The sequence below is a fragment of the Oryzias latipes genome, chromosome 14, assembly GCF_053564925.1.
Source record: "Oryzias latipes strain Hd-rR chromosome 14, Olatipes_Hd-rR_3.1".
NCBI classification, from domain to species: Eukaryota; Metazoa; Chordata; class Actinopteri; order Beloniformes; family Adrianichthyidae; genus Oryzias; species Oryzias latipes.
Genome location: NC_136250.1, coordinates 572094 through 716272, shown reverse-complemented (window position 1 = coordinate 716272; position 144179 = coordinate 572094). Strand labels below are relative to the sequence as shown.

Here is a 144179-nt window from a genome sequence, read left to right as displayed (position 1 = left end):
CCCCCTGCACTTACCCAGGTCCTCAGAGTAAGGTTTGAGAACCGGAATGTGGGTTTCTCTTCCAGCTCCTGGTGGACTCGATGGAGTAGCAGGAGTGGGCGGGGTTGGCGTAGGTTGCAATGCTGTGAGAGAAAAAGAGGAAAACTGTTGTGAGAGCTGGGAAAGCTAACCAACAATGATGTTAAATTTGTCGTCCAGGGCAAGTATCATCTGCTCGTGTCTCAAAACCTGTGGTTTGAGAGGAGAAGCAGGTTGTTGAGTAGGGTCCGGGGAAGAAGAGGTGTCCGCTGGATCCATGTAGGCCAGACTATTCTGCTATGGCAGGTCGGTGGAAGGTTGAATCCAAATGTGGACATGGCTTTCTGGGTAACAAGTTTAGCTTTGAATAGTGTGAGGATGGCGGGCTGGCAGTTTTGCAGGTGGGCTGGCTGGCGGGCAGGATGGATCTTGGAAATCATTTTAGCTCTGATCGTACTTGCCAATATATATATATATTTTTTTTAACTTGTTCTGTCCAACAGCTGAGCAAACAGATTAGAGCTGAAGGCTTTTTGTGTTGGACAGGTTTTACTATCACAAAAAGAGGTTATATAGCTTCAAGAAACTAGAGTGTAGATTTGTATAAACCCCTTTTTGTCGTATTATTTTTTATTTATTTGTTACATTTAGTGTGTGTGGGGAGGGAGAGGGGAAGAATGTGAGGGGAGGGTGGAAGAGAGTAAAAGGAAGAAAGGTGAAAAGGTGGGGGATACAAGCACTGATTTGACTAAGTTATTAATTTAAGCTGTAACAATTATACCAGATCTGCTGGAAAGACGAATGTTATATCAAAGGTGAAAATCTGACACTAAGATGAGCGAAAAAAAATCTGTCCATCAATACACTGTAGGTAAAGACAGGGAGTGTGGCAGTGTGCACGTTTACGTGGGGGTGGAGATACATGCATGCTGCCGACGTGAACCGTGTGTTCATAAAGGGAGCCAGAACCTACCCAGCCAGACCAGCCAGACCAGGAAAGGGGAGGAGAGCCCCCCAGGCCAGAAGCCCCCCCAGCATCCGGACCCAGGCAGCCCGGGAGGGGAGGAGGAGGGGACCGCCCACCCCACCAGCCAGGCACAGAGAGGGCCCCCCTACAGGGCCCCCCCCAATGCCCAGAGGCACAAGCGAACCCAGTGTCCGGCCCCCAGGCCACAAGACAGGAGCGCTTAGCCGTACCAGGCGGCAGCCATGGGGGCCACCGGGCGCCGGACACCGAGACAAAGGCCAGGGACGAAGCCAGGGCCCCCGGAACCCATGAGCCAGCCACCACCCGACCGGCGCCCCGTCCCCGCAAGCCAACCCAGGCACGCGACCTTAGCAACCCAGGGATCGCCACGCACCCACAGCCACCCCCCTAAAACCCTACGCACTACAACCCCCCCCCCCCCGCCATAATATCTGACCCCCCCTCCCCAACCCTCTCAGTGCCCTCCCCTCTCTGTGATGGGGAGGGAAAGCCCCAGAGGGTCCCAGCGAGCCAGCCCCCAGGTCGGTCCTACCCATGCACTCACACACACATACTCACAATCATCTGGTTACCCTCCCTACCCCTGCCGCCACGCAGTAACCCCCCCCCCAGCCGGCCGACCCCCAGCGCCGCATGCCCGACCCCTCCCGCAGCCGACAGGATACCCATAAGCCCGTAGTGTGAGGATGGCGGGCTGGCAGTTTTGCAGGTGGGCTGGCTGGCGGGCAGGATGGATCTTGGAAATCATTTTAGCTCTGATCGTACTTGCCAATATTGTTACCAGAGGTGAACAATAGTGTGGCGTCAGCTGCAGGTCCATGTGAGGTTTAAGTAGAGTGGCTGACAAGGATCAGATGAGGAGCAGGTGTGACCAGGACGAGGTGCAGGTGGGGCTCAGGCACTGGATGAGAGCATGTCCACAGGATCACAACAAGAACAAGAGAAAAAGTTTGAAAACCACTGCCATAGTATGACATCATCAATAGTGTCAGGCCCCTGAAAACTTATCACAGGCCGAGCCGTTTTGGTACCCACTCTGGTTCTGTGTGTAGTTGGCTAATCTGAGATATGCAATAAAGGTATTAGGTCCCTCTATAAATTGCTGTCATTATTTATTGATACAATAACACTTCAATTGCCAACGTGTCTATTTTGTTTGTTTGTTTGTTTAATTTACAGGTGTCTTTGTCAGGGGATGCAATTAGATTGCCATTTCTAATTAATATACAACGTAATTAAAATACAACTATGTGTCAACGTGAGGGGGGCTTGAGAGCAGGTAGGACCCAGACGCAGAGGCGGGAGGCAAACGGTTCCAAGGCTAGAGGGTTTATTAAACAAACAAAAGGCGCTGCAGAGCAGGATCGCAAAACAAAACAAAACTCACTGTGGCGTGGCATGGGACATGGCATGAAGGGACGACGAGGCATGAAGAGGTTAATGGACCAGCACAAGAGGAAGGCAGAGACAAGACTTATATACAGACAGGGCAGACAAGACACAGGTGAACACGATCAGGGCAGATGGGGACCAAGGAAGTACAACTCAAGACAAGACAAGACAGGAACCCTTTCAAAATAAAACAGGAAACAGAACCAACTAAAACAGAACAAGAACTAAAGCAAAAACCAAGACAAAACAAACTCAAACCATGACAGTATGTTTACAACATAAAGCATGTTGTAAACGCCAGTGTTAAAACACCGTCAAAGTATAAGATAACCCAGGCAATAACTTTTAACAGTTCGCTCAAAACTAAACAAAAGCACACAACACAACAACTCAGGTATCTTAACACTACACAAAATAAACAAATTCACAAAAATGAGTCCCTTAATATATAACTAGGACAGTTTTACTTTCACGTTTCTATTTTTTCTTTTTTTTCTCTCTCTCTCTCATACACTCCATCCACTCGCCTGCTGCACGCGGGAACGCACAGCTGCAGCTATTTCATTCTCACTCTGTGCTAATCCTCAGTCCTCTGCTCTTTTACAAAGTAACATAACTGAACTGAACTGAACAACATTTCCTAATTTAGAGTTCATCAGAGATGTCAGGGGACACAGTTTATCAGTTTGTGATATAGAGTTAGTGCTGTTGTTTCAGGTGCAGCTGCTCCTTCTTTAACTGCAGAATTTTCTCTTAGTCTGTGTCTTACAGGTTTTATTTTACTTTTTTGTTCTGTGACCCCCACTGACACTTTATCTAACAGAATTTCTGATGTGGAGGTCCAGATGGAATATCTAAAGACCAGTAATAGTGCACCTCATAATAACTGTGACACACCATTAGATCTTAAGAATTTCTTTTGACTGTTGACTGGCCATGGCGATTTGGGACTAAACCTAATCCCAATGCTACCATGGTGTCTTTGCCCAGGAAATTTGCTGGACATTCAGGAGAATACAACATTGGCATTTTACAGGAATCTCCCTCTGGATGAGTTCAGTCAAGGCTACAAGAATAAGGTCACTTGAAGCAGCTCTTTTATTTGATGTTCTAATGAAGTACATACACACTGTTCTACATTCTCAAGAAACACACAAAAATGGTAGTCTCTGACATACACCGTTAATCTAATTTCTGGCCTCTCAGTTGTCACAGAAAAAAAAATCCTGCAATTTTACTTCAATTTCATTTAGATCAGGGGTCGGCCACCTGCGGCTCTCTGTGGTTTAGTAAAATAACCATCATGTTCTAAGATAGTGTGGGGCCTTTAACACCATCGGGTGCGAGCGGGCAGGAGGAAGAGAGCAGCGTGAACCATGTCTGCAGCTGTGAACGCCAACCAGAATCTGTTATGGGATGGAAAATTCGTCCTAAAAGACAGTCAGTGGCAATCTTGTAGGGGGACACATGAGCACCCCCACCAAGTTTTTTCAAGTTTTCTTCCTAGACTAAAACCACCCATTTCGTGTAAAACTGATTACATTTGTGTTAGGGCACCCCTACTATCCTGTCAACTTCCTGCTGTGATGACCTTATGTGGGGCTGTCTGTGTAGAACACGCTGGAGGGGGGGTTGCACGCGGGGGAAACAACTTCGGGCTACAGAGGATGTGAACAGGTAGAGAGGCGGGGCGGGGCTTAGACTCACCACTTATGATTCCAGACCTGCAGCAAACTAACAGCTGCTTACTAATAACAAATGGTTGTCAAAAAAACAGTTGTCATACATAAAGTTGATATACTTTGTTAAGATGTAAAGATTAAACTGCGCCCTTACTCAATGTGTTGTGGTAAAATCAGCGTCTATGTTTCAGCATGTGTTCATACAAGGTGCTTTACGGTAAGCTGTTGACTGTGATTTTGCAGCAGAGCTGTGCATGTGCAATAAATATTCAGTGTGTATGGCGAACTCTCTGATCCAAGGACCATGATCTGTATCTGAGAATAAACGTGCCTGTTACGCACAAAAGAGAAAGGGGCTCTACGTTTCTTCATCACGCAAAGAGGATACAGATTCAGACACCGCTCCATCGCTATAGATACTTTATTGGGTTTACTGGATTTAAAGAATAAAAAATAGAAACGAGTGGACAGAAGATCAATGGAAACATCATGCTCATTAAAAATTTAAATAAATAATTAGATAAATATCCTGACAGCATTTTGAATCAATACAAGTTTTACCAGATGAACTATCGCGATCAATCGTTTTGCCGATTAATCGCGAAAAAACGACACCCCTAGTGTTGCAGCTCCCTGTGGTTTCATTTCTGTGGATCCAAAAGGGTTCTGAGTGGTATCTAGATCATCTATTTGTTCATCATCCTAACTTCAGCTCTTAATCTTCCTGTTCAACTGCTTTTTCCTGGTCTAGTAATGCTGACCTCTGCTGTTGCTGTTGGTGACAATCTCTAGGAAAATGTCAGCGCTTGCCAAATCTCCAACATGCATCATCACTTCTGTCTGCACTTCTTTCAGCACTCGTGTAACCAACAAAACCACGCCCTCTGCTTCTTCCTCTAAAACCACTACCACCTCTTTCTCTCGGGTGGCCTCGTCCTCCTTGATATATCGCATCACTTGCACTCACCATCATTACTTTTATATCATCTTCCTTTTTCTTCTGACAGCAAACCTTTTCTACATGTGCAGCAAAATTCATATACTCCTGTAATCCTGAAGTAGTAAACTGGATCAAGTGTTTCTCAACGCTTTGTCTGATAGGTGTTCTGGAGTTCTGATGTACCGCATTCTTTAACTCTGGTTTGTACACTGTTTCAGTTTTATTATACAGTAGTTTTGTTCCTTTTTTATTTCTTTTTGTTTCACTTTGACTTTTATTCCTCTTTTTTGCTTCATCGTACTATTTATACGTATTTGTTAATCGTATTTGTTAAAACCCTTGTGCTGTCTTAGATGACCCCACCCTTACTTTGACGTGTTCTCCCTACCATGACAAAGGTGGATAGAGGTGGAAAGATTTCATGTAATCCATGGACACCAGTGAAGATCACAAATCATTGAATAAAAAAGGTTCAGCGCACTGTCTAGTGGGTCTAGATGACCCAACTCCCAACGTTAAAGTGCCTAGGATAGCACAAGGGTTACGATGTAAAGATTTAAGTCGGGTTGTGTTATGGTAAAGTTAGAGTGTTCGTTTTTAGGATGTGTTCATACGAGGTGCTCATGTGCAATGTTAAACGTGTATGGTGGAGTCCCTGATCCGAAGAGCATGTTCTGGATCTTTCTGATATGAATCGTGTCTGTTATGCAAAAAAGATAAAATGCCTCTGTGTTTCTCAAGAGGATACGGATGCAGACACCGCTCCCTCCATCCCTCTACAGTATTGATCACCAGTTGTTTTAGCTTTTATGTTTTTAAAGAATTTGTCACATCCGGATGGAGTTAATTTTGCCATTGAATCCACATCTCTACTGCCATTTGGGCAGATGGGCGGAGGACTTGTTATATTTACGTTCTAAATAATTAAAATTATTTTTTTTTAGCAGCTCCCCTTTTGATTCTGTGTTAACCATTTTTTTATCAGTTTACTATCAGAGTAAACGATAGGCAACTTAATCAAAGGTTCTCCATAGATAATGTTTTAATAGAGGATGACTGGGACATAGACGGGTCTTGATCGATATCCCAACGGATTTCAAAACCCTCACCCAAACCGCATTTAATCTAAATTCTGTAATCGTAATTCTGTAGTTTTTGCTAAATTCTTTCTAAGTGCAGGTAACTTAAAAAAACTGAATTTTCTCAGTTTCTAAAATGCATAGTGAACAATAATATGAACATTTTAAGACTGATTAAAAAAAAGATAACAGAAAGCTTCTTGAAGTATATGATAATTTTAAATGATTTCAAGAGAATCAATGGTTTTCACTTAGATTACCAACTGTAGATCTATGACGCATCATTGTGACCTGAATACAAGAGTGGCCACCAGGAGGCAGGGACATTGGTACTTCTTCCACTTTCGGCTTCTCCCATCAGGGGTCGCCACAGCGAACAAGTCGCATGGTAAATTTGGCAATGTTTTACGCCGGATGCCCTTCCTGACGCAACCTTCTCAAACCGGGCTTGGAACCGGCATAGAGAAGGGAACAGGGAGCAGCCCGGAGTTGAACCCGGGTTTCACGGACGGAAGGCGCCGCAAACCAGCACGATGGTACACTTTTATTTAAAAGGCCTTGCTTGGATTACTGCCTCCCAACATTTGTTCCTTAATCTCAATGGGACTTCCTGGTTAAATAAAGGTTTAATAAAATAATTTAAAAAACGTATATAAGCATACCATCCTGTAATAATTTCCTTTTCTTAGTCTTGTTATTAGGCTATCTCTTCTCATTTTGGTTTATGTCACCTATCTCTAATTCCCTGTTTCTTTTCACACATTACTAAGATTGTTACTCTATGATTTGTGTGCCTTTTGTTCAATGCATTGTAGAAATAGACTGATAGAATGTGATTTTGTATAAATTGTGTAGCTTTTAGTGTACAGAGAATGACTTTTTCTTACCCCTTCTTAATGCTTTTCTGCATCCACTTCAGTTCACATTATACATCTTATAAACAATTTAAAAACGGGCCCTGCATTTGCAGCAGGGTATGAACACATTGACAACTGATTCACACAGAGGGATGCCCTAAGGGCGGGCCATAGTTAGCCAGTTGAGAGGGGGAAAAAAAGAAATTTGTATTACTCAAGGCCACTTAATGTATGTTCATTCAGAAAGATATTGGTTTGGTCCAACGCACTGATTGTACAAAAAGGGTTTACCAACTGTAAAAGTTAGTTGGTTCGGACCGAGTCCGCTTACCGTAATTTGGTCCGGATTGAGCCCTGAATCTCGCGTTTAGTCTGTATTCAGACTAAAGTCAACCGGACATTTCTGTTTCGAAATGTGACTAAAAATTTCTTCGGTTATTGGCCAGGAATTATGAGGACGGGGCAAATGGAAGTCCTGCGCCTTAATAGCTTCGGGTTAGTTCACTTATTAAAACTTTACATTTTGCTGATTAATTGTTAAATTGTGTATCAACGTCAGGTGTCAGGTACAACAATATAAACTTTCTTCTTTGGTACGGTGGAGGCATGCTGCAAGCCGGTTACTGAGGAGACATTGACAAAGAAGGTACTCTGATAAGTTTTAACATATAGATTGCTGGGAGAACAGTGTACAAGCAATGTGTTTCACATTAAAAGTAGTTTTTATGAACCTGCATTCATCCGACCACATTTCAAAAGTTCCCTGCCCCGAACCAGGATGTACTTGTATGTATTCAAACTGAAAACCCTCTTGAAAGAAATGTACATTTTATTAAATTATCTACAGTAATGTAGATTAGGAAGGCTGAATTTTTGTCCATCCATCTGCACATGGATTGCTTATTAAATGCATTTGTTTATGGGAATAATATTGTTCACCATTTAATAAAATAGCTTCGGTCAAATCTTAGATTTATTTACATAAATTCTAATACAAACAGTACAATTATTATTAACAATACAATTTTTTTTAAAATAAACAGAATATGGACTATCCTAACAGGAAGGTTGGATTATTTATTTAAATAAAATAAATTTGTTGCAAAAAAGAAAGAGAACGGACGAGAGAAATAAGGAAAAAGAGAAATTGGTGTTGTAAATCCTCCATTTTGAGACACTTGGTTCTACCGGGATTACGAAACGATGACTTTCAAACAGGAACTAAAATGGAGGTCACGTCATCAAAAACGCAAACCGTCATTGGTGGACTGTTGAGCGCCGACTCGTGGCTCCGATGCTGATTGGTTACCCAGCACCTTATATGTTTTTCGATCAGACATTTGCTTTCTTTACTCTCCTCGTCCCGGTAACGGTCGCATTTGCCCTCCGTTGTCTGCGGTTTCCAAACACACACTTTCGGCCACCGACCATCTGTTTTGTAAGTACATTTAAAATAACCATCGTAACTGTATTTAAGTCTACCGTCATTTTTTTAATTAGGACACGTGCCAAAACCTTGCACTCATTAATCCGTCATAATCTGTTGTCTAAATTAACGTTATCAAATATACTTCAGATGTGGAAACTAGTTACAACTGATACCTAATGTTTCTCATACAATACAAGCTGCAGCCGTTTATACCTCTCTTACACTCTTGTGTCACGTGGGGGTGGGGATTCTAGCACGTTCGAGAACGTTCTGGAACACCAGCCGTTTACAGAATGTACTTCCGGCTGTCTTTTCTTATTGGGCTTGTTCGACGTTACATAAACATACGATTTAACTTCTGCACTTAATATTCTTAACTTGACCATTAAACTTTTTGTTTTCTCTCCTCTTATCTGCCTTTTGAAATCTAATGCAGAATTAATGTATAATAATTTAGATATTTCTATGAAGTGTTTAAGGACATTTCCTTACAGAAAATTCTGTAATTATTTGGCTTTGATTAAAATTGAATTTTTATGGGGGTGTTCCTTAAGCATTTAGTCACGGGGGGCTTTAACACTTAACGATTAAAATGTTGGATTTTATTTGGTCAAATATGGTTGCCTAAAGTGTTGTGTGCTTTTCCTCCTCTTTTCCTTTTACAAAGGGAAGCATGTCTAAGGGACCAGCAGTCGGCATTGATCTAGGAACCACCTACTCCTGTGTTGGTGTGTTCCAGCATGGCAAGGTTGAAATCATTGCCAATGATCAGGGTAATAGGACCACACCAAGTTATGTGGCCTTCACCGATACAGAGAGGCTGATCGGAGATGCAGCCAAAAACCAGGTGGCAATGAACCCCACCAACACCGTTTTTGGTAAAGTATTTGCTTGTTTGTGCGTGCGTCTTTTTTTTTTTTCACTTTGTTAAAGTTAAAAATATTGTTTAGGGAAACATAAGTTACTATTAAGATTTGAGTGTCCACACTAGGAATGTTCAGTCAAATTTTTTTTTGTCTTCGCTTCAGAGCCTTTGAATTTTATACAATAGAGTTCTGATATGATATTCTTGTAAAACATTCAGAAAATATGTTGTAAATGGATTAAAGCCCCCCCCCCCCCTTTCTTTTCTTTTTTTCTAAATTATAAACTAGAAAGATTAAAAGAGGATTAGTCATGGGAGAAAGTTTGAAATCTTTAATGTTAGTTCCTTTAGCACTGTCTTTTTGATTAATTATGTTCAACGTTTACATAAAAACTCTGGAAAAAATGGATGTGATTTTTGTCCAAAAGCAGTTTTTTTCAGTATGATGGTAAGGTAATAATTATTCATGAGTAAAGCTTGGTGACTGTAGCTTCAGGATCTTCATGATATGCATGCTTCAATTAAGACGTGTATTTGAAATTACAAGCTTGCAATGCCTAGCGCTGATCAAAATGATAAAAAATAAATATTCAATGCTGATTGGGAGACAACATCCAATTCCAATCAAGTCAGAAACCATGTGAATGGGCCCAAATTCCAATCACGTAATTGGATTGGGACATCCCTAGTTGCTGCATACACACCAGGCATGTATGGGGAGTTCGATAACTCGCTATACCGAGTTTTTTGAACACTATTCAGCCTGTGGTGGTTACACTGGACAACCACGGGTGGCCTTCTTTTGTTTTTCTACTGTTTTCTATCTCTTGCCCGCCATCTACAGTTGGGAAAGGCCTGGTACAAAATGTCAAAGCGGTGCATTACTTACTCCACACACTATATATATTTGCCTTTGTGAAAGATTTGTAATTTGAAAAGTTACTAACAGCTAAGTTCCTCTTAGTTTTGGGTGATGCCATTAAATGATTTGTGTAATTGTGCCGTTTTGTCACCTTGTCATCATTCTTTGGGGCTATTTTCTGCTACAAAGCACATTAGCTTTTTAACTTAAAAAATTAAATATACAGAAAATTTACTTTCAAAGTTAGTGGGCTTTTTTCTCCCTTTTAAATTAATTTTTATAAGAGGTCACAATTGGTGTATTTTCCTCTGCCATCAATAACTCAAAAAATATCTTTACAGATGCCAAGAGACTCATTGGGCGACGATTTGATGATCATGTTGTACAGTCTGACATGAAGCATTGGCCTTTTAATGTAATCAATGACAACACCCGTCCAAAGGTCCAGGTTGAATACAAAGGAGAAACAAAGTCCTTCTACCCTGAGGAGATTTCTTCAATGGTGTTGACAAAAATGAAGGAGATTGCAGAAGCCTACCTTGGAAAAGTAAGTGGGAACACCCCCACCCCATGTGGGGCACTGGTGATTGCCTTGATGTCTCAAAGAACCCCTTCCCAATTTTTATTTTTTAAAGATTGAAGTTAAATTATTTAAGTTTATTCTTCATGTAATATTCTTCTTTGTATTGTTGTAGACGGTCAACAATGCTGTTATCACAGTACCAGCCTACTTCAATGACTCCCAACGTCAGGCAACCAAGGATGCAGGCACAATCTCTGGTCTTAATGTTCTTCGCATCATCAATGAACCAACTGCTGCTGCAATTGCCTATGGGCTGGACAAAAAGGTTAATAACAGCAATTTCGTTAACTGACAAATTTTAATGCTTTGTAGTGTAGCTGCTGCCTCTGTATCATGAGTAGTCAATGCAGTTATCAGGATTCTCTTTAAAGTGTCTCTCATCACTTAAACTCGTAAATTACGTCATTTTAAGAAATTGTAGAAAGGGTTTGGAAGTTGTCTGAAAGGTTTAACTTTAAAAAAAAAAAGCATTAATGTAATTGCCTCATTAATTTAGTCCCTTTTTAACTATGACCCCATTAGCAGATTTCTTACCACATTGTGATGGGAGTGAGTGTACAAACTTGTGATGTGGATTGTCATGGCTTCAATTGAAATTCTGACTGTACAAAATGTTGGCTGAAAAATTCTGACTGTACAAAATGTTGGCTGAAAAGGTATTTTGAATAAGTAAAGAATCATCTTTATATTAAAATTATATGGAAATTCCTCGTACAAAAACTGTGTGGCATTGTTGTAGAAAGACTTGAGCGCAGTCCAGAACTATTACAAACTCATCTAATTAGGTCATCACTAACAGAAGCAGTAGGTTTGTGTCAAATAATGTTCTTGTATGTGGTTTTAAAAATGGGTGCACTTCAAGTTTAATTGGTCTGAACATCTTCTCTACCTATAGGTTGGCTCCGAGAGGAATGTTCTTATCTTTGATCTTGGTGGTGGCACCTTTGATGTTTCCATCTTGACAATTGAGGATGGTATTTTTGAGGTCAAGTCTACTGCTGGAGACACTCATCTTGGTGGTGAAGATTTTGACAACCGCATGGTTAATCACTTCATCGCAGAGTTTAAACGCAAATACAAGAAAGACATCAGTGACAACAAGAGGGCTGTCCGCCGCCTGCGCACTGCTTGTGAGAGGGCAAAGCGCACACTGTCTTCCAGCACTCAAGCAAGTATTGAAATTGATTCCTTGTACGAGGGAGTCGACTTTTATACGTCCATCACCAGGGCACGTTTTGAGGAGCTTAACGCAGACCTTTTCCGAGGCACCCTTGATCCTGTGGAGAAGTCACTTCGTGATGCTAAGATGGATAAAGGTCAGATTCATGACATTGTTTTAGTTGGTGGCTCCACTCGCATCCCGAAGATCCAAAAACTACTCCAAGACTTCTTTAATGGAAAAGAGCTCAACAAAAGCATCAATCCTGATGAAGCGGTGGCTTATGGAGCTGGTAAGCTTGTCAATTTAAGATGTTTGGAACTGTTTACTGCCGTGTTTGGTCACAAATCAAATTTTGATCCAATTCCTTTTGTATAGCTGTGCAGGCTGCGATCCTGTCTGGAGACAAGTCTGAGAATGTCCAAGACTTGCTGCTTCTGGATGTCACTCCACTTTCTCTGGGTATAGAGACTGCTGGTGGGGTGATGACAGTCTTAATCAAACGCAATACTACAATTCCTACCAAACAAACCCAGACCTTTACTACATACTCTGATAACCAGCCTGGGGTGCTCATCCAGGTTAGTGATGCTTTTATTTAAGCATATGTGGTCGGAAAAATGGAAACTTAATTTCACAAATGTGCTGGCACTTTGGTCAGGTTTATGAAGGTGAGCGTGCCATGACCAAGGACAACAACCTGCTGGGAAAGTTTGAACTGACAGGAATTCCTCCTGCTCCTCGTGGTGTTCCTCAGATTGAGGTGACATTTGATATTGACGCAAATGGAATCATGAATGTTTCTGCTGTTGATAAGAGCACTGGCAAGGAAAACAAAATCACAATCACTAATGACAAAGGTGAGCATTAAAATATCTGGTTATTGGCTAGTTGAAGGGGTTTCCAGTTTCTGATGGCATTTCTTTCTTTTTGATATAGGTCGTCTTAGTAAAGAGGACATTGAGCGCATGGTCCAAGAAGCTGAGAAGTACAAGGCAGAAGATGATGTTCAGCGTGACAAAGTGTCTGCAAAGAATGGCCTGGAGTCCTATGCTTTCAACATGAAGTCAACTGTGGAGGATGAGAAGCTTGCTGGCAAGATCAGTGATGAGGACAAACAAAAGATCTTGGATAAGTGCAATGAAGTCATCAGCTGGCTGGACAAGAACCAGGTAGAGTGATTCAGTGGGTAATCGCTTTTCTTGTTTTGTTTTGTTTGTTTATATATTTTTGTCTTGTTCAGACTGCTGAAAGAGATGAGTACGAGCACCAACAGAAGGAGCTTGAGAAAGTATGTAATCCCATCATCACCAAACTGTACCAGAGTGCTGGGGGCATGCCTGGAGGAATGCCAGAGGGAATGCCAGGAGGTTTCCCTGGAGCTGGTGGTGCTGCTCCTGGCGGTGGCTCTTCTGGACCAACCATTGAAGAAGTTGATTAAACATTCCATGACTTCACCTTCTAAGATCTTTACTAAGAAAACCCTCTTTAAGTGCAATATGCAATCTATAAAGAGTGTAATGAGGTTAAACCAGTTTCCTTTTATTACCATTACTTGAAGGACGAGTACAACTTTGTCACTTCCTATGGGGTGATTTACATATTTGGATGTCACTCTACAATAAATGCTGAAACCACCTTCTGATTTGTCATTATGGTACTGACTACTAAATGTTTGTTGCATATTTTGAAAGTTGCAACTGTAACAAATTGCTGGTGTTTAAATTGATGCTAAATGGCAAAAACCTGGGCATTAGAGTAAACATTCAGGGCATCCTGATTGACAGAAAAATGGCTGAAAATATAAATCCTAAATTTTGTGGGAGTGCTAAACACGGGATGGGGCGGGGCTCAGCAGAGGGAACCTGCGGCTCTTTCCTCGTTCTGTGGCAAATAACTATCATGTTCTAAGATTGTCGTGCCTTTAATCCTTGTGCTATCCTAGGCACTTTAACATTGGGAATTGGGTCATCTAGACCCACTAGAAAGTGCTCTGAACATTTTTTTTTTCAATGATTTGTGATCTTCACTGGTGTCCATGGTTTCCATGAAATCTTTCCACCTTTATCCACCTTTGTCATGGTAGGGAGAACACGTCAATGTAAGGGTGGGGTCATAGGAAAGCACAAAGGTTGACACTATCAGGTAGCATGAGCAGGCAGGAGTAGGAGAGCACGCGGAGGGGGGCGTGTTTGCAGCTGTTATGGGATGGAAAGTTATTCTCAAGCAGTGCTTCTCAATTGCCCTGACACCCCCCCCCCCCCCCCCCCCAGTGTGAGGAAATGGGTAAAAACGTGCTAATCTTTTCTAAATGATCGACTGTTTATCTTAAAGTGTAGCTGTTTTACTTCATTACCTGCTGTCTCAATGTCAAATACTGACACCAACTAAACCACAGGGAGACGTAAAGAATACATTTATATGGAACATAAAAATGTCTACAATAGTTAATAAAGAATGACATTAGCATGAGCTGAGTAATCAAAAGGCACGCCATGATCCTGGTGTGCAATCAAGGCTGTGCTCCATGACTCCATTTGCCGTTCCACCTGAGCCTACTACCCTCTTTTTCTTCTCCCAGTCCTCAAAGACGGGAGCAGCTGCAGGGACGGCAATTCTCCGGTTTCAGGCTGTTACAAACTGATTTGACAGATAATAGGAAACCAATAGTGGCGCATAGTTTAATTGAATTTGCGCCCCGGGCAATTACCCTTACTACCGGTGCATAAAACCGCTACGAGTGCGCACTGCCGTCAAGCCAGCCGTCATTCAGATCTGCGGTGTCAGCTGAGCCGCTCCTGAATTTTCACTGCTCTCGCATTCTCAGCTTTACGGTAACAGAGCGACCACGGCTGAAATCCCTATTCGGTTTTCAAAATAATTTTACAACAGTGAAAAGTCAAATGAATGATTGAAGAAAAAATACACACTATTATCAAATAAAATGTTTTTAAGAAAAAGTCTTTGATAAGATTGGGTGTTTATAAACATACTCCCAACCATATAGCCCATTCATATAAGTTAATGGTACATGTAATTTAAATTTTCACATGTGGACATGGTATGATGTAGGGTTTTGTTATATGTAGACTTGGTCTAAATGTCAATAGTCTTTGATATTTGTCATAACATAGCATCAGAGAAGCAATGATTGAGACACTGTAGTTTAAATTTTTGTCCATAATCCAGGCCAGCAGCTCCTTTTATTCTCTTCAAGACTATTTTAACTACACAGACTGACATTTACAGACACTTTTACTGTGGAAATTTTGAGTTATTCATGTTTAAAATCCCAAATATTTTACATTTTTACAAAGTGCAATTGTATTTTTCTGACAGGGAAGCTATGTTTAAAACACTGTAGTTTAAGATTTTGCCATAATCCAGGCCATCAGCTCCTTTTATCCACTTTAAGACTATGTTGGCTTCTCAGACTGACATTTTCAGACACTTTTACTGTAGAAATTCTGAGTTATTTTTGTTTGAAATCCCAAATATTTTACGTTTTCACAAAATTCCAATCGTCTTTTTCTGACAAAGATGCAATGTTTGAGACACTGTAGCAAAATATTTAGCCATAATCCAGGCCATCAGCTCCTTTTAACCTCTCCAAGACTACGTTTACTACACAAACTGATATTTCCACACATTTGTACTTTGGAAATTTTGAGTTATTAATGTTTGAAATCCCAAATATTTAATTATCACCAAGTCCAATCGTCTTTTTCTGAAAAAGATGCAATGTTTGAGACACTGTAGCAAAATATTTTGCCATAATCCAGGCCATCAGCTCCTTTTATCCTCTTCAAGACTAAGTTTTCTACACAGACTGACATTTACAGACACTTTTACTGTGGAAATTTTGAGTTTTTTATGTTTGAAATCCTAGATATTTTACGTTTTTACAAAGTCCAATCGTCTTTTTCTGACAAAGATGCAATGTTTGAGACACTGTAGCAAAATATTTAGCCATAATCCAGGCCATCAGCTCCTTTATCCTCTTCAAAACTATTTAACTACAAAAACTGATATTTCTAGACATTTGTACTGTAGAGATTTTGAGTTATTCATGTTTGAAATCCCAAATATTTTACATTTTCACAAGAACTGAGCGTCTTCTTCTAACAAAGATGCAATGTTTGAGAAACTGTAGTTTAAGATTTTGCCATAATCCAGGCCAGTAGCTCCTTTTATCCACTTTAAGACTATGTTGGCTACTCAGACTGACATTTTCAGACACTTTTACTGTAGAAATTCTGAGTTATTTTTGTTTGAAATCCCAAATATTTTACGTTTTCACAAAATTCCAATCGTCTTTTTCTGACAAAGATGCAATGTTTGAGACACTGTAGCAAAACATTTAGCCATAATCCAGGCCATCAGCTCCTTTATCCTCTTCAAAACCATTTAACCACAAAAACTGATATTTCCAGACATTTTTACTGTGGAAATTTTGAGTTATTCATGTTTGAAATCCCAAATATTTTACATTTTCACAAGAACTGAGCATCTTTTTCTAACAAAGATGCAATGTTTGAGAAACTGTAGTTTAAGATTTTGCCATAATCCAGGCCAGTCGCTACTTTTATCCACTTTAAGACTATGTTGGCTACTCAGACTGACATTTTCAGACACTTTTACTGTAGAAATTTTGAGTTATTCTTGTTTGAAATCCCAAATATTTTACGTTTTTACAAAGTCCAATCGTCTTTTCTGACAAAGATGCAATGTTTGAGACACTGTAGCAAAATATTTAGCCATAATCCAGGCCATCAGCTCCTTCTATTCTCTTCAGAACTATGTTGGCTAACCAGACTGACATTTACAGACACTTTTACTGTGGAAATTTTGAGTTATTGATGTTTGAAATCCCAAATATTTTACATTCTCACAAAGTCCAATCGTCTTTTTCTGACAAAGATGCAATGTTTGAGACACTGTAGTTTAAGAATTTGCCATAATCCAGGCCATCAGCTCCTTTTATTCTCTTCAATACTATTTTAACAACACAGTCTGATATTTACAGACACTTTTACTGTGGAAATTTTGAGTTATTCAAGTTTTAGATCCCAAATATTTAATTTTCACCAAGTCCAATCGTCTTTTTCTGACAAAGATGCAATGTTTGAGACACTGTAGCAAAATATTTTACCATAGACCAGGCCATCAGCTCCTTTTATTCTCTGTCCATGTAAGGAAACTCTGCTTCCAGCCCCCTAACCCATGACTTTGCAGACACAAGATGTGGCATGTATGTTCAGCCAGGTAAACACCAGGAAAGCGGCTGGACCTGATGGAATTCCTGCAAAGCTTCTGCGGGCCTGCACTGACCAGCTCGCCTCGCTCTTCACAAAGTTTTTTAACCTGTCACTAGCTCAGGCTTTCATCCCTGCCTGAAGTCATCCATCGTCATTCCAATACCCAAAAAGTCATCCACATTCTGCCTCACGGACTGCCTTCCAGTTGCACTCACCCCTGTCATCACCAATGTCTGGAACAACTGCTCCTAGGACATATCAAAGATTTCCTTCCACCAATCTTCGTCCCCCACCAGTTTGCTTACAAAATGAACAGATTAATGGAGGATGCCTTATCCATCACCCTCCACACTGCGCTGAGCCACCTTGAACACAGAGACACCCACGCAAGGGTGCTCTTTGTGGACTGCAGCTCAGCTTTTAACACAATTTTTCCTGACATTCCTGTCAGCAAACTGTCAGACCTAGGACTCCACCCACTCACCTGTACCTGGATCAAGGACTTCCTTACAAACAGACCACAGACAGTCAAACGTGGACCCTAGTTCTCCAGCCAGATGCAGTGATGTTTGCTGAGTTTTCTGCTGTACACACTGTACACAGGAGAGTGCAGACCAGCCCACACCAGCAACACCATAGTGACGTTTGCAGACGACACTGTTGTGGTGGGGCTAATTCCTGGGGGTGATGAGACGGTCTACAGAGAAGTCCTGAAGTCTTGAAAAGTGTCAAGGTGGTGTCAGGCTAATAACCTCACCCTGAACACCACCAAGACCAAGGAGATCATCCTGGACTTCAGGAAGAACAGAGCAGATCCACTCCCACTCTACATCAATGGAAACTGTGTGAAGAGGGTCCACAGCTTCACCCTCCTGGGCACCACCATCTCGGCTGACCTCACAAGGTCTAACAACACCATGGCTGTCAGCAGGAAGGCTCAGCAGCGCCAGCACTTCCTGAGAAGACTCAGGAAGAACAATGTCAGCCAGGAGCTGCTGGTAACCTTCTACCGCTCAGCCATCTAGAGCATTATGTCATACTGCATCACAATGTGGTTCTCCCACTGCACTGAAGCAAAACGGCCGAGCCTCCAGAGAGTGGTCAAGACAGCACAGTGGATCATCGGCTGTCAGAAAAAGACGATTGGACTTTGTAAAAGTGTAAAAAATTTGGGATTTCAAACATAAATAACTCAAAATTTCCACAGTAAAAGTGTCTTTAAATGTCAGACTGTGTTGTCAAAATAGTATTGAAGAGAATAAAAGGAGCTGATGGCCTGGATTATGGCTAAATATTTTGCTACAATGTCTCAAACATTGCATCTTTGTTAGTAAAAGACGCTCAGTTCTTGTGAAAATGTAAAATAGTCGGGATTTCAAACTTGAATAACTCAAAATTTCCACAGTAAAAGTGTCTGTAAATGTCAGTCTGTGTTGTTAAAATAATATTGAAGAGAATAAAAGGAGCTGATGGCCTGGATTATCCACATGTGAAAATTGATATTACATTTACCATTAATATGAATGAATGGGCTATATGGTTGGGAGTATGTTTATAAACACCCAATCTTATCAAAGCCTTTTTCTTAAAAACATTTTATTTGATAAGAATAGTGTGGTTTTTTTTTTAAATCATTCATTTGACTTTTCACTGTTGTAAAATTATTTTGAAAACCGAATAGGGATTTCAGCCGTGGTCGCTCTGTTACCGTAAAGCTGAGAATGCGAGAGCAGTGAAAATTCAGGAGCGGCTCAGTTGACACCGCAGATCTGAATGACGGCTGGCTTGACGGCAGTGAGTGCGCGCCCCACTATTTGAGAAGCACTGTTCTAAAGAGACAGTCAGCAGCAATCTTGTAGGAGGCACATGAGCGCTCAAAATGTTTTTTTTTTCCCCTTAAGGCCTGTTCACACCGGGACAAATTACGCCGGCGCATTTCGCCGACGTTTAACGCCTCGTGACTAAACAAAGGGCACCAATGAGAGTGTGCACACCGACGCGAAAAAACGCCACACGGCAAAGCGTAAAAAAAAAAAAAAACGCCTCGGGTTCGTTTTTTTTTTTTCTTTTTGACGCCTTGCGTCGAAATCTATTCGACCAATGAGAATGGCGCTTTTGCACACGTGTCTGGAGCTTCTGAAGTTACAGTAAAACACAACTTGGGGGCGCTCAAACACAAAACTTCCTTGCTAACAACACATACCAGCGAAGAAGATAGACGCCAAGTAGCGTCTACACTGCCGCGAAGAAATAATGACGGACATTCTAAAATATCCCCGAACCAAGCACCAGTTGGAGCTACTGGTGCTTGAAATATTCATGTTTTCTTTGTATTATTCTGACAAGCGCATAAATACTCTTCTTCTGAGTGAAAAGCGACTTTAAGAAGTGTAAAGTTGCGCAGCGCCACCTTGTGTACAGGAGTATTTCTGTTTACATTAAGCGCCATCTAATGTCAGGGAATGAAATTGCATGTTCGCTCGGCTCATCGTCAGCGAAAATCGCCTGGGTGTGAACACAAAAAACATGGCGAAAAACGCTGGCGAATAACGCCTGGCAAATATTTACTGGTGTCAAGCCAGCCCTCTCTCGTCGAACGGCTGTCAAGTGAGCCCTCTCTCGAAAACTGTGTGCCGCTTTTTTACATACATTGCGGTAACAGCAAGAAAGCCTTCATTCGATTAAATGCAAAAAGAACTGTCATTATACTCATATGTATATATTTACACATAAGCCCCCCTCCCTGTATATAACTATATATTTATATGTGTATATTTTAGTATATGTTTCAGGTAAATTATCAATTAAAGACGAAATTAAAACCATATGTTGAAGAGGATTTACTGTAATGTTGACTTATGTTTAGGAAAAAAACTCCTAGTTTCCACAGACTCATTTCACTTCTCACTTATAGTATCCCACCTGGTGAGTTCACAAAAAAAGTTTCAGAGGGATCTGATGTGGAATTTCAAAATAAAACCCAATTGAAATCTGTTATGACCGCATTATCGGCACATGTTGAGAGAGCTGTAAATTGAAAACTCCTAGTTTCCACAGACTCATTTCACTTCTCACTGATAGTATCCCACCTGGAGATGCCATAAAAAAAAGTTTCATAGGGATCTGATGTGGAATTTCAAAATAAAACCCATTAGAAGTCTGGTATAAATGCGTTATCGCCATATGTTGACAGAGCTATAAATTGAAAACTCCTAGTTTCCACAGGGTCATTTCACTTCTCACTTATAGTATCCCACCTGGTGAGGCCACAAAAAAAGTTTCAGAGGGATCTGATGTGTGATTTCAAAATAAAATCCAATTCTAATCAGTTATAAATGCGTTATTGCCAGATGTTGACAATGGTGTAAAATGAAAACTGCTAGTTTCCACAGAGTCATTTTACTTCTCACTTATAGTATCCCACCTGGTGATGTCACAAAATAAATTTTAATTGGATCTGATGTGGAATTTCAAAATAAAACCCATTAGAAATCTGGTATAAATGTGTTATCGCCATATGTTGACAGAGCTGTGAAATGAAAATTCCTAGTTTCCACAGAGTCATTTCACTTCTCACTTATAGTATCCCACCTGGTGATATCACAAAAAAAGTTTCAGATAGATCTGATGTGGAATTTCAAAATATAACCCAATTGAAATCTGTTATTACAGCATTATTGCCACATGTTGACAAAGCTGTAAATTGAAAACTCCTAGTTTCCACAGACTCATTTCACTTCTCACTTATAGTATCCCACCTGGTGAGGCCACAAAAAAAGTTTCACAGGGATCTGATGTAGAATTTCAAAATAAAACCCATAAGAAGTCTGATATAAATGCGTTATCGCCATATGTTGACAGAGCTGTAAAATGAAAACTCCTAGTTTCCACAGAGTCATTTGACTTCTCAATGATAGATACCCACCTGGTGATGTCACAAAAAAAGTTTCAGAGGGATCTGATGTGGAATTTCAAAATAAAACCCAATTGAAATCTTTTATTACAGCGTTATTGTCACATGTTGACAGAGCTGTAAAATGAAAACTCCTAGTTTCCACAGGCTCACAGGCTCATTTCACTTCTCACTTATAGTATCCCACCTGGTGATGCCATAAAAAAAGTTTCAGATAGATCTGATGTGGAATTTCAAAATAAAACCCAATTGAAATCTGTTATTACATCGTTATCGTCATATGTTGACAATGGTGTAAATTGAAAACTCCTAGTTTCCACAGACTCATTTCACTTCTCACTTATAGTATCCCACCTGGTGAGGCCACAAAAAAGTTTCAGAGGGATCTGATGTGGAATTTCAAAATAAAACCCATTAGAAGTCTGGTATAAATGCGTTATCGCCATATGTGGACAGAGCTGTAAATTGAAAACTCCTAGTTTCCACAGACTCATTTCACTTCTCACTCATAGTACCCCACCTAGTGAGGCCACAAAATAAGTTTCAGAGCGATCTGATATGGAATTTCAAAATACAATCCAATTCTAATCAGTTATAAATGCGTTATTGCCATATGTTGACAATGGTGTAAAATGAAAACTGCTAGTTTCCACAGAGTCATTTAACTTCTCACTTATAGTATCCCACCTGGTGATGTCACAAAATAAGTTTTAATTGGATTTGATGTGGAATTTCAAAATAAAACCCATTAAAAATCTGGTATACATGTGTTATTGTCATAAGGTGACAAAGTTGTAAAAAGCTGGGTTTTAGTAATTCCACATCAGATCTATGTGAAACTTATTTTGTGATATCACCAGGTGGGATACTATAAGTGAGAAGTGAAATAACTCTGTGGAAACTAGCAGTTTTCATTTTACAGCTCTGTCAACATATGGCGATAACGTATTTATGCCTGATTTCAATTGGGTTTTATTTTACAATTAAACTTATTTTGTGATATCACTAGGTGGGCTACTATAAGTGAGAAGTGAAATGACTCTGTGGAAACTAGGAGTTTTCAATTTACAGCTCTCAACATGTGCCGATAATGCGGTCATAACAGATTTCAATTGGGTTTTATTTTGAAATTCTACATCAGATCCCTGTGAAACTTTTTTTGTGGCCTCACCAGGTGGGATACTATAAGTGAGAAGTGAAATGAGTCTGTGGAAACTAGGAGTTTTCAATTTACAGCTTTGTCAACATGTGGCAATAATGCTGTAATAACAGATTTCAATTGGGTTATATTTTGAAATTCCACATCAGATCTATCTGAAACTTTTTTTGTGATATCACCAGGTGGGATACTATAAGTGAGAAGTGAAATAACTCTGTGGAAACTAGCAGTTTTCATTTTACAGCTCTGTCAACATATGGCGATAACGTATTTATGCCTGATTTCAATTGGGTTTTATTTTACAATTACACATCAGATCCTGCTGAAACTTTTTTTGTGAACTCAGCAGGTGGGATACTAAAAGTGAAAAGTGAAATGAGTCTGTGGAAACTAGGAGTTTTCATTTTACAGCTCTGTCCACATATGGCGATAACGCATTTATACCAGACTTCTAATGGGTTTTACTTTGAAATTCCACATCAGATCCCTCTGAAACTTATTTTATGGCCTCACTAGGTGGGATACTATAAGTGAGAAGTGAAATGAGTCTGTGGAAACTAGGAGTTTTTATTTTACAGCTCTGTCAACATATGACGATAACGATGTAATAACAGATTTAAATTGGGTTTTATTTTGAAATTCCACATCAGATCTATCTGAAACTTTTTTTATGGCATCACCAGGTGGGATACTATAAGTGAGAAGTGAAATGAGCCTGTGGAAACTAGCAGTTTTCATTTCACAGCTCTGTCAACATATGGCGATAACACATGTATACCAGATTTCTAATGGGTTTTATTTTGAAATTCCACATCAGATCCAATTAAAACTTATTTTGTGACATCACCAGGTGGGATATTATAAGTGAGAAGTAAAATGACTCTGTGGAAACTAGCAGTTTTCATTTTACACCATTGTTAACATCTGGCAATAACTCATTTATAACTGATTAGAATTGGATTTTATTTTGAAATTCCACATCAGATCCCTCTGAAACTTTTTTTGTGGCCTCACCAGGTGGGATACTATAAGTGAGAAGTGAAATGAGTCTGTGGAAACTAGGAGTTTTCAATTTACAGCTTTGTCAACATGTGGCAATAATGCTGTAATAACAGATTTCACTGGGATTTTATTTTGAAATTCCACATCAGATCTATCTGAAACTTTTTTGTGACATCACCAGGTGGTTATCTCAGTGAGAAGTGAAATGAGTCTGTGGAAACTAGGAGTTTTCAATTTACAGCTTTGTCAACATGTGGCAATAATGCTGTAATAACAGATTTCACTGGGATTTTATTTTGAAATTCCACATCAGATCTATCTGAAACTTTTTTGTGACATCACCAGGTGGTTATCTCAGTGATAGGTGAAATGAGTCTGTGGAAACTAGGAGTTTTCAATTTACAGCTCTCTCAACATGTGCCGATAATGCGGTCATAACAGATTTCAATTGGGTTTTATTTTGAAATTCCACATCAGATCAATCTGTAGCTTTTTGTGTGGCATCAACCGGTGGGATACTATAAGTGAGAAGTGAAATAAGTCTGTGGAAACTAGGAGTTTTCATTTTAAAGCTCTGTCAACATGTGGCATTAATGCATTCATACATGATTTCAATTGGATTTTACTTTGAAATTCCACATTTGACATATAACTATCTAAATCTAATAATATATCTCGGAGGGGGGGTAAACATTGAAATTTTATGTATGCTTTCACTTTAGAAATAAGTCCTTCTTGCTGTTACCGCGATGTATGTAAAAAAGCAGCACACCGTTTTCGAGAGAGGGCTCACTTGACAGCCGTTCGACGAGAGAGGGCTGGCTTGACACCAGTGAATATTTGTCCCGGTGTGTACGGGCCTTTAGACTAAAACCACCCATTTCCGAGTAAAACCGATTACATTTGTGTTAGGGAACCCCTTCTATCCTGTCAACTTGCTGCTATTACCGTTTGTTGTGAACAGGCAGAGAGGCGGGGCAGGGGCTTAGACCTCGCAAGAAAGTCTATTCAAGGATGTGCAAAATGGACAAAAGATCAAAAGAAACATCATGCCCACTAAATAATTAAATAAATATCCTGACAGCATTTTGAATCAATACAAGTATTGCCAAATGAACTGTCGTGATGTTTCGGCGAAACGATTTTTTCGAACACCCCTAGTGTTGCAGCTCCCTGTACTTTCTTTTATTTATTTTTTCTTCTACTTCTGTGCTTTCATTTCTGTGGGAAACTGATCCAATCAACAAATCCTCTCCCCAGTCCAAATCGGGGTAATTCTGGAAACATTAAACTGGAAACTCCTCTCCATCCTCTCGAAGGCCTTTTCTGCGTCAAGAGAGAGGACAACCTTCTTGCATTGCAGAACAGGGAGAGGTAATAATATTAAAAAGGCGTCTGATATTGCATGATGATAGCCTGCCCGGAATGAAACCTTACTTTCATCTATGATGGCAGACATAACGCACTGAAAACGGGATGCCAGAATTTTAATTTTTACATTCAGAAGAGAAATAGGTCTGTAACTGCTGCAGAGTAAGGGATCTCTGTCCTTAATGAGAAGAGATATCGTGGCTTCTGAGAGAGTGTCTGGAAGGCAGCCCGAACAAAAGGCTTTGTTGTACATGTCCTATAGGAAGGGGCTAAGCTCGGAGGAAAAGGTTTTGTAGTATTCAGTGGTAAAACCGTCAGGACCAAGTGACTTACCCATTTGGAGTGATCTAATGGCCTCAGAGACTTCTGCAGTAGAGATGGGTTTAAGTTTCAGCATCCTCGTCAGTGATACGTGGAAAGTTAATTCTATCGAGTGCAGGATCTGAGGAGTGTGGACCACCAGATGTATTAATGTAATGTAATGTAATGTGTCCAAGTGTCCTTGGGCAAGACACTGAACCCCACCTTGCCTCTGGTGGGAGGTTGGCGCCAGTGTTTGGCAGCGGAGCCGCCATCAGTGTGTGAATGTCTGTGTGAATATGTGTGTGCATGGGTGAATGGGACTGTGACTGTAAAGCGCTCTGGGCCTTCGTAAGAATGTAGAAAGCGCTATATAAGTATACGCCATTTACCATTTACCATTAAGAGTCGAGTAGAACTTTGCAAAAGCACTGGTCTGGATCAGGACTAGTAGCCAATAATTGGTCTGTGTTCTTGATGTCATTCAGAAGTAAATTTGTACGAGCAGACTCCACTTTCCTCTTGTTAGAATTAAGAGATGAGTAGACCTCTAATGTACGCTTTAGAGGCCTCCCAGAGACGACTTCTGTTTGTTTCGGGCAGATCATTTAGTTAGAAAAATAGAGTTAGCTGCGACTGTTTTAACTCTTTATAGGATTCCTCCGCCAGGAGGATAGCATTAAACCTCCACTGGTTCAAGGGGCGAGGCCGGGACCGTAGGGCCAAGTCAAGAGAAACTGGTGAATGATGGGATATGGCTATACTGTGATAGTCGACAGAAACCAGATTAGAAAGGAAAAAGAAAAAAAAAAGACAATGACAATGAGAGAAAAGGTGCGATGAACATGAGAAAAGAATTAAAAAGATTATTTCCCCCGGGGAATTTATGCCTCCCTGGGTCAGCTGGTAAAGCTTCCTCATGATGTCTCGGTACTGGATGCGCTGCTCCAAAACATGCGGGCAGTTGTCCTTGACAATATGGATAGGAGAGCCATTGTAAGAGAGCTTGCCCCTAAGTCGGCGAGGCGTCCGCACCACCAGCTCGCGGGTGTGAAAGCGGAGGAGGCATATCACAACTTGCCGCGGCTTACACGCAGCCCCCGGCTTAGCAGTTACAGAGCGGTGTGCACGGTCTAATTCCGGAGGAGATGTTAGAATGTCAGCACCAAGCACCTCAAAAAGCAGCTGTGAAAAAAAGGCTGTTGGTGTGGATCCTTCAATGTTTTCAAAATGTCCAAAGATTCGGATTTTGTTGCTGCCTTCAAGATCAGTTAGCTTAGCCTTTAGCTTAGCATTGTCCACCTTGATGGCTGCAAGCACAATCTGCATTTCTGTCACTTCAAAGCTGGTACAGTCGACAGACTGCCCCAGGTGGGTAATAGTGTGGTCATCCACTGTGGCTTGAACAGTACCCAGTCTTGCCTGTCATTTATCTCAGCCAGCAGCTTAGTTTCTGCTTGCTTAGCAGTTAGCACAGCAGTGAATGTGCTAACACTAGCCGCTTCTTCCCTTTCCTGCTTGTCTTTTTTGCCTTTTTTTCGGTAAGCCGTGTGGGGCACTGTCGGGTTACTGGTTGTAAGGCAAATTTTACCAAATTAATTAGGTGGCTTAGTTTAAGTGATTATTGCATTTTTAAAAGACTTTGAATGTCATTTATTTTATTTTGTCTCGCTTTGGCTGTAAGGCTACGTTCACACTGCAGGCTGAAACGACCCAATTCCGATTTTTTTTTTTTTTTGCCCCTATGCGACCCAATTCCGATCTTTTCATGACAGTCTGAATGACACAGATCCGATCTTTTCAAATGTGACCCAGGCCACTTGGGTTTGTCGTCCTGAATCCGAAACGTATCCGATCTTTTTAATTGCGACCGCCGTCTGACCGGCCAGGCCACCTAAATCCGAATCGTACGTCATCGATACGCAACAAACGTCATCATTCTGCGTTGAAATAGGCGGGAACGAGAACGCAAACAGCTACCACGGCGGACGATGCTGCAGAGACCCGTCAGTGGAAGAGAAGCGATGTCCCCAATTGTATTAATATTTGGGGCGACAGCACTATTCAGGCCAAACTCCAGGGCTCTTATTGCAACAGGGCGGTTTTTGAAAAAATTAACAGCTAAATGGCCGAGCGTGGTGTTGAACATTTTCTCGCGAGTACTTTTTTTTTCTTTCTCCCCTTCCCGACTGTGGTCAGAAGCGCGTGGGACCCAAGGCGGATCCTCCTCCTCCTCCCTGTTCTGACCCTTAGATTCTCCAGGATTCTCCGGAATGGGATAATAAAGAGTCCATAGCATTTATTCTGGGGGAAACCTTCTTTTATTACCGTTGTCCTTCCTCCATAACACACAACATGAATGCGCGCCCACACTGCCGCCCCCCAATTCTCTCTCGCTGCACGCGCTCTTTTCCTGTCCCTTACACAAACGCGCGCATGGGCCCAATACATACACATTACCATTCCCCAACAGTGGTTACAGACGATCCCGGCTCCAATGCCTTCTTAAAAATGGGAAGATTGTTATTGTGCTGGCTCCTTTGTGAAAATAAATGTATTAATGAAAAAAGAGCTCCGCTGTTGACAACACTGTTGTTGACATCCATGTTAACGTAAGCTACTTCCGCAAACAACGAGTGACGTCATTTGACGTTGAGTACTCTTCTGCGCATGCGGGTCAACTCTGGGTTGTTTCACGGTCACACTGTAGATCACAAAAGTTCGGATTTACTTGGAAATGTGAACGGTCTAGCAAACAATTCGGATTTTTTCAAAAAATCGGAATTGAGCATTAAGCCCTGCAGTGTGAACGTAGCCTAAGAGACACGTTCAATTCAATTCAATTCAATTCAATTCAATTTTATTTGTATAGCCCAAAATCACAACAACAGTCGTCTCGATGGGCTTCGAAGTAAAACATGAAATCAAAAGGATCACGAATACAAAGAGTTCAATAGAAAAATACTAAAATGAACTAACAAACTGACTAAGCTATACTGCCATCCCTGCCCTTAGACCCCCCTTCGCGGTAAGGAAAAACTCCCAAAAAAACCGGATTCCGGAAAAAACGAAGAAACCTCAGGGGTGCCCACATGAAGGAGGGATCCTCCCCCAGGACGGACAGGCGATTTACCAGAAATCTTAGAGAAGAATTAACTTATCTAAATCTACAACTACATATATAAAAGTCCAGCAGACGAGCTTCATCCAGCCGTGGATGTGGGGACAGTCAAAGGCGCGAGTCGAGCCGGAGACAGGAACCACAGCCAGGTGTAGGAACAGGAGCAGAGGCGAGGTACTCGGTCAGGTACAGAGCAGAGACGAGCCAGAGATGAGCCAGAGGCAGGATCCACAGCCAGGTGTAGGAGCAGGAGCAAAGGCGAGGTAAACGGTCAGGAACTGGAGCACGGATGAGCCAACTGGAGTCTGGAAGCACTCCCACTCCCCAGGAGGGGAGAGGAAAAAAGGAACAATACATGAATCGCACTGCACCAAACAGAGGCATGGAGAACTAAATGATAAATTATGATCAAGAATAGAGGAGAGGAATGGTAGAAGTAAAAACAGGAAAGAGGACAGAACCCCAGTGCACCATAGTTACCCCAGCTTCAACTTCTAGCAGCCTTTTAAAAGAAATAGTTATTATTAAGTTTATGTGGGAAATAGACATTTTTTTATTTATAAGTTGGACAAGATAATGTGGAAGCTAAGCTCCCCACAACAGTTTTGTTTTGTTAATTGTGCAAAACACCTTGCATGTTGTGCATCTTTAAGACGCCACTAGGTGGCGCTTGCAAAATTCTGAGAAGAGAGAGAGTTTTTCTGAGAAAGACCAGCACGTTAACAGGGTCCGTGGCTGGTGAGCTAAAAACGAGAAAGGAAGTGCAGTTGCCTTTTCATGTCGGTGGACTAATAAACAACTGAATTCTATCAAGCGGCCTCCTCATCTCTTTCAAGAGTGCAACAAAATTTGGTAGCAGAGGATGGTTCAGCGGTGCATGGACAGCCTGTGAGTCGGACCGAAGGGAAAGGAGCACGATGGAGTTGGAGCAGCTACAGGACAAGCTAAGTGAAGCCTTGGTGCAGCTACAGCCTGAGCAGCTACAGAAGGTATGCTCTTTTGCGAAGATCGACCCGGGACTGTTATCCAAAAAGCACACGCTGATAAGATTGATAAGTGAAGAAGTAGAAAAAATTGTTGAAAGCGAAGAGGAGGATACCACGTGCGCTTTTCTGCTAAAGCTAATCAGCTATGCTAATGAGGCTAAGCCAGCCACGCTGCAGCCTTCCCCGCCACCGCAGCTTCAAACCGCAGACACAAGTCATGATCATGCTGAAGCTCTTTTGAGTTTACAAAAGCAATATGCGGTTCTGCAGGAAAGTTTCGTAGAGTCAACTAAGCGGATTGAAGCAGAAATGGCCAAATTAACAATGAGAGGGGCAGGCCAAGCACAAAGTCACCCGAGTCTGACGCAGCACGTGGTCCCCCCAGCTCCTACTCTGCCTGAAGTGAGCATTAGAAAAGAGTTTCGGATTAATGGCCAGATCGGAGAGCGGGGACAAAAGGACAAATTGTCTTATTCAAACCTCATCCACCAGATTGACATGGGTTTAAAGAAAAATCACAGTGAGGCTGATATCATTGAAGCGGTTGTCAGAGCAGTGAGTCCTGGTCTCAGCTTGCGTGATATGCTGGAGATAAAGTCAGACCTCACCCTCTCACAGTTGCGGACAATCCTGCGTGGACATTATAAAGAGGACAGTTCCACTGATCTTTACAATTGCTTGATCAATCTCACCCAAGAATGTAATGAGTCACCACAGAACTTTTTGTTTCGGGCCATTGAATTAAAAGAAAGACTGTTGCTAGCATCAAAAGAGCCTGGTGCAGAAGAACAGTACAGCCCCGAGTTGATTCAGAGAAAGTTCCTGAGGGCTGTGGAAACTGGACTGTTAAGTGCTGATATAAAATATCAACTAAAGCGCTACTTGGAGGATCCAGCTGTTACTGATGAGCACCTGATAGCCAAAATAAATGCAGCTGCTAGTCTTGAATGGGAAAGAAAGCAAAAGTTCAAAAAGCACGTCAGAGAACCCAGGGTCAAAGAAGTCAGAGTGGAAGCCCAAGCAGGTCCAGAGACGGCAGTGGCCAGTGTGAGTAGCCGACCATGTCCTACAATGACAAAAGGTAAAACGCCTGAAATGCCAAATGCAACACGCACGGAATCAGAGCTTCTTGACATGGTAACACAGCTTAAAGGGGAAATGGAAGAGATAAAGAAAGCCATTCGTGAGTCTCCCCGAGCCCCTTTTCATTTCAGAACCAACAGGAAACGAGGGTGCAAGAGCTGTCAGGCTGCAAACAATGGAGAGCAATGCGACCACTGTTTCAAATGTGGGAGGAGTGGCCATTTGTCACGGGACTGCAGATCTGGAAAAACACAAGGTAAAGGGCCAGTAAACATGGCTGCTAGCACTGTCATCACCAGACCTACACAAGCTGAGACACAAGAGCTTTACCAGCTAGTAACAGACAGCATTCAGAAATTAGAGGCAAGGTTGGCAGCTAAAACAGAGTCAACTCCGGATAAAGAAACCATTAGTGTCAATCTACTGTCCCCAAATCGCAGATCACAGCTTCTCAACCTGATTGGAAAAAAATATGTGATTTCCTGCTCACTTAATGATGTGGAAACAAAAGCTTTGTGGGACACAGGATCGCAGGTCTGCCTCATAAATGAGACTTGGAGACAACGCAACATGCCAAACACAACAGTCAGGGATCTAATAGAGTTAGTTGGTCCAGATATGTTGGATGGGAGGGCAGTAAACCAGACACCAATTCCATTTTCCGGGTGGGTGGAGGTTACTTTTAAACTTCCAACAGACACTTGTTCGAAAATCGAGCTGCTTGTCCCAGTGTTAGTGGCATCCGGAGTGGGAGTGGCGGAGCAACCCATAATTGGATTTAATGTGATTGAACAGGTCCTTAAGATGGGCATAGAACCTCCTGATGCAATCAGTGATGCAGTCAGCACCGCCTTTTCCTTTGATTGTAAAAAGACTGAAGTTTTCTTAAAAGTGATGCAAAATGGAGAGGATGGCTTGGGAGAAGGCATTGTAAAATTGGGTTGTGACACAGTGACTGTTCCTGCTGGCCAAACTAAAACAGTAAAGTGTTTTGTCCGAACTGGCACCCTTACAGACGCACAGGATGTACTGTTTGAGCCGAGCCAACACACTCAATTACCAGAGGGGTTACAGGTGCAGAAGGGGGTAGTAAGGTTAAAAAGAGGAAAACGGGCAGCAGTAACGATTCCAATTACAAACAGTACAACTTATGACATTCGGCTGCCAGGTAAAACCATTTTTGGGCAAACGCAAAGACTCAAGGTCATCTACCCTGCAGAAATGAGATCCACTACGGTAGGGCAGGTTGGGACAAACACTGTAAACTCAAAGGCGGAAAACGGAGAAGGCAAAGAAACAGACCTCACTGAAAAGGAGCCGGTGGACGCCTGGGAACCTCCGGTTCCCCTGGATCACCTTTCTCCAGCCGAGAAAGACAAAGTCAAACAGCTTTTAAGGGAGGAGAGAGATGCTTTTGCACGTGATGAGTATGATGTAGGTACAATTCCCTCTCTGCAGTTGAAAATAAGACTGAACGACCCCACCCCTGTTAAAAAGACATACATTTCAGTCCCCAAGCCACTTCATAAAGAAGTAAAAGAATACTTGGAAGATCTGTTAAACAGGGGTTGGATAACCAAATCAAAGTCATCTTACTCAAGTCCCATTGTCTGTGTGCGGAAAAAAGATGGGGGCCTTCGCCTGTGCTGTGACTTCAGGGAGCTAAACAAAAAGTCAATACCCGATCGCCACCCTATTCCCCGCATACAGGACATGTTAAACAGTCTGAAGGGAAGTGCCTGGTTCTCAGTCCTCGATCAAGGCAAGGCATATCACCAGGGCTTCCTGGAAGAATCCAGCCGTCCCCTCACTGCATTTATTACGCCCTGGGGTCTCTTCGAATGGGTAAGAATTCCCTTCGGTTTGTCCTCAGCTCCAGCAGCATTCCAGAGATCAATGGAGGAGTGTTTGTGGGGGTTGAGGGATGATATCTGTCTGCCTTACCTCGATGATAATCTTGTTCATTCACAGACTTTTGATGATCATCTGCGGGATCTAAGAGACGTCCTACACCGATACAAAAGCCACGGAGTGAAGTTGACTCCTCGTAAATGTGAGGTTTTCAAAAAGAAGGTACGTTTTCTTGGCAAGTTAGTCACAGAAGAAGGCTATACTATGGACCCTGCAGATGTTGCCCCTGTGCAAGCCCTGAAACACAATCAGCCCACAACAGTAGGAGAGTTAAGGAAGCTGTTAGGTTTTGTTTCATATTACCGCAGTTATATACCTAACTTCTCCCGAATAGCAAAGCCTTTATATGACCTCCTGAGTAATGACAAAATGGGCACAATAAAACAAAAACCCAAGAAACAAAGTAACTTTGGGCAGTTGGCCTCATCACAAAAAAACAAATGGTCTTCTGAACATCAGAGAATTTTGTGCCAACTTATTGACTTTCTCTCCCAGCCTCCAGTGTTGGGTTACCCAGACTTTGAGGAGCCATTTATTGTCCACTGTGATGCTTCCCAAGAAGGGCTAGGAGTGGTGCTATACCAGCGACAAAATGGAAAACTTGTGGTGATAGCGTACGGCTCCAGAAGTCTAACTGCCCCAGAGAAAAATTATCACCTCCATTCTGGGAAGTTGGAATTCCTTGCACTGAAATGGGGCCATAAGTGAGAGGTTTAGGGATTTTCTGTATTATTCCCCACCATTTACAGTTTATACAGACAATAATCCTCTCACCTATGTGCTCTCCACGGCGAAGTTAAATGCCACAACACAGAGGTGGGTTGCGGAGTTAGCCGATTTTCAGTTTGTGATTAAGTACCGGCCCGGAAAAGCAAACAGGGATGCAGATGGCCTCTCACGAATGCCACTAGATATGGAGCAGTATATGAGCAAATGCATACAGGATGTTCACCCAGATGTAATACAGTGTGTGGTGCAGGCGGTCAGTGTAAAGTCTCAAAATAACGAACCATGGCTTTGTCCAGTGACCATTTCTTCTCTCATCAGTGAAACAGAGCAAGCAGTCACTTCCATTGCTGAACTTCCAAAAACAGTCTTGAGAAGGGCTCAAGAAGAAGATGCAGTCCTAGGAGATGTTGTGCGCTATGTGGAGTCAAATCAATGGCCAAAAAGTGGAAAACGTCTTAATAGCAAAGTTGCAGCATTATTTAGAGAAAAACACAAACTAAAAAAAGGTGAGGATGGGCTAATTTACAGACAGACTGCATCCCGCACCCAGCTGCTGTTGCCTCAGAAGTATCACAAGCTAGTTTATAAGGAGCTTCACGAAAAGATGGGTCACTTAGGGGTGGAGAGAGTCATGAATCTAATCAGAGAGCGATTTTACTGGGCTAACATGCAGAAAGATGTAACACATTACATCACAAAGGTGTGCAGCTGTTTAAAAAACAAGCGTCCCAACAGGCCCACAAGAGCCCCTTTGACTAACATCATCACCACCTACCCCTTTGAGCTAGTCTCTGTGGACTTCCTGCATCTGGAAAGATGCAAAGGCGGTTATGAGTATATTCTGGTTTTAATGGACCATTTTACACGTTTTGCTCAAGCCTACCCCTGCCGCAACAAAGCCGCCCACACTGCCGCTGAGAAGATCTTTGGAGACTTTGCACTCAGGTTTGGGTTCCCCACCCGTCTCCACCACGATCAGGGAAAAGAGTTCCAAAATAAACTGTTTGCAAAGTTACAGGAGTATAGTGGTGTCCAGGGGTCCAGAACAACTCCCTACCACCCACAAGGAAATGGGCAGGTGGAGCGGTTTAACCGCACTTTGTTGGCTATGCTCAGAAACCTGCCAGAAGCAGACAAGGCTGATTGGAAGTCGTCTCTTGCCAAGGTGGTTCATTCCTATAACTGCACCAGGAGTGAGGCAACGGGATATGCACCCTATTACCTTTTGTTCGGCCGCAGCCCAAAGCTCCCAATCGATCTAATGTTTGGTCTAGAAACCAGAGAACAGAGTTCATCTCAACAGGACTACGCAGAAAAATGGAGAGCTAAAATGGCTGAAGCTTATAGGCTAGCCTCAAAGTCAGCTCAAAAGGAAGCCATGAGAGGAAAAGCCCTGTACGACAGAAGGACATATGGTGCAGAATTGCTTCCTGGCTCCAGAGTGCTTGTTAGAAACCTAACAGAAAAAGGAGGGCCAGGAAAACTAAGATCATTCTGGGAACATCGAGTTCATGTAGTAACCCAAAGGAAGCACCAAGACACCCCAGTGTATGAAATTAAACCTGAAAATGGCAAAGGACGCACCCGGGTAATGCACAGAAATTTACTCTTGCCATGTGACTTTCTCCCGCTGGACACAGAAGACTCTCAACAAGAAAAAATGAGAAAGAAAAGATACACTCAAGAACATCAGGTGAACACTCGAGAGAGCTCAGCTGATGAAGAAGAGGATGAAGAGTGCTGGCGTGCGATTAGCGGACTGCCAGCTGGAAGGGATACACGCAGCCGCCTTCAACTCAGAGCTGAAGCGCCAGTGTTTCACCCCTACAACAAAAGAAGTCAAGAGAGTGAGAACAGCGACTCAGATGAAGATGCAGGACCACAGCCGGCACTGGAGCCTGATGATGCAATGGCTCCAGGTGACCCAGCTGAGAAAGATGAGGTCCAGGCAGAGGTGCCGTTTGAGTCCAGTTCCAGTGACCAGGAAGATCCTCCCTACAACTCTGTGAAACAGTATCCTTTCCGACAAAGAAAAAAAAGACAAGTGTTTACCTATGATAAATTAGGTCTGCCTAGCACTTCATATGTTTAAGTGTAAAAATGAAGTGTAACAAATAGGCTATGTTAAAGGAAAAAAAAACATTAAGTTAATGAATAGTTGTAATGTTAAACTTATTCTAATATTGACCAATATTTGTTATGTTTAGAAAAAAAAAAGATTTTAGTATGTTTGATTACCAGGCAAAAGAGCCACATGTGGGTTACACTGGTAGGTTATTTCTATGTTGAGTGCCTTACTCTCAGGAAAGATGCAGATACCCTCTGTTGGTGGTTGGTGTAGGAGACTGTCATCGTGCACAAAGGCATCTTCTACAGACATGCAGCATGGAAAAAAAGGAGATACATGCTGTATTGTGGACTGTAACCAGTTAGCATCTTGATTTACACTAATGTTCCTGACTCCTACATAGTGTGACCCTGCTTTCATGTAATACGTTGTTTCCATATGTGGACTGTTGATAATTGATGTTTACATTTTTTTTCTCAGATATTTTAGAATGTCGAGGCGACATTACAATTTTGAGGGGAGAGTGTGGGAAATAGACATTTTTTTATTTATAAGTTGGACAAGATAATGTGGAAGCTAAGCTCCCCACAACAGTTTTGTTTTGTTAATTGTGCAAAACACCTTGCATGTTGTGCATCTTTAAGACGCCACTAGGTGGCGCTTGCAAAATTCTGAGAAGAGAGAGAGTTTTTCTGAGAAAGACCAGCACGTTAACAGGGTCCGTGGCTGGTGAGCTAAAAACGAGAAAGGAAGTGCAGTTGCCTTTTCATGTCGGTGGACTAATAAACAACTGAATTCTATCAAGCGGCCTCCTCATCTCTTTCAAGAGTGCAACATTTAATTTAAACAAATTAACATTAAGTTAAATAATCTCTGAATACTAACTAGTCTGACAATAAGCCTGTCCAAAGAGGAATGTTTTCAGTCTAGCTTTGAATGTAGAAACTGAGTCGGCCTCTCTTACATGAGCTGGGAGTTTATTCCATAAGACAGGGGCTTGGTGGCTAAACGCTCTACCTCCAACCGTACTTTTACTAATTCTAGGAACCACAAGCAGTCCTGCATTTTGCGAGCGAAGTGTTCTCATTGGATGGTAAGGGACTATGAGGTCCTTAATATAGGACGGGGCCATTCCATGTAAGGCCTTATAGGTTAACAGGAGGATCTTGAACTTGATTCTGGAATCAACTGGGAGCCAATGGAGCGAAACTAACACAGGAGTGATGTGATCTCTTCTGCTAGTTCCAGCTAACAATCTAGCTGCTGCGTTCTGAACAAGCTGGAGACTTCTTAAGGAACTCTTAGGACACGCTGCTAACAAGGAGTTACAGTAATCCAGCCTCGACGTAACAAATGCATGGATGAGTTTTTCAGCATCACTCTTAGAAAGTATATTTCTGATCTTAGCAATATTCCGCAGGTGAAAAAAGGCAGTTCTGCACGCCTGAGATATGTGAGCCTTAAATGATAAATCCTGGTCAAGTAAAACCCCAAGGTTTCTAACTGTGGAATTAGGGGCTATACTTATGCCATCCAGGGAGACTATCTGAGCAGACAGAGTATCTCTGAGGTTTTTAGGACCAAGTATAATGACCTCAGTTTTTTCTGGGTTCAAGAGGAGGTAATTAGTTGTCATCCATGTCTTGATGTCACTGATGCAGGCGTTCAGTTTCTCTATCTGGTCATTCTGGTCAGGCTTCATGGATAAATACAACTGCGTATCGTCGGCATAACAATGAAAATTAATGCTGTGTTTCCTGATTATGTTTCCTAGGGGTAGCATATAAAGCGTAAACAGGATCGGTCCCAAGACTGAGCCCTGTGGGACTCCATAGTTGACTCGAGTGCACTGAGAGGAATGGCCATTTACATTAACGAACTGATACCTATCGGACAGATAGGATTTAAACCACTGGAGAGCTGATCCTCTGATCCCTATGTCCTGCTCTAATCTATGGAGTAAAATACCGTGGTCGATAGTGTCAAAGGCTGCACTGAGGTCCAACAGGACCAGAATAGAAAGTAGTCCCTTTTCTGAGGCCAATAACAAGTCATTAGAGACTCTAACTAGTGCAGTTTCCGTACTGTGGTGGGGTCTAAACCCCGACTGAAAGTCTTCAAAGTGGCTGTTGTCCTGTAGGTGGCAGTAAAGCTGCTTAACTACAACTCTTTCTAGGATTTTAGAAATAAAGGGCAGGTTTGATATCGGTCTATAGTTGGCCAAGATGCTAGGATCCAAACTGGGCTTTTTCAGAAGAGGTTTAACAACTGCATATTTAAAAGACTGTGGCACGTAACCCGTTTCCAGAGAGGCATTTATCATTGTTAATATGGGATCATTAATTAGGGGAAAAGTTTCTTTAAAAAGTCTAGTGGGAATTGGGTCTAACAGACACGTTGAGGATTTGGAGGACGTAATAATTGATGTTATTTCCGCTTGATCCACAGCAGTGAAGCAGTTCAATGTTACAGAGGTTTCTATGGATGCCTCCACTTCTACCGCTTCAGCCTGCTCTGGGCTGATAGTAGGAATAACTTGATTTAACTTATGTCTAATATTTGAGATTTTACTGTCGAAAAATGTAAGAAAATCATCAGAGCTGAGAGAAACAGGAACATGTGGTTCTACTGAGCTCTGACTGCGAGTTAATTTAGCAATAGTGCTAAAAAGAAATCTTGGATTATTTCCATTCTCTGATATTAAGGTTGAATAGTACTGGCTTCTAGCTCTACGCAGGGCTTTTTTATAATTTAATAGGCTATGTTTCCAGGTATTCAGAGACTGCTCTGAACCGGAGCGGCGCCATTCCCGCTTCAACTTACGGGTTTCTTGTTTAAGAGAACGAGTTTTCAGCGTTCTACTCCATTCGAAAGCACCAGAAGTCCCTTGGCACCATGTGGTTTTAATGAGGCATCTGATTGAACAGTTTATAACTTGAATAACTTACGATAAAGAAAAACTGGTGTGATTAAAAAAAAAAAAAAATACGAAGACCATGTTAATATAGGTAACAGATCAAGATTGATTATTCTGACAGATTAAATGACTGAGTAATTGCTGTTAATTTCTCAATAGAAGTTTGTAATTTTGGCTGCCTTTAGCCAGCAGGTACTTTCTGTTTAGAAGGTGAGGAGGCAAGGATCACTCAGTTTGGTTTTCATTTACAGTCAATGATGCAGACCAATCGATGCATGCTGGTTAGTTTTCTGTTCCGACTTCACATGTGCACCATCATGAAAGTATCGCAAGAGGAGTCGCTACTTGATCACTGCATGTGTAAGAGAACTGGACTTCCTCCCCCACTAGGTCCAGTTCTCTTATACAGTCAATGGTAGTGACCAATGCGCCAAGCACAGCAAATGACCAGAGAGGTTTGTGCTGAGAGTGAACCTTTTCCCATTGACTCCCATGTTAAAATCATATTTTTCACCCCTAAAATAAACCACTTTAATTCCTTGTGCTTTCACTTTTTTATATCATAAATGGTTGCAAATTTGATTTGAGGTGACTGAATTTCTTTCTAAATTTGTAGATCTTTCTAAAAACAGCATTTACTTTTGCTTAAAGGGATAATGGACACCTAAAAAAGAAGTCCCAGGCACATAGAATAAATGTTCTATATCACTGCGCTGGCTTCTTTAAACCAACTTTACTTTCATCATCTGGACAAAAACAAGCGGTAAGAGGTGAACTTTCTCGCTGAACTGATACTTCATTTAACCTATTGTAAAGACCAGCATATATATTGCTTTCCTTTGCCACAGCAGTTGAGGCTGTTGCCGGCTCAGTCGGCTAAGGGGTGCGTTCACATAAGAAATAGTCTTCTTTTTGTGAAAAAGCGATCCAAACCAAAAAAGATAACAAGAATAAACAACTTAAAACTGATTAAGTATTTATTTCTTTTGTATGTGACCATGGAACAAGGCATGGTATAAGGCCTGGTACAAGGCGGTTAAATGGCCTTCGACGCTGAAGTAACTGTGAAATGATGGGGGATGATTCAGGCTTACACGGCGTGCTTTAATTTCTGATAATGCACACTTCGTCGGCCATCTCATATGTTCTCTTTAGGCCTGTATGTTGCTGTGGTGAGTGGATTTATAAGATATATAGATAAGATTTAATTAATTGCACGATGGGGAAACTATTTTCTCTGCAGCAGCAAAGTGAAATTCAGAACAGTGCAACATTATAAAAGAACAGAAAAACATCTGTAACTTACAAGACAAAGTAAATTCAATTAAATTTCAAATGAAAATACGCACCAAACAATTGTTGCAAGAACAAAAACGACAGAAACAACAAATGAATATACACCGTGAAGGTCCATAGTGTGTCACTGTGGTACTGTGTTGTACAGTCTGATGGCTGTGGGGAGGAATGACCTGCGGTAGCGCTCCTTCTTGGATTGGGTGTAAAGGCCTGTTCACACCGGGACGAATTTCGCCGGCGATTTTCGCCGACGTTTAACGCCTCGTGACTAAACAAAGGGCACCAACGAGAGTGTGCACACCGACGTGAAAAAACGCCAGGCGTTAAAGCGTCAAAAAAAAAAAACGCCTCGGGTTCGTTTTTTTTTTTCGACGCGTCGCGTCGAAATCTACTCGACCAATGAGAACGGCGCTTTTGCTCACGTGTCTGGAGCTTCTGAAGTTACAGTAAAACACAACTTGGGGGCGCTCAAACACAAAACTGCCTTGCTGAGCACACATACCAGCGAAGAAGTTAGACGCCAAGTAGTGTCTACACAGCCGCGAAGCAATAATGACGGACATTCTAAAATATCCCCGAACCAAGCACCAGTTGGAGCTACTGGTGCTTGAAATATTCATGTTTTCTTTGTTTGATTCTGACAAGCGTGTAAATACTTGCTCTCTTCTTCTGAGTGAAAAGCGACTTTAAGAAGTGTAAAGTTGCGCAGCGCCACCTTGTGTACAGGAGTATTTCTGTTTTACATTAAGCGCCATCTAATGTCAGGGAATGAAATTGCATGTTCACTCCACTCATCGTCAGCGAAAATCGCCTGGGTGTGAACACAAAAAACGTGGCGAAAAACGCTGGCGAATAACGCCTGGCGAATATTCGTCCCGGTGTGTACGGGCCTTAACAGTCTCATGCTGAAGGAGCTGGTCAGCGCCTCTACAATTTGGTGCAGGGGTGGGAGGGGTTATCCATGGATGTTAGCTTAGCCAACATCCTCCTGTCTGCCACCTCCTTGATGGACTCCAGACTTAAACTTAGACCAGTCCAGTTTGTTGGTAAGGTGAACACCCAGGTATTTAAATGTGTCCACAATCTCAATGTCTGAACCCTGGATGTTCACCAGTGAGTGTGATGGTGAGGACCTCCTGAAGTCAAGAACTAGCTCCTTTGTCTTGCTGGCGTTTAGTATCAGGTGGTTATTTTTACACCAGCCCACAAAGTCCTGCTCGTCCCCCCCCCCCGATACACAGCCCACAATGGCACTCTCATCTGAGAACTTCTATATGTGACGTTGGTTGGAGTCGTATGTAAAGTCTGATGTGTACAAGGTGAACCTAGACAATACAAATTTTATATTTTAAGGAAGAAAAAACTTTAACTCTGAGATTTGTAGATGTCTCCTGCTCAAGTGTGTGATTCAGTATAAAAGGCAGTTTAACATTTGAGTTAAATGAAAAAGAAAGTATGGACCTCTGTAAACAATCAACTGACATGATGGCTGTCTGTCACAGAGCAAAGGTGTGATGTATTTTTTTTTTTATAGTGGGTAGAAATGAACTTTTTAAGATAATTTAGTAGACACAAAAATGTCAAAAAAATACAGTTGTCATAGATGATTTTTTGTAACCATGACATTGTTCACAAAAATCTTTTCCTTTTTAACTTATTTAAAAAATATATATATTATTTAAATTATTTTTTACTCAATGTGATACAATCATAGAAAGGGCAGCCCTGCCGGAGTCCAACATGCACCGGGAACAGGTCTTACATGCAAACCAAGCTCGTGTTTCGTTCATGCGGAGACCGGACAGCCCACAGTAAGGCTACCCAGACCCCATACTCCCGGAGCACCCTCCACAGGATACCACGGGGGACGCGGTCGAAATCTTCTTCCTCTTTCGGCTTTTCCCATCAGAGGTCGCCACAGCGAATCATCATTTTCCACCTCACTCTATCATGGACATCTTCTACCCTAACATTAGCCAACTTCATGTCCTCTGTTAAGACACCCATGTATCTCCTCTTTGGCCGTCCTCTTGCCCTCCTGCCAGGCAGTTCCATCTCCAACATCCTTCTACCAATATATCCACTATCCCTCCTCTGAACATGTCCAAACCATCTCAGTCTGGCTTCTCTGACTTTGTCGCTAACACAGGCAACATGAGCCGTCCCTCTGATGTACTCGTTCCTTATCCTGTCTAACCTGGTCACTCCTAAGGAAAACCTCAACATCTTCATCTCCGCTACCTCCATCTCAGCCTCTTATCTCTATCTCACTGCTACCGTCTCTAACCCATAGAGCAGAGCTGGACTCACCACTGTCTTGTACACCTTTCCTTTGAGTCTTGCTGACACTCTTCTGTCACACAACACTCCTGACACTTTCATCCAACCGCTCCAACCTGCCTGCACTCGCCTCTTCACCTCTTTTCCACACTCCCCATCACACTGAACTGTTGACCCCAAGTACTTAAACTCCTGCACCTTCTCCACCTCAGCCCCCTGTAACCTAACACTTCTACCTTGATCTCTCTCGTTCAGACACATGTATTCTGTCTTACTACGACTGACCTTCATGCCTCTTCTTTCCAGAGCAAACCTCCACCTCTCTAGCTGTTCCTCCACCTGCTCTCTACTCTCACTGCAAATTACAATGTCATCCGCAAACATCATTGTCCAGGGAGATTCCTGTCTTACCTCGTCTGTCAGCCTGTCCATCAGCATAGCAAACAAAAAAGGACTCAAAGCTGATCCTTGGTGTAGTCCCACCTCCACCTTGAACTCCTGTCTGACCTACAGCACATCTCACCACCATCATACTTCTCTCATACATGTCCTGAACTACTCTGACATACTTGTCTGCCACTCCAGACGACCTCATACAGTACCACAGCTCCTCCCTCGGCACCCTTTCATACGCCTTCTCTAAATCTACGAACACACAATGCAGCTCCTTCTGACCATCTCTGTACTTTTCCATCAACATTCTCAAAGTAAAAATGGCATCAGTGGTGCTCTTACGGGGCATGAAACCATACTGCTGCTCACAAATCTCCACATTCTTCCTAAGCCTGGCTTCCACTACTCTTTCCCACAGCTTCATTGTGTGGCTCATCAACTTTATTCCTCTATAGTTGCTGCAGTTCTGCGTGTCACCCTTGTTCTTAAAGATCGGGACCAGAACGCTTCTCCTCCATTCCTCAGGCATCTTCTCACTCTCTAGAATCCTATTGAACAAACTCGTTAGAAATTCCACTGCTGTCTCTCCTAAGCACTTCCATACCTCCACAGGTAGGTCGTCAGGACCAACAGCCTTTCCGCTCTTCATCCTTTTCAGAGCCTTCCTAACCTCATCCTTTCCAATCTCTGCTACTTCCTGCTCCACAACAACCACATCCCTTCTTTCCCTGTCATTTTCCTCGTTCATCAGCTCCTCAAAACACTCCTTCCATCTTTTCTGTACACTTTCCTGGGTTGTTAGCACCTTTCCATCTCTGTCCTTAATCACCCTTATCTGTTGCACGTCCTTCCCATCTCTGTCTCTCTGTCTGGCTAGCCTGTACAAGTCCTTCTCTCCTTCCTTTGTGTCTAACCTGTCATATAGCTCATCATAAGCTTTCTGTTTGGCCTTTGCCACCTCTCTCTTCACTCTACGCTGCGCTTCCTTGTACTCCTGTCTACCTTCCTCAGTCCTTTCTACATCCCACTTCCTTTTAGCCAACCTCTTCCTCCGGACGCATTCCTGTACTTCCTCATTCCACCACCAAGTGTCTTTACCGTCTTTCCTCTTTCCAGATGACACACCTAGCACCTTCCTACCTGTTTCCCTGATAATCTCTGCTGTAGTTTCCCAGTCATCTGGAAGCTCATCCTGACCACCCAGGACCTGTCTCAACTTCTGCCTAAATTCCTCACAAGTTTCTTCATTCTGTAGCTTCCACCACTTGGTCTTCTTTTCTGTTTTCCCTCTCTTTTTCTTCCTGAATTCCAGAGTCATCTTACACACCACCATGCGGTGCTGTCTGGCTACACTCTCTCCTACCACCACTTTGCAGTCATTAAACTCTCTCAAATGACCTCGTCTACATAGGATGTAGTCCACCTGAGTACTCCTACCTCCACTTCTGTATGTCACTCTATGTTCCTCTCTCTTCTGGAAGTAAGTGTTGACTACAGCCATTTCCATCCTCTTCGCAAAGTCCACCACCATCTGTCCTTCCAGATTCCTTTCCTTCACACCAAACCTGCCCATCACCTCCTCATCACCTCTGTTGCCCTCACCAACATGCCCATTAAAGTCTGCTCCAATAACAACTCTCTCTCCTCTGGGGATACTCTCTATGACCTCATCCAACTCACTCCAGAATCTCTCCTTCACTTCTAACTCACAGCCAACCTCTGGCGCATACCCACTGACTACATTCACCATCACCCCTTCAATTTCTAACTTTAGGCTTATCCTCTTGTCTGAGACTCTTTTCACCTCTAGAACACTGTTTACAAACTCCCCCTTCAGAATCACTCCTACCCCGTTTCTCTTCCTATCAACACCATGATAGAACAGTTTGTATCCTCCTCCAATACTACGTGCCTTGCTGCCCTTCCACCTTGTCTCCTGCATACACAGTACATCTACCTTCCTTCTCTCCATCATGTCTGCCAGTTCTCTGCCTTTCCCTGTCATTGTGCCAACGTTAAGAGTCCCTATTCTCCAACCTATGTTCCTGCCTTTTCCCTTCTCTCTCTGGCCACGGACCCTTCTGCCTCCCCTCTTTCTTCGACCAACAGTAGTCAAATTTCCACCGACACCCTGTAGGTTAACAGCATCGGTGGCGGTCGTTGTTAACCCGGGCCTCGACCGATCCGGTATGTCTAAAGTGTTGTGGATGATTCGCATGGTTATTTTGGCATTTTTTTACGCCGGATGCCTTTCCTGACGCAACCCTCTCTATTTATCCGGGCTTGGGACCGGCACAGAAGTAACTGGCTTGCAACCCCTGTGGCTAGATTGGACGCGGTCGAAATACCTATTGATAAAAAAATGTAAACATTACATACATACTAAGGTGGAGAGGCATAATAAAGTTCAAGAGAATGTTAAGGACAACCCCAACTTCCTGTTCTCCTTCAGTCTCGCAGCAGCTCAGCCTTAGCCTTCATCTCAGGCACCTTTCCCCACCTGCAGCAGTCTGGTCTTGCGGACAGTCCAGGCAAGGCGCTGGTTTATCTCAAACACGCCTAATGACTGAGAAAACTATTCCAACAGGTGGCTGCCTGTTAGACTAGTTAGTTCTTGCAGTCCGTAGGGATGGCTGATCAGAAATGGCTGGCACTCAATGTAGGAATCCTGTGTATTTTGGAACTCTTGTTGCAAATGGCAACAACTTATTTCTTTTTTCCCCTGAAGGGAAGCCTTTTCCCTTCAGGGGTTGCCACAGGGTATTAGCCTCCCCCATCTAACCCTGTCTTTTGCATCCTCTCCTCTAACACCAGCTACCGTCATGTCTTCATTCACTGCATCCACAAACCTCCTCTTTGGTCTTCCTCTAGAGCTGGCAGCTCTAGACTCTGTGTCCTTCTACTAATATCTTCACTCTCTCTCCTCTGGACATGTTCGAACCATTTCAGTCTTCTATCACACCTGACTTTTCTCCAGCTATTCCAACCTGCCTGCACTCGCTTCTTCACTTTTCCACACTCTCCATCACTTTGGACTGTTGATCCTAGATGCTTCAAATCCTTCACCTTCTTTATCTCTTCTCTTTAACCTCACTATTCTACTTGGGTCCCTCACATTCATATGTTTACTTGCTGCGGCAAACCTTTATTCTTCTCCTTTCCAGGGTAAACCTCCACCTCTAGCTTCTCCTCCACCTGATCCCTGCTCTCTCTACGAAGCACAATATTGTCTGCAAATATCTTAGTCCATGGTGATTCCATCTAATCTTATTTGTCCGTCTGTCCATCACCATTGCAAACACGAAGGGGCTCAGAGCTGCTTCCTGATGTAATCCCACCTCCACCCTGAACTCCTCTGTCACCCCTACAGCACACCTGCCCACTGTCTTACAGCCCTCATACATGTCTTGCACTGCTCTATCATACTTCTCTATTACTCCAGACTTTCTTGTGCTATACCACAGTTTGTCTCTGGGTACCCCGTCATAAGCTTTCTCCAGATCTACAAAAAACAGTGTAGCTCTCTCTGACCTTCTCTGTACTTCTCTATCATCATCCTCAAAGCAAATATTGCATCTGTGGTGCTCTTTCATAGCATGAAATCATAATGTTCTGCTCTAATCTAACTTATACTACGCTTTTCCATAACTTCATTGTGTGGTTCATCAGCTTTATTCCTCTGTAGTTGCCACAACTATTTTCCTTATTATAAAAAGTGGACACCATCACTGGGGTGCACGGTGGCGCAGTGGTTAGCGCTCTTGCCACACAGCACGAATGCCCCTGGTTCAAGTCCTGGCTGGGGGACCTGAAACAGAACATCAATGGGGGACCTTTCTGTATGGAGTTTGCATGTTCTCCCTGTGTATGCATGGGTTTTCTCCGGGGACTCCTGCTTCCTCCCACCGTCCAAAAATATCCATCATAGAGTAATTGGTTACTCTAAATTGTCCCTAGCTGTGAATGTGAGAGTGTGTGGGTGTGTGATTGTGTGACAGACTGGCAACCTGTCCAGGGTGCCCCCTGCCTTTGCCCACAAGTGGCTGTTATAGGCCCCGTGACCCTGAAAGGGAATAAACAGGGAAAGATGAATGAATGAGATGAATGAATGACACCATCACACTTTTCCTCCATCCATCAGGCATCTTCTCACCACCTAAGATCCTGATGAACAACCCAGTCAAAAAATCCACTGCCATCTTTCCTAGATACTTCCATACCTCCACAGGTATATCATCAGGACCAAGTGCCTTTCCACTCTTCATCCTCGTCAATGCCCCCCTCACTTCACCTTTGCAACGTCCTGCTCCACTACAGTCACCTCTTCTATTCTTTTTTCTCATTTTCTTAACCCTTGTGCTATCCTAGGCACTTTAACATTGGGAGATGGGTCATCTAGACCCACTAGACAGTGCTCTGAACCTTTTTTCTTCAATGATTTGTGATCTTCACTGGTGTCCATGGATTACATGAAATCTTTCCGCCTTTATCCACCTTTGTCATGGTAGGAATAACACATCAAAGTAAGGGTGGGGTCATCTAAGATAGCACAAGGGTTAATTAATAAACTCTTCAAAGTATTCTTTCCTTCTTTCTATTACACTACTGACACCTGTCAATATATTACCATCCCAATCCTTAATCACCCTCAACTGCTGGATGTCTATCTCCGTCTCTGTCTTGCTAATCTTTATAGGTCTGACTCTCCCTCTTCACTACCCAACCCAGCATAGAAGTCATCATAAGCCCCTTGTTTGACCTTTGACACCTCTTACTTCTTTCTCCCTGGACTCCCTCAGTGTTATTTAAACATTTACGTTTAAACATTCTACGACATTCCTACAGGATTTGTGTTTGAATAGGTCAGCCTAGCAGTTCTATTGACTTAGAGATATGGCGTAGTTGATGCGCATTATTTTTGTGAATTTAGGTGAAGCTATAGAGCTAAGACAGCACACTAGTTTTTGATATTACTTTAGCGTTCTTATAATATCTTTATATGTTTTGGACCATAATTTACGTTTTATGTTACAATCCATTTGGAAGTAAACATTTTAAAACGAAGATCCTGACTGTGGAAGTTCATTTAACCCTTGTGCCTATCTTAGATGACCCCACCCTTACTTTGACGTGTTCTCCCTACCATGACAAAGGTGGATAAAGATGGAAAGATTTCATGTAATCCATGGACACCAGTGAAGATCAACAAATCATTGAAGAAAAAACGATTCAGCGCACTGTCTAGTGGGTCTTGATCAGTGTTTTTCAACCAGTGTGCAGCGGCACACTAGTGTGCCATGGGAGATAGTCAAGTGTGCCGTGAGAAATTGCCCTCATTAACTGATCTAAAAGCAATTACCATCTCCAGGAAATCAGCTCTTTGTTCATCCAAACAGGCCCTGATAAAACACTGAGAAGTTAAGAATATGAAATATCATAAAATTATTTTTTCTTTGTGTTTATATGATTCTATTAAAGACATTTTGATAAGAATAACGCGATAACGCGATTTAGCTGCAGCTATAACTGTGTAAGGAAAAGTCCCGCCCCTTTAACTGTCTCCACCAATCATTCTTGAAGGCTTAATCACATGTCATCAGTCTGACCAATCAGAAGTGGTTAAAGTATTCACTTCCTTGTTTCGATTTAGCGCAAAAAAGTCTCTCTGTTCTAACAAAAATACCAGCTAAAGCTCGTCTTTAGCGGTGTAGCTTTCCACAGAATCTGGTATCAGACTGGAACAAGTGAACAAAACCATGAAGCTAAAAGACGCTGGTCTTTCTGCGGTGGGCGGATTACGGGCACTACATCTCCCATGATGCAGTAAAGTGACTGTCTTAGCGCACAATGAGTCTCTCCTCTTAACGTCTTAAAATAACGAACACACATCAAACAGTTTTTGAATCTTTTGACTTAATTTTTAATACATCTTTTAGAAAAAACAGCTACAGCTTCCAGCGTTTTCTGCAACAATTATCACAAAAATGCATGTGAGATTGCAGAGCGGCTGTAGATCAATACAGACTGAGTTTTTCTTTTTTTTTTATTTATCTATTTTTTTGGATGCTGGTGTGCCGCAGGATTTTTGTCAAGGTTAAAGTGTGCCGTGGCTCAAAAAAGGTTGAAAAACACTGGTCTAGATGACCCAACTCCCAATGTTAAAGTGCCTAGGATAGCACCAGGGTTAAGCATACCTTTCAGAAATTAGACAGAGCAACACTTGCACTCAGTGTCCCACTTCTTATTAGCAAGCCTAGTACTCCGTATACACTCCTGCACCTCATCATTCCACCACAATTCTCAAAATTTCTTTCCTGACGAGACACTACGTACACTCCTACCTGTCTCCCTGGTCACATTAGCTGTTTAGCACAATCACAGGTGAGTTTCCTAAGGTTCAGCCCACTGGTGTTTTCCACATCCACATAATCGAAACATTCTAGCACACTGTCGTCACATGTCTTTGCTAAATTCAAAGTGTTTCCACACTGGGTGGAAACACTTTGGGGTGGGCGCGGGGGCTGACCTGCGGTGACAAGGGCTGGGTGGTGGGGGGCCTTGGGCCATGTCCTTGGCCCGCGCCTTGGTGTCCAGTGCCTGGTGGCTGCAATGGCTGCTGCCCGGTACGGCGGAGTGCGCCTGTCCTGTGGCCTGGGGGTCCTGACGCTGGGCTCGCCTATGCAAGAGGGGGGCCTCCTCTGCACCGGGCTGCACCCGGTCGGGCTGAGTGGGTCCCGTCGCTGGGGACGCTCCTGGTCCAGGGGTCTTCCCCTCTCTCCTGGTCTGGCTGCTTGGGCTGGGGGGGATCTGGTTCCCCTTATGATCACATGGTACACTTCGGCATCGTGCCTGTAGCTCCACCCCCATGTGCACGTGTACACTGCTCCCTGTCTGCTTTATCCCTCCCTTTTTTTTTCTTTTCTTCATTCTTTTAACTTGTCCTGTCCAACAGCTGGGCTAACAGATGAGAGCTGAAGGCACCTTGTGTTGGACATATTTTATTTTAACAACAGGGGTTATTAATCTTCTGACAAACCAGAGGTATGTCTGAATAAACCCCTTTTGTAATTGAGGCCAAACTTTATTTATTTTAATCATATTTGAAAATCTTTTGTGTTGGACCAGACGGAAAGGGAAAAGAGGGAGGAAGAGAGAGGGATGTTAGAGGGGGGGGGGGGGGGGGGGGTTTAGGAGGGTGATAATAGGAGGGGGGGGTAAAACCATGAAGCAGCATAAAGCAACAGGTTTCTGGATGTTTATCATTACGGTAAGGTTCAGATGTAATACAAATCTAAAAGGGGCGGGCCAGTCCACACACACACTCAAATGTTATAAACATAACTGTTGGCTCCAAAAATGTCCACATGTCAACATGTACACAATACAAATAGTGTTCCCACAAGCATACTTATGCCTTCAAACCAACTAGTGTGAAATGTTTCATTCATTCAATCACGCAAACTATTGGTGCAAAGGTGAGCTAACACCTGTGCTCAGGTGCGTGTTTATCTTCTTTTAAAACGAATGATGGACTGTAAAAAGAAGGAGGGAGCGTGCCCAGTCATCCCCACACCAAGACCCCCGCCACAGCAGCAGCGGCAGCAAAGACCCCCAAACACCCGCACGGCAGCAGATAGAGAACAACCGGCCCCCGGATGATTACATCCGCCACCCAGGCCAGGGCCAGCAGGACCACCACGGGGCATGGGGGGACAGAGAGTGCAGCTCCAGCCCAAGCAGGAGAGCAGCCCCAGACAAGCACCTCATCACCACCCAGGAGTTCTGGGCATCCCCCCGCCCAAATGCCAGGTACGAGCCAGGACCCCCCACGGGAGACCCGCCCCGCACTCCAGGCAGCCACCCACCCAGCCCACGGTTGGTCCAGGAAGGAGCAAGGCACTTGTTCGTTTTTACTTTATAGTAAAATATTACTATAGTAATAGTATTTTTTTAATATTTAATGTGGATTGACGTCATTTTGACAGGATTTTTTAATGGTTTACGTCGATTGGAACTTGCGTTTGACAGATTGATCTAATTGGATCGTAGAAATAGGAAATGGATTAATCATTACACCCCTATGAAAAAGACATTCAAAAGAAACAAAAAATGAAAGAACAGATTAGGAATGTAACAAATTATGAATTTAATGGAGAAAAAAAAATAACATGCACAAAAGGCATGAAATCAAGGAAAATGCTGCCTGGAAGCAACATAAGGACTTCAAACATCAAAAAAGGTTTTATATTCCACTATTGCAGTTATGGGGTAGACGTGGTGTACTGGTAGGCTGCAGATTGCAGTTTTAATTCCACCTTGCCTGTCGAAGTGTCCTTGTGCAAGACACTGAACCCCCATATTGCCTCTGGTTAACCCTTGTGCTTACGTATTTGTTTATCGTATTTGTTAAAACCCTTGTGCTGTCTTAGATGACCCCACCCTTACATTGACGTGTTCTCCCTACCATGACAAAGGTGGATAAAGGTGGAAAGATTTCATGTAATCCATGGACACCAGTGAAGATCACAAATCATTGAAGAAAAACAGTTCAGCGCACTGTCTCCCAATGTTAAAGTGCCTAGGATAGCACAAGGGTTACAGGTCGCCGCCAGTGTTTGACAGCGGAGGTCGCTGATTGTGAATGAGTGTAAATAGGTGAATGGGACTGGGACTATACCTTTGAGAAGGGTGGAAAAGCACCATACAAGTATTTACCATAATTAAAATATATGTTCAAGACAAAAAGGTGCTTGTTCTAAATAAATTGGTTTCTCAATCTCTTTCAAAGAACATTTTTCATAATTTAGAAATTCAAATATCATTTTGTCAACTCCGTTAGATCATTTTCGGCTCTATTAGATGTTCATTTTTGAATATTTTGCAGGAAAATAAACATTATTCTTTAGTTTTTGTTATTTAAACAATAAAGATGATATGGTTTTTTATTTATTTAAGGATTGTTTATCTTTGTGGCAAGTGGCAAAATATAAGATGAAGTTTGAAAATGCCCTTTTTTAAATAGACTTTTCACAAAAATATGAAATTAAACTTAAGTGAATAAATAAACTCAAATAAAACGTAAATCAGAACTTAAAATTATTTCTGCAATATTATAATTACATAATTCTATAGGCCCCTACTTTGAGTTTGTCTGTTGGAGTTGACAAAAATCAAGCTTTTAAAGTAAACATGTGAATTTGTTTAAAATTCTTCCTGTACCTTTACACTGTCAGAAAAAATGTGCAAAATTTGTACCTTTAGAGGTACAATGGCTTGTCACTGGGGCAGTACCCTCAAGGGTACAAATGTTGTACCCTTTCATATTGGTACGTATCTGTACCCTTTCAGTATGTACCTTTCAAAGGCAAATATGTACCTCTGTGGACTAAATTGTACCTTATAGTGCTATGGTACCATAATGTACCTTTAAAAAAGGTACCAATTTGTTCTTTTAAGGGTACTGCCCCAGTGACAAGCCTTTTGTACCCTTTGATGGCAAATTTGTACCAGATACAGCACATTAAAAGACCAGTATACTGTTTATCACATTTATTAAACATTCAAAACAATTACAATTCAGACATTTTACAGTATGAATGTTTTAAGCTTCACAGTGTCACAACAGGATGCATATATTTACAATTATTAGCAATTTTACAATAATGAAAAATCTATATTTCTCCTTCAGTTCACATTGCATTCATTGTAACTATAACCTTAACATTTGATCAATTGTAAACAGCACATAGCACTTCAGTTACCATTTTTAAACCATGAAATAAAGCTTTTGACATTAACAAAAGAAGCACTAGACCTCATTTTAAGCACATCTTTCTACTGCATTCTACATTTTCTAAAAATAAATAAAAAAGTAAACTTATAACCAAGTTTAAATGCATAATTTAAATAATAAAATGCATAAATGTGATAAGATAATATTGATACGAATTCTAAAAAGAAGAACTATAAAACACACTAAAGATTACCAAGGATTACGTTTATGTCAATACCTAGTAGATCCTCTGCAAGCATCTCTTCTCTTGATTCTTTGGAGACTTTGGCTAATGGAGCTTTTCTTTGAACAAGCTCAAGCACCTTTGGCACAATACTGGTAAACGCCGTCCTTGAAGCGCTGGCTTAAACTGACAGGTGATGGATGCATTCGGTCAACATCGTCAAACAACTGAAAATTGAAAAAAATTAGAAAATTAATCATTCACTTAAACTAAAACAAACAAAAGACATAAAACATTCTAATATTCTTTGTTGCCTCTTTCATTGCCATTTCCCTTTAGTGATCTCATTGTATAAATATTACTTGGCTTGAATGACTATATATTTATATATGGGTTTAGAATATTACAATGTTTTTACAATTGAGTTAAAGCTGTTAATGGTCATTTTAGCAGATGTCTCAGCTTATATTGACATTCAAAATGTATTTTAAGCTGAGAACTGATTTAAAATGTCACTGACCCCTGAGGTTGTCTTCAAGAAAGGGTACTTCTTTAGTATATCCTCTCGCACCTTGCTGTACTGGATATGCAGGACATTCACGTGACCTTCAACGGATGATGCATCCTCACCAATGACAGCAACCACCTATTGGATCAAATTTAAAAGTCCATATTAATAAAAAATACAACTGCAAGCACTGATACTGGGGTTAAAGCACTTTGAGATGATGTTTAAAGACCGTTTGTGCAGAGTGGTTTGGAGTTGATCAGAAATTAACTTCTGAGTTGTAGGCGGGGCTATTGACACAGTAGTTACCCTCCGCTGATGTCCGATCATCCCTTTGTTTACGCCCTCTCCCTCTAGCTTAAAGTCCTTCCAACCTAAAACTAACATTAGTGGTGAAACCAAAATGGTGAGCAATATTGAAGCTTTCCGGCCATAGTTTAGATCAAGCTCAGACAAGTATGATGAAGATGTTAATGGATCCGTTTGTCTGCAAGTGGACGCATCAGAATACGGCAGAGCAGAGGGACTCGGACCCACTTCATTTCATGTGGTGCGTCACAATAGAGACCTTCCTCAAACTGCATTTATTTTGTCTGTTCCTGATTCATCCCAATTTGAGTGAATACTCAGATGTGCAGTTTTAAACGTGCCCATCATGAGAAAAATACTGCGACATGTTAAAAATGGGGGACCCACTCCAATGAAAGTTATTTTTTAAAATGTAGCATTTTTATGATGACATATTGTTTTAAGATTTAAGAATAAAACTGTGTTTCTGAATATTTATTTTCTCAAATTGGGATGAATCAGGAGCAGATGAAAAGATGTCATTTGAGAAAGCTTGTAGTTGTTACGTACAAGCTATATTTGGCAGGCCACAAGCTCCCTGCTCCGCTTGTCTTCATTCTCCTCGTCTGAGTTGGCATCTGGCTCACATCTATAAGGCTGGATAGCTCCAATATTGCACGCCAATTCTGTTGCTTGGGGGTTGTGAGGGACTGTAAGGTAACGGGAGCGTAAACAATGGCATGATGGGAAATTAAGGCCGGTTAACTCTGCAAAACAGTCCTGTCAAGAACTTGAAGGTGAATTCCAATTGAACTGCAGAAACCATGTCCCAGAAAACATTTTCCCCCTCAAAAACTGCATAATCAATGTCTGTCTTTGTATAATAATAATAATGGATTGGATTTATCTGCGCTTTTCAAGACACTCAAAGCGCTTACATTGTGTCCATTATTCATTCACTCCTCATTCATACTTGGTGATGGTAAGCTATGGTTGTAGCCACAGCTGCCCTGGGACAGAGGCGTGGCTGCCATTTCGTGCCTACGGCCCCTCTGACCATCACCGGGACCATTCATGCACATTCACACACCAGTGGAGACACACTGGAGGCAAGGAGGGTGAAGTGTCTTGCCCAAGGACACAATGACATTTTGGCTGGCGGGAGCGGGGATCGAACCGCCAACCCTTCGGTCATTGGACGACCCGCTCAACCGCCTGAGCCACTGTCGCCCGTATAGTCAATATCTTGTTAATTATGCAGAGCTTTGTTGAAGGAAATACAGAAGAATTATATGTTTGTATGATAAGGACAGTATTCCAGAATGTATTCAATGTGTTGTGACTTACTCGGTGCAATCTGCTGTTTCCCTAGAAAACTTTAAACTAGTTTGGATGATCTGCCTTACTGCACTATTTGACAACTTAACTGAATTGGAAAGACAGCCTGACTTTGAATGCTTGAAATGACTTTGTGAAAAAATCATTTACTTACTTTGGCAAGAGAGGTGTCTTCAAGTCTTCGTCTTGTTGTAGGACTGAGTTGTAATATTATGGTGTCATCTGAGTCCACTTCAGTATCTCCACTTGAACTGGTATTGCAGCTTTATGCAGGACAACTCGGCTGATCTGTCAAAGTATTAAAGCTTTCAGTTACTGTAATATTTAAATAAGTATGATAGCAAAAACAAAAAAAGTAAAAACAAAGATTTTTAAATACTGACCGAATTAACAGTTTAGCAGATTTATTATCTTGTCCAGGACAGCAATAGGATAAAAAAACTCACTTATTTGCCCGTGTTTTGTTCCCCACACTATCCTGTCAAATAAATCATTGACCATTAGACTCCTATTGATGCAAATATACAATCAAAACTCTTCAGCTCAAAAATGTTCTTAATTTAGCATGTACTTGAAAGCAAAAACACAGATTATTTCCCTTGGAAATAAATTAAGGCATCAAAGGGGAATTTACCCAAAACCATTCAAAACAAAATAGATAAATTACAATTTAAAAGAAAAACTTCACCTTCTGGATTTGTATCTTCGGCCAGACAAATTTCCAACACACCAAAGTTTGGGTTTTTCAACAGGAGATCAAAAACCTGCTCATCAACTTCTGTCTTTGAGTCATCAAACACTTTCAAGTCCAAGGTTGGGATGTTGAACTTTTTGGCAGCTGTGAACACAGCAAAATTATGTTTAGAATACAGCACAGAAATTATCTTTAAATTAAAAAGCAATTAAAAAAATCTGTTTGCATCACAGCTGACAGTTTATCCACAAAGTTGACTGATTCCTGTAAAGAAAAATGCTGGAAATTGTGATGTTTCCACTCACCACATTCCCAAAAGGATTTGAAGGTCAGCTGAACTTCAAAACATTTTTTTGTTAGCGTTCAACATGTTCACGCACAGCTTGCATCTTTCCTGGTGGGAAAAAAAAATAATATATTACAAAAAAGAAAAAACATTACAACACCAAAAGGTACCAACACAGCATTTCTTCAGATCTAAGCCCTGTTCCAAATAAATTAATACATTTTAAAATAGTAATGGGAAATATACTGGCTTCTAAGGGCCTACAGATTTATTTCTTGGAAGTTCATTTAAAAAAAATGTTTTTTCCTGGTTTATAGATGAGTTTTTGGTTTGGGAAATCGTGAGGAGTATCTGGAATCACGGACCTCCATTTAAAAAAAATAATCTCTTCAGGAGAATGATCAAAATCAACAATACACAGTGTTAACTTCGCTTGACCAACAATGAGCGATCATGACAACCTAAACAGTCTCTGTCACTGTCTTGCATTCGGGAAATGGTGGCTGCCCGCGCACAGCAGCTACGGCAGGCTGACATATAAATGGGAAGGACTGCCATACTCACTGCGGTGTAAAAAAAAAAAACACCTTATTGGACTCCTACACATTACAGATTAAAACGATTAACGCATTGAATTCGACGGACCTGATAAATATCAGTAGGAATTATGGAGCTGGTCGTTTCAAAAGTAGCTGGCTTCCTTACTAAGAAACACAGAAAGAAAGAAAAAAAAAAGGGGGGGGGGGGTAGGCAAAAACAACCGGTGCATCAACGCCAGCGTACATCGGTAAAACGGCCACAGAATTATCTAGTGAAAAAAATGTATATATTTCAATGTATTTAACGGAACGCGGTACAACACCAATAAAAACAACAGCTTAATTTATTTAATGGCTGCATTTAGCTGAACTTCAAACGGCTGAGGCTAACCGTTAGTAAACTCCTGCTCGTAGTTTTCAATCTCCTCACAGGCACATACACGGTGGAATAGCAGCATTCCACTACACAAAAGTTATTCCTTACAGATAAAATAACCGAACCCGCTTAAAACAAGTTTCCAACTTATTTTTGAGCAATTAGCAGACTTACCTCAGTCACAGCCTTTATCTTCCTCCGGCCGCTGCGGGATAACAAAATGGCGGAAGAAACGAAACTTAAGAAAGTAGAGTGGGCGTGGTCTCGCTGGATTACTCCAACATATTTCCTCTACGTTTTTACACCTACTTAAATAAAAATTACTGATGGTAACTCCGAAAAAAGTACTCTCTCATTTTTCCTGTGTAGGTACAAAAGCTAAAAGGTACTAATATGTACACATAATGTAACGTAGTAACAGATAAATTTACTTTTTTATGAGAATGTATGATTAGAAAAAAAATAACTTAAATTAACAGCTCAAAGACTAGAAATTTAAATTGAACTTAGGCCAAGTTAAAGTACACCATATAAGGTTAAAAATATCAAATAATTTTGTCTACATTGTGCTTTTGCTCTAAATTAAAGGCAAAACTTAAAACAGCTCTTATATAAGTAAAACAAAAACAGGCTCACACTAATACATGTTTAAAAGTTATTATCTTGATGCTCTGCACAATCAATAATATATAATGTGCTTGTGTACTGTTCAGAACTAGTCATAAAAGATGTGTGGTATCTTAAATATATTTGGTTATTTTGTGCATCTTTTCCAAATAACCAACAGCGTATTAAATGATTTTGGGTGACGTTTTATACACTTTGAATTATTACTTTTGTCACACAAGTTATTGTATCTTTGTTTGTGGAATAAAGGGTCCAAATATGGGCCCTCTGATGGTTGGAAACATATTTGTACCTTTTTTATCCTTAAATGGTACATATGAGTACCCTAAGGTGTAATTATGACTCACTTAGGGTACAAATGGGGAATTTGTACCCTAAGTGTTCACAAACGTACCCCAACCGTACCCTTTTTTCTGACAGTGTACATGGTTTTAACACAAAGATTTATCTACATAAATATGTAACCTTCATCAATGTAGGGTAAAAAAAGTGAAAAGTTTTTTTGAAGGTGTTTTGTCTCGACTCTCAACAATCAGTGATTTAATAAAGCCACAGCGATCTCTCCATGCCACAAAACGAGGGCTTAGCAGTGTAGTTTTTAGTACTACACTTCCCAGGTTCCTTTGAGTTTGGATCTTGCGCAAGATGTTTTCAACGGCCTCTGGTGTCATTCGATTGTCTTGTCATCGCAAATGACTCAAATGAAAAGGTTTTAACTCCGAACTCCGGATGAGGTAGGAAAGATGCTATGACACATATTACTACTAGTACTACTACTATTAGTACTACAACATTTTGATCCAATGTAATGTAGAACCAAACTTATGAAGTCGCCGACTTTTAAGCATGAAGCTAGATATATGATCACGGTAAAGCAAATGGACCGAAGTGGCAAGTGCCGAACAAAACGAAGCACTGGACACACAGAACCCTGAGCAGCATCGGAATGAGCAGACAACACAGTCTCTTCATTCTACTTCGGAACCTTTGCTGGAAATGAGAAAGAACTGGGTTAAGTGCCGTCGTGGGGCTAGCTAACCGCCTAGCCTGCTGGGCTGACAAACAAACGGCCAGTGAAACGCAGAAGTCAACAAAACGCGAGGATTTTCTGTGTTTAAAGATAGACAGGCTTTTTATACAGCAGTGCATTTTAGAACTGAGTCCGGTTTAAATGATCAAAACAATCAGCAGTTCTGTTTTTTAAAGTCTTGTACTGCAGTCATAGTAAATCGTGTTTTCATTTGCTTTGTACTACATTTTTAGTTTTAGATCATTTCATGCCTTGACTACATAACTAAAGCAACAAAGGTTATTTAGCACAAAACAGCTTCAAATTGGGCCATGTAGATGTGTTTTATATAGTTATAACAAAAGTTTGTAGAATTTTTCTTTTTAGCCAAACGGGATGCTGCTAATTTTAATTAACATTTTAATAGTACGGACACAGTCATCTTCCCAAACGGGCTTCTTTTCTGCACTCATGTAGCTTCTATTTGCATTTTGACAGGTCACTGAGTGTACCCCTCTCTGCCATGAAAGCATATCAAGTCAACAGCTCTCCGTTCTTCTACAGTTGATGGGTCTACTGCTGGGACAACGATGACAGACAGTGTCAGGACGTTTCTGCACAACGTTGCTACGGTTGGCATACTCAAGCACATCACACAGCATTACTTGCTGGACTTTTTAAAGACCCACTCCAATGAAAATTGTGTTTTAGGGGTTTAACATGGTCTTGTAGCATTTTTCTAATGATGGAAGAGATGTGTAGGAAATTAAGTTTAAAATTGAGAAATTGAGTATTTCTTAATTTAAATCATTGTGAATCAGAAACAAATGAAAAAATGCCATTGGAAAAAAGCTTGTAGTTGTTACATAAAATGTACAATTGACACACAAGCTCCCAGCATAATTAAAAAATACAAGTCAAAACCAAAAATACTTCTTCATTTTCAAAATGAAGCTGCATTTTTAAGTATTGATTTTTCATTTTGAGTCATTTGATGCAGTTACATTTTGAAAATCAAAAAGCATTTCTGTTAATCAATTTTAATTGTAAAATTAGACATTTCTAAATGAATTTTGCTACACATTTACCAGAGAACTTTTTGAAAATGAAATGTCAAATACAATTTTCTTCATGATTTTAATCAAGTGACAGAATAAGCAGTGTTGAAGTGAAAAAAGGAAAAAGCATTTTGAAGGATTGCTTTTTCATTTTAATTCTAAGTCAAAATCAAAAAGTACTGGCCCAGCTGGTAAGTTATCCTCTTGCCTGTTGTGGAGTCTCTGTGGCAAGGTGAATGAGGATGAGACGGGCTGGTGGCGTGGCGTGGCGTGGCTGGAGGTCTTGGCGTTGAGATGACTTGAGAGATCAGTAGCATGAGATGAACCCAGGTCGGCACTTGGTGGATGAGGTTTGTCCTACAGACAAGAATGATAACTTGATTAAGTAGTTCAGCAAAAACGAGAGATTCACAAGAGAGAGAGATTTGCATGAGACCAGGTACTTCACCATAGTAGGCAACGAACTGGCGAATAATACTGGAATCAGGTCATCTGAAATACTGCAGGGTTGATGAGGGAAGTGCCGGCAGCTGGGTGCAATCTGAGGATGATGAGGCAGAGAAAGGAGGGGGGGAAAGGACTCCCAGAGGTACCATGACAAAAACATTTTAACTTGCACATTTTTTTCTTGTAGACCTGATTGTTACAGTCGGTGATGCCGTTTTAAGTTTGTTAACAGATTAGATGTGTTACTGTGGCATACGCTATCTTTTTGTAACAATGTCGACACACAGCATGACTTATCCAATTGTCTTTTCCTTTCATGGATGCTGACAACAAACCAGAAGTGTTCCCCCCACACAGGACAGCATAAGGAGATGGTGGGGGGGGGTCCTCATCTGTGGCCTAGCATCTGCATTAGCCAATGTTGACATGCTTACTGTTCGTCACCTAATAGAGTCTCGGAGGAAACTCATGGCTAACATTACTTCCGCCTCGGCGCAAAGTTAATACAGTGGCTACCTGGGGGTTAGCCCTGCCTAAAGCCACTAAGACTCATGGGAAGTGTGAAATCTTGTGTGTTGAATTCTTTACCATAACCTGGAGAGCTATGAAAAGAAGTGAGGTTCATGTTGTTACGCTGTTCATGCGTGTTCATAAAAAATGAGTTTAACGCCGGACAGGAGGGTATGTGGGGTATGGGGCATGGACAGTCAATGCAGCTAGTTAATTGTCAGTTCCACTCTCGTTTTCCCACTACAAGTGACAAAGCAGCTAGGTCGTTACAATGCACATTCAGAAAAAACAACAACAAACGTAATGAAACGGTACAGACGTGAACTGAACAAAACTGTATCGTTAAACCCCTAGTTATGACACAGTTTTACAGACAAACACATCTTTTTCATTACAGGTACAAAACTTTTTTATAAATGGATAATTTCTTTCTATAAGTACAACATCTTTTTTGTATATTTTCTGCACATATTTTTATACACACAAAACTCAAATTACAGGTTACAAAACTTTATTTACAGATTAAGTTTGTTTTCTACAAGTATTAAGTATTTTTAAGCAAGACAATTTCTTTTTTACAGATAGATCTTTTTGCAGACATACACATCTCTGATTACAAGTTAGAAACCTTTACTATTGCAACAAATCTAACTGCCTTATGTGTATGTCTACTGAACAAGTTTGTCGAACATTTGTTTGTCTATTTACGACAAAGAAACATCTTGAGCCAGTCTGTGCTTTAATATTTAGATCCTTTTTTAATGCTAGGCCATTCCAATTTTTCATAAAGATACATCTCTGCATCTTTTTTCTAAATGTAAATTTTGTAATATTATTACATGACGTAACAGCATTTATACGGTTTCTACAGTTACACTCTTAGAATGTTGGACCCAGAGACATAAATTATTCTGTAAAAGTTTAGACTGTTGTGAAAAAATGTTATAAAACAAAGCTGTGTTCACACCTAACATGATTCACGCGTCAAATTTGCATCTGCTGCCTCTCTTTGGACTTGTCAAATTCGTTGCTGAACGCTTGTCATAAAATGTGTATTTAAACTTTTTACTGCTTACGCTTGTTGTAGGAGCTACCGTCAATTGTTTTTGAATATCTCATTTATAATGCATGGAAGACACGGATGACGTTGAGAGATCAGTTCTATTTATTTTGAAGAGTTCTACAAAGATTTTCTGTGACCCAATTTGATGACTTGCCTGTCCCGTATTAGTCCGAGGAAGGGTAAAATAAAAATAGGTATACAATTAGAATGCCTTTCCATTATTGTTTTAATATAAACAAAAAAAATATTATAAAGTTGAGGAGGAGACTGATCCAATTCTTCCCCATGTTGTTTTGGACTGCACTTGCTGATCTCGTCATCAACACATAACGGGCCAAAGCTTAGTTCCTGATTAGTTGACATGGCGTGTTGTCTTTGCCAAACTTCAAACGTGAACTCTGAAAACATTTTGTTGTGACACTTGAAATGTCCTGCTGCTATACCACCGTGCCTAACCGTCAAAATGAAATAGAATGAATTACTATTATTATTTTGAAAGCACAGATGTGATTTTGCAAGCAAACATTTATTTTTGTTTGCAACTTAAAATGTTATATTTTTTAAGACAGTGCATTGTGTTTTAGGTTTAGGAAGATTTATTTCAAAACTGTGACTTTTGTTCTGATTTTAGTGGCAAAAATATTACTTCATAAATATCTACTGAGGCATTCATGCATATAAGAAGAAGTACTATGTTCTGGAATGCCAGTCACCAGTCACCAGAGTTGAATATTAGTGAAAACCTACGGGATGATTTGTAGCAGGTTGTCCACGCTTCGCAAGCATTAAATCTTATTAATCAAAAGATGCTTCGCAAGAAGGACTGGTCTAATACACCTTTATCCAGGATCCAGACACTCATCTGTGGCTCTCGGCTAATAGGCATGCGTCTCATCATATTTTCAATATATTGTGCCTCATTTCATAGTTTTTTCCCTCTTAAACCAAACTTGTCCAGCCACTGTTGGACAAAGAAGAGATCAACCCTGGATAAGTCCCCAGTCAGTCATGCTGCACATTGTTATTCCATGAAATACAAATTGCATTCACTGCTATCGTATATAAGTATTAATAGTACAACACGTCCAACCTTGAGGCAGATGGGTTACAGCAGCAGAGGACCACACCAGGTGCCACTCCTGTCAGCTAAGAACAGGAAACGGTGGCTACAATTTATGCAGGCTCACCTAAACTGGACAAAAGACGACGGAAAAAACGTTCTCGATAAGTCATTTATACCACATTCTGATGGTAGGGTCATAATTTGGCATCAACAACATTAAAAAATGGATCCTAGATATGCAGTACAGTAGAGGGTCTTGCCTAAGAACCCACACTGGATTCAGCCCAACGTGCCTGATGGGAAACAAACCCAGGTTTCCAACACGCCAGTCCTATACAGAGCCAACTGAGCCACCCAGAATCAGGTTATAAATAAAACAGAAAAATTTTTGGCATGTATGTTTTTAAAAGCAACCCGCTAACAACTGCCCTACAAACCAGTACCGAGTGTGAGGGTCATTTTATCTAGTTTTTTATTTTAAAATTAAAAAAAAAAATCTTGGCAAATGACAAATATAGTTTGCTAACAAAATTGACTCTGCATTAGTTTTTCTTTTTGTTAAGATATTAATCATACAGTATAGTTGGATATTTACTTTGCAGTTTTCTTTTTTGTTGTCGTTTATTGTTGCATAGATTTAGTTGGTTGGTTAAGGTGACAACCTGGATGTGTTTTCTTTGTTTCTTGCCCTTGAGTTTGTTGTGTCGTGGTCATAAAGTTGACTGTTAACTGTCTAACAAAAACGCCAACTGTTAACTGCCTAAAATTGTTGGCATTGTGTCTGATGCATGTTCTCTTTCTTTGGTTTTCGCTCTGTAGGGGGTCAAGGATTCCATTTTGGGGATTGGAACAATTTCTAAGTTAGATTCGCGGATTCAACAAAAAAGGCAGGAGCAACGAAAGAAAAGAACTATTGGTGCCCTTGCAAAGAGACGGGTACAAACTGATGAACACAAACCAGACAAGTAAGTCGGAGTTTTTTGCAGTGGAGTGGTCCCTCATTTATTGAGGGACAGAGGAGATTGATCGACAATACTCTACAGCCTATCAGGATGCAACCGTTGTATAGTAAAGAACCACTGTACTGCAAGTGTCAATTGCAATTTTATTCTCTGTGTTGTAATTTAGAATATATATATATATATATATATATATATATATATATATGCTACTACTCAAGTAATCCCACCCAGAGGGGTTACATGCAGAGAATGTGGAATGACTAGATGCTTCGAAACCCACAATCAAGGCTAACTGCCAAACAACTGGTAGCCCAGTGCTCTAACATCCACAAACGGCAACTCCTATCACAACTTGAGGTTGAAGCGATACAATACAATGCCACGGGAGAGCCAGAACAACAGGTCAGAGAGGAGGTTATACCACACTCCCACCCTGAGATTGGGTACACAGCCCCAACAACCACAATTAAGCTGAGCGAGGCAGTAACTGACCTGAAAGACAAGGTCATGTCTAGAATGAACACTAGGCAACCCCGACACCAGCTACAACGGTTAAGTGATGTACCGCATGAAAGTCTACTGGAAACTGTGAAAGCAGCATTGAGGGCAACTCTACCACAACCATCACAGAAACCAATGAACTGGTTTACACTTCAGCAGCAGTGATCCTTGAGATGCTTGGCTATAAGAGCAATCATGGAAGAAAACAGTACCCACCATGGAAGCATTGGTTAGAGGCCAAAATCAAGGCAACTCGGAAGGATGTGAGTAAGCTGACAGAGGCAAAAAGAGGTACAATGAGAAAGCAAGTACCTAAGAGATGCAGCCAGATGCCCATACCTGAAGCACTGGATACTGCCAAACAAAGGTTCCTAGCCTTGAGCAGCCGCCTAAAGAGGTACATAAGAGACAATGAAGCCAAACGAATAAACAGGCTCTTCGCAACTCAACCTGCAAAAGTGTACGCTCAGTGGCAGGGTCAAAACAGCCGAGCAGACCCACCAAGGCTAGAAACTGAACAGTACTGGAAAAGTATATGGGATTTCTCCCAGCCAGCACATAACAGCAATGCCCAGTGGCTGGTCTCTCTGAGAAAAGAACATAGCAACCTCCCTGAACAGAATCCAGTAACCATCACAATGGCAGACATCCAAGAAAGAGTCTCAGGTAGGAAGAACTGGACAGCACCGGGCCCTGACATGATACATGCCTACTGGCTAACGAAGCTTACCGCACTCCAGGAGCACCTGGCAGCACAAATGAACCAGCTGCTAAGAGATGGGACTCACCCCGAATGGCTAACGTAAGGGCGAACGATCCTGATCCAGAAGGATCCCTCAAAGGGTGCAGTCCCATCCAACCACCGGCCAATAACCTGTCTCTCCACAACATGGAAGCTCATGTCAGGCATCATTGCAACCAAGATAAATAGGCACATGGATCAATTCATGAGCAACACACAGAAGGGCATTGGTAGAGACTCCAGAGGAGCGAAACACCAACTCCTGGTCGACAGAACAGTCGCTCAAGACTGCAGGTCACGACACACCAACCTGTGCACAGCCTGGATTGATTACAAGAAGGCCTATGACTCAATGCCACACACATGGATCACTGAATGCTTGGAGCTGTACAACATCAACAGGACTCTAAGAGCCTTCATAGGAAACTCAATGAAGCTGTGGAAAACCACCCTTGAAGCCAATGGGAAGCCACTTGCACAAGTGTCCATCAAATGTGGGATATACCAAGGCGATGCTCTGTCCCCACTGCTGCTCTGCATAGGTTTGAACCCCCTCAGCCAAATAATCAACAAGACTGGCTATGGATACCGACTCAGAAATGGAGCCAACATCAGTCACCTCCTCTACATTGATGACATCAAGCTATATGCTAAGAGCGAGCATGACATTGACTCCCTGATCCACACCACCAGGATCTACAGTACTGACATTGGGATGTCATTCTGGCTCGAGAAATGCAGCCGGATGGTGACAAAGAGAGGCAAGGTAGTCCACACAGAAGGGGCCCCAACTGACAGTGTTCTCAGTGAATGTCTCAGGCAATGGAGAGCAGAGAATACAGTGCTGGAGGACAGATCCTCATGGGAGGACAAACCCCTGCATGGGATGTACCACCGGACCACAACTGAAGTGGCTGATATCAAGAAGTCCTACCAATGGCTAGAAAGGGCTGGCCTACAGGACAGCAATGAAGCGCTCATCCTGGCAGCTCAGGAACAAGCCCTGAGCACCAGAGTGATAGAGGCTCAGATCTACCACACCAGACAAGATCCAAGGTGTAGGCTGTGCAAAGAAGCGCCTGAAACAATCCAGCACATAACTGCAGGATGTAAGATGCTGGCAGGTAAAGCATACATGGAGCGCCACAATCAAGTGGCTGGAATAATATACAGGAACATGTGTGCAGAATATGAACTGGAAACACCAAGGTCAAAATGGGAAACGCCTCCGAAGGTGGTATAGAGAATGAGAGGGCAAAGATCCTGTGGCACTTCCAGATCCAGACTGATAGGATGGTAATGGCGAACCAACCAGACATTGTAGTGGTGGATAAAGAACAGAGGAAAGCCGTTGTGGTTGATGTGGCAGTGCCAAGCAATGGGAACATCAGGAAGAAGGAACATGAGAAACTGGAGAAATACCAGGGACTCAGAGAAGAACTGGAGAAAGCATGGAAAGTGAAGGTGACAGTGGTGCCTGTAGTAATTGGAGCACTCGGGGCAGTAACCCCCAAGCTGGAGGAGTGGCTACAACAGATACCTGGAAAGACCTCAGACCTCTCAGTCCAGAAAAGCGCAGTGCTAGGAACAGCTAAGATACTGCGCAGGACCCTCAAGCTCCCAGGCCTCTGGTAGAGGACCCGAGCTTGGAGGAGAAACCACCTGCGGAATGTGAATATATACATATAATGTCCTATATATAGTGTCAGAAAGTAGAACACAAGAAGACATACCCCATGATCCACTAGATCCTCCAATTTTCTAACAAAACTTACAACACGCTGCCCGTCACATACCACACTGCAGGGTGTGAGTGTGTGTACTGACAATCTTTGGCTCCACGTGTGCATGTGAGCAGTCTTTCTCCTGTCTGAAGAACATTAAGACCAACCTACGATCACGTTTAATGGATGAAAGTCTCAACGCCTGCATGAAGCTAAAACTCACCAAGTATCAACCAGACTAGACCATCAGCAAAACCACCATGCAGCACCAGAGTCACATTAATGCTAAGAAATATTCATCATTTAATAGCAACAGCATAATGTAGCGTCCCTTTCCCACACTGAGGCACGGAGACTTAACGTCTTTCAAGGTTCTTTATTGTGTTTACTGCAGGCCGTAACCAACACCGTAAAACCTATTCAGCAACTCCTGAATCTCACCCACTGAGAGCGCTTCATCCCAACTTCTTATTCCCTCCTCCCACACCAGCCCTCCTATTACCCTTATTTGGCCCATGGCTGAACCCCATTGGTCCAAACTATCTAACAACAGGCTGAGTGACAGAACTGAGGGCCAATCAGCATCTCTGCATGATGCGTTCAATGAACTCCGGAACTTAGAACGCCACCCAACAGCCACCCTGTTAAACTCAATAACAATGTTATTAAAAAGAATCCACAGACTTATTGTATTTTAAAAGTGTTATAATTACATCAAATTATATACATTATACATTCACTTGTATTTTTAGTTTTAAACATATTGCATTGCTCTCACAAAATTACATTTAAAATATGTGATGTTTATGGCTCTCTTGGCCAAAAAGGTTCCCGACCCCTGCCTTAGACCCCCCTTCGCGGTAAGGAAAACTCCTAAAAAAAACGGATCCTGGAAAAAAGAAGAAACCTCAGGGGTGCCCACATGAAGGAAGGATCCTCCCCCAGGCGATGTACCATAACTCATAGAGAAGAATTAAGTAATCCAACTCTACAACTATATATTTAAAGTCCAGCAGATGAGCTTCATCCAGATGGAGTTGGGGGACAGCTGGGGGGGGGCGAGACGAGCCACAGGCAGTATCCACGGCCAAGTGTAAAGTGTCGGAGCAGTAGTAGAGGCAAGCGAGAGACGAGGTACACGGTCAGGTACAGGAGCACGGATGAGCCAACTGGAATCTGGAAGCACTCCCTCTCCCCAGGAGGGAAGTGGGAAAGAGGGACAGTATATGAATTGCACTGGACCAAACAGAGGGATGGAGATTGCGTGCCTCTGTTTGGTCCAGTGTAAATAAAATTTAGCCTAAATTACAAAAGGGGTTTATACAAATGTAGAACTTGTGTGAAGAAATTTGTGGGAATGGGCAGTAGGACAGGATTGACTAATAAAGTGGCCAGTGAGTGTGTAGTAGAACCTTTTTTTGCAAAAATAACAGCCTCTAGATGCTTTCTATAACCAATATTGAGTGTCTGGATGAAGGTCTATTGGACCAGTCCTTCTTGGTTAATATGATTTTAATGATTGCGAAGTGTGGATTTTCATTAAAATTTCACTAATATTTATCTCTGGTGACTGGGATCGGTATTCCAGAACATAGCACATCTTCCTATATGCATGAATGCCTTAGTAGATATTTATAAAGTCATATTTGTGCCACCAAAATCAGAACAAAAGTCACAGTTTTAAAAGAAAAATTCCTAAACTCCAAACAAAATGTACCGTCTTAAAAAATATAACATACAAGTTGCAAATAAAAACAAATATTTGCTTGCAAAATCATATCTGTTCTTTCAAAGTAATAATAGTAATTCATTCTATTTGAAGTGCCTTTCAGGACACTCAAGGCCATTGTACAGAACAGAATGAAACAGTATAAAAAAAAAACATAATAAAATGTAATGTAAGACAAAACAAACTGCATAAAGTGATGGCTGCATCTTCTCCTTCAGTATAGACCAGTACATTCTTGAGTTCATGATACCATCAATGAAATGTAGCTCCCCCACACTAGCAGCACTCACGCAGCCCCACCATGTATTTTTCTTTGAAATCTTCAGCTTTGCAAGACCATACAGTGCGTTACGATTAGTTCTAAAAACGGAGGTCTTTGTCTCGTCACTTCAGAGTATTGAGTCATGGTAGTCTTCATCTTTTTTAGCAGTGGCCCCAGCAAATTTCTACTAGTGCTTTTTTGTTTATGGACTTTAGGAGAAGCTTCCTTCGTGGACAAAAACAATGCATGTGCAAACCATGTGCAACTCTACATGCCCGTATGATGCCCATGCAAACTGAACTCTGGTTGTCTAACTTCCTACTTTCTAACAGTCAGGCTTAGAAGAAGTGTGCACCTTTCACTTAAACAGCACTTAGGGCAGGGGTCGGGAACCTATGGCTTGTGAGCCATATATGGCTCTTTTGATGGTCACATGTGGCTCGCAGACAAATCTTTAATGTACTTTATTTTTTTCAATAGACCAGTCCTTCTCGGGTGCGATGCGATGCCAGGGGGGGCGCGCAGTAGTAGCGGTGTTTGGAGAAAACAAATCTGCACCACTATCAATTTACTATTATCTATTATTTCACAGAGTTTATAACAGCCTAAAACCTGCGAACGGCCGTCCTTGCAACTGCGCGCTCCCGTCTCTGAGAAAGAGCAGCAGGGATGTGTGAGGAAGAAAGGGGAGGGGGGGTTGTGGGCACAGGCAGCAAGGTGAATCACGCAGGGATTGTCAAAACTTAAAACAAGCTGCCCGTCACATACTGCAGTGTGTGAGTATATGTTTGGCTCCATGTCTGTATGTGAGCAGTCTGTCTCACATCTACAGAACATTCATACTAACCTAAGATCACGTTTAAACTCTCAGCGCCTGCATGAAGCAGAAACTCACCACGTATCAACCAGACTAGACCATCAGCAAAACCACGCAGCACCAGAAGTCGTAATGATGGTAGGAAAAACTCATCATTTATTAGCAACAGCATAACAATGTTGTTCAAAAGAATCCACAGACTTATCGTACTTTAAAAATGTTGAAATTACATCAAATTCACACATTCGCTGGTTTATTTAGTTTTAAACATATTGTAGCGGACTGAATTGGACTGGGTGGCTGTTGTTGGGTCGCGTTCTAAATTCTGGAGTTCATTGAACGCATCAAGCATAGATGCTGATTGGCTCTCAGTTCTGTCACTCAGCCTGTTGTTAGGTAGTTTGGACCAATGGGGTTCAGCCTTGGGCCAAATAAGGGTAATAGGAGGGCTGGTGTGGGAAGAGGGAATAAAAAGTTGGGATGAAGCGCTCTCAGCGGGAGAGATTCAGGAGTTGCTGAATGCGTTTTACGGTGTTGGTTACGGCCTGCAGTAACAACAATAAAGAACTTGAAATACGTTAAGTCTCCGTGCCTCAGTGTGGGAAAGGGACGCTACATTATGCTGTTGCTATTAAATGATGAATATTTCTTAGCATTAATGTGACTCTGGTGCTGCATGGTGGTTTTGCTGATGGTCTAGTCTGGTTGATACTTGGTGAGTTTTAGCTTCATGCAGGCGTTGAGACTTTCATCCGTTAAACGTGATCGTAGATTTGGTCTTAATGTTCTTCAGACGGGAGAAAGACTTCAATATGGTATGGCTCTTTCAAAATTAAATAAAAAAATATGTGGTCGTTTATGGCTCTCTCGGCGAAAAAGGTTCCTGACCCCTGACTTAGGGGCTCTCTGTGCAGTGTACATGGTTCGGGGTGGTTAAAAAAAAAAAGGATCAAGGATCATTTGTACGACACTCCTGCATCTCACCTACTTTCCCCTTTCTTATCCTTACACGTTGTATGGGTGTTCACTACGACATGTCACCCACAGCAGGCCCGTAAGAAAAATGTGCATGAACATTTTTGCCTTACAGGCTGATCTATGAGCTGAAAATTTCCTGTGGGCCACTTGTGTGCCTCGCACAGATTTGCCCATTTTCTACCTGCAGAGAGCCCGTATCCACCTGTAAGGGCACTTGTGACAAAGGCTTTATGTTGATATCACTTCACAAGTTTACATTTTTGTTTGATTTACCATTTGATTAAATAAAGATTTAATCTTTTACTATTTTTTTTCATTACCAATTTTATTTTGTTGCAAAAGGTTGTCATGTAATTAGATATGTATTTATTGCTATAGGTATAAATTGAAGAAAGGTGGAACTTTCATTCACACTGTTTTAAGTGTATACTAACTAACTGATAGCAAATAATTTTTTTGCATAACATATTAACGAATAAAAAGAGAAAAGAAAAGCAGTCTTCTATGCTGCTCTCCTTTTTTCTCACATTGTTAGCTTATCAACTTTGATGTTTGAAATCCATATTCATTTTCCTTTTCAGTGATCCAAGGGTAGCAAGCAGGATTTTTCAGTGCTGTGCCTGGAATGGAGGAGTCTTCTGGGTAGGATTTTTCACAACTGCTGTCATGTATCTCACAATGCTGAACGTAATGTTTTTACTCAAAACAGTCCTTCACTCTTCCAATTATTTTTCCAATGTAATTACCTCAAGTACATGTTGTGTGGCTTCAATAATCTCTATTTTTAGTTCGTCTGCAAATTTAAGAATAAACATAAATGCAGTTTTAACAATGAATTCCCTAATAATGTATATAAAAGAATGATTTGGTGGATTTGAAATTTGTAATATTTTTGTTTCATTTCTCTAGCTCAGTCTTTTTCTGTTCTACCGGGTGTTTATTCCTCTGCTACAGACTCTCACTGCAAAAATCATTGGTAAGTGTAACCGCTGATTCATTAAGGCCCATTGTCCGGTGTGCATTAAACAGCCAGTCAACCTTTTGTCTTTATTACAGGTGACCCCTCCCTTCATGGCAGTGTATGGTCTTGGCTAGAGTTCCTCTTGACTTCTGTCTTTAGCGCACTCTGGGTTCTCCCTCTGTTTGTTCTCAGCAAGATAGTAAATGCCATCTGGTTCCAGGTCTTTCAAGAGAAAATGTTCTTTTTATGAAAACTTGACATCGATACTGTTTTTGCTTCTTTTTCAAAATCGTTTTGCAGTTTCTAATTGTGTTGGCCATAAATGCTAATGCCAATACGTTACACAAAACCCATTAAAGTGAAACAATGAATTATGGTTGGTATAATTCAATTTATTTCAAACATTTGAAATCATTAAGCATCATTGTAGTCAATTTATTTCAGTAAGGCAAATTTTTCCCTAAAAAAATGGATTTTAAATAACCAGCTATAACCCAAAAAAAAACAAATTTCTGATCTTGGTCATTCATTTTTAAGTACCTATTATGACATTTTAAATTTTTGTAGTTCCACTTAGACATTTCTGGATGTTTATTATATTATATTTATTATATTATGATTGATATTTATGGATAATTATTTTAATAAGAGGCAGCAAATGTTATACTCATCTAAGTCAAGACAGCAGGCTTAACATCTGCTATGCCCTTGGATGAAACAGGTCTTGTAAGAGTAGTTTACTTCTAAAAGATTTTTTTTTTATGTGTAAAAAAAAAATGTGACGTTAGAATAGTACTTTTTGAACTGCATCAGCTTTGATCATTTTCAAAATTAGTCTTCTTTTGTAGGTAACAGATAAATGTAACATGCGAAATGTCCGTGAAGAGTAATGCAGAATTGTGTTTGTTTCCAGGACATAGCTGACCTTGCATTTGAGGTGTCTGGCTGCAAAGCTCAGCCCTTCCCCAGTGTCAGTAAGATTATTGCAGACATGCTTTTTAACCTTCTTCTTCAAGCGCTCTTCTTAATTCAGGTACATGATGTTCTATTGCAGTCCATCCCAACACACTTTGGATAAGTCATGAGTATTTGTATATGAACTACACAAATGACTGCTACTGAACAGAGTTAACTAAATGTTAAAAGGAAAATATATTTTTTCATTATCATACCCTTTGTTTTTTGTACAGTGTTCCCCCGCTTATTTGCATTTCAATATTCGCGGTTTCACATATTTGTGGAATTTCTTTAGTCTTTTGACTTGTCTGGTTCATCACAAAAGCTCAGACTATTTAAAACACTTTATCCAAGGGCGGTGCTTCGCGAATTTCTGAGGAAGGGGGGCGGAGAAGAAAACCCATTGGCCCTCCAATAGCTGGTTTCACTGGTTCCTGAATCGCTATAACCGAAGTTTGTGCCCCTACATGGAGAAATGCCATCAGCTGACTCCTGAAATGCTAAGGAAGATAATCATGGAGATTAATTATCAATTGGATGAATGAATGATGGACGAAACTGTCCTCTTCTGGAAGAAGCGACGCTCAAAACACTGATGCGCCGTGCGCAACGCTCAAATCACGCAGCCGGACCTCTCCCACTTAACAAATGGAGGAGGAAGCATGGGCTCCTGGTTTTAAGGCACATATTGACAGAGAGGCACTCCTAATGTGCGTTATGAAGGACGCTACGGTACAGTCTATCTCTCTGAATAAAAATAAAAAAAGCTTAATGTTGAGCAATGATCTTTTATTAAATATTTTACAAAGCATCAAAAATGTTTCTGAAGTGTTTTTTAAGAGTAAGGATCGGTGATGGACAATCTCCAGCCGCAGGGGGGGGAACGTTCTCCAGATTTGCGGTTTGCTAGCCCCAGCGAATATGGGGGGAATACTGTATTCAGAGCAAACTACACATCACTGCATAATACTTAAACGTCTGTAAGAAGGTCTGTCAGATCAAATTTTTTGAGTATGTGCTGTTTGTGTTGCACTAGGGTATGATTGTTAGTCTATTTCCCATTGATGCGATTGGACAGATGGTGAGCCTCCTTCACATGTCTCTGCTGTACTCTCTGTACTGCTTTGAGTATCGCTGGTTCAACCATGGTGAGTACTGCATTTTTCAGACACAATTGTTTATGCTTTTACTTAACTTTAAGCATATTTCTTTTTTTATTTAAGGCATTGAAATGCACCAGCGGCTTTCCAATATTGAGAGGAACTGGCCCTATTACTTTGGTTTTGGTTTACCCATGGCCCTGCTCACTGCTATGCCTTCTTCATATATTATCAGGTTAGTTGCACTTTTGCTTTTTAGAATAGTAAAGTCTATTAGCTTTCACCAATTAAAATAAATAATCTAGTCTAGTCTAATTTAGGATATATTATTTAGCTGCATAACCTTAACTTATCACCAACTGCAAGTAATTTAATTCAATACATAAAATGCTCATTTATATCCCAGGGAAAAATGAAAAGTTGTGTGTGAGGCTTGTGTGAAGTCACCCATAGAAAATATTTGTTGCACTGAACCAAGTTACACTGGCTACCCACACAGCTGTCAGATGGCTTAGCCTGAGCTAAGTGCTTAAAAGAGTTTGAAAGCTGAAAGCAGAGATACACTTTACCAAAAGTATTGGCTCACCCATCCAAATGATCAGAATCAGGTGTCCTAATCACTTGATGAGTGGTACAAGTGGTAGACCACATAAACTGACGACAAGGGGTCAGTGGATGCCGAAGCGCATAATACAAAGATGTCGCCGACTTTCTGCAGTCAGTTGCTACAGAGCTCCAGACTTCATGTGACCTTCAGATTAGTCCAAGTACAGTACGCAGAGAGCTTCATGGAACGGGTTTCCATAGCCGAGCAGCTGCATCCAAGCCACGCATCACCAAATGCAATGCAAAGTGTCTGATGCAGTGGTATAGAGCACACCGTCACTGGACTATACAGCAGTGGAGACGCCTTCTCTGGAGTGATGAATCACGCTTTTCCATCTGGCAATCTGATGGACGAGTCTGGGTTTGGAGGTTGCCAGGAGAACGTTGTGTTTCGGACTGCATTGTGCTAAGTGTGAAATTTAGTGGAGGAGGAATTATGGTGTGGGCTTTTTTTTCAGGACTTGGGTTTGGCCCTTAATTCCAGTGAAAGGAACTCTGAATGCTTCAGGATACCAAAACATTTTGGACAATTCCATGCTCCCAGCCTTGTGGGATCAGTTTGGAGCGGCCCCTTCCACTTCCAACATGACTGTGGACCTGTGCACAAAGGAAGGTCCATAAAGAAATGGATGACAGAGTCTGGTGTGGATGAACTTGACTGAGTCCTGACCTGAACCCCACAGAACACCTTTGGGAGGTGGACCGACATTATATTAAACTCTATGGGTTAGGAATGGGATGGCACTTCAGTTCATATGTGAGTTAAGGCAGGTGAGCCAATACTTATGGTCATATAGTGTACTTGTTTAAAGGCAAAGGCATTTCAAAGCTCTCAGATAAGACCTGGGGGGTATTCCAGAAAGCAGGTTATGCTAGCTCCCACGGTAAGTTTGAGGCTAAGGAAGTTGATAACCTCAGCTTTCGGTTCCAGAAATGGAGGTATGTTTCAGGGTGAGTCAAGTTGCCATAGCAACTCATGCTCTGAACATAACTTGGTCTGGAGCAGGTTTAGTTGAAGGTTAGTTTGTTTTCAGAGAGGTGAAGCAGCATGGCGTGTCCATTTGACGATGATTTAGTGAATGAAGAAGCTCAGATAATTTCTTTTTCCACCATGAGAGGGTGATTAGACCACATATGAATGTTGGAAATATAAACTTTTTTATTTTGATCTAACTTAATTATTTGCTTCAGTTAAGATAATTAAAAATCTTTTTTTTTGTTAAGTTAGTTTAAAAATAACACGTAGTTTTCAGAGAGTTATTTTAATTTCATTTACATTAATTCAATTAAGTAGGTGTAACTTTGGTGCTGCTGTTAGATCGGCACCGCAAGGGATTGTGGGATACCATTCCCTTTGCCTGTCTGGACGGATTTGGGTTTAAGTGTGGGTTTTTGCCAAATGCGTTTAGTTGTTTAGCTGTTTGCCGAGTTATTTTGTTCTACTTTGCTCAAGTCTCTGCACCATGAGGGAGAGGGAGGGAGAGGATGATGACTTTATATAGCACCCCTACAGTCAAAAAGTATATTGACAATGCCGAAAAATTCCTAAATAAATGAACACATTAAGCACATACTGTTTTGTTCTTTTTATTGTTATAAAAATGAGGATCTGCCGGCCCAAACTTAGACATAAGAGAGTTCAAGAATTATAATTCATTACGATGGAAAAAAGATTACTTGAATTGGAATAATATGACATTTAGTTAAATAAATTTGTAAATTTGAGTTGTATTAACAACTATTGAGTTTTATAGACGTAAGAAATTAGGTTGAATAAATTTAACTCAATTATTTGTTACCAATAGAAGTAATTCGTTTAAGTTGGCAAAATTGGATAAGTTATATATATATATATATATATATATATATATATATATATATATATATATATATATATATATATATATATATATATATATATATATATATATGCGTCACAAGGAAAATGGAAACAAGATCAGAAACTCGTGCGTTTACTTTGTCTGTTCTTCTACTACAAGCAGAAACTCTTTCTTTTGATGATGCAGCCATGTTACTTTCTTGATGGACGTATAATCTTCATACGCCGTCATTAAAATCTCAGACTCTGTCTCACTGAAGTATAGCGCTCTCTTTTTTCCTCCACGCGTTTCCATGGTGACTCCGGAAATCGGTGATCTATTGAGAATGTCTTTATGTGCTTGACATGCACGTGCATTAACCCAGGGTTACCAAGTTAGCGTAATTACGCCAACTCATATCTGGTCTTTTGGAACCGACATAGCCTGAGTGAGCAAGTTCAGGCGGATTTCAGCCAGAGTTCAGGGTTAAAGTCAGGGTAGTTTAAACATGCTTCCTGGAATACCCCTCTGGATGCCAGATTGTGGATTTCCTGTTGATGTGTTCACACAGATGAATGAACTGAATGCTAAACTCCAAGGCGAGGCGAGGCATCCATCAAATGCACACCTCATGCAACAGGTGAAGGTTATCATGAGAAACTTGCAGTTTCTTTCAAATCAACTGGAGAGCAACAATTTTTTTTTCCAACACTGAAACACTGAACCATGAAAGAAGTCGCATCATCAGCTGACCACCTTCACAGGTACTCATCCATGTTGGTATCACTGCATGGGTGATTTGCAGATCTCAGAACAATTGAAGAGTGTTTCCTCTCATTTTACCTGCAGAGTAAATAATGCACCAGCAATGCTCAGTTGGTACTAAATGAACAATTCTCTCACAATAATACTAATAATAATAAAAAATAATAAATAATAGTATTAATAATTATTACTATTTCCTTTTTAGACTCTGCTGTATTTTTATCCCATTTGCATGTTTAAAATGAATTCATTAAGATAAAGTCTCTTTCCAATATATACAACTTAAAATGTGTTTTGAGTCAAAATTTTTAAAGCATTTTTATACTTCAACCATTTTCGTTGCACTAAATAAATAAAACAATGTATTTGGCAATCTCACATGGTATTTGTTAAATTCGATGCTTTTTATACAGAACTGTAATTTAAAATGTGCAAAATAGAATTCAACAAACCCTACAAAAACATTATCAGTTTCTTGTGTGGCCCTATGCAAAATACTATTGCCCACCCCTGGGGTAGAGTGACAGTTAAGGTGTTACCCAGTTGATTGATAGGAGTAGCGTCGAACTATGAAGGCTTTTAACATTTTGTCCATGGGGAAGATACCTAACCCCACTATTCCCTAATTATTAGAAAAATGTGTTGCTTTTCACTTCAGATGAATCCAGGTAGTTGTTAGAAAAGAAGGTTACTAGACTTGGTCTATCTTTTATAATTAAATATGTTTTACATCTTCTCCAAGAGCTGGTTTATGATCGCAACCCATCTCCACACTTGACCTGGTCTCCTAGGATGCGTGATTATTTTTATCAGTCTGGCCACTCAATACAGATCTGCATAGAATGTGACATTTTATTCTACCCTTCTGCAGTCTGTGCCCCTATCTGAACCCCCCAAAAATCAGAACAGAATAGTGTTCAATTTCTACATCTTAGTCCATCGTTCACGGTCTCACTGCCTCTTGAGTGCGATCATGCCTACTACTTTTTTTTTTAACTGCGCACTGTGATCTGTGTCCTGATTGGCTGGAGACCTTCTCAATCAATCTCCTCCGTGCTGAGTTTCCAGACATGTCGCTCTCTAGTCTCCAGGTCTAAATAAATCTTTGATTGCAAGCAGATCTTTGTTTACATTCTATAATCCTGTACTGATTTTTGCATGAAGGTTGGAACTTTGACAATTTAAACTAGAGAAATTGTGAAAATGTTCATGCCTGTCTGAGAAAAATATCTAGTGAGGCCTTTTATAGCCTTAAAAATCTGTAACCCTATTTCCCGGATTTTACATATTGCTGGTTATTGTTATAATTGAACTCCCGTGAGAAACGAAGGAAGACTGTTCTCGCAAAAAAGGTAATGCTGCAACAGAAGACAAAGCAATCTGACTTGTTTTCATTAAGACTGGATGAGAGCATAGGCCTGCAGGACACAACGCTGCTGCTCATTTCTAGGGACTATGATAGGAGAGCACAGCCTATTTATTGGTTGTATTTTGTTTTTTATGGATGTCTTAGGCTTTTTTTTTTAATTGATTTTGTATGTTCATGAGTATTTTGTCAGCTTCTTTGTGACAATAAACAGTCCAAACACAGACTTGTCATTTACATCACTCCACTTATTGATGAATAAAACGTTGTAAAGTTTGTCTTTAAAAAAAAAATAGGAATTCTGCAAATCAAAATGTTTTTAAAAATAGGGAAAGGTAAATGGCATTTCTTTGTAAAAATGTGTTTGTTTTCTCCACATTCCTGAATCCACTCAGAGAAAAAGAGATAAAAGATTGATAAATTAACATTTTGTTTTAAATAAACTTTTACTAAAAGGTAACATGAAAATAAGAGAATCTGCAAATTAACACAAAGTTAGTAAAAAAGGATGCTTATTAGAATAAATGAAGAATTTCTCAGTTGTTTGATCTCTTTTTTGCTTTCTGAGGCAAAAATTAAAGCAAGACTTTTTTGATAAATCGTTACGGCAATAACTTAATTGATTAGTTCTGTTTTAGAATAAAATGGATAAATAAGTCATAATATTTAGCAACTGAAACCACCCTAACTAAATCTTTTAAGTGTATTAAAAATGTATATAGGCACTGGGGCTTTTTTTATTCTTGAAGAACATAGAGAGAGTTATTTGGTAATTTTTGATTTTATAAATAGTTATGTTTCTTCATTAAAAGGAATACGATTTATTTACGGACTTTTTTTCTGTGAAGATCTTTAAAAGGGTTATTCATATTTGGTTGTGTTTACTTTCAGACACACTGTGATTGTTAGGCCGAATCCGAACTCTTCCCTTAACCCTACGGTTTCTCCCTACCCCTACATTTAGCCCTCCAAACAAAGAGTTATAGAAAACCGTGTCTTCTAATTCAGAGCTTACTCCCACTTGATAATGTCATCAATAGTCGCAGGTCATCCACGTTAGCACGTAGCTGCCAGTGCTTGGAAAATGCATAACATCAATTTTATAACTTTAAAAAGTCATTACTTATTAAAGTAAGTTATTACTTGTTACTTACATGTGAACTTCTGTGCTTCAGAGCACACCCATGTGAAAAAATGTGCTCCTCCTCCGCAACACAACGCAGTGCGGATTAGCCTCGTGGCGGAGGGATAGAGAACCCTCTGACACGATGGTTTCCTCTTTAAAAAACTGTTTTGGACATGCCTATCCCTCCAAATGCCCCTACAATTGAAGGGATTGGGAGAAGCTGCAGAAGTAGGGGAAGAATTCTGATTACCTTTACCATTTACCTTACACTGTTTCTTTTAGCCTACAAACTGAGCTCGGGCCCACATCAGAGAAGATAGAAGTTATGTGGCCCTCACAAGAAAAAGTTTGGGAACTCCTGTTCTAGACAGAAGTTGCCTCTTAGTGCCTCCTTCCTTGGAGTAAATAAATCAATTGTCATACCACCGTGTCACATAATTGAGAAATTGTCTTGTAGAACATTTGAAATCTTTTAAAAAATAAAATCTGAACTAAGTCTGGTTGACTCCTAATCTACCTGGATAAATGAAAATTTACACTGGCGCATCCGGTTAATGCCAAATTATCTAGTATAATCTGGGTAAACGACAACAAAGAGTCTTCTTGGGTTTTTCCCTTCAGGGGCCACCACAGAAAATCAACTTCCTCCATATAACCTTGTTTTCTGCATCCTCTCTAACACCAACTACCTTCTCAAAGAAAGTTACAACAGGATGTTAACACTAACTTAACACTTCTTTTGGTCTTCTCTATTCAGTGGATGCTTGTTCTCCATTCTATTTCCTCTTTTTATCATCAGTGCAAATGAAGCAAGGACACCAACAAAGCTGTAGTAAGTGTTAATGATTTTTTCATTTCTAATGCAGTGCATAGATTAATGTGTTTGTTTTGTGCCATTACAGCCATTTTCAGCTGCGACTCTTCTCTCTGGTTGTGCTCATCAGTAACAAACTTTTTCACAAGACGGTCCATCTGCAATCCTCTCTTACGTTGTCAGGATCATCAGAGAAGCTCTCCTCATCCCACATCTCCCCCAAACCGCCAAAGAATGCTGTCCACCCAATGCTGCATCCTCTTGAATAACATTATAAATATAGAGACTTTACTCTGTGTAATAGCAAGAGCCACAAAAGAAAGGTTTCTTTGAGAGTTATCTTTTTATGAATAGGATCTTTGGTGCAGGTTTAACATTGAAAAGTTTTTGTTAATTAAAAATATTTGTCAGGGTTTTGTAATCTGTAAAAATGTTTGTGTGCAGCAAAAGTTATATGTTTTTTTTTTAAATGATTGATTGACAGAACTTTTATTCTCCTACACGTATGTTAAACGTGTCCTCTCCTATGTTGTATGTTAAACTCTATAATTATAAGATTTTTTTTAAACAATTTCTAAATTTTCCATTTGAAAAACTCTCCTTTATTAAAATGCAAAGTATATTCATGAGGGGTTAAAGAAATGGATTATCCAAACATTGATGGAACTTTTCTGAACTCAAAGAAAACCCAAGTATTGTTTTATCCACATGATCACATTCCTTTCTTACAGAGTCAGTCTCATCTTGACGGTGTCTTTGCAGCATTTTTAAAAATAAACTTCTGCCTCAAAGAGAAACTTTATTTTGGTAGTGGTGTCTCGCTGCCAAAGGGCTGCATCCATACTATGCTTGATTTTTACAACTACATGGGAAGAATTTGTTAAACATCGAATGGTTTGAATATAATGTATTATTGATAAGTAAAAAACGAGTGGTCTGCTTCAATTGGAAATATTTCACGATTCAGCTAATTTTTTGTGTATGTTGCTACCACACAGTTACACTGAAAACGTTTGATTCAAGAAAGCAAGTGTGGAAAGTAGAAATGATTTTGAAAACTGTGTGCAGTAATGGAAGGATCTGTGTTAGAGCAGGCACATTTTCTGGTCATTTTTGTAAAACTAATAGTTTTATTTCAATAAAGCTACCAGTATTCAGTCTGTGAATGGTGTTTGTTTATCTCTGTCAAAACACACTTGGAAGAAAGTAGAAAGTTCAGTACAGTGAGAATCATTGGACAGCGGGAAGTCAATTAACGGGGGGGGGTTCGTTTCCCGAGCCCACATAACAAAATAACGAGAACATACTTAATCTTTCATTTACTATAATGACGCCTTTGCACGAAAGTAGCGACACCTTTTGATTTCCCCCACCCCCAATTATTTTTTTATTTTCAAAGGACACGTCACTTCACTGCAACGGAAAGGGAGGACCGAACCGGAGTGACAACCGGAAAGCCAATCACATGTTAGTGAAGTCACTGTTGGTTGACGCTAAGCCAATAAGCGCGCACGCATGATGCGGAAGGGGTGGAGCATTTTCCATGGTAGTTCCCATATGTCTGAAGTGTGCAGGTAGCTGAAGCGGAGCTGGTGAGTTCTTGCTTTTTGTTTGGCGTTAAAAGCACATCTAGTTCCAATGAAGACTGTTGGTGTTTGCTTTTAGTCTGCCCGTTTATTCTGAACCAGCTATTACATTTTTTGTCGGATTTGGCGTGCGGCTACGTTTTCTTTAAGCAGCAACAGCTAGCTAGTTTACTAGCCTAGTTAGCTAGGTTTTTTTTGTTTTAAATCTAGGTTGTGTGGAGCAGAAAATCACTCCGCTGACTACTACTTTTTAGAGCATACGTACAGGTAAAACACATTTGAATATTTGCTTCTTTGTATGATAATGATTGTAATGCAGTTGTACATTTCAGGACGTTTCCATTACTAGCTGTTAAAAGTAGGATGGTCGCTCTAAGTAACCAACAGGAGAGAAAAACGTGGGTTTCTTAAAACCCCTCAGTTCAGTTATTAGCTGTAATGGAATACAAACTGGACGGCTTCGAGCACAGAGCCGCACTCGTCTGAACAGCTGCTTCCTGGTTTGTTCGCTTCATGTAATGCGTGGCATTACTGGGTTGGATTAAAGCATGGAAGTTAACATACAGAGTTTGTCCTTGTCCTTTAAAATTCGAAAAAAAAGCTGAACGTTATATACCTAATTTAACTTGGCTTTTGTCAGTTAGGCAGTTAAAATATTTCTCATAGTTCGTTTACAATACGTTGAAATGTGCTTAAAATCCCCAATGTGAATGCTTTGGGGTTTCTGGTTGTCCTGGCAGGTACAGTCAGGTGTCTACAGTCGGCAATATGACCAAGCTGGGTTTTCTACGGTTGTCGTATGAGAAGCAGGATACCCTGCTGAAGCTGCTCATCCTGTCTATGGCTGCAGTTCTCTGTGAGTTCTCTGCAGGTGTTTTTGCTGCAGGATTTTCTCATTGTTGAAATGAACACTTAAGATGCTTTCTGTTTTCCCTTCCCATCAGCATTCTCCACTCGACTTTTTTCTGTGCTGAGATTTGAAAGTGTCATCCATGAGTTCGACCCGTAAGGAATTTATTTTTTAAGTGTAGAGGGAGTGTCATAATCCCATTCTCACTTACAACCCCCCTTCCCCCAACAGATATTTTAACTACAGAACCACCCGCTTTCTGGCTGAGGAAGGATTTTACAAATTTCACAACTGGTTTGATGACAGGGCATGGTATCCTTTGGGAAGAATCATAGGTGGCACCATTTATCCAGGTAGAAATTCTGAAATGCATTCTTTAAATGCATAAGAGAATTTCAAATTGACAACATTAAGATGAGTCACTGAGTGCCATTTTTGCAACTTTTTCAGGGCTCATGGTTACATCTGCTGCGCTGTACCACATCCTTCATTTTTTCCACATCACCATTAACATTCGAAATGTCTGTGTTTTTCTGGCGCCCTTATTCTCCTCCTTTACTGTGGTGGTCACTTATCACCTTACCAAAGAGTTGAAGGTAAGTGTTCTTTTTACTTTCAGATCCTCAGTTTGAACTTTCACAAGCAGAAGATATTTATTAAAAAAATGTGTTTCTGAGATCACTCATTGGAAGTTCACATATTTCTTAAAGAATAGTTGTAAGCTGTGTAGTCTGATATGTGCTTGGCCGATGGACTGGCCCTCTACTAAACCTCTGCTTCCTCAATAGAAGGCAAGTCTCGAAATAAAGAGTCAAAGTAATCTATCCACCTAGTGAAGATGTATTTGTGTAAAACAACTTCCTCTCCCAAAGCTGAATAGTTTGTCAGAATTAAATTAAGGCTGACAGGTGGTCCCCCTTCATGCCTAAATTAACAGAGAGGGACTGTTAAATCACTTAATTATTAAATACTTGAATGAGCTTTAAAGCGACCATCAACTTTATTTATACTGCACTTTTCTTCTAAACAAATAAAATGCAAAGTGCTTTACATGCTTCAAGAGCATTAACGTATAAATGGACGCAATCTTTTTGTTTTGTTGCTGCTTCCTTTGGGGTAGTGCAGCCTAGATCAAACCCTGTCCTCCATTTTTGCCTCATGTCCTCTTGACTTCATACAATGTCTACAGAAAGACCTTTCCTCTTGACATCTTTCTTAGTAGCGCCAACCTCAACGTCCTTTTTACCAACATGATCTATGTTCCTCCTCTCAACTTGTCCAAACCATCTCCACTTTCTTCGCTGCAATTGATCTAAAAAATCAATAGCTTGATTTAATGGAGTCATTCCTGATCAGAGAACCTCAACATCTGGAAAACCGCAGAGCTCCCTCCAGCTCTGCCTTCTGTCTCCATCAGAGCCACTGTCTGTAAACTAACATGGTTGCTCTAAACAGTCTTCTACACCTTACCTGAAACCGTTTACCTGTTCAACATGCTTCCACATCCCTCTTCAACTAATTCCCACACTGTTTGTTGCTCAGGATTGTTGAAACCTCCACAATAATAGTCCTCCACATTCTTCACCAATGCTCGCTGTCATCTCACTCTTTGACTTGAGTTTCTCCTGCTAGGGTTGCAGAGGAAACCTCCAACTCTGTACAGTAGATGTTTCTCAACCTGCCATCTGCTTTCACTATATATCACAATGTCATTTGTGGAGACACTTGCCAAACTCATCTGTTGTCAGTCTGTCCATCACCATAGTTAACAAACCTGATCACACCTTCACCTTGAACCTCAGTTACATATCACATCTCACCACAGTTCACTTACAGTGCCTTGCGAAAGTATTCGGCCCCTTGAACTTTTCAATCTTTTGCCTCATTTCAGGCTTCAAACATAAAAATATAAAACTGTCATTTATTGTGAAGAATCAACAAGTGGGTCACAAACATGAAGTGGAACAAAATTTATTGGATATTTCAAACTTGTGAAACAAGTTAAAAATGGAGATATTGGGCGTGCAAAATTATTCAGCCCCTTTACTTTCTCTCCATACAAAAAGATTCCCCACGCTATAAACATCCCAAGGAGCACTGTGCAAGCAATAACAATGAAATGAAAGGAGTATCGGACAACTACAAATCTACAAAGACCGTCTAAACATTCAGCTCAAATAAGAAGACTGTTCAGAGATGCAGTCAAGAGTCCCATAATCACTCTGGATGAACTGTAGAGATCTACAGCTGAGGTAGAGAGTCTGTCCATAGGACAACAATCAGTCGGATACTGCACAAATCTGGCCTTTATGGAGGAGTGGCAAGAAGAAAGCCATTACGTAAAGATATCTATAAAAAAAGTGTTTAACGTTTGCCACCTGGGAGACAAACCAAACATGTTGAAGAAGGTGATCTGGTCAGATGAAACCAAAGTCGGAACTTGTTGGCAACTATCAATAATCCAAACAACTAACAATCCAAAACATAACGCAAAAGCTACAATGGAATGGTTCACAAATAAACAGAATCCAATGGAGAATCTGTGAAAAGAACTGCAAACTACTGTTCACAAAGGCTCATCACCCTGGACACACCATCCAACCTCACTGAGCTCCAGCGGTTTTCCAAAGAGGAATAGGCAAAAATGTCAGTCCATCCATGTGCATGACTGAAATACCCCATGCGACTTGAGGCAAAAGGTGGCGCTACAAAGCTAAATAATTTTGCATGCCCAATTTTTCATTTGTTAAAGTTTGAAATATCCAATAAATTATGTCCCACTTCATGATTGCTTCATTATTGTGAATATTCAAAAGTTACATATTATAACTAAATGGCCTTATGGCTGCAAAAAAATTGTATTTTTTTTATAGTCATGAGATTTTGTGGCTCTTAATGGGTTTTGTGGGTAAGAAACACAATTCTAAGAACACATACACACTTCCTATACATGCGCTGTATATGCTGGCGGTGGAATATTTACAATAAATCCATATCAAACTTTAACATCTAGTCCACACATGTCAAATGAAGCTTTAATAAATATTTCCATAACAATTAAAACTCAATATTTGGTGGGAAATCTGAATTGTTCTGCTTCACATCTCAGCCCATCAATCCTCCCTGTGATTATTTCCAGGATTAAATGAATAAACTTCAGGTTAGATTCTTATAAGTTAATACTGTAAATGTAGAGTAAAATAAACCAGTCTTTTCAACGCCTCTTTAAAATGAACTGATCCAAAATATTTGGCTACCTAAAAAGAGCCAGAAATCCTATCACTAGTAGGACATGTATGAAGAATTTAAAATTAAAACTGTTTCTGAATATTTCTTTATTTTAAAAACGTTTAAAAAAAGCATGTTGTTGCGTGGTAACTACAAGTGGCAGGCCACAAGCCCCCTGCTTTGCTCCATTCTAATGCATTCACTTGAAGACAAATGGATCTATGTTTGTGTTTTCCTGGCCTGAGCTGGCATCTGCCTCAAATGTTCGGCTACATAGCTCCAATATTGCTTGCCACTTTAGTTGCTCTGCTAATGTTAGGTTGGGGTTGTGAGGGTCTGTGAGCTAGCAAGAGAGAATATAAACAAAAGCGCAATGGATTATCAGCGCAGGCTCACTCCATGCATTATAGGCAGACTTAGCAGTTTGGGAGCCCCAGACCAACAATAACATGGAGCCCTCTGCAACGGTTGTATTCAATAAAATTAAAAAAAGCCTTGCCTATAGGGTAAAACGTCAAATAATTTCTTTACTGGTCCACTTTTAGACGTCAATGTCAAGAATCCAAAAGTTTTGATAAAAATTTAAGTACCTTAATCACAAAGAAATGCATTTGATATTTTATGTATTTTTTTTTACTTGGAAAAAACATTAACTTTATTGAATACACTAATTTGTTAATCCCTCACTTTTTAGAAGAAAAATTCAGTTTCAGGAGTGATCCCACTCACACACTTATGCATTTTTTTGAGTTACTAAGTCTATTAATGCATTAGTTAGCAGTTAACTAATGCTTATTAAACTTTACTTAATGCATAGCATGACTATATTTACTGAGTTCTTTACATTTTAGCATGACAACCATATGAACAATTCTGTTTATGTAAAACAATTCTTTTTGTTTTTAGGATGCAGGTGCAGGTCTTTTGGCGGCTGCCATGATTGCTGTGGTGCCTGGCTATATTTCCCGCTCTGTTGCTGGTTCCTATGATAATGAAGGTATTGAATTTTTTTTTTTTTTAAGAACAGGACAGCATTTGTTCTCATCTTTTCTTACAATTGCTCATCGGTTATCTTTTACAGCCTTCATTTTACACTATTCATATTACTTGTATATTTTGGATTCTTTTGACTCTTTAATTCTGGTTTACATGTTTTAAACAAATGTTCCTAAAGATGGAGCTAAAAAAAACGAATTAGACAAAATTGTTTCTTACTCCAGCTCTACTCTCCTGCTCAGGTATTGCCATTTTCTGCATGTTGTTGACTTACTACATGTGGATCAAAGCTGTCAAGACAGGATCAGTGTACTGGTCATCTATGTGTGGGCTGGCATACTTCTACATGGTGAGAAAGCAAAAGAGCATGTCCTTTTTAAAGTAATTCAAGCTAACAAAAAGTTTGTCTGTCTTTGGGGTTAGGTTTCCTCCTGGGGTGGCTATGTGTTCCTGATCAACCTGATTCCTCTCCATGTCCTGGTTTTGATGCTCACAGGCAGATTTTCCCACCGCATATATGTGGCGTACTGCACGGTTTATTGTCTGGGCACCATCCTTTCTATGCAGATTTCTTTTGTTGGATTCCAGGTAATAAGTTTTGGGCCAAGAGTTGTATTTCTTGCACAATTATTGCCATTTTTAATAAAAGAAAATGTGGAGGAAGACAACTTCGTCTTGTGACTTTTACAACACCTTCTTGTATTTTTTTTGTATGTTAGCCGGTGCAGTCATCGGAGCACATGGCAGCCTTTGGTGTGTTTGGCTTGTGCCAAATCCATGCTTTTGTGGATTATCTGCGCAGCAAACTCAACACCCATCAATTTGAGGTGCTTTTTAAAAGTGTCATCTCACTGGTAGGCATTGTCCTGCTGTCGGTGGGTGCTGTTCTCATGGTGACTGGTAAGACCATTGTTAAGGTGAGAACACAGCTTGAGTCTTTTACTCATCATCATTAACCCAAAGTTATGATCTTTCAGGTAAAATATCTCCATGGACTGGTCGTTTCTACTCGTTGTTGGACCCCTCTTATGCCAAAAACAACATTCCTATCATTGCGTCTGTCTCGGAGCACCAGCCCACAACCTGGTCCTCTTACTATTTTGACCTCCAGTTGCTTGTCTTTATGTTCCCAGGCAAGTGGATTAAACAAAAAATAAATAAAACTCCATACCATTGTCTTAACTTACCAGTCTTTCATTCTTTTCAGTTGGACTTTATTACTGCTTTAACAACCTTTCTGATGCCAGGATCTTCATCATCATGTATGGAGTTACCAGTATGTACTTCTCAGCTGTCATGGTATGCCAAGGTTTTCTGCCTTTTATTATTTGTTTTGTCTATTGCTTAAGTACGACGGAGTTTTAGGGCCAGTTTTAAATTACAACTTTTAAGTCGTAAATTTGAGAAAAAATTTCGTAAATTTGATTTTTTTTCTCATAAATTTATGATATAAAAAGTCATAGATTAATGAGGAAAAAACACCAAAGTTTTTCGTTCATCAGAGCCTAGCTTGAAGATATAGAGCCTTTTGTGAACTTTTATTTCTGGATGGGTTTAAAAAACAGAGATTCTGAACCTTTTGGCGACTCAAAATCAGATTATTTTCAGTGGAGTTTTCTTTCTGGGGTTTGGTGTCAGTAGAGCGGAGTTTCATCTGTAAAATAAGGAGCTCAGAGACACGTTTGGGTGTAGAGGACCGCTGCAGCCTTTATTCTCCTTTTCATTCACAAATCCTGAAGTTCATTTTAGGGTTGGGCGATGTCCCTTAAATTGGCCGTTGACGATGTTTGCTGTCAACCATCGGGATGGACGATGACATCGTCGGGGGAGGGGGGTATTTTTACATTTTACGTTCTTATATAACTGCTATTCGTTTTTTTGCTTTTTTCATTTTATTTCCCAACTAATGACTAATCCGTGATGATCCAGTATAAACTGAGGGAAGTGACTTTAACAAAAAAAGTAACAAACAAAATAGAAAAGAAGTAGTCCGCTCCCGCACTTCACTAGTGAAGTGGACCGGCGGAGCGCGGACTTACAGCTTTGTGTTTGAGGGGAAGGGGGGGGGGTTGCTTTGTTACATGAGCGCTATGTGTGGGAGATTTAAGACTGCGATCCGTCCCGCAGCTCTAGGGGTACAAGCAATCGAACTCAGAACCGGGTCTAAAAGTGTGTGTCTGAGCACAGCTCGGATCGTCAGCACACACAGCGGTTTGAGCTTCAAAGCAGAAATGTCGCTCAGTCCTTAGAAACGATTCAAACAATCACGCGGATTTGTGTTTCCAGTCGTGTCCCGACTAAATAAAGGCTGATGTTATTCTTACATGTCTACGTGCAGCCAGCAAGCAGCACCACCCAAAGCTAATGTTGTTAGCCCGTGTTAGCATACTGCTAATCCTGGCTTTGTTCAGAAAAAGCACTGACCACACGGATTAAAATTCAAATGATGAGCGAACAGGTGTTTCATAATAACGTAACATTATTAAAAGCACGTTTAGAAGATCATCTCGTATTTTACCGAGCTGACATGTCAATGTATATAGCCGCTCGGAGCTGTTTAACATTGTTTTGTATTGAATTGTTACATTCAATAAAGTTTGAAAAAAAAAAGCCGCTCGGCGGAATTTATATCCTTCCGGTTTTCAAACCCTACTGCGCATGTGCGAATGATTTATTCCGACGGAAAGTGTGACCTTAGTGAACGTTTTTATATTCTGAAAACATTTTTCTGGGCCCATGTACACGGTTGGATTCTAATCCGACCATTGATCCCATCAAGATATTTTGTACATGTAACTGCGGCTTATGGTGTCGACGCGCAACATGGCGGGGGCGGGGCATCACGATGGTGGTCTCTCCATCGGGATGTCAGTCACCCATCACGATGGACGATGATATCGTCCATCGGCACAACCCTAGTTCATTTGTCACCTTTTGTCATGAACCTGTCATCCCAACACCAATGCAGAAGTAAACAGTGTTACATACGTCCCGTTTCAACATAAAACAATAAAGAAGAATGAAAATAGTCCGTTATATTAGCATCAGAATGTTGAAAATGCCAAAAAGTACTCCTCCGTCACACAAACGTAGAGATCTTTCTTTGGTGGAGGAAGAAGGGATTCAAGTGCAGGGACACTGATGTCTTTATCAACAGACTGCAGAGATCCTGCAAACCACCCATCAATAAATAAAACACTAAATCGTAAATCAAACTAGTGAGCTTCCAAACATTTGGAACGTTCTCAATAAACATTCAGCTCACCTGTTCCATTGAGTTTAGTCGGTCTGCTCTGCTGCTGCGCGGCTTTTACTTGCTTCTCTGTATGCTCACTTCCACTTTAATTTCATCAACTCATAAATTTACGAGTATTTTCTCGTAAATCTGCAACTTAAAATCTCGTAAATTTACATTTTTTTTTGGTGGCCCTAAAACTCCGTCGTACTTAAGAATGTCAGAATGTATAAAACAAATGTATGATTTGCATGTAAGCTGAAAACTTAAGGTCAATTTGTTTAGGTGGGGTCTATTAGAAATTGTGCTTTTGCCACGCCAGTGTGACATTATTCAGGGAGAAAATGTGGCACAGGTTATCTGCAATGAATTTGTTATGCATGTAAAAGATGTTCCCAAAATGAGTGAAATGCTGCTTTTGTATTTTTTTAGAGCACACCTAAGGTTTATGCTGTTTACAGTTGGCTTTACTAAGTATGGAAGCAATTCTGTAGCATAATTAAAAATAAGTCAAAAACAGAAATGCTTTGCTTTTTCATTTTAATTTTGAGTCAAAAAATGCAGTTTCATTTTGAAAATGAAAAGGCATTTCTGGTTTTGAATTTTGTTTTTTAATTATGCTATAGAATTGCTTCCATACCTTAGATCCCCGACAAGATATGCACACAAATCACTGTTTTGAATTTGCAAGTTCTTATGGTTACTTGTGTTACTGATTATAGGTTAAACTGATAACAAAATTTTAAAAAAGCGTGTTTTTTTTTTGTTTTGTTTTTTTAATGAAAGAAACGTCTAAATGTACTTGGTATTTGTGTAGAGCAAATGCCGTCGGGCAAAACAAGAACTCCAGATGAGGTTAAAAGGGAACTGGTAGGATGAGAGTTAAAGAACAGAAAAAAATTCCTCATAATTAAAAATGGCAAATGACAGGTAAAGAGGTAAAATAAGATGCCTCTGACAAAGGGCAGATAATTGCCTGGGTATGCCATACAGCCTTAACTTAAAGGGCAGGCCAACAGGTATTTCATATTACTGCTCAAGTTAGCTGGAATATGATGGGTTAAATTACTTCAAGGAAAAATTTCTCAAATGAATTCCAGTATGGTATCAATCAAATTGTCAAAACCCAGGCTTGTTAAGAAATTATTCCAAAGATGACTTTGCTACCTGGACATTTTTTTTAATAAAACCCACATAAAACTTTTATTTTTTTTAACAGCCATGGCCAAACGTTTTGAGAATGACGCACATATTATGTTCCACAAAGTCTGCTGCCTTAGGGTTTTTTCTGGTGTTTTGTCAGAAGATTAAGTATACTAAAAACATACCGTAATTTCCGGACTATAAGCCGCTACTTTTTTCCTGCGCTTACAGCCGTGCGGCTTATTCAGTGAAGCGGCTAATTTATGGATTTTATTGGCGGCCGCCGTGTACGTATTTTCGGACACGGTGAATGGTTTGAATTCTCTAACACCAAACACAAGTCATTTATATTCAACACACCTCTAAGCAGCCAAACAGCATGGACCTGACTTCAGGTCTTAGACACTTCAGTCATGGTTCATCAAAACGAAGCACGCATGCCCGGCCGCATCCCAGAATCCTTTGGTGCCATTAGACCCAACGTGCACGTGATCGCCGCTACAATATGATGAAGCTTTCAAGTTAAAAGCAATCGTTAAAAGCAGCGTGAAAAAATCCATCACCAACGGGTTTGGAAAAGCCGGTCAGCTGCGTGACGGAGAGAACAGTGCATGTGGGAATAACATCAGCCTTTATTTTGTCGGGACACGACTGGAAACACAAATTGACGTGATCGTTTTAACGGTTTCTAAGGACTGAGCGGAGTTTTGCATTGAAATGCTCACAGCCTCCGTGTGAGCTGGAGACTGCGTGTCGTGTGAGCTGCGGAGCCGATGGCAGTCTGAAGGCTCCCACACGTAACACCGCATCCGCCCCTCATACACAAAACGTACAGTATTAAGTCCGATTGCTCTGCACAGACACGATTTGCTCCGTCCACCGGCGCAATGGGGACGAAGCGCTCCTCCTTGAAGCCGCCATGGCCAGAGCTGTCGGAGTAGATAGGAAGGGGAGACAAGGAGCGCGCGGGAGCGCGGAGGCGTCGAGCCATTCTGCAGGCTGCAGCCAGGGCTTACTCGAGGCGTCCCCGGAACAACAGTGTTTGTTGTGGAAGGAAACTTCTGACCCACGCGCCGCGAGGAGGCGCGCGTATCGCGCTGAGGTGCGCGCTTTTCAGTCGCCGCTGCTTTATTTTACTAGCGTGTTTTTAACCAGCCCTGTTACTCCCATAACGCTGCCGCGACACAAGCGGAAGGAGAGCTTTTCCCGTTCGCCCCTCCATCTACTGCTGCTACTTGCTCATTCTTAAACACGTACAACAGTGTGGCGAGCCGGGCGTTGGCCCCGCCTTTAGCCCCTAAGACTCATGGGAAATGGGGGATCGCGGATGTAAATTTCCTCATCATAACTGAGGGATGTAATGTTGATTATATGGTTACTGTTTGTAATTTTATGTATGATACCTAGATTGTCAATAAGTAAAAAAAAAAAAAAAAAAAAAAACCATAACTGAGGAATTTGTGAACAGAATAGAGGTGCATACTGTTTGGCAGATGCAGATATACTCAAATACATGGGCCTGAGACAAAACTGACTCCACTCACTGTGTGCTAATGAATCACACTTACTCTGTGAGTCAGGATGTGATCCGTCAGGATGACAATGTTGCCTAATTCATGCGGCTTGTACTCCGACGCGGCTTGTGTATGTATAAAATTAGTTAAACACGTGAAAATAAGTGGGTGCGGCTTGTAATCGGGTGCGCTTTGTAGTCCGGAATTTCAAGAATTGTATAAATATCAAAAGCTTTCGTTGACAATCTGAGTTTATTTGCAGTGTTTCCCCTACTTTTTCAACACCTTTGCAATTCTCCTTAGCATTCAACTTCTGGACCGAATTCTGACTGATGGCAGTCCATTCTTGCATAATCAATACTTGGAGTGTGTTAGAATTTGTTGGTTTTTCTTTGTCCACCAATCTTTTGAGGAATTGATATCTGGGGAGTTTCCTGGCCATAAATGCAAAATATTTATGTATTTTTCCCCAAGCCAATAAGAATGATTTTTGCTTTATGGCAAGGTGCTCAATCATGCTGATAAATGCATTGTTCATCACCAGACAGCTGTTGGATGGTTGAAAGAAGTTTCTAACTTGCCTTCACACTATAAATTCATATTAATTAATCCACCAGGGATTTTTACTTTTTTTCCTGCATGAACAGGTGCTGTAGTCGCCATGATCATGTTTATTTATAATTCTCCTTTGTCACATGATGAGTTGAGATGTCATTAGGCCCCCCTGTCACCTGTTGTAGTTTGGGTTTTTTGGTTTGAAAAAGAGGGTGCACGGGTCACAGTATTTTTTTGTTGACTGCTTTTCGTATTTGCTTTTCATGAACTCTTTTCTTTGATCAATCATAACTTATGTGTCATCTGTGGCAATGATGAAATGCATAAAATCACGACACAGCCAGTGGATTTTTTTGTCACATTTTTTTTAAGCGCATTGCAAGCAAAGACCTGCCACAGCCTCTCTAGCGGCTCATAAGCCCGCAGCGGCTTCAGCTGCACTTTTTGCAGAAAATACTTTAAGTTCTAGTTGACGCCCGGCAACACCAAAATTCAAAGCTTGGCTTGGCATCTGTCTTATAAGGGATTAGAGGTCTAGAAGATAAGAGGTCTCATCATATAACTGTCAAAGCTATGATCCAGATTCCTAATAGGTAAACTGAAAAGAAGAAATGTAACTATGACAGAATGAATGTAGTAAGCAATTCTTAGTAATTTATTGATGCCTTCACAGGTGCGTCTGATGCTGGTCCTTGCTCCTGTGATGTGCATCCTGTCAGGGATAGGGGTGTCCCAGGTCCTGACAACATACATGAAAAACTTGGATGTCAGCCGACCAGACAGGAAAACAAAGAAACAACTGGATTCTACCTACCCCATCAAAAACGAGGTACGAGTAAGATGTAGCTGATTTTCTGTCAAAGTAGCTATGTTTTTTATGTACATAATTCAAAAAGTTAAAAATTGAGAGCACACTCTTTATACAATCAATTTGTGATGTCACGAAGGATTCAAAATGGCTCCCAAATGGGGGAAATTGGTACTCATGAAAGTCATTAGAAAGCATTTCATCTTTAAATTATTGATGTTGAGCTTTAGTTACAGTGTCTCAAACTGAGTGCACCACTTAAATTTCTGCAGATGTTTATAACTTTCCATAGGACAACACTGCAAATATAACTCTGACACAATGAAAAATGGTCAGTGTTTCTTTTATGGCAGTGAAAATGTATTTTCCCTTCAAAAATACTCAAACAGGCATCAATAGCCAAATCCCTGGCAACAAAAGGGAGAACATCCTTGCATAAAAATACCTAAACTTAACACAATTAGTCATTTTCCTTTCTTGGCGCCATGTGACTCATTGGTAGTGCAGTGTTTCAGGTGTCAGGTACCGTATGTTAAATTTTGTATTAAAGTTCTCACACTCTCTATCTGGTCACTGGAAGTTCAACATGGCACCCAGACACATTTTGCGTTTTTTGGGTAATTTTATTAGCTTTTACTATAATGCAACAGTGTAACTTACAATTTTAGCAGCAAGTAATTACACAAAATTGGAAATTAGGACAGCTTCAATAAACATTACTTGGAAAGGTTAGCCAAGATGTAAAGTTCAACAGAAGATTTAAAATGTCGTTAATACTTTCATTTACTTATTTTTCTTTAATTTACCTTGCTGCACCTGATGGCCCTTAGCGGTCTCCCACCCAAGGACTAAACCAGGCCCAATCCTGTTTAGCTTACAAGATGGGGTGTCACCAGGGCAGTACGGCAATGCTTGTCCACTTATGTATTGTAGGGTTACCTATACACGAAAGTGCATGAGAGGTACAGTAGGAACAGACCCAGATTCTTATATCCTGCATTTGATGGTTTATACCCTGAATTAACAAGGAACATAGGAGTTCAATTCTTTGAGCATGGTGGATTTTTGCCTCTCTAAATAATCACATTGCTGGTGCTCTTTCTCTCTATTTTTAACTCTGTGATTTAATTTGAAGCACTTTTAATTTCATTCTTGTAGTTGAGCAACTCCATTTTATTGGTCTAACGAATTTGAACCTAAAGACTTCCTTTCTACTTTCTTTTAATGATGGCCACTGCTGGTTTAAATGTAACTTTTGTTTTACTCAAACCCACCAGGTTGCCAGTGGGATGATTTTGGTCATGGCTTTCTTCCTTATCACATATACCTTTCACTCTACCTGGGTGACCAGTGAAGCCTACTCATCACCTTCAATTGTCTTGTCTGCCCGTGGCGGTGATGGTAGTCGCATTATCTTTGATGACTTTAGAGAGGCCTACTACTGGCTCCGCCACAACACTCCTGAGGTGAGGCATTTTTCCCCCCAAAAACAGAACAGGCTTCACAAAACGAAGATGCAGCAATTACTAGCGAGAAATTCAGCACAGGACTTAATTTTTAGGTTTATTTTCTATTTCTTGCCTGTGGTTACAGGATGCCAAAGTCATGTCATGGTGGGATTATGGCTATCAGATAACTGCCATGGCAAATCGAACTATTTTAGTGGACAACAACACATGGAACAACACCCATATCTCTAGAGTTGGACAGGTGAGCAGACACTTATGAGTGGTATTTTTTAATTGGAGCCAAAATTGGAGCGACCACCAGTGTGTGAATGTGTGAGTGAATGTGTGTGTGACTGGGTGAATGGGTCTGTGACTGTAAAGCGCTTTGTCCTTGTAGGAAGAAAGGCGCTATATAAGTATACGCCATTTACCATTACCATTTACCAAAATTATGACTCAACTCTGGTGTCTCCTCAGGCCATGGCATCAACCGAGGAGAGAGCCTATGAGATCATGAGGGAGCTGGATGTCAGTTATGTTCTAGTAATCTTTGGAGGACTTACTGGCTATTCTTCAGATGGTATGTCTACAATTATATCTTTTTACTGTTTCTCAAAGAAGCTTTTTTGTCATGATGGACCACGACAGAGAGGCCACGGAGTAAAGGACTTAAAATTGTAATTCAGAGTACCGTATTTTCACGAGTAACACAAACTGCGCGCTCACACACTCAATAATAATAATAAATTTTATTTATATTGCACTTTTCATTAAATGAAACCTTAAAGTGCTACAAGATATGAATAAAACTCAATTAAAAAGTGTGCACATTTTAATGCAAAGCTTAAAACTATAAAAGTAGCACTTAACAAGCAAAGAAAAATGAAACTGTCACCAGTCATAGGCTTTTTTAAATAGAAATGTCTTTAAAAGAGCTGTAAAAGAGTCCAGGGTCTGTGATTTTCTGAGATGAACAGGAAGGGAGTTCCAGAGCCTTGGTGCAGTAGAACAAAGTGCTCTGTCTCCCATCGTGTGGAGCCTGGTGGGCGGGACCTGAAGAAGGAAGTTGCCTGATGAACGGAGGGTACGGGGATGTTTCCGGGGAATGAGGAGTTCCTGGTCGTGCCTGACCAGACATGCATTTGTAGGTGATGATGAGAAGTTTGTATTCAATCTGGGATGAAACAGGAAGCCAGTGCAGTGATTTCAGGATGGGGGTAATGTGTTCATATTTCCTGACTCCTTTTAGGATTCTGGATGTACTGAAGTCTTTTTATATTTTTGTTGGGAATACCAGAAAAGAGGGAGTTGCAGTAGTCTAGCCTGGAGGAGGTAAAGGCTTGGACAAGTGTTTCTGCGTCTGGAAGTGATAAAAGGGGCCGGAGTTTGGAGTTTGGTAGGTGGTGGAATGAGGTGTTGTATAGATCTTTTATGTGGTTGTTAAAGTTTAGCTGCGGGTCAAACTGTACTCCTAGGTTGGTGACTGATGAGGAAACAATGATGATCTGACTGTTGAAAGTGAACTGGGATATTGAGGAAGAATTTTTCTGCTGGGGGGCTAACAAGGAGTGCCATGGTTTTGCTGCTGTTAAGCTGTTCTGCTCAAACAAAGAGCAGAAGTTCTCAGATTATGGAACCGGCTGGTGACTTTACCTGCAGAGATTTGCACATATAATATTTGATTGGGATAGAGCTCATATTTATCCCTGGTGTAAAGATGTGTTGAACATTCTGTCCTCTGTGAACCTACAATCATTATTTTTTAATTGTTTGAAATGTAAGATAGATAATGTTAAAGAAATTTTAGTTGGTCATTATGAAAAAGAATGGAAAATGAAACTTTGAGAGAAAATGAAAATTACGAACTTATTTGCAAATTAAGGACACATTTTCTGCTGAGCCATATGTTATGTAGAACTTAAAAAGAGGACAAAGATCCTTATGTGCTCAACTTAGAGCAGGAGTGCTCCCCCTACAGGTGGAAGTAGGGCGCTTTTAAAGGCGTTCCTGAGGAGGAAAGACTCTGAGGTCTGTGAACTGCAAGTGGTGGATGAATTTCACTTTTTGTTTTATTGTCCTTTGTACGAAAAACAGACTTTGTATGTATGAGGTAATAGAGTAGAAATGTCCTGATTTATTTTGGTTCTCTGAAGATAAAATCTTAGGTTGGCTTTTTGAAAATGAAATTTTTTGTTTGGCAAATTTTGTGTCAAAGGCATGAACAATAAGAATGGACACTTTGTATTCTGTTAGACTCTGATTAGGGGGGTTATTGGATTTTTGTGATAGGCATGTTTCTTTATGTATTATGTATTTTGTCTTTCAGTGTCATATAAGCCCTTGTGGGCTGGGCACATTAGTGCTTAACACTTAAATAAAATCAATCAATCAATCAATGTAGGAAATTGCTGTTCATCCACGCCTTTATCTCCTCAAGGCACGCAGTGAGATGGGATGGAGCTGCAGTGGAGTTTGGCGTAGTTTTTATGTAGTTCTGTGTGTCATCAGCATAACAATGAAAGGACAACCCATGTTTACTGATGACACGTCCAAGGGGAAGCATGTCAATTATGAAGAGAATAGGGCCGAGAACTGACTCCTGCGGTACACCACATACCACAGGGGGCGGTCTGGACTTGAATCCTCCCATGAGCACATATTCAGTTCTGTCAGTCAGATATGATAGGAACCACTGCAGCACATCTGCTGACAGTCCTACAGAGTTTTTGAGGTGATGCAGAAGGACGGTGTTCCACTGTATCAATAGCTGCTGTTAGGTCCAGAAGAACAAGCAGAGATGGTGATCCTGAATCAGCTGCCATCAGCAGATCATTTGTTACCCTAAGCAGAGCAGTTTCCGTGCTATGGGGTGATCGAAAACCTGATTGGAACTTCTCAAAATGGTTGTTTTGCTTTAGATGGGTTTGCAGCTGTGAAGCGACTATCTTCTCCAGTACCTTTGACAGAAAAGGGAGGTTGGAAATAGGCCTGTAATTGGCAAGTACTTCTGCAGCAGTTTTTGAGGAGGGTGGGATGTAGCCAGTTTGTAGTGAGATATTTACAAGCTCAGTAATAGTTGGGCTCACAGTAGGTAAAACAGACTTGACTGTCGGGAGGGGATCCAAGGCGCAAGTGGATGAATTCATTCCTCGCAGAGTTTTCTCAATGTGGGTTTTTGAAACCACAGTGAAGGATAGGAAGGGTGGTGAGCTTTCAGACAATGAGTCTGAGACCAACTTGTGGTCAGACAGTCCCAGATCATAGACCTGCAGGTTGTTAATAGGGGCTGAGGCAGTTATGAATAGATCTAGAGTGTGACCCCTGGTGTGTGTGGGTGTCCCCACATGCTGCTGGAGACCAAGACAGTCTAACAGGCTCAGAAATCTTGTTGCATAATGACTGGAGGGGTTGTCAACATGAATATTTACATCACCAACAATGACAATGTTGGTTGACATGGAGCAGAGTGATGTAAGTAGATAATTTATTTCAGGCAGAAATAATGAATTTGGTTTGGGGGGCCAATATATAAGAAGCATTGTTATGGAATATGGAGGTTTGCGTTTAAAGGCTAGACATTCCATGGAAGAAAAGTCAGGCAGTGGTAGTGGAGAAAGTTTTCGATCAGCCCGATGAATGACGGCTAAGCCACACCCCATGTCCAGAACTGCGGGCTTTCTTCATGTAGCTGTAACCTTGGGGGCAGGCTTCATTTAGCACTGAGAAGTCCCCTGTTCTGTGCCAAGTTTCAACCAGGCACACAAAGTCCAGTTTCTTATCCAAAATATGATCATGGATGAGGAGGGTTTTGTTTGAAGGAGATTGTGCATTAAATAATTCTATGTTGGCATGAGGCAGATCTGATGGTTGATGCAGCTATCGACTCCATAGCACAGTGTAGTCCACTCCATGTTTTCTGTTTAGCCATGAGCTCCTCAAAGAGGGGGGGGGGGGGTCGGATGGCTGCTGCATAATGCAGGAGTGCCAGTGTTCTGATGACGTGAGGCCAAATGGAGAGTATTTTTGCAGGATTTTGCTGGAGATAAAAAAAACTTATTCCGGGAGCTTCTATGGACATTTCGAGGTTGTCGCAGAAGTCCAAGCTGTTTCACATGGGAGGTGGCAGATGGAGGCAAGAGCCAATAGCTGGGAAACTGAGTACTTGAACTTGACGCTTTGTGCTGTTTGGAGTTACCTGCTTCCAGATGATGTCGCTCAGCTAGTGTTCGTCTCCAGGTGAGGTTGCTCTGCCGGTGTTTGTCAGTCCAGTTGAGTGAGAGAAAAGTAAGTAAATAAAATAAAAAGGCTGAGTGCCTGCCCCTCCTTTTGCAAAGTGAGGACTTCTTTCACGTCCTCACTTCCCTCCCCCTATTCTCATGCCTTCTACTACTCCTGTGCCAAAGTCCCACAACAACACATTAGGTGCACCGCCTCATAGGGCGCCCTCTACAGTTTGGAGAAAATTTAAGACTTTTAAATGCGCCTTATAGTCGTGAAAATACGGTATTTCTTTATTCAAATTGTGGTGAATCTTGAGCAGATGCAAAAATTGCGCTGGAAAAAGCTTGCAAGTTTGATGTACGGTTTACTATGGCATGCCACAAGCCCCCTATTCTGCTCCATTCTGATCATCCACTTGCAGACAAATAGATCCATGTATGTCTTTCCTCATCTGAGCTGGAATCCGGATCATAACTGTAGCTGATAGCTCTGATATTGCTCACTGTTTTTGTTGTAATGGAATGTTGGGGTGTGAGGGGCCGTGAGCTAGTGGGAGAGCATGTAAACAGGTGGATGATGGGAGGAAGCAGGCTTGCTTCGTGCCAACAGTGCCGGTCACTACTCGGAATCGAAAATTTAATGAACTCCTTTCACTCTGCAGAAACTCTCCCCATAAAACCAATGACCTAAGACGTAAAGAATGATCTTTTTTGCCCATCCAAATAACGATGCACCTTGTCACATTACAGATATTAACAAGTTTCTGTGGATGGTCCGCATTGGAGGAAGCACAGAGACAGGGAAACATATCAAAGAACACGACTACTACACTCCCACTGGAGAGTTCAGAGTAGATCGTGAAGGCTCACCTGTACTTCTCAACTGTCTGATGTACAAGATGTGCTACTACCGCTTTGGACAGGTCTACACAGAGGGCAGTAAGTAGTTGCATGTTATTTATTATCTGATGGAGTTCTCACTTGAGGAACTACTCTTGCTTTTTAATCAAAGACGAAACGAGGTAATTTTTTTAACTGTGATGCTGGAATCATTTCATGAATGCCTTGAAAGATGTTTCAGAAGCACAAGGCAAAAGTAACAGCATTTACTCAGAGATGCTTTCCCTCAACTTTCTGTAGAAACTGCATATTAAAGTTGAAATTTACAATGATCACTTTTGTCTTTCAAAACTAATCCAGGACAATTAGGAAAAGATGTATATTTCCAAACACATTACAGATGACTTGTAATTTGAATGTAATTCCTAATTTTATATTATTACTATTTTCAATTATAACATGCCAATCTTTGAATGTCTGTATTACTTTTGGATACAAATTTACATTAAACCTGGCTGTTTGTTTTTTTCCTTTGTAACACTGTACAAATTGGAGGTTTGTACAGGTTTGATAACTAACGATTATCAACCAAGGAATTTTTAAATGAGTTTTAGGGGCACAATTATAATTTTTTTTAAATAAGGTTTCTGCATTATTCTTTAGCAAGTCCTCATTTCGTAAAAATCCTATCCAAGTCGAGCAACAATAAAAAGAATACAAAAGTGACTTATTAAAATGTCGACTCAGAATGTCAGGTCAGCTCAAATGAACTTGGTTGACATTCTTTGCAGAGAGACCACCTGGTTACGACAGAGTAAGGAATGCTGAGATTGGTAACAAAGACTTTGAACTGGATGTGTTGGAGGAGGCCTACACCACAGAGCACTGGCTGGTCAGGATATACAAGGTAAACACTTCAGCTAACTTCATGGCAGCTAAAAATGCCAATTCATGTGAGGGGTTAGTTTGCAAAAGTGTTGCAACTGTGCCAGTAATACATTCAAGTTTCTGAAATGTTGTTTTTCTTCGCTTTTTTTAATAAAAAAACAGATTAAACCACTTTGCAACAAAATGTTTTAACAAAGCTTAATTCATCTTGCAGGTGAAAGATCTTGACAACCGAGGTCTTTCAAGGACTTAAATCTTCAGATGGCCAAGTGAATAACTCTTGAGTGCATGGCACCAAACACTTTCCATGCAGTCTGCAAGAATCTTTTTTTTATTTTATTTTAATCTTATGGGGTAGCCTAATGGGTGTCATTTTCCCCCCTGTCACCAGGAGGCATATTTGCTAATTGTATAGAAGAAGGCACTGTTCAGTTATGTGGTTTTGGATACTGTTTTTTTTTTTTGTTTTTTGTTTCTTTTGTCACAAAATACTCTAAATAAAAAGGTGGAAAATCTCCATGACATCTACAATAAAGTGTCTTTGGGCAGAACTTGCGTTTACTGTGTTATTCTATGTTGCTACTAAATGAATAGCCTTGAAGTTGAGTCATAGCTCTGGAATTAAAAATTTAATCCAGAAACCCTGACTCAACTTCAAGATTAGGTCACTTGGGTAAATGAAAACTTTTGTCCTTTTCCTTTTGGCTTTTCTCTTCAGGGGTCACCCCAGCAAATCGGCTTCCTCCATCTAACTCTTCTTCTGACTCTTTCCCTCTAACACCATCTACCTCCATGTCTTGTTGACTGCACACATAAACCGCCTCTTTGGTCTCAGTGATGAAAGTCTTCCGGGAATTCCCGGAAATCCGGGTTTTTGAGCAAACCGAACGTACTTTCCGGGAAATAAAGACCTGATCTCTACGGACAAATCGCTTTCCGGATTAAAAAATGGTCTGAAATCAGCTAATTTTAGCTTTATTTTCTATATTTCTCCGCAGATCGCTTCCTCTATGGTCGTGGCCATCTCTCGTCTTCCCGGACTAATTGACCAATATCGGGACGTTTTAGTTGCTTTCGGATGCGTCGACGGGTCTGATTGGCTCTGTCTGCACCACGTGGTCAGCGTGACTCGCTTCCCTAGAGACCAAAACTGGCGGACCCACGCTAAACTTTCACAAACACATCTGAAGAGTTTGCGATCAAATTTGTGTTAAAATAATGGCAGGCATCGTCATTATTGAGCGTGGTCACGACCTCAGTTGTGAGAAGACGATAAAAAACAAATTGAAGTGGTCTTGGCTGGAAAAAAAAGATTTTTAAGGTAGTGTAGGTCAAATACTTTTTTGAGTAAAATAATCTCAAAACCACATTTTGAAATAAATTCAATTTTAGTTTTGAGTTTCAGTTTTTATTTTGAATACATTTCTTTATCTAATTTATTTGTATTTCCTAATTACCATGATTTAGTTCAGTATAGTTGACATTAATTACAAGTATTTGATGGTTTGGACCCGCACTCCCTTAAAAAATAATGTTTACAATGTTTAGCTTAGTTTGTATGTTTGTTTTGATATTTCCCAGATTACTTAGTATTGGTGTTAAAGAATTGATGTATTATGTTATAGAATTATAGTTTAAAGCAGATCCCATATTTTGATGTAATTATAGTTTGAGAAAACAGTGCAAGTGGATGTTGTACATCAGTCATTTCTAAAGCAGAAATAATGTATAAATAACTGAGGTATTTTCATAGAATATCATAGTTACTGGTGTTCTTTTTGCCATTTGGGGCTTTGATGTTACTATATTTTAGCAATTGTATGTTTTGCAGCTTTAAGGAAAAGCGTAGATTGTAGGATTGTGTTACTTTGAGCAATTTTCCAAATTCTTTTTTGGGACCAGCAAGTCCTTAATGGAGAGTCAAACTAGGGGTTTGAATGACAAATCATGATGCTCCAATTAGTCTTAGTTTCTTGATAAAGAAGTGAATAACTAGCTGCCAGAATGCACCAGAATGCATCTAAGACCATGTATTTTTCCAAAATTTCGCTCTGTGCCCGCCATATCGCTCAAAGAAAAGTTCAGGGATTTTTTCCTTACCTGACTTTCATCACTGTGTGTGTTTTGCTGTGTCAAGCACTTCTCACAGAAAACGTCACGTGTTTTACATTAATCATCATTAACAACATTGTTTTGTTTTACGGTTTTATCATCATTTCCACATTGAAGTGTTACAAAGAGCTTAGTTGAAGCATAAGAGATACATCCAGTCCGCCACCAGATGCCGCTGTTCTGTGTGGTTTCAAAGCCCTGAATGGTTGGTTCATTTTTTCTGGCACAACTGGGGCTTCTATTCCCATCCCTAATTCTAACGGTCTATTCAGTAAGACAATCAGCTGTGTATCTACGTGATCTCTGCACAACACAACTGATGGTCCCAACCCCATTTATAAGGCAAGAAATCCCACCTATTAAACCTGACAGGCACACCTGAGGAGTGAAAAACATCAAGTGACTACCTCTAGAAGCTCATCAAGACAATGGTAAGGGTGTGCAAAGCAGTAATCAAAGCAAAAGGTGGCTACTATGAAGAACTTACACTATGACATATTTTCAGTTGTTACACACTTTTTCTGTATACAATTCCATGTGTTCAGTTTTGATGCCTTCAGTGTGGATCTACAATTTTCATAGTCATATAAAAATAAATTAAACTCTTTGAATGAGAAAGTGTGTCCAAACTTTTGGTCTGTACTGTATTTTGTGTGTGCGTGCGTGTATATATTCTTAGAGTGAACATGCTGGTTCACTCTAAGAAGAAGTAGGATGATATGGATTTTTATGAAAGTTTTCCAAACAATAACAAGTTCTTTTGATATAAGATTATTCAAGGTCAAGTAAGATACTGCTCTTTATTGTTTAGGGTGTTTTTGTTATTTCATTGACAGTTCCTTTGCAGCTTCACATCAAGGCAAATTCCAGCTGTAAGTTCTTTTCTGCATCACCACAGAAAAAAATAAGCAGTTCATAATGTTTAATAAAGTGAATAAATTAAGTAAAAAAAATAAAACAGACGATCACATGAACAAGAAAAAATCAGTTCTATGAAATGGACACTTTGTGGCTTTTCATTTTTACTTGCAGCTCATTTTATAGTTTTTATGACCAGATGATCTTAGTGCCCAGCCTGTTTGGAGTTCTTGAAAATATTAGAATGAAAGTCATGGAAAAGATTTGATGTCATGGCGGGGGTTGGAGGGAGTACCCAGATGCAGAGAGGAGAAGGCAGGATTTCCAGGTGACAAGGTTTTTGATCAGAACTTTGATTTGAACCATGGACCAGCACAGGTTGAAGAGAAAGACGAGACACAGGTGAGAACTATCAGGACAGATGGGTACCAAAAGTAGAACTTAAAAGTGTAATACAATAACAGGAAACAGAACTAAAAAAGAACCAAATAACAAAAGCAAAGAACTCAAACCGTAAGATTTGAACATGATCTCAAATTACGTTAACGTGACTTCTAGGGCACTCGATTTTGTTTAGATTCTAAGCTATTGATTTTCTTTACTTGTTCTGGAATATGTAGCAATATTGTCTGGCTTAATGCTATAATGTTTCCTAATGATAATCAAAGATTACTACATATCGGTTACCTAAAGTGTGGATCATTAATGTTTACTGAAAAGATGTCGAAATTCTTTCTAAGGATAATCAATAAGCTCTCAGTTTTGGGACTTGATAAGTTGATCTGCAATGATATATGGATTTAATGAAATTGTATTTTGATTATGCTCAATGAGTATTACATGTCTGTTACTGTTTACTGAAATCATGAATGAATGTTTTCTGAAGATAATCAATCACTAATAAGCACTTGATTTTGTAAATTGAAAAGAATCTATCAGATCAGAACTGGATTACAAAAAATTTGTAAAACTATAAAATGAATTAACTAAGTAGGAGTGGGATTAAATAAACTTGCTTCTTCCCACTCTTTTTCAAGCAATAAATCAAACTCTACTTGACTTAAGTTAACAATCACAATATTTGATTAGGCAAATGTGATTAAATGTGTCTTTGTTTTTGTTTGTTTTTATGTACCTATGCATTTCATCATTTCTGTATTGAGTTTGATAAAAAATTAGTGATTTTTCTTATTGTATTGACTACAATTAATGCTTGAAACTTGCTGCCTCAATGAATTGAAATTCAATGGGAAAAAACAAAAAACAAAGTAAAGCAAATTAAATTAAAATCAATTCACAGATCATCCGTGTTTTTTTTAAATGCACAAAAAATGTTTTGAATTGAATGCAATATGCTTCCACGGTTCTTGAATGTTCTTTGGAAAAAGAAAATCCATCCTGCCTTTTTTGTACTGTTAGAGTTGGAAAAAAAGGTCCGTTGTTTGATGAGGCTTTTCAAAATAAATTTGTACGATACAAAACACATCTCACACATCTAAATCGTATAGAAATTGAATACATTACGTACAACAAACTGTTGTCAAATACGTGCTTTATACAACACCGCATCTGTGATAGATTTCTGAGGAACAAGCGGAACCGGAAGTAGGTTTTCATAAAGCCCACGAAGTAGAGGCTTAGAGGCTTGTGTTATTTGCTTCCGTCGACTCTTTCAAATATATGACATAAATACCGTGGATTTTATACAGAGCATGCAGAATCGTTGCGCTGTGCTGACATGCCCCAGCGGCAAAACGGACTTTCAGCCAATGTTCCGGTTCCCTCATGATCAAGAAAGGTAACAAATATTGTGGCGGGGCCTAATCCAGATCGATGTGTGAGACTGAGACAGTTCTGGTTTTCTGCATTCTGTACAGATCATTCATTTTGAGTTTCCTGATTGGGTTTCTTGGTCAACGATGTTTAGATTTAAATCTGGTAAATATGTTTGTCTTGGTATATTAAAAAAAAAACTTCAATTGTAGAACAGGTTTCAAAAGGTACCGCCATACGCGATTGTATGGTAGCGACTGTTCCCCGATGAATTAAAATCGTGGTTTTAACATTTTTTTAGCATTATGAGCGTTGAATAATTGGTTAATTGAATTTTTTAAAGAAGTCATGAAAATAAGTTGTACAAAATTATAGTATTTCGCTGGAGTGTTTTTTTTTTTTTTTTTTTTTTTTTTTTTTTTTTTTTAAACATATAGGCTAGAGCGGGGGTCGGGAACGTTTTTGGCCGAGAAAGCCTTAAACCCCACATATTAATGTAATTTCGTGAGAACCATGCAATATGTTTAAAACTAAAAATACAAGTGAATGTGAGCATTTTATGTAATTATAACACTTCTAAAGTACAATAAGTCTGTGGATTCTTTTTAATAACATTGTTATTGAGTTTAACTGGGTGGTTGTTGGGTGGCGTTCTAAGTTCCGGAGTTCTTGAACGCATCAAGCAGAGATGCTGATTGGCCCTCAGTTCTGTCGCTCAGCCGATTGTTGATTTTGGACCAATGGAGTTCAGCTATGAGCCGAATAAGGAAATAGGTGGGCTGGTGGTGAGAATATAAAGTTGGGGGGGCGCTCTCGACAGGAGAGATTCAGGAGTTGCTGAATAGGTTTTACGGTGTTGGTTACGGCCTGCAGTAACCACAATAAAGAACTTGAAAGACATTAAGTCTCCGTGCCTCAGTGTGGGAAAGGGACGCTACATTATGATGTTGCTATTAAATGATGAATATTTCTTAGCATTAATGTGACTCTGGTGCTGCATGGTGGTTTTGCTGATGGTCTAGTCTGGTTGATACTTGGTGAGTTTTAGCTTCATGCAGGCATTGAGACTTTCATCCGTTAATTGTGATCGTAGATTTGGTCTTAATGTTCTTTAGATGTGAGAAAGACTGCTCACATGCACACGTGGAGCCAAATATTGTCAGTAAAGCAATACTCACACGGTGCAGTGTGTGGTATGTGACGGGCAGCGTGTTCTACTCAGAGCGCCGCCTCACCTTGCTGCCTGTGCCCACTACCCCTCCCCTTTTCAAAGACGGGAGCCCGCATCTGCCGGGACGGCAATCCACAGGTTTCAACCGTTACAGATTTGGGGATTTGATTTGTTTTTAGGCAAGACAAATGAAACTGTTGAAAATGACAATCAGGGCTCCAGACTAACTTTTTTCACTAGGAGCACAGTGGCCCCTAACTGAAAATTTTAGGGGCACAACCAGAAAATTTAGGGGCGCATACCGTAAATCAACATGCTAACCAAATCTACTAATTTCCACTGTATTACTAATAAATACTTTAATAATAGATGCAGAAATTAAAATGTGATGTTTCAAATTCAGTGTCACATTTTATTCTGCACTTTTGAAGATGCAGGTAAACTGACAAAAGCATCGCTGTCATGACAGTACAAATAAGTAAAGAAAACTGATGGAAATTTATCTTTGTGACACCAAATAGGTGCAGCCAGGATGCACAACAAGCGTGTTTGAGATCACCCAGGTGAACTCAACGCTGCGCAGATCACCTGGTGGGTGACATATATTTTTGTTTTTGCTCCAACATCACCTGTCAATCATCACAAAAATATCGGGAGAAAGGGGTGGGAGCAAGGGGCAAACCTACCCGGACACAGCTGGAAACTGAACTGACTGAAAGCTGCCCTACAGACTACAAAACAATGCATTATGGGACATGTGTCCTGATGGTTTTTGTAGTGGAGTGATTAATTAAAATAATTTAAAATACCAATTCATTAAAAAAGGCTACATACATCACAAAACATTAAAATAATCATAAAATATATAATAACACAGATCACACTAAGGGGGAGAAGAATATTAAAACTAAATTGAATGTTAAGGACAACTCCATCTTCCTGTCCTCCTTTAGTCTCGCTGCAGATTCGCCTTCATCTCACAGCCCCACCCCCCACCCCACCCCACCCCACCCCCGCCCAAACGATCCAGGCGAGCCGCCGGTTCATCTCAAACACGTCTATCGTTTGATTTTCCCCACGTATTTTCAGTGTGTCTAAAACTAATGTTGTTTTTGCTCGAGCGTGTTTAAAGTTCAAGCCCCGTTAGCTGTCACGCATGTAGGTGTGGGATATTTAATCTCCTCAACTGACCCGACTCCCGCGGGACGGGAGCGGTGTGCTGCCGTAACCCGTTTGATGCACCGCCGTAACCGTAACCAAAACCTAAACCTTCCTCCGGGACTGTGCGGCCCAGAGAAAAGTTCAGCACGGACTGCATACACTAGCCGCAGGTGGGAAGAACGAATCAATAGTTCGCTTATTCATAGCTCAGACGCACACATATCAGGTTGTGATGATTCCTTCCCACAGATGTTTACGCGCGCTCGATTATCTCTAGGCCCCTCCCCCTCCACGCATTTAGCCACTCACAGTGGCTTTCCCTATTCTTCTCACACGCAGTGGCCGCCTCACAGACGGGCATCACGCGAGTGTGTGCTCGTGTTTAATGAATATGTGCGCTCGCGTCTCATTGATTATTTCATTGATCATTGACGTGCCCCTTCAACGTTTGATGTATAAAAAAATACAAAGGGTGGGGGAAGCAAATTTACTGCTCGCACATGTGCGACTGGATGTAAAATTCAGTCGCACACTCTCAAATTTTGGTCGCAAAATGCGACCAAATGGTCGCAGTCTGGAGCCCTGACAATTGTCATTGTCACATCTGATCATCTCACCAGAAGGACCTTTTTCTGCAACAAAGCCAGTAAGCTTTATCTGGAGTCACAATCTTCTTTTCCCACAAACAAATAGCAGCCTCCATCCAGAAAGTGTTAATCTTAAATTCTTTTAAATATGTCTCCATCATAAGAAAAATGCTATAAGAACATGTCAAAAAACCAAAACACAATTTTCATTGGAGTAGGTCTTCCAGCACCTGGGGTCAACAGTCCAGAACCACAGAGTGTGGGAAAGGGGTGAAGAGAATTGTGAAATCATGTTGTAACAGATGGGCGAACGATTCTGGTGTAATGTGTGAGAAGAGTGTCAGCAAAAATAAAGGTGTAGAAGACTATTTTGACAACAGCCATGTTGTTGGTTTAGAGACAGTGGCTCTGAGGAAGAGGCAGAGTGACTAGGATGGATAGGGACAGGAATGAATCAATCAGAAAAACGGCTAATGTGTTATTGTTTCATTTTCAGATCGGGGGGGGGGGGGGGGGGGGGTGTGCAGGGAAACAGATTGAAATGATTCGGACTCGTTGAGAAGAACATTCATTCATTATGTTAATAAAAGGATTCTAAGGGTGGAGCTACCAGGAAAGAGTCGCCAATCTGAGGCACTGGAGCCACCTATCCATCCTAGTGTCGGAACTGATGTTATCTGGTTAAAGAAACATTAAAGGTTACTTCTTAGCAATGATTTAACTAATTAGTATCCTTTATGAAGTTATGGCTGAAGTGCTTGTAGACTAGAAAAATAAAAGTGTAAAATCTATATCAAGAGGCTTTGTGAACAACCTCTGAATGCACAGATTACACTTTGGTAACTTTGGTAAAATGTTTGATCTTCTGTAAAGTTTGTTTATAATTTAGAAACGCTTAAAGCATGTACTATCCTATACTGCTAAATAGTCTTTAGTTGCTGTCCAGAAAGAAGTTGCTAAAAAGAATTATTTGGGATCATAAACGAATGAGGTCCAGTCTATATTCAGGTTAACAGCAGTAGCAAAGAGAGGAAAGGTTGACGAGACTTTAAGGTAAACATGGTGTATTAAAAGAAAATGGCATATTTGACTTGCTTAGTTTAAGTTTTTGTTACAGTACATTAGCTTTTGTGGGAGGATCTTATGCTGCTGAGGGTGTCTAATTTATGGTATGGCCCTTTGTCACAATTAAAAAAAAAAACAACTTAGTTTTGAATACATTATATTTCGATATATTCTTGACAAAACGGTTCATTTATATTAAGCATAAAAGTAACAGCATCATAAATGCATTACAGTGTTGTATTTTTCTAAAGGAGAAAACAAGGTTTTAGGGCTTCTCCTGGGTTTTGGTCAGAAAACAATTGTATTGTTGAAAGTTAGAGCGAGTTGGTGTGAGTAAGGGAATGCAAAGGAAAGGATTAAAGGCATTCCTGAAAAAAAGACTCATAATTGTGTTATCTTATGAACTGAGACAATTGCAACAGTAGCCGCGGTTACATGGGCAGAATATCTTGATCGGATCAATGGTCGGGTTGAAATTCACCCGTGCATATGGGATCAGAAAACCTTTTTCCTATTAGAACAAACGTTCCCATGGCTCACACTTTCGGTCGGAATGAATCATTTGGGTATGTGCAGTAGTGTTGAAAACTCTCGGATGAGGAAATAGGTCCCGTTCTAAACAAACAGCTGCCATAGACATTTATTTTATGCAGCAGCTCGGTAAAATACGAGACGATCTTCCAAACGTGCTTTTGTTAATGTCATGAATAGTATGAAGCGCCTGTTCGCTCATGGTTTTATTTAGTCGGTGTGATCAGTGCTCGAAGAAGGGTTAGGACAGGCTATAAACACAGGCTAACAACATTAGCCTGATGGACACAAAATCCAGGACCATAAAACGCTGCAATCTGCATCTTTTTTTTTTTTTTACTTGTCCTGTCCAACAGCTAGGCAGGCAGATGAGAGCTGAGGGCCTCTTGTGTTGGACATATTTTACTTTAACAACATGGGTTATTAATCTTCAGACGAACCAAAGGTATGACTGAATAAACCCCTTTTATAATTGAGGCCAAACTTTATTCATTTCAACCATGTTTGAAAATCTTTGGTGCTGGACCGGACGGAAAAGGAAAGAAGGGAAGAAGAGGGAGGGATGTCAGGGGGGGGGGGGGGGGGGGGGGGTGATAGTGAGAGGGGGGGGTAAGACCATGAAGCAGCATAGAGCAGACAGGTTTACTTAGGGCTGCACGATATGAGGAAAACTCGCGATATGCGATATTGGTGATTAATATTGCGATAACGGTATAATTTGCGGTATATAAACAAACAGCAAAACAACCAAAAACATCATTTCCATTTCACTGCAACAGTTTAAAAATTATACTCCAAATGACCCTTGTCGACGTAGGAGGCAAACATCAAACATAAAAGGGCTCATCTGATTGATCAACAACGTAAACGGGTCCCTTCCGATTGGTTAAATGCATAAAGGGATTTATTTCATTTGTTCAATATTTCAAGCTGCCATGAGTTTGTTTTAGCACATTTTAGGTAACCATTTATTGCGATTTTCGCCATTTTTTGCGGTATGCATATTGCACAGCTTGATGTTGCGATAACGATAAATTTGCGGTATATTGTGCAGGCTTAGGTTTACTGGTTGTTTATCATTATGGTACGGTTCAAATGTAGTACAAAAAGGGCGGGGCCTGTTCACACACACTCAAATATTATCAACACACCTGCTAGCTGCAAAAAATGTTCACATGTCAACATGTACACAAAACAGATAGTGTTCACGAACGCATACCTATGCCTTTAAACCAACTAGTGTGAAATCTTTCATTCATTCAATCATGCAAACTATTAGTGCAAAGGTGAGCTAACACCTGTGCTCAGGTGAGTGTTTATGTTCTTCTAAAATGGATGGTGGAGTGTGAAAAGAAAGAGGAGGAGCGCCCAGCCACCCCCACACCCAGACCCCCGCTGCAGCAGCAGCGGCAGCCGGAATTCCCCCAACGCCACACGGGAACAGGCAGGGAACAACCGCCCCCCGGGCGACCAAGACCGCCACCCAGGCCAGGGCCAGCAGGACTGCCGCGAGGCCCCCAGAGCCAGAGAGGAGGGAGGCACGGAGGGAAAGAGAGTGCCGCCCCAGCCCAGCCAGGAAAGCAACCCCCCCGCCGCGCCGGAAGAGCCCAACGCAGGGCCCCACCGGAGAATGACGCCCACAGCCCCAGACGAGCACCCCACCACCACCCAGGAGTTACGGGCATCCCCCCGCCCCAACCCCAGGTACGAGCCAGGACCCCCCAAGGGAGACCCGCTCCGCACTCCAGGCAGCCACCCACCCGGCCCACGGTTGGTCCAGGGAGGAGCAAGGCAGGGGCCCGCCACCCCCGCCCAGGAGGGGGGAACCCCGGGGAAAAAAGGGTGGCCCACAAGGGGTGTTATAAATATGGCCCGACCAGGCTCGGCCATGTTGGAAGTTTGGCGGGGCCCAGCGCTCAGGGGCAAGGACCAGGACCCACCCCCCAGGGACACGAACACCCCCGGCTCAGGTGTAATATGAAGCCCCCCACCGTGCGGAGAGAGCACCGCCGGGCCCAGGGAGCCGGCACCCAAGGGACACGGCCGCCGTCGCCAAGGGGCCCGCACCCCCCACCAGGGAAGGGGTAGGGGACAGATGGACCCAGCTCCCACCTTCCTTGCAAAATGTGTGTGCGTGTATGTGTGTTTGAGAGGGTGTGTGTGTGCATGTGTGTGTGTTTATGTTGGAATGTATATATTGAAGGGGGAGGGGTGTGTGTACTAAGGGGGGTGCAGTTAAAATTGGCGAGTAGGGCACTAAGGGGACATCTCCTGATTACTCACAGTGATGTCCAAGCACCCCCCCTACCAAGGACCCTACATGTCTAAGGTGTAAATAAAACCGAAAGAGGGGGGGCCCACTCCATACGGCAACCATAGGAGGGGGGCCACTGCCAAGTAGCCCCCCCCCCAAGGCGCATCGCAGGCTAGACCCCCCCACCCCCTCACCCTAATATGAGGTTATATGAGGAAAGGGGGTAAGTTGGGGACAGCTGGTAGACTGTCCCCCGGTGGTCAAACAGCTGTCCCCCCCCCCCCCCCCCCCCCAGCAAAGGGGCCAGGGCCACCCAGCCCAGGGGCCCCAGCCCAGGGGCCCCACCCCCGGAGGCGCCGACACCCCAGGCCCGGCACCACCCACCCCACACAGAGAGAGAGGAGCCAGAAAACGTTGCCCCCCCCGGAGCAAGCCCAGTACCCCACCCCCAGACGCCGGCCCTAGAGGAGCTCTGGTCAGGCCTTGACGGGACCGAGGAGGCCAACCGGCCGAGGCAACCACTGATTGCTTCAGCGGAGACCCCGACCCGTTAGCCCCCCCGACCCGTACCAATAATGCCCCCTCCCCCCCAGAACACCCCCCCACAGGACAGGGCCGACAAGCCCCCCACCCCAGACCCCACAGCCGAAGCGGATGACACCCAGAGCGACCGGGGGCCCCGAGAGGGTAGTCCCGTCCCAGAGCCAGGGAAGGGCCGATCCCAGCCCCAGGTGCAGATGGGCAGCCCATCCGGCGCCGCTGCCCCCCCCCCCCCCCCCCCCCCCCCCGAGCAGGGCCCCCCGCCAACCCCCTCCCAGCACAGGCAAAGGGACCACTCCCCCAAGCCAAGCCAGCCCACCCCCCCACCACGCACCCCCACACCCAAGCCCAGAGGACCACGCAGCGCCCCAGCCGGCCCCACCCAGGCACCGGACCCGACCAACGGAGCCCCCACCGCCCCCGCCAGGCACCGGAGGCCCCGACCCCCACCCCAAACCACGGCAGAAGGGCAAGGAGCAGCGACGACCAAGCCCCCCACCCCCTAAGCCATGGTGTTAACCACAGGAGACCAGAGAGACTGAATTCTTTCAAAGTTACTTGAGCTTTGGGCTGACATTTTTTCCAAGCTGATATGATCAAACAGCAGATTTCTGTGTTGACTTATGTTTATATTTTTCTTGTTTTTCCAATTTATTAAAATAGTTTTTTTGGCAATACAAAGAGTTATGAAAATGATAGATGCTAATCCTTCTTCTATATCGATGGCACTCATGTCACCGAGCACACAAAGTGACCGTGAGGCCGTGATTGAAACCTTAAGCCAGACTGATAAATCGGCACATACCTGCTGCCAGAGAGCCTGGACAGGAGTGCAGAACCACAGTGCGTGCATGTAGCTGTCGGGTAGATTATTATCACAGTGTTCGCAAATGTCTGAGTTACTGAGACCCATCTTGAACATCCTCTGTCCAGTGTAGTAAATTCTGTGAAGAGTTTTGAGATGGATTAGCTGCAGATTTGGACTTTTTGTCAGTTTAAAGGTGTTTAGACTGAGTTCTGACCAGAAGCTTTCATCTGTGCTGATGCTCAAATCTGCATCCCATTTTTTTGTTGGAAGGGCAATATTGTTATCTAAATTACATAAAAGTTTGTATATTTTGGAGAGAGTTCTATTCATTGAAAAATTAATCAGAGTGGTAACTACATCTGGTAGCTTTAAATCGTCGTCTTTAAATTTATACTTTTTAGTAATACTTGATTTAAGTTGCTGATATTCCAAGAAGTTATTTATTCCATGTTTGTCTTGAAGTTCCTGGGGAGTTATGAATCTTCTATCAATAATTACGTGCTCTAGTTGTTTTATGCCCCCTGCTTGCCAAGCTGGGAAGTGAATCATTTTTTTGTCAATAAGGATGTCCGGGTTGTTCCAGATGGGTGTCATTTTGCACGGTTGAATTGATGATTTTGATATTTTGAGAAATTTCCCACCAAGCTGTTAAAGTGGCATTTATATTAATGCTTTTGAAACAATCCTGTTTTTTAACTGTTTGGCTAATAAATGGTAGCTGTGACAGGTTGATCTTTCCACATAACGCCTGTTCCAAGTCTAACCATGCGTTGGTTTCTGGATTATTTTTTAACCATTTTAAGATGTATTGTAATCTATTTGCAAGAAAGTATTTGTGGAAGTTAGGTAATTCTAATCCTCCACAGCTTTTTGCAGATTTTAAAGTTTTTAGACTAATTCTTGCAGGTTTGTTGTTCCATAGAAAGCTTGATATGGATGAGTCTAATGTTTTGAACCATTTTAATGGCGGTTGTGTGGGAATCATTGAGAAGAGATAATTAACCTTGGGTAAGATTTTCATTTTAACCGTGGCTACCTTGCCCATAAGGGATAGAGGCAGGTTGGTCCAGCGTGTTAGATCGTCCTGTATGCTTTTCAGTAATGGGGTGAGGTTTAGCTGCACCAGTTCTGATAGTTTGGGGGAAAAGTAGATACCCAGATATTTGATATTTCCTGTTTTAACTGGAATTGTGAGTCTTTGTTCCATATTCCTGTTGAGTGGTAATAAAACAGACTTATTCCAATTAATGGAATAGTCTGATATGGAGGAGAATTCATTTATGATCATTGCTGTTTCATTTACAGAGTGTAAATTCCTTAACCGTAATATGTCATCCGCATAAAGACTAATTTTATGATGGCTGTGTTTGGTTTTTATTCCTATAATGCTCTCATTCTGTCTTATTGCTGCAGCTAAAGGCTCAATGAATATAGCAAAAAGAGAAGGAGAGAGTGGGCATCCCTGTCTGGTTCCTCTTCCAAGAAAAAAACCTGTTTGAAGTCTGTTTATTAGTTCTAACTGATGCATTGGGGTTGTGATATAATATTTTGATCCAATTGATGAATGCTTCTCCAAAACCAAACTTATGGAGGGCGGCAATAAGGAACTTCCAATTTACTCTGTCAAAGGCTTTTTCAGCATCCAGCGATAGTACCGTCATTTCCTGGTTTTCAATGGTGGCAAAGTCTATTATATTAACTAGTCTACGGACATTATCATCCGAGTGTCTGCCTTTGATGAATCCAGTTTGGTCGAAGTGAATTATGTGAGGAGTGATTTTTTCTATTCTCTGTGCTAGTGCTTTGCAGATAATTTTTACATCTGCATTGATTAGAGAAATAGGGCGATAGCTTGAAGGACTAGTGGGATCTTTGTCTGGTTTTAGAAGAAGAATTATGTTGGCTGAGTTCATGTTAGGTGGCATTGGTTGGCTCTCATTAATAGATGTGACCGTTTTATAAAATGTTGGTGCCAGTTGTTCCCAGAATTCTTTATAAAACTCAGCAGGAAAGCCGTTAGGCCCTGGTGCTTTACCATTGGGCATAAGTAACAGAGCTTCATGAAGTTCAGACAGCGAGAGCGGAGAATCTAAGTTTGTGATTTGATCCTCATTTAGCCTGGGTAGGTTTACATTATTAAGAAATGAGTCAATACTTTGCTCTGACGGATTGATCTGCGGTGTGTACAAGTTTTTATAAAAGTTTTCAAATGCGTTATTAATCTTGAACGGGTCATGAGTGACATTTCCTGTTTGGTCCGTAATAGAGGTGATTGATGATTTTTCTCTATTAATTTTAAGCTGATTAGCCAGAAATTTGCCAGATTTATTAGAGTTTTCAAATCTTTCAAGTCGTAGCCTTTGTATTTGAAATTGTGTTTGTTTATTAATGATGTCATTTAACTGCAGCTTTAAATTTTTCAGATCTCCCAGAATGTGTTCCTGTGCAGAAGCAGCATAAGCAGTCTCCAGGGTTTTGATTTTATTTACTAATTTTAATAAATCTGTTTCCTCTTTACGTTTTCTGTGCATTGAATAAGAAATGATTTTCCCTCTCATGACTGCCTATGCTGTTTCCCAAAGAATGCACGGTGGGATGTCTGGAGTATTGTTGAAGTCTAAGAAGGTTGCCCACTCTTTTTTAAAGAATTCAAGAAATTCCTGGTCCTTTAACAGAGACGTATTAAACCTGATTGTTTGAACAGTTTCTAAGGACTGAGCGACATTTATTTCTGCTTCCCCAAACTCGCTGCGTGAGCTGGCGGCTCTCCTGAGTCCTGCAGCCGCCAACCCAGAGCGGCGGGACGGCTCGCAGTCTGAATTCTCCCACACATAACAAAACAAATCTAAAAAACGCACACCGAACAAGCCTCCTCTTCCCATCAGACACGAAGTAATTAATCCAGCTCCTCTGCCCACTCGGGTGCCAGTGGACCGAGTGAGCATCGGGGGGGGGTACGAAGTGCTCCTGCCCCGCATCTCCCCTCGTGAGGGGTGAAAGAGAGGGGAGAGCCAGCGGGGCGAGAGCGGAGCGGCGCTTTGCGCTGGGCCTCCGCAGAGCAGCTGGTCGGTCCCGTATGCGCTCCAAAGCTTTCTCTCAGTGAAACACCGTCTATGCATGACGTAAACCAGAGCAGTAGTGACACACGATCGAAATGACCGTTTACATGTTCCACGATCGGATAAACGATCGGTATAACCCACCTATCTCCATCGGAAAGAAATTCTGATCCGAACGAGTCTGACCGGGGCAGAGTATTCCGAACGGCGCGTTTACATGACGCATTTTCTTTCCGATCAGGCGTTCATTCCGATTACTTTTGCCCGTGTAAACGCAGCTAATGGCCTGCAAAATTGTGTAAATGCACAGATTTTAGGTTAGGTTTGTGTGTGGATAAATGTAAAATTTTTCAAAAGTTTTTGTTAAATGCTGCACGTTTTACTACAGTCAAAAAGAATTCAAATGTTTTTTGTTTGTTTTTTCCAGATCCAGGAGGTGGGTTGAAAAATGCCAGGGAGAAAATCTCATCGGCAAATCCCCAGAGCAGTTGTACAGATACTACAGAATCTGCAAAAGACATTTTGAGACATCTGCATTTGACTGTGTAAGTTCTTAATGGAATGAATGCTACTGTCCAGTAATGTTTTTGTCTTAAAAACGATGAAAACATTTTTTTTGATTAATTGATTAAAGCACAGGTTTTGACCAGGAATTGAATTTCTGTCTTTTTTGCTCTTAACAACATAGTTTTTACACTTTGCATGCTGTGGTTACAGGATGCTGATGGTGCAGTCTTGAAGAAAGATGCCGTACCTACTATTTTTGATGCATCAGTCCCACCTCAAAGCAGCCAGCTGAAGCACAGCAAAGATGTGGTGGGTAATTGAGATTAGCAGTGAGAAGGATGTCTAGCTTCTGACCAGAAGGATTTAAAGAAAAATAACCGACATGAAATATTTTGGGCATATGAGTTGCATTACCTGCAAAAATGTGTGAATGCCAAGGGCAGAAATTAATCACTAAAGAAGCTGAAGCCATTAGCTGCAGATGCTTAGAATCTCAAGGCAAATAGCCTATTGCTAAATTAGTTGAAGTAGGTAAAGTCCCACTCCAGTAGTTTTTTCATCTATTGTAAAAGCGTTCACAGTGCTCTTTAAATACGATAATGCAATTTTTAACCAAAATAAAAGAAACCCGGAGAACAAAATTATTTGAGTCAGATTTTTCTGTGGAACTGCAAATAAGACGCTTCGAAAAGAAAAATATCCAAGCTAAGTGTTTATACCCTGCATGACTGAAACTTGAGCTGGAGTTAGAAAAAAAAATACTATCAAGTGCTGCTGACATTTAGAGAAAAACTGAATGTTGAGGTGGACCGAGAGGGGGGAGGAGGAGAAAATTGAGGAGAGACTGACTGACTGAGGTGGACCACTGATTAGAGGAGGGAAAAAAAAGACTTATGCTAACAGCATCTGAACGGAAGGCCATGATGGAGAAAGGGGCTTACAGATTTAAGGTACCAAAATAAAAAATGATGGTACAAAATATAGTTGGTCACAAAACATATACAAATTCAATGTATAATAAGTAATGACAGCGAGCTGTCTTTGTTTATGTGCAAGAGGTACTTACTGAAACAAATTTACATTAATGGGTACATCTGGTCAAAATAGTGCTATGCACTTTCTTTTTTTTAAAAAGTGACGCTTTCACGCGTGGTGTTTTTCGCGTTGGTGTGCACACTCACATTGGTGCCCTTTGTTTAGTCACGAGGCATTAAACATTGGCGAATATCGTGCGCGAAATTCGTCCTGGTGTGTACGGGCCTTAAGACGCTACTTTTGTCAAACGCTTACAGTCCTGCGGTTTATTCAGTGATGCGGCTAATGTATGGATTTATTTGGCGGCCACCTTGAGCGCTCCTTCAGTAACGGAGCGGAGGCTGAATGCATGATTCAACTCCGAGCAGCAAGCCAATTTGATTTCGACATACCTATAAACAGACAAACAGCATGGACCTACCTTCAGGTCTTAGACACTTCAGTCATGGTTCAACAAAAAGAAACATGCATGCCCAGCCGCATCCCACAATCCCTTGGTACCATTAGACCCAATGTGCACGTGACCGCCACTACAATATGATGCCGCTTTCAAGTTAAAAGCAATGGTTAAAAGCAGTTTGAAAAATTCCACCATCACCAATGGGTTTGGAAAAGCCAGTCAGCCGTGTGACAGAGAGAACAGTGCAAGCTCAGGAGAGAATTTACCTCTGAGTCACAGTGACACTACCCCATTATTAGCAGCTCCGTGATATAGGAGATGATCTTTTAAACATGCTTAAAATCCATAACTGAGGAACCTGTGAACAGAAGTGACGTCCATGCTGTTTGGCAGATGTGGCTATGTTCAAATACATTGGTTGACACAATGTTGACTCCTCCCACAGTGAGACCAAAAGTTGTCTCTAGAGTCAGAGTCAGAATATTCAGTGTCAGGCTGATCGTGTTGGTAACATCATGCGGCTTTCACACTGATGCGGCTTATGTGTGTACGAAGGGAACTTACCTGTTTAAATTGGGTGGATGCGGCCTGTAATTGGGTGTGCTCTATAACCCTGAAATTACGGTAAATCAGACCTGCCTTTTAAATGAATGTCTTAAACACAATATTGTTACGTCATGATAAAAAATTCAAATAGTAGAACAATGTTACTGATACTTATTACTTATAATATCAGAGGAATAAACAACCCAATTAAAAAAAAGCTTGGACAGCTAAAGAAAATGCAATTTTACTCCAAGACTCCTCCCTACTCCAAGAATCTCGTCTTTCAGTTAAAACATCAAAACTGAAGAGATAAGGGGTGGATCCAGTGTACTGTAACTTTCATGGCCAATGCAACAACTGAGGCGCAATTTTGCTTAGCAAATCCTTTTTTTATTTAAAAAAAGCATAGGTACTATCCCTGATCATAGGTTTAGTACAGGGGTCAGCAACCTGCGGCTCTTTCATCCCTGTGCTGCGGCTCTCTGTGGTTTTGTAAAATAAGTATTGCGTTCTGAGATTGTCGCAGTGCCTTAAACACCGTCGGGATGTGCGGGCGGGCAGAAGGAGGAAAGCAGCGTGAACGCGCTGAGGGGGCGTGTCTGCGGCTGTGAACGCGGGCTAGAGTCTGTTGTGGGGAGAAGCCCCTCTGCAGACGGAGGCGTGCTTCAACGTCAATGTGTGCAAACGCATTGAGGCACGGCCACTGTATGTGATTTTTCATCACAGTAAAGGTTGGCATTCAAAAATACTAAGTGTCTCAGCTATATGAAGCTGGTCTGGTTTCTTCAGTAAGTGATGATCTGCTCTATTTGGGAAAAGGTTTTCTCAGTTCTCAGGAGCAAGTTGCTTGTGGATCCGGTTCCAGATGGAATTGTTTTCCTGCAGACTTTGAATTCTCTTTTCATTTGATCGATTAGTGAATTGGTTCCGGATTTTGCTTCTGTTACAAGAGTCACTCATTTCTGTTCGCGGTTGTGTTGATGATGTCTGTTCTAGTCTTCTTGTTGCACCTGGTGCTTTTATTCTATTCATGCGTTGCCCTGCTATGGAAGTGATTCTGTAGCATAATTAAAAATAAAACTCAAAACCAGAAATGCTTTTTCATTTTCAAAATGAAGCTGCATTTTTTGACTCAAAATTAAAATGAAAAAGCAATACTTCAAAATGCCTTTTCCTTTTCTATTTCAACACTGCTTATTCTGTCACTTAATTAAAATGATAAAGACAATAGTATTTGAGATTTGATTTTCAAAAATTTATCTGGTAAATGTGTAGCAAAATTCATTTAGGAATGTCTAATTTGACAATTAAAATAGATTAACAGAAATAATTTTTCATTTTCAAAATGTAACTGCATCAAATGACTCAAAATTTAAATGAAGAAGAAATATTTCAAAATGCTTTTTCATTTTATACTTAAAACCGCTTATTCTGTGTCATAATTAAAACGAAAATGCAAAGAGGGGATTGCATTTGCAGCATTTTCACATCCACCCTGCGAACATTGTCTCAATGTCTGTGTCTCTCAGCAGCCGGACACACGGAGAAAGCAGTGATGTCATCGCCCCGCCTCCTCGCTGCAATTGCTTTTTCGAAATGAATATTGAGGATTGAGAGTACTATAAAATATTTGTAAATAATTTAAGCCTTTTACTCTGTGAAGTGTATATATATACGGTATATGCAGTAAGCACAGGAAACCCCGTCGAAAACATGGTTGGAAGCCACTATCAGTGTTTCACAATGAAGGGAAAGATCTACCATGTTGTTCTAACTTATGTCCTATAAATTGGCTGTATGCAGACTACAAATACAACAAGTACTACAAAAATGCTAAAATAAATCGAGATTAATTAAAGCAGTTCAGACAATATTTATCATAGGTCACCAAACTTACATAAACTAATGACATTAAATGCAAACTCATCAATGTTTCTAAACTTAGATACTGGAAAGGCTTTTGAATGGGCAGAATGGATATGTCTTGAAAGGACACTATCAGAGATGGTATTTGGGAAACTATTTATTTGTTGGTTTAGATGCCAGTACTGCTATTTCTTTTCCTTTCCGCTTTTTCCTTCAGGGGTCACCACAGCGAATCAGTTTCCTCCATCTAACCCTGTCTTCTACATATTCTCCTCTAACATTGGATACCTCCATGTCCTTGTTCACTGCATCCACAAACCTCCTCTTTGGTCTTCCTCTAAACCAGGGGTCGGCAACCGGCAGCTTATTCATCCCTGTGCTGTGGCTCTCTGTGGTTTTGTAAAATAACTATTATATTTTAAGATTGTCGTGATGCCTTTAACACTGTCTGGATGTGCGAGCGGGCAGGAGGAGAAGAACGTGCAGAGGGGGCGTGTCTGCGGCTGTGAATGCCGACCAGAGTTCGTTATGGGATGGAACGTTCTTCTAAAGAGACAGTCAGACTCACTGTTTATGACTCCAGACCCTGCAAAAAACTAACTGCTGCTTCGTAATGAAAAAAAACAAAACTTTATTGAGTTTACCGGATTTTATGAAAAGTTAAAGAAAAAAATAGAAAGGAGTCTGCATCAAAGTGAATTTGTTTCCATCATCTCACTCATCTTAACTCTGGGTGTTTAACAGACGGAAAAGTCTATTCAAGGTTGTGGAAAATGGACAAAAGATCAAAAGAAACATCAGCGTCCAGTTTAGAAAGAAACTCTCACAGGATAAAGGAATGCAGGCGGGGTCCAAAATTAACACTTGCTAGGTGCCAAATAAGACCAAATTTACTGTTGGAGGAGTAAAATTTGGAGCAACATTTGCCTCATGGCTAATTAATGTTGGTTGTTAATTAGCCTAGTCTTGTTAATTATCTTATTCGTGGATTTCATCCAACTCCTTTTGCCTTTCTCATAAACATTCAATGCCTCCGATGCAATGTACACAATCATTTGTCTTTTTTTGTTAAGTTTTATGTGACGCTTAAGCGCCAAACAGAAGAATGTGTCCTTTAGATATGTCCAGCAGCAGCAGCAGTCCCTAGTTGCATTTACATGGACAAAAGTAATTAGAAAGAACGCCTTATCGGAAGAAAAATGCGTCATGTAAACACGCCGTTCGGAATACTCTGCCCCGATCAGACTCGTTCAGATCAAAATTTCTTTCCGATCGAGATAGGTGGGTTATGCCGATTGTTGATCCAATCGTTGTGCATCTAAACAGTTCATTTCAATCGTGGGTCACGATTGAAATGAATCGTAGACCTGGTTTTAGGTCTATGCATGACCTAAAACCAGAGTAGTCTCTGGTTTTAGGTCATGCATAGACGTTTTGCTCCAGAGAATGCTTGGGAGCGCAAACAGGATTTTGAACATGTGCATGTCGTTACGTGATGATCGCTAAATATCCCCAAAAAAAGATAAAGTACCCATTAGTAAAGGTGTTTGTTTTGTTTTTTTATTCTTGATGGCGACTTTTTCCCTAAGTCAAAGTTCGATGAAACTCCAGAGGTAATCGTAGAGTTATGTAGTGTCATGTATGTGAAATTTTCTGAAAATTTCTCGAATAAAAGTTCATTTTTCCAAATTGTGTGAAAATCGCGAAATTGCAGATTTCATCCATCCATCCATCTATCTTCGCTAATTTGGGGCCAGGTTGCGGGGGAACAGTCTAAGCAAAGATACCCATACTTCCCTCGCCACTTCCTCCAGCTCCTCTGGGGGGACCCCGAGGCGTTCCCAGGCCAGCCGAGAGATGTAGTCTCTCCAGCATGTCCTGGGTCTTCCCCGGGACATGCTGCTGGCCTTCGGGGACATGCCCGGAACACCTCCCAAGGGAGGCGTCCAGGAGGCATCCGGACTAGATATCCGAGCCACCTCAACTGGCTCCTTTTGATGTGGAGGAGAAGCGGTTCTACTCCGGGCTCTCCACGGTTGACCGAGCTTCTCACCCTATCTCTAAGGGAGCGCCCAGCCACCCTACGGAGGAAGCTCATTTCAGCTGCTTGTATTCAGGACCTCTTTCTTTCGGTCATGACCCAGAGATAATGACCATAGGTGAGTATTGGAATGAAGATCGGCTGGTAAATTGAGAGCTTTGCTTTTTGGCTCTCTCTTCACCACAATGGACCGATACAGCGACCGCATAACTACGGACGGTGCTCCGATCCCCCTGTCAATCTCACGCTCCGATCTTCCCTCACTTGTGAACAAGACCCCAAGGTATTCAAACACTTCCACCTGGGGTAAGGACACTCCACCCACCGAGAGATGGCAAACTACCTTTCTCCGGTCAAGAACCATGGCCTCAGATTTAGCGGTCCTGACCCTCATCCCAGTCGCTTCACACTCGGCTGCATACCTCCCCAATGCACACTGGAGGTTCCGGCTTGATGAAGCCAACAGGATAACATCTGCAAAGAGCAGAGAGGAAATCCTGTGTTCCCCAAACCAGACCCCCTCCGGCCCCTGGCTGTGCCTAGAATTTCTGTCCACAAAACCTATAAACCGAACCGGTGACAACCGGTTGACTCCTGCCGGAGTCCAACATGCACCAGAAACAAGTCTGACTTACTATGCAAACCAAGCTTTTGCTCCGGTCATACAGACACTGGACAGCCCCCTGTAAGGCTCCCCGGGCCCCATACTCCCAGAGCAACCCCCACAGGGGACAAGGTCGAGCGCCTTCTCCAAATCCACAAAACACATAAGGACTGGGTGAGTTAACTCCCACGAACCCTCCAGCACCCTGAACAGGGTGTAGAGCTGGTCCACTGTTCCACGACCAGGACGGAAACTGCACTGTTGTTCCTGGATCGGACGTCCGACTATCCTCTTCTCTCCTCTCCTCTCCTCTTCAGGAGAGAGGAGAGAAATTGTAGATTTCGGAACAAAATGGCTGCCAAACCTTAGGTCATGTTGCCATCCCGTAATGATTTCAAATCTTTGTTTGGATATCCCCGTTATATCGATTTCATTAGGCGATTCTAAAAATAAATCTGAATTTTTTTCCTTTTTAGCTGAGTCAGCATATTTTTTGCCACTGTTTTTTGTTTACCACGCCCACATTCCTTTATCGATCTTGGAGGGAACGATCTTGAAGGTGGTGTGGCCTAGGGTTGTGCCGATGGACGATACCATCGTCCATCGTGATGGGTGACTGACATCCCGATGGAGAGACACCATCGTGATGCCACGCCCCCGCCACGTTGCGAGTCGACACCATAATCCGCGGTTACATGTGCAAAATATCTTGATGGGATCAATGGTCGGATTAGAATCCAACCGTGTACATGGGCCCAGAAAAACGTTTTCAGAATATAACAAACTTTCACTAAGGTCACACTTTCAGTCGGAATAAATCATTCGCACATGCGCAGTAGGGTTTGACATACCGGAAGAGGATATAACTTCCGCCGAGTGGCTTTTTTTTTTTCAAACTTTATTGAATGTAACAATTCAATACAAAACAATGTTAAACAGCGCCGAGTTGACATGTCAGCTCGGTAATATACGAGACGATCTTCTAAACGTGCTTTTAACAATGTTACGGTTATTATGAAACACCTGCTCGCTCATCATTTGAATTTTAATCCGTGTGGTCAGTGCTTTTTCTGAACGGAGCCAGAAAGAAGCCAGGATCATTATTAGCAGTATGCTAACACGGGCTAACAACATTAGCTTTGGGTGGCGCTGCATCCTGGCTGCACGCAAACATTTGGGAATAACATCAGCCTTTATTTTGTCGGGACACGACTGGAAACACAAATCCACGTGATTTTTTGAACGGTTTCTAAGGACTGAGCGACATTTCTGCCTCACACTGCCGCTGTGTGTGCTGACGATCCGAGCTCTGCTCCGAGACACACACTTTTAGACCCGGTTCTGAGTTCGGTAGCTAGTTCCCCTAGAGCTGCGGGACGGATCGCAGTCCTAAATCTCCCACACATAGCGCTCATGTAACAAAGCACCCCCCCCCCCCCCCCTTCCCCTCAAACACAAAGCTGTAAGTCCGCGCTCCGCTGGTCCACTTGACTAATTAAGTGCAGGAGCGGACTACTTCTTTTCTATTTTGTTTGTTACTTTTTTGTTAAAGTCACTTCCCTCAGTTTATACTGGATCATCGCGGATGAGTCATTAGTTGGGAAATAAAATAAATAAAGTAATAAAGTAAAATAACGAATAGCAATTATATAAGACAGAAAAATTAAAAATAGCCCCCCCCCACGACGATATCATCGTCCATCCCGATGGTTGACAGCAAACATCGTCAACGGCCAATTTAGGGGACATCGCCCAACCCTAGTGTGGCCGTGCCATAATGATATCAAAACTTCCTTGGAATATCCCCGACATGTGTGTTTTGGTTTCGTAACGCAACAGCAATCCCTGACATCAAGGACCATATTGTTTTCGCAGTTAAAACTATTTCGGCGCATGTCAGTGAAAATGTGACCCCCGCCGCATACCCGAAAAGTCGAAGTGGGCAAACACCTAGGATAAATTGAAAAGGAATTTTCGACACAGTGAATGTCACCACCCCAAGACGATGATATCACGGCGAGCGATCCCGTAAAAAAATGAATGGGCCGAAAATCGCTTATGGGGCCGAAAAAACATTTAAAAATTCAGTTACGAAACCAAAACACACGGTTGGGGATATCGCAAAAAAGTTTTGAAATCATTATGGGACGGCCACATGACCTACAGCTTGGCAGCTCTTTTGTGGCGAACTCTGAGAATTGGCGATTTTTATGTTTTTCCACAATATGGGAAAACAGCATTTTTGTTTGAGCGATTTTCACGAATTTGCACACACTTGCTGCCAGCTTGAGTCTACAAACACCACAGAAGTGTTGTTGACCTTTGACCTTTGGAAAAGGCTGCCATCTTGCATCTTTAAGACGCTGAACAAAACGATGTAACACACAGCAAGATTGATAAAGGAATGTAGTAGGCAAAAAACGTTGGAAAATGTGCTGACTTAGCAAAAACGAAGAAATTCGTAATATTCTTTTGCGAACTGACAAACGAAAACAATATATCCTTGTCGGCGATATCCATAGGAAGTTTTGAATTCATTACGGGATGGCGACATGACCTACGGTTTGGCGGCCATTTTGTGCCAAAATCTACTATATCGACGAGTTTTAGTTTGTATCTGGTACTAAAAGTGATTTTTTTTTTTAATTCAAGATTGGGGGGCCTTCTCCCGAGGTCAAACGTCGACGAAACTCCAGAGATAGTTGTAGAGTTATGCTAGCGGCCGTGTGTATGTAAGGTATTTATGTATTGTGGTACTGAACCATTTCGGAACAGTAATTTTGGTTCGGTTGACGTTTGTACCATTTTGGTACACCCCCCCACCCCCCCCAATTAACTTTGCACCGAGGCGGAACTAATGTTAACCCTGAGTTTCTGGAGAGATGCTATTAGGTGACATACAGGACAGACCAAAAGTTTGGACACACCCACCTTCGCATATTTGAATGAGAAGCTGTGTCCAAACTTTTGGTCTGTACTGTAGGTGACAGTAGGGGTGTGGCGATAACCGCATCACTGCGGTGACGTCATCACCGCATCACAGCACTTTTTTTGTGTGAAAGTTTTTTTTTTTTTTAAAGTTGTCAGATCAAAAGTCAAAGTCAGCTTTATTGTTGATTCTTCACATGTGCGTCACATACAATGAATCAAAATTCCGTTTCTTACTCTCTCATGTCTGTTCAAGAGAAGAAAAAATAAATACATAAATAAATAAAAGGAAAGAAAAGAGACAATTTACAACATTAACTATTAGCTATTTAAGTGCGAGTGCACTTAAAGGGTCGTACACACCGGGACTAATATCGGCGCACGTTATTCGCCAGCGTTTTTCAACAGGTTTTTTTGTGTTCACACCCAAGCAATTTTCGCTGATGATGAGCCGAGTGAACATGCAAATTCATTCCCTGACATGTGGGTAGACCTCTGGGTAAAACCTACATTGGGAAAAGAGTGAGTTTATACCATTAGCTGGCCATTTTACAAATAATTTTCTGAACAACTTACCCTTTAGGATAAAAAAATGACTGCTTCACTTACCTGGGACTCAAGCTGACCAGAAACCCAGAAGAGCTCTTCAAATTAAATTTTACAGAGGCCCTAGAAAAACTTGAGGCTGATATTGGGACCTGGAAATTACTACCCCTTGATCATGATCGGCAGGGTGAATGCAATTAAAATGGTCAGCTTACCTAGGTTACCTTGTATCTATTTCAAAATGTACCAATTTATTTGAATTAGTCTTTTTTCAAAAAAGTGGACTCGATAATACTGCCATTTATTTGGGGCTTACAAAACACACAAAATAGCTAGAGGCTCACCTGGCTCACCTGCAGAAACCCTCTAGAGATGGTGGCCTGAGTCTGCCAGACTTCCGACACTGCTACTGGGCAGTTAACGCCAGGGCTCTCACCTACTGGAAGTGTGAGTATTCTGATGTGGAGACTAATCCTTTATGGGTGCAGCTGGAAGCTAACACTGTAGGAAAGTCTTTACTCCCAGCCCTTTTGTTTTCAAGCTCTTCCCCAATATCCAAAATACACCAACATAACTTTATTCTAAAAAATTCCCTTTGCATCTTACACCAAATAAGAACAGCATGTCAGGCTCCTAGTGACTCAATGCAGGCTCCCATATGCCGAAATCATGTATTTACCCCCAGTCAACAAGATGGAGCATTCACCAAATGGAATTCATTTACATTGCTTAGTTCCAGGTAGAGGATTCCTAAGTCCCATTTCTTTCGTTACCTTCAGGTCAGACACTGTCAGGGAGTGGTGTCCAAGTCTTGTCCTCCCTACTACACACCCCCTCTTTGAGGTCCTCTCACTTCCCCCTGACTTCAAGCGGATCGTATCTAAATTTGTTTCTTGCTTTAAATGCTTTTCAGATGCATATGCTAAAGATATTCGGCCATCTTTGGATGTTCTTTACAAAGTTCCCACTTGCCACAACATATACAGACAGCGCTACAGTTGGGAATGGTAGTGGCCAAAAAGCTAATTCTTCTAAACTGGAAATCAACAACTCGTCCCTCCTTTGAACATTGGTTTGCTGAGATCATAAATGCCATCGGGCTAGACAGGCTGAGGCCCTGCAGATTTGGTTCACAGTATAGACTCAACACTGTTTGGAAACGCTTTCTGCTTTACTACAACATAACTTGAACTACAACACCGAACAACAGGACTACAATTGAAGAGGTGCTGGATCTGGGTTGCAAATGTAATTTGGCATCTCCCTCTCTTGTACAAGTTATATCTGACTGCAACACTTATTTGTGTATTTGTTTATAGATCAGTATGGTAATCGGGTAAGCTTTTTTTATTTTATTTTCCTGAGAGCTAATAGTTCTATTATTTTTTATAGCAGTTCACCTACATTGGTCAATTTTATTTATTTTTATTGTTATTTTTATTTATTTTTATTTATTGTTATATAAAACCAATAAATGCATTTTGCAAGTCATTTTTTTTCTGCCTTTTTTGTATCTAAAAAATACACAAAATGTACCAAACCGAGCCCTATGAAATTCTGAACTGAACTGAATTGAGATTTTAGTGTATTGGTACACCCCTAATATGCATGTACAATATGTATGCATGGCTCGTACGTATGTGATATTTGAGACCTAATGTAACTTCATAATGTCTAATAAAGCCGTTGATTTTTCTGCTTTTTTATAGCCCAAAGATAATGAAATGGAGAAAATGGGGAAGAAAAGTAAGAAGACATTTTCATAATTTGACAAACAACTAAAAGACACTTTCTTTAAAGTATCACTAATGCCTTGTTTTTTGTTTTTGTTTTTTCTCTGTATTTTTTCAGAGGTCAAAACGATGCATGCAGAGACAGGTGTGGAAGACGTCCAGATGGATTTGGAAAAAGATGCAATTAAAACACATCTCGAGCATCTGTTTGAAGTTATTTCCCTTTTTGGACAGCAGGGCATTCCGCCAACAGCCTCTACTGGTAAAACAGATGATGACTTCAAGTCCAACAACTTCAGTTCATTTCTAAAACACCACCTTAACTGTGGAGATCTGGTGTTTAAAGAGCAGTATAATGTGTCAAAAACATTCTACAGCTCTAAAGCACTGCATCAGCTGATCGACGTGTGTGAGAAATATCTACGCAGTAGGGTGATAGAGGAAGTTAAACAGAATGGATATTTTTCCTTGATTACTGATGATCCGGTGAAAATCTCAGGAGAATTGTCCCTTCCTGTTTTTCTCCGTTATGTAGATCATTCTGCACGCCAGCAGGAGAAGTTTGTAGGATTCTTAAACTTTGAAGGAGACAAAGACACTATGGTAGAAAAGATGCTGTCAGAAATCACTGACAAATGGGGTTTAAATCTGGAAAAGTGTATAAGTCAGGCTCACTCTTGCTCAGGGACACATTTCCATCAACTTAAAATGTTCTCTGCCAAGCTCATGGAAAGACATCCTAGGGCAATTGTAACATTTAGATCTACTTGTGGCTTGAACATGTCGTTAGCTAAAAGTATGGCTTTGCCGGGTGTTGGGCTTGTCATGTCCACCTTTGAGAAGATTGAATCTTTCTTCTGTCAGTCACCTTTGCTGCAGGTGGAGTTTGAACATGCACTTTCCATGTTCTATTCAAATAAAGATAAAGTTAACGAACTGAAAGAAATCTGCAGAGGTAGCTGGACAAGAGGAGACAATGCATTTGAGGTGGCTCTGGAAATAATAGAGGCACTTCTGCTTTGTGTGGATAGTGTGCATGACAATGAGGACATGAGGTGGAATGACCAAGCCACACACATTGCCTTAGAGATCTCAAAAGCAATAACTGATTTTGAGTTCATAATGACATTGATAGTGCTGAAAAATGTTTTGGGAGTGACGCAGGCTTTTGGAAAAAACCTTCAAGGAATGGATGCTTATTTGGCTGCAGACAAATTAAAAGGTGTAGTTCAGACCTTAAAGGAAATGTTAGACAACGTGGATGTTTATAATGACTTTTGGACGAATGAGGCTGTCACACTTGCCACAGCAATGGAGATCCAAGTCAGAGTTCCTCGATCTTTCCTGAGGAAGCACCAACCAGAGTCCAGAGTCATTCAAATGCAGAAATACTTCATGGAACATCTGTCCATTCCCATTGTTAACCACATCATTAGTGAAATGACTGGACTTTTCTGTGAGGACCACATTAAGATTTTAAGATGTTTGTCTCTGGTGCCCATGGTCATAGAGCAGTGCAAGTCTTTACAACCTGAAGAAGAAAACTTCCAGATGTTTAGCAATGACATCCCCAATGCAAGCACCCTCTCTGCTGAGCTGCACTGTTGGTGGGTCAAATGGAGTAAAAAAAACAAAGAGTCTTCTCCTTCCAGCCTACATGAAACACTGCAGGTACCAGATGTAAAGTTCTTCCCCAACATGCTTGCGATTCTGAGATTTGTCAGCATTCTGCCCTCTCTGGTCATGGAGGATGGTTGTGATGTAGCATTCAAACGATTCAGAGCCTACATGGAGAACACTCCCGACAAATTTAAATCGAAGAGCCTAGCTTTTTTGAACATAAGCTTTGATGCTGGGTTTGATCTGGATTCAGTTGTTGATTTGTACATGAAAACCTACTGTGACAAACAGGATTACTCGTAGTCTCTCAAATTATAGGTTACATTTTTACATCTCAAATCTAAATAGATTATTGTTGTTGTTTTTTTTTACTGCTTTCGTCCTTTATAAGGTGTAACTAAAACTTACTGTGATGTTGTATTTGGTCATGATGTGTAATTGAAAATTTTTTTACATTATTTTTGTCTTAATTAAATTTGAAAATATATTATGCTTTGAAATGTCACACTTTTGTGTTCAATTAAAAAAGCTGGATTGTCGTATTTGTCTTCATGCTGCTATTTCTTTTTTTATTTTTGGCCTTTTTTAATTGTATTTTTGAACAAAGTTCAGTCAGAAGTGAATTCTTGTGGCAATATTGAGTACTGATATATACAGAACCTTTCCAAAATATCTGTATATATGGAAAAGTCTAGTCATTTTCATAATTCCAGTCAAAATGTTAAAATGTTATTACCTATAGATTCACGGCCTACTGTTTGAATGATTTCAAGTATTTTTTTTTTTTGAACAGTATTTTATTATATTTTTACATAACAAAACAATGAACCAGTCAGCACAGGGTAAACTCAGTCAATTACACAAGTTGTAGTAATGAGAAAGATAGGGAGTACACATGGACATCACTTAACACCATATGTTTTATGTGATCAAAACTGCTTCACCTCTCCTCACCAGTTTCTTGAGAAGACAAAGGAGGAGCATCCCTTTTGTAGCAAACCAGTAAGGTCATCAAGAAGATAGTTAAGAAGTGGTTGCCAGATCCGATAAAAATCATCATTCCCCCTTAAGGAGGCACTAAGATGCTCCATTGTAAAAATCTGAAACATTTATTTGTACCATTAAGGTAACTGTGGGAGGCTTCTCCCTGATCCACTGCAAAAGAACACATCGTCTCGCCAGGAGCAGGAGTTTTTTCAACAATATCAACTCTGCAGCAGTTACAGGAAGTTTCTTTGAAGATATATTCAAAAGGAAAAGGGCCGGATCTAGTTTTATTGTTTTGAGTAGTATTGAGGTAAGTTCTTTTGCAACGTTTCTCCAGAATTTGGATATTAATGGACATAGCCAAAAACAGTGATAGTAGGTTCCTGTCTGTTTTTTTACATTTGATGGATATTTTGGGGACCTGGGGGTTGATTTTATGTAAAAGGTAAGGGGTGCATTGTAGTCTGTGTAATATTCTGTACTGGGGTTCTCTCAGCCTTTTGCACAACGATAATTTATTTACAGATTCAAAGGCCTTGTACCACCTTCCGTCATCTAAGTCAATCCCAAGATCGTTTTCCCACAGCCCTTTAGATCTACAGTCTTCAAAGTTATCGCATAAAACAACTTTTCTATAAAAAAGGGAGATGAACTTCTTGTTAATAGCTGAGGAAGTAAGGTTCAACAAGAAGCTTTCTATTGGATTTTTGATAGGTTGATTTAGTGGGAGAGAGCATAACGATTCCGCAAAATGCCTGGCTTGAAGAAAACCAAAGAATTGGTAGCGTGGGATCCCGTACTTGATTTGAATTTGTGAGAACGAGGTGATGTTTCCTCCAACAAATAAATCACCCACAAATTTTAACCCTTTTGAGTGCCAATCATTGAAGATGCTTACCCCCCAGCCAGGGGCAAAGCTTTGTTGTGTATCAAAGGCTGTAATGCCAGTGAGGAGCCTTGTTGGCCGGCCTGCTTGGTGATGTCTCGCCAGATTTTGAGTGTGTTTTTAAGGATGAGATTGTTTGCAAACTCTCCTGGGAGCTCATTAAGATTTATTGAAAGCAAACTTAATAGAGTGGGGGGCACAGCTCCAAGCATCCACATGATGTTCTTCCGGATTGAGGAAATGTTTGAGCCAGCCATACACTATTCTGGCATGACAGGCCCAGTTGTAGTATAAAAAGTTGGGGAGTGCTTGGCCTCCCTTGTTCACCGGCAACTGTAGAGTCCTCATTTTTAGTCGTGGTCTTTTACCATGCCATACAAACCGGGATATAGATCTTTGGATATCTAATATAGCAAATGTGTTAATCCTAAATGGTAGCATTTGCATCGGGTATAGGAGTCTGGGAAGAGCGTTCATTTTAATTAAGCTGATCCTACCCATGCATGACAAAGGAAGATCAAACCATCTATTTAAGTCATTTTTGACTGATTTTACAGTAGTTGTAAAATTTAGTTTATACATATCCTTAATTGAAGCCGATGCTCTAATCCCCACGTAAATAAAACCGGAGAGTGACCATTTGAATGGGAAGTCAACTAGTGTGGTGTGGTCTCCAAAGTTGAATAGAGGCAGCGCTTCCGATTTCTCAAAATTGATTTTATAGCCAGATATCTCACCAAATTGATTAATAATTGAGATCAGGTTAGGTATGGAAATCTTCCGGGTTCGTAATAAAAAAAAGGACGTCATTAGCATAGAGTGAGATTTTATGCTCAGTGTTTCCTAAGGTGACACCAGACAGATTTTTGTGATGTCTGATGGTTTCTGCCAGTGGCTCCAATGCAAGGGCGAATAGTAACGGAGATAGGGGACAGGACATCCCTGGTGAGTACCTCTAGATAGGGGAATGATATCAGATGTTGACCCGTTTACGCGAATCCTGGCAGTTGGAAATCTATATAAAAGATGAATCCAATTTATAAAATCTGGACCCAGTCCAAACTTGTCTAGCGTATCAAAAAGATACTCCCACTCAACACGGTCGAATGCTTTTTCAGTGTATAACGATAGTATCAGGGCTCTAGTTCTGGAATATTGGGAAAAGTGGATAATATTAAGTAACCTGCGAACATTAGAGTGAGAGTATCTATTCTTAATAAAGCCAGTCTGATCCGGATTTATTAGAGTAGGCAGTACTAACTCCAGCCTTCTGACGAGTAGTTTTGCAAGTATTTTAATGTCAGTACCAAGTAAACTGATTGGTCTGTAAGAGGCACAATTATATGCAGGTTTGTCTTTTTTCAGAATTAAAGAGATGTGGGCCAGATTCAAGGTAGGTGGAAGACATCCCCTCATACCCGATTCGGCAAACATCTTCGTTAGAGGTCCTACAACCAATTTAGCCATTTTTTAATAATATTCGGGACCGAATCCATCGGGGCCTGGAGCTTTTCCATTGGGCCGGGAATTGATGGTCTCCATGACCTCATTCGCTGTGATTGGTCTACCCAGATTACGGCACTTTTCCTCTGAAAGAGAGGGAAGGACAACTCCATCCAGGAAATGCTTCCAAAAGGAAGCAGTTGATGCGTTTTGACACTCTGAAGTGTACAGATTTTGAAAGAATTTTTTCATTATATTACAAATGTTTTTGGATTTGAAATGCTGAGTATTAGTATAGTCTTTGAGAGATGATATTATGGTAGGGGCAGTCCGACCTCTTGCCAGTCGGGCCAGTAGTCTACCAGGTTTGTTACCAGATGTGAATAGATGATGTTTGGCAAAAAATACAGCAGATTCAGCCTTTTGAGTTAATAAGTGATCTAGCGCAGATCGGGCAGCTTCCAGTTTTTTAAAAGCAGTGGTAGAAAAAGACATTTTGAGCTCTCTGTCCAAATTTTTAATTTGTTGTTGTAGGTCTAGTTGTTTTGATAAGACAATTTTTTTCCTCGCTGCTGTATAGGAGATAATAGAACCCCTCATAAAGGCTTTTCCAGCCTCCCATAAGATGGAGGCTGAAGTATTAGATGTATCATTTTTGGAAATGTAAAGTTTCCACTCTGCTTCCAAGTATGATATAAATGCAGGGTTGCTAAGTAAAAGCGAATTCAGTTGCCATTGTCTAGCCTGTGGGTCATAGTAAGGGGGCATGAGTTCAACTGAGAGAAGAGTGATCAGAGAGGGGACAAGTGTTAATAGAGCATGATTTAGTCCGATCGGGAATTGGTCTTGAAACAAAGATATAATCAATTCTTGAGAAGGAATGGTGAGGATGAGAGAAGAATGTAAAATCTTTTCCTTGAGGGTTGATGACCCTCCATGCATCTAATAATCCAAGAGCTGTACACAAATCTGTTGTAGCATGAGAGATTTTGGAAGGAGGACTTTTTTTTTACTGGTTTGTGATCTAAATTAGGGGTTAAGCCACAATTAAAGTCGCCTCCAAGTATGATGAGGCCAGGACATATTGCCGAAATTTAAGCTAATAGTTTTGAGTAAAATGAGCTTTCATATCTATTTGGAGCATAAACACTTCCTATCATAATTTGTTCCCCATACAAAAATCCAGTAATCAAGACAAATCGTCCCTCTTTGTCCTGTACAATTTTATCAATTGTGAATGGCAAGTGTTTGTGGATGAGTATTGCCACTCCTCTACTTTTAGATTTGGCCAACCCAATCTCGTCTGAGTTTCAAATGTTCTGGGTCAGTTAGGTGAGTTTCCTGTAGAAGTGCTACCTGCACCTTATCTTTTTTAAGCATGGAGAATAATTTATGCCTCTTCACCATGTGGTTGATACCTTTGACATTAAGTGTTAAAATTTTTATATCACTCATAAAGTAAGTAACTTTTAGCTATCAGATAAAGGTGATTTAGTTTGAAAAATGTAACAGAGTTATACCAAATGACCCCATGAGCATGAACTATATTGGATTGATAAAAAAGTTGTACTGTCATAAACAAACCTATTCTGAACATCAGGAGATCAAACAGAACAGTTGAGTCTCCAGAAAACCCAAACAAAAACACAAATAGTAACATGTGGCTTTCAGGAGCCTGGAGAGTTGGGTAATAGGAAAATAAATAAATAAATAAATAAACCCTCAAAAACTGCAAACGTCGTATTACAAAAAGAAGAAAATATGGCCACGTGCTGCTGAGGTTTGTTATTGTCCCTGGAGAAGGAGAGAAGGAAGAAAAAAAAAGAAAACCCCGAAGCAATCCCACCCCCGCCCCCACTATGCGTCTATGGCTTCTACTACATATTTACAAAGCATTTAATTGTTGTTTGAGAACAGATTGTGGGCGGTGAAGAGGAATACAGCTGAAAAGAGGAGCGCTCTCTTTTGTCATTAAGAAGCTTTTTATCGTGAGACGACAGTAGGTCTGCCCTATCCGTTCTGTTTTTCTATGGTCCAAACAAGGGCCCAAAACTGGTATGGTTCTGTATGGTCATCTAAGATAGCGCAAGTAATTAGTCCATTTCATAATGGAAATGCTCAAAATACTATACCATACCACTCAGTGGAGATGAGGTTTTAGGTTCATTTGTCTTGGCTGGGTTCAATATGAGGAAGACTTGTCCAGCATTGAAACCCTTCATAGTCTGGGTATACTTCAAAAGTTCCTAGCTAAGGAGGCTGGATGTTCACTGAGTGCTGTTCCACGCAGATCAACAGAAAGTTTAATGGAAGGGCAAAATGTGGCAGGAGAAGATGCACCAGCAAAAGAGACAACTTGGGAGTGATTGTGTGCCGTGCAATAGACTGGCGACCTGTCCAGGGTGTACCCAGATTTTACCTAGCAGTAGCTCGGACACGCTCTGGCAAACCAGTGACTCCAGGTTACAAATATGGATGGACATAACAAAGCTCAAAATAGCACTGTTTGGACTTGTCAACTTACAAGGTGACAAGAAATAACACTTTCTTCAACTGCAAATGAGAACTTTGACTTTGGAGTGCATTTTGGCCACAAAAATCAGTTTTTCATTCAAAAGTGTCAAAAACGCATTTTCAGCTCCAAATAGCACTGTATGGACTTCTCCACTTAGACGCTGACAAGAAATAACACTTGCTTCACTTTAGGTGCATATTGTACACAAAAATCAGTTTTTCATTCAAAAGTGTCAAAATAGCATTTTCAGCTCTGGAAAGCACTGTTTGGACTCATCCAGTTACTGCGTGACAAGAAATAACACTTCCTTCACTTTTGAGAGCATATTGTACATAAAAATAAGTTTTTCATTCAAAAGTGTCAAAAAAGCGTTTTCAGCCCTAAACAGCACTGTTTGGACTTCTCCACTTAGAATCTGACACGAAATAACACTTTCTTCACTTTTGTGAGCATATTGTACATAAAAATCAGTTTTTCATGCAAAAGTGTCATCAAAGCGTTATCAGCTGAAAACAGCACTGTTTGGACTTCTCCACTTAGAAGCTGACAAGAAATGACACTTGCTTAACTTTAAGTGCATATTGTACATAAAAATCAGTTTTTCATTCAAAAGTGTCAAAATAGCATTTTCAGCTCTAGAAAGCACTGTTTGGACTTCTCCACTTACTAGGTGACAAGAAATAACACTTCCTTCACTTTTGAGAACATATTGTACATAAAAATCTGTTTTTCATTTAAAAGTGTCAAAAAAGCGTTTTCAGCCCTAAGCAGCACTGTTTGGACTCATCCAGTTACTGCGTGACAAGATATAACACGTCTGCAATCGATAACTTTAACTTTTGAGTGCATTTTGGCCACAAAAATCAGTTTTTCATTCAAAAGTGTCATAAAAGTGTTTTCAGCTCAAAACAGCACTGTTTGGACTTCTCCACTTACAAGGTGACAAAAAATGACACTTGCTTCACTTTAGGTGCATATTGTACATAAAAATAAGTTTTTCATTCAAAAGTGTCAAAAAAGCGTTTTCAGCCCTAAACAGCTTTGTTTGGACTCATCCAGTTACTGCGTGACTGGATGAGACGATAAGACGTTCTTCATCTGCAAATGAGAACTTTGACTTTTGAGTGCATTTTGGCCACAAAAAACAGTTTTTCATTCAAAAGTTTCAAAAAAGCGTTTTTAGCTCCAAATAGCACTGTTTTGACTTCTCCCCATACTAGGTGATAAGAAATGACACTTCACTTTTGAGTGCATATTGTACACAAACAGTTTTTCATTCAAAAGTGTCAAAATAGCGTTTTCAGCTCTAGAAAGCACTGTTTGGACTTCTCCACTTAGAAGCTGACAAGAAATGACACTTGCTTCACTTTTGAGTGCATATTGTACATAAAAATAAGTTTTTCACTCAAAAGTGTCAAAAAAGCGTTTTCAGCCCTAAACAGCACTCTTTGGACTCATCCAGTTACTGCGTGACAAGATATAACACGTTCTTCATCTGCAAATGAGAACTTTGGCTTTTGAGTGCATTTTGGCCACAAAAAACAGTTTTTCATTCGAAAGTGTCAAAATAGCGTCTTCAGCTCTAGAAAGCACTGTTTTGACTTCTCCACTTAGAAGCTGACAAGAAATGACACTTGCTTCACTTTTGAGTGCATATTGTACAGAAAAATCAGATTTTCATTCAAAAGTGTCAAAATAGCGTTTTCAGCTCTAGAAAGCACTGTTTGGACTTCTCCACTTACTTGGTGACAATATATAATATGTTCTGCACATTTGAGAGCATATTGTACATAAAAAACAGTTTTTCATTCAAAAGTGTCAAAAAAGCTTTTTCAGCTCTAAATAGCACTGTTTTGACTTCTCCACTTGATAGGTGACAAGATATAACACTTGCTTCACCTAACCACTCATTTTAAGAAAGTGTTATTTTATGCCACGTGGTAAGTTTAAAATTCAAAACAGTCATAGAGCCGAAAACGCTTTTCTTTGACACTTTTTTGACTGAAAAAAATGATTTTTTTTAGCAAAAAACGCACCAAAAAGTCAAAGTTCTCATTTGCATTTTAGGAAAGTGTTAGTTTTTGTCACATTGTCAGTTTAAAATTCAAAACAGTCATAGAGCCGAAAACGCTTTTTTTGACACTTTTGGCAATTTTGACTGACAAAATGATTTTTTAGCAAAAAATGGACCCAAACAACAAAGTTCTCATTTGATGTTCAAAAAAGTGTTATTTTTTTCTCAAGTTGTAAGTTGAATATTCAAACCAGTCATACTCTGAGCAAAAAACGCCTTTTTGACACTTTTGGCACTTTTGACTGAAAAAATGATTTTTTTTTTAGCAAAAAACGCACCCAAAAGTCAAAGTTCTCATTTGCAGTTCAAGAAAGTGTTATTTTTTGTCACGTTGTAAGTTGAAAATTCAAAACAGTCATTGAGCCAAAAACGCTTTTTTGACACTTTTGGCACTTTTGACTGACAAAATGATTTTTTTTTAGCAACAAATGCACCCAAAAGTTGAAGTTCTCATTTGATGTTCAAGAAAGTGTTATTTTTTCTCAAGTTGTAAGTTGAATATTCAAAACAGTCATACTCTGAGCAGAAAATGCTTTTGACACTTTTGACACTTTTGACTGACAAAATGAATTTTAAGCACAAAACCACTCAAAGTTTAAAGTTCTCATTTGCAGTTCAAGAAAGTGTTATTTTATGCCACGTTGTAAGTTTAAAATTCAAAACAGTCATAGAGCCGAAAACGTTTTTTTGACACTTTTGGCACCTTTAACTGAAAAAATGATTTCTTATCAAAAAATAGACACAAAATTCAAAGTTCTCATTTTGCAGTTCAAAAAGTGTTAGTTTTTGTCATGTTGTCAGTTGAAACTTCAAACCAGTAATACAAGAGCCGAAAACGCTTTTTTGACACTATTGGCACTTTTGACTGACAAAATGAATTTTAAGCACAAAACCACTCAAAATTTAAAGTTCTCAATTGCAGTTCAAGAAAGTGTTATTTTTTCTCAAGTTGTAAGTTGAATATTCAAAACAGTCATACTCTGAGCATAAAATTTTTTTTTGACACTTTTGGCACTTTTAACTGAAAAAATGATTTTTTAGCAAAAAATAGACACAAAATTCAACGTTCTCATTTGCAGTTCAAGAAAGTGTTATTTTTGTCATGTTGTCAGTTGAAATATCAAACCAGTCATACTCTGAGCAGAAAACGCTTTTTTGACACTTTTGGCACTTTTGACTGACAAAATGAATTTTAATCACAAAACCACTCAAAATTTAAAGTTCTCATTTGCAGTTCAAGAAAGTGTTATTTTTGTCACGTTGTAAGTTGAAAATTCAAAACAGTCATTGACCCAAAAATGCTTTTTTGACACTTTTGGCAATTTTGACTGACAAAATGATTTTTTAGCAAAAAATGCACCCAAAAGTCAAAGTTCTCATTTGCAGTTCAAGAAAGTGTTATTTTTGTCACGTTGTAAGTTGAAAATTCAAAACATTCATACTCTGAGCACAAAAGATTTTTTACACTTTTGGCAATTCTGACTGACAAAATGAATTTGAAGCACAAAACCAGTCAAAATTTAAAGTTTGCATTTTCAGTTCAAGAAAAAACGAAAACGTTTTTTTGACACTTTTGGCACTTTTGACCGACAAAATGATTTTTTAACAACAAATACCCCCCAATAGTTTAAGTTCTCATTTGCAGTTCAAAAATGTGTTGTTTTTTTTGTGACGTTGTAAGTTGAAAATTAAAAACAGTCATAGAGCCAAAAATGCTTTTTTGACACTTTTGGCACTTTTGACTGACAAAATTAATTTTAAGCACAAAACCACTCAAAATTTAAAGTTCTCAATTGCAGTTCAAGAAAGTGTTATTTTTTCTCAAGTTGTAAGTTGAATATTCAAAACAGTCATACTCTGAGCATAAATTTTTTTTTGACACTTTTGGCACTTTTAACTGAAAAAATGATTTTTTAGCAAAAAATAGACACAAAATTCAACGTTCTCATTTGCAGTTCAAGAAAGTGTTATTTTTGTCATGTTGTCAGTTGAAACTTCAAACCAGTCATACTCTGAGCAGAAAACGCTTTTTTGACACTTTTGGCACTTTTGACTGACAAAATGAATTTTAAGCAAAAAACCACTCAAAATTTAAAGTTTTCATTTGCAGTTCAAGAAAGTGTTATTTTTGTCACGTTGTAAGTTGAAAATTCAAAACAGTCATTGACCCAAAAATGCTTTTTTGACACTTTTGGCAATTTTGACTGACAAAATGATTTTTTAGCAAAAAATGCACCCAAAAGTAAAATTTCTCATTTGCAGTTTAAGAAAGTGTTATTTTTGTCACGTTGTAAGTTGAAAATTCAAAACATTCATACTCTGAGCACAAAAGACTTTTTTACACTTTTGGCAATTCTGACTGACAAAATGAATTTGAAGCACAAAACCAGTCAAAATTTAAAGTTTGCATTTTCAGTTCAAGAAAAAACGAAAACGTTTTTTTGACACTTTTGGCACTTTTGACCGACAAAATGATTTTTTAACAACAAATACCCCCCAATAGTTTAAGTTCTCATTTGCAGTTCAAAAATGTGTTGTTTTTTTTGTGACGTTGTAAGTTGAAAATTAAAAACAGTCATAGAGCCAAAAATGCTTTTTTGACACTTTTGGCACTTTTGACTGACAAAATTAATTTTAAGCACAAAACCACTCAAAATTTAAAGTTCTCATTTTCAGTTCAAAAAAGTGTTATTTTATGCCACATTGTAAGTTGAAATATCAAACCACTCATACTCTGAGCCAAAAACGCTTTTTTGACACTTTTGGCACTTTTGACTGACAAAATGAATTTTAAGCACAAAACCACTCAAAATTTAAAGTTCTCATTTGCAGTTCAATAAAGTGTTAGTTTTTGTCACATTGTCAGTTTAAAATTCAAAACAGTCATAGAGCCGAAAACGCTTTTTTTGACACTTTTGGCAATTTTGACTGACAAAATGATTTTTTAGCAAAAAATGGACCCAAACAACAAAGTTCTCATTTGATGTTCAAAAAAGTGTTATTTTTTTCTCAAGTTGTAAGTTGAATATTCAAACCAGTCATACTCTGAGCAAAAAACGCCTTTTTGACACTTTTGGCACTTTTGACTGAAAAAATGATTTTTTTTTTAGCAAAAAACGCACCCAAAAGTCAAAGTTCTCATTTGCAGTTCAAGAAAGTGTTATTTTTTGTCACGTTGTAAGTTGAAAATTCAAAACACTCATTGAGCCAAAAACGCTTTTTTGACACTTTTGGCACTTTTGACTGACAAAATGATTTTTTTTTAGCAACAAATGCACCCAAAAGTTGAAGTTCTCATTTGATGTTCAAGAAAGTGTTATTTTTTCTCAAGTTGTAAGTTGAATATTCAAAACAGTCATACTCTGAGCAGAAAATGCTTTTGACACTTTTGACACTTTTGACTGACAAAATGAATTTTAAGCACAAAACCACTCAAAGTTTAAAGTTCTCATTTGCAGTTCAAGAAAGTGTTATTTTATGCCACGTTGTAAGTTTAAAATTCAAAACAGTCATAGAGCCGAAAACGTTTTTTTGACACTTTTGGCACCTTTAACTGAAAAAATGATTTCTTATCAAAAAATAGACACAAAATTCAAAGTTCTCATTTTGCAGTTCAAAAAGTGTTAGTTTTTGTCATGTTGTCAGTTGAAACTTCAAACCAGTAATACAAGAGCCGAAAACGCTTTTTTGACACTATTGGCACTTTTGACTGACAAAATGAATTTTAAGCACAAAACCACTCAAAATTTAAAGTTCTCAATTGCAGTTCAAGAAAGTGTTATTTTTTCTCAAGTTGTAAGTTGAATATTCAAAACAGTCATACTCTGAGCATAAAATTTTTTTTTGACACTTTTGGCACTTTTAACTGAAAAAATGATTTTTTAGCAAAAAATAGACACAAAATTCAACGTTCTCATTTGCAGTTCAAGAAAGTGTTATTTTTGTCATGTTGTCAGTTGAAATATCAAACCAGTCATACTCTGAGCAGAAAACGCTTTTTTGACACTTTTGGCACTTTTGACTGACAAAATGAATTTTAATCACAAAACCACTCAAAATTTAAAGTTCTCATTTGCAGTTCAAGAAAGTGTTATTTTTGTCACGTTGTAAGTTGAAAATTCAAAACAGTCATTGACCCAAAAATGCTTTTTTGACACTTTTGGCAATTTTGACTGACAAAATGATTTTTTAGCAAAAAATGCACCCAAAAGTCAAAGTTCTCATTTGCAGTTCAAGAAAGTGTTATTTTTGTCACGTTGTAAGTTGAAAATTCAAAACATTCATACTCTGAGCACAAAAGATTTTTTACACTTTTGGCAATTCTGACTGACAAAATGAATTTGAAGCACAAAACCAGTCAAAATTTAAAGTTTGCATTTTCAGTTCAAGAAAAAACGAAAACGTTTTTTTGACACTTTTGGCACTTTTGACCGACAAAATGATTTTTTAACAACAAATACCCCCCAATAGTTTAAGTTCTCATTTGCAGTTCAAAAATGTGTTGTTTTTTTTGTGACGTTGTAAGTTGAAAATTAAAAACAGTCATAGAGCCAAAAATGCTTTTTTGACACTTTTGGCACTTTTGACTGACAAAATTAATTTTAAGCACAAAACCACTCAAAATTTAAAGTTCTCAATTGCAGTTCAAGAAAGTGTTATTTTATGCCACATTGTAAGTTGAAATATCAAACCACTCATACTCTGAGCCAAAAACGCTTTTTTGACACTTTTGGCACTTTTGACTGACAAAATGAATTTTAAGCACAAAACCACTCAAAATTTAAAGTTCTCATTTGCAGTTCAATAAAGTGTTATTTTATGCCACGTTGTAAGTTTAAAATTCAAAACAGTCATAGAGCCGAAATCGTTTTTTTGACACTTTTGGCACCTTTAACTGAAAAAATGATTTCTTATCAAAAAATAGACACAAAATTCAAAGTTCTCGTTTTGCAGTTCAAAAAGTGTTAGTTTTTGTCATGTTGTCAGTTGAAACTTCAAACCAGTAATACAAAGAGCCGAAAACGCTTTTTTGACACTATTGGCACTTTTGACTGACAAAATGAATTTTAAGCACAAAACCACTCAAAATTTAAAGTTCGCAATTGCAGTTCAAGAAAGTGTTATTTTTTCTCAAGTTGTAAGTTGAATATTCAAAACAGTCATACTCTGAGCATAAATTTTTTTTTTTGACACTTTTGGCACTTTTAACTGAAAAAATGATTTTTTAGCAAAAAATAGACACAAAATTCAACGTTCTCATTTGCAGTTCAAGAAAGTGTTATTTTTGTCATGTTGTCAGTTGAAACTTCAAACCAGTCATACTCTGAGCAGAAAACGCTTTTTTGACACTTTTGGCACTTTTGACTGACAAAATTAATTTTAAGCACAAAACCACTCAAAATTTAAAGTTCTCATTTTCAGTTCAAAAAAGTGTTATTTTATGCCACATTGTAAGTTGAAATATCAAACCACTCATACTCTGAGCCAGAAACGCTTTTTTGACACTTTTGGCACTTTTGACTGACAAAATTAATTTTAAGCACAAAACCACTCAAAATTTAAAGTTCTCATTTGCAGTTCAAGAAAGTGTTATTTTATGCCACGTTGTAAGTTTAAAATTCAAAAGTCATAGAGCCGAAAACGTTTTTTTGACACTTTTGGCACCTTTAACTGAAAAAATGATTTCTTATCAAAAAATAGACACAAAATTCAAAGTTCTCATTTTGCAGTTCAAAAGTGTTAGTTTTTGTCATGTTGTCAGTTGAAACTTCAAACCAGTAATACAAGAGCCGAAAACGCTTTTTTGACACTATTGGCACTTTTGACTGACAAAATGAATTTTAAGCACAAAACCACTCAAAATTTAAAGTTCTCAATTGCAGTTCAAGAAAGTGTTATTTTTTCTCAAGTTGTAAGTTGAATATTCAAAACAGTCATACTCTGAGCATAAAATTTTTTTTTGACACTTTTGGCACTTTTAACTGAAAAAATGATTTTTTAGCAAAAAATAGACACAAAATTCAACGTTCTCATTTGCAGTTCAAGAAAGTGTTATTTTTTTCATGTTGTCAGTTGAAACTTCAAACCAGTCATACTCTGAGCAGAAAACGCTTTTTTGACACTTTTGGCACTTTTGACTGACAAAATGAATTTTAAGCACAAAACCACTCAAAATTTAAAGTTCTCATTTGCAGTTCAAGAAAGTGTTATTTTATGCCACGTTGTAAGTTGAAAATTCAAAACAGTCATTGACCCAAAAATGCTTTTTTGACACTTTTGGCAATTTTGACTGACAAAATGATTTTTTAGCAAAAAATACCCCCCAATAGTTTAAGTTCTCATTTGCAGTTCAAAAATGTGTTTTTTTTTTTGTGACGTTGTAAGTTGAAAATTAAAAACAGTCATAGAGCCAAAAATGCTTTTTTGACTCTTTTGGCATTTTTGACTGACAAAATTAATTTTAAGCACAAAACCACTCAAAATTTAAAGTTCTCATTTTCAGTTCAAAAAAGTGTTATTTTATGCCACATTGTAAGTTGAAATATCAAACCACTCATACTCTGAGCCAAAAACGCTTTTTTGACA

At 40.5% G+C, this 144179-nt stretch overlaps 4 protein-coding genes and 2 long non-coding RNA genes across 18 annotated transcripts; 5 read left to right on the top strand and 1 right to left on the bottom strand.

Moving 5' to 3' along the window:
* Nucleotides 1-8295: 8295 nt before the first annotated feature.
* Nucleotides 8296-13492, top strand: hspa8 (heat shock protein 8; the record flags this gene model as incomplete). Its single annotated transcript, NM_001104800.1, is given in 12 exon segments — nt 8296-8394; nt 9053-9263; nt 10454-10659; nt 10808-10960; nt 11591-12146; nt 12233-12435; nt 12516-12596; nt 12599-12604; nt 12606-12714; nt 12794-13026; nt 13098-13202; nt 13204-13492. Coding segments are annotated over 11 exon segments (2067 nt in total). The 3' UTR covers nt 13414-13492.
* Nucleotides 13493-51175: 37683 nt separating this feature from the next.
* Nucleotides 51176-54559, bottom strand: LOC111948702 (uncharacterized). The gene is made up of 5 exons (XR_002874663.2): nt 54420-54559; nt 54115-54209; nt 53886-54019; nt 52118-52243; nt 51176-51824 (listed from the first exon to the last, which is right to left on the bottom strand). It is a non-coding gene; the product is annotated as an uncharacterized LOC111948702 (long non-coding RNA).
* A 2290-nt stretch (nt 54560-56849) lies between these two features.
* ei24 (EI24 autophagy associated transmembrane protein) lies at nt 56850-79799 on the top strand. Of its 10 annotated transcripts, none has more exons than XM_078931035.1 (11): nt 56850-56987; nt 57761-57894; nt 62223-62368; nt 69700-69760; nt 70028-70094; nt 70175-70299; nt 70993-71049; nt 72073-72184; nt 72260-72371; nt 78619-78651; nt 78722-79799. In XM_078931035.1, exons 2-11 carry the CDS (start codon nt 57853-57855, stop codon nt 78900-78902), a joined length of 936 nt encoding a protein of 311 aa, XP_078787161.1. In that variant the 5' UTR covers nt 56850-56987; nt 57761-57852; the 3' UTR covers nt 78903-79799. The 10 variants fall into 10 exon arrangements, with proteins under 10 accessions (XP_078787161.1, XP_011491183.1, XP_011491181.1 ...); XM_011492881.3 differs by having other exon boundaries at nt 78577-78651; XM_011492879.2 differs by having other exon boundaries at nt 70993-71112.
* A 241-nt stretch (nt 79800-80040) lies between these two features.
* stt3a (STT3 oligosaccharyltransferase complex catalytic subunit A) lies at nt 80041-100495 on the top strand. 3 transcript variants are annotated; one of them, XM_011492878.4, is made up of 19 exons: nt 80041-80225; nt 80430-80486; nt 80960-81075; nt 81164-81224; nt 81301-81422; nt 81520-81665; nt 85204-85294; nt 85536-85642; nt 85717-85881; nt 86013-86193; nt 86271-86426; nt 86501-86592; nt 92414-92569; nt 93826-94014; nt 94142-94258; nt 94474-94576; nt 98967-99155; nt 99848-99963; nt 100159-100495. In XM_011492878.4, the coding sequence occupies exons 3-19, from the start codon at nt 80988-80990 to the stop codon at nt 100195-100197; spliced, it is 2118 nt and encodes a 705-aa protein (XP_011491180.1). In that variant the 5' UTR covers nt 80041-80225; nt 80430-80486; nt 80960-80987; the 3' UTR covers nt 100198-100495. The 3 variants fall into 3 exon arrangements, with proteins under 3 accessions (XP_011491180.1, XP_004084644.1, XP_011491179.1); XM_004084596.5 differs by lacking the exon at nt 80430-80486 and having other exon boundaries at nt 80088-80225; XM_011492877.2 differs by lacking the exon at nt 80041-80225 and having other exon boundaries at nt 80226-80486.
* Nucleotides 100496-104504: 4009 nt separating this feature from the next.
* LOC101164122 (52 kDa repressor of the inhibitor of the protein kinase) lies at nt 104505-130228 on the top strand. Of its 2 annotated transcripts, XM_020700026.3 has the most exons (6): nt 104506-104712; nt 116291-116408; nt 116581-116679; nt 127656-127672; nt 128046-128082; nt 128188-130228. In XM_020700026.3, the coding sequence occupies exons 1-6, from the start codon at nt 104627-104629 to the stop codon at nt 128377-128379; spliced, it is 549 nt and encodes a 182-aa protein (XP_020555685.2). In that variant the 5' UTR covers nt 104506-104626; the 3' UTR covers nt 128380-130228. The 2 variants fall into 2 exon arrangements, with proteins under 2 accessions (XP_078787156.1, XP_020555685.2); XM_078931030.1 differs by lacking the exon at nt 127656-127672 and having other exon boundaries at nt 104505-104712.
* Nucleotides 119807-124532, top strand: LOC144983761 (uncharacterized). The gene is made up of 2 exons (XR_013647561.1): nt 119807-121594; nt 121636-124532. It is a non-coding gene; the product is annotated as an uncharacterized LOC144983761 (long non-coding RNA).
* Nucleotides 130229-144179: the final 13951 nt, after the last annotated feature.

Coding starts and splice junctions, on each gene's coding strand:
- ei24 (XM_004084597.4), top strand. CDS start 57,853: ATGACAGACAGTGTCAGGACGTTTCTGCACAACGTTGCTACG. Junction 57,895..62,222: donor TTCTGCACAACGTTGCTACG/GTTGGCATACTC, acceptor TTCGCTCTGTAG/GGGGTCAAGGATTCCATTTT. Junction 70,095..70,174: donor TCTCACTGCAAAAATCATTG/GTAAGTGTAACC, acceptor TCTTTATTACAG/GTGACCCCTCCCTTCATGGC.
- stt3a (XM_011492878.4), top strand. CDS start 80,988: ATGACCAAGCTGGGTTTTCTACGGTTGTCGTATGAGAAGCAGGATACC. Junction 81,225..81,300: donor GTCATCCATGAGTTCGACCC/GTAAGGAATTTA, acceptor TTCCCCCAACAG/ATATTTTAACTACAGAACCA. Junction 99,156..99,847: donor ACAGGTCTACACAGAGGGCA/GTAAGTAGTTGC, acceptor CATTCTTTGCAG/AGAGACCACCTGGTTACGAC.
- LOC101164122 (XM_078931030.1), top strand. CDS start 104,627: ATGCAGAATCGTTGCGCTGTGCTGACATGCCCCAGCGGCAAAACGGAC. Junction 104,713..116,290: donor TTCCCTCATGATCAAGAAAG/GTAACAAATATT, acceptor TGTTTTTTCCAG/ATCCAGGAGGTGGGTTGAAA. Junction 116,680..128,045: donor TGAAGCACAGCAAAGATGTG/GTGGGTAATTGA, acceptor GCTTTTTTATAG/CCCAAAGATAATGAAATGGA.